Here is a 144179-nt window from a genome sequence, read left to right as displayed (position 1 = left end):
TTAGTATTTTTTGTGTTACATTATACCTACTGTAAAGGATGTAAAACTCCATTTTAGTATGTTGATGAAGGCTTAAGTATTTTAATTAGGTATCTTATTTGATTAGTCAGGGTTATGACCCAAGAAAAAATCACGCTTGGCAGTCATTATTTCCTCTTTGTCAATTCACTTAGTAAAATTTACGTCCCCAAAACGTGATCAAGTTACGCTCATTTAGATCGTGTCGCAACCTTTTTCCGTTTTCGCGACCAGATTTCCATTTACGCAATTTGCGGTGAAAGCGAACGATATTCGATATCGTTTATCGACTATCGATTACACTACTGTTATAGCACAATAACCTAGATGCGTAAGCACTTAGGGATATGGAGCCAAAGAGGTCACCTCCCAAGAGGTTGGACCCCAGATAACGGGAAAGAGACACGCAAGTGAAAGATTTCGGTTAGGAGGGTTAATAAAAGGTTTTTTCAGGGCATACCGAAGAATAATTCATAAAAAAATAAGTTTGAAAAAAAAAAAAAACAGAAACTAAATAATTATCGGATCTAGAAATAACAAAAAATACATACTCTAGGTTCCCTATCTTTCCGGATACCTTTCTTCATCGTTATATATTTATTGTTACAATTCTTCCTTTAATACCTATTGCAAGTTTTCTAGTAAAAGCTTAGAAGAGATCGAACTTACCTATAACATACTTCTTACCTGTCTACTTATCGTTTGTAATTAAAATTGTTGTCAAAGCATCCTTTCAGAATACATCCCTCGTCACAATTAGTATTCGGCTCAGGTACCCGAACCCACCTCTGTCTGTATCAGTCTGACCGCCCGATTATATTAATCCTACGTGCGTTTTGTACCGGCCGCTCTCAAATCACTATGGGGTTGAACTCATTTGCATACCTATCCACTTTTTTATTCCCACATGTACGATTTCCCCAAATTCTACAGAATGCATGCTCTGCAATTTTGAAATTAAATGCCTTCAATCTGTTGCAATTATCCAAACCCAATCATAGCTATGTTTGCTGGCCATTTAAATAAGCGAACGAATTACCTAGGTACCCTCCAATTTAGATTCATTCAAATTGAATTCAATGTAAAAAATAAAGCTGAGTATTCACTATCGAACTGATTAAAAGTTCCCATTCATTCACGAGCTAACGTCCAACTAAGCTTTTGACTGCGATCGAATCGGCAAAAAGGTGTACCTTATTGCTGTTTTTTTTGCCCAATTTGTTAAGAGCCTCGACTCCGGGAGTAGTCTTGTTGGGTTCAGTCGTCTTGGAGTTTGTTAGAAGGTCTAAAGGGGGTGGTTATGATGTCGTGGAAGTTGGGATTGCCGTAGCGGGCAATGTGTATAAATAGGCAATAGCGATTGCGATCACGTAGCCTTAACGAGGCGTCGCGACTGAAGCGAGTATGAACGGAGGCATCGATCGACGTCGGCGTGACGGAATTCCATGAAGTTACCTAGCTCTAATAGTTGACACCGGTGTAAAGCGCACTGAAATGGAAAAAACTTGGATAAGATTGGATAACAAGCTGCAACTGAGATTGCAATTATGTTTTAATGCAAGTGCACTAGGTATAACAGGGGAAAACCCAGTGACAAGTAAAAATGACTTGCACATGTGTATCAATGATGTTTATTTAATAAAATCGGGAAAAGATGGCAATTTGACAGAAATTGGTCACCTTATCAGTAAACAACCGTATAGCCCGCCTAGTGGTAATAAAGCAAATAAAATGGAATTTATTATTCTTATAGGTACCATTTATTTTACTAACTACCTCATCATAATTTATACGTAATGTATATACTTAAATATTATTTTTAGCAAACACGGTTTAAATGAAACAAATTTAATGAAAACGATGGAAACCCACCTCTTTCAAGCAAACTAAATTACTGATGTAATTGCAGGTTGCTATTAGTTCGATATCAAAATGTCAACTTGCTGTTCAAATGACAATATCTTGCAGTATATTTTTATTTAATTTTAAATATTCCCATCTAATCCACAAGTATATTTATTACAGTATAATTCAAAATTATTTATATTTAATGTATTATATTATTGTAAAATAAAAATATATAATTCGTTAAAGTACCTAATCTAAGGACGACACATGGTTCACGTTTAAACAAATTCGAATAATAGGTAAATGCGATATTGTAGAAGAGCAGCAGAATATCCTGTGTCTGAACAAGAGGTTCGAATCTAAAATGTTCTGGAAACCGGCCAGTTACCCTGAAAGCTTCGAAACGTTATTTATTGCTTGTTAATAAATAATTTGTTTCAATTTATTACAGAGCTCTTTTAATTTCGCCTTGTCTTGCTCGCTATCGAATAAATTGTAGTCTTGGAAACTTCAAATAGAAATAAATATGTACCTACTTTAGTTTGTAATATTTAAGGAACTAAGGTTGTTTCCTGATAACTCAAATTACTACGTAAAAAGTAACATGAAATATGATTGTTATTCAGAATTATTTAATCGTAACATAACTGTAACATTATTTAGCATGGTCTTTTTTAGGGTTCCGTAGCCAAATGGCAAAAAACGGAACCCTTATAGATTCGTCATGTCTGTATGTCTGTCTGTCTGTCTGTCTGTCTGTCTGTCTGTCTGTCTGTCTGTCTGTCTGTCTGTCTGTCTGTCTGTCTGTCCGTCCGTATGTCACAGCCACTTTATTCCGAGACTATAAGACCTATACTGTTGAAACTTGGTAAGTAGATGTATTCTGTGAACCGCATTAAGATTTTCACACAAACATAGAAAAAAAAAATTTTTTTTGGGATTCCCCATACTTAGAACTGAAACTCTATTTTTTTTTTCATCAAACCCATACGTGTGGGGTATCTATGGATAGGTCTTAAAAAATGATATTGAGGTTTCTAATATCATTTTTTTTCTAAACTGAATAGTTTGCGCGAGAGACACTTCCAAAGTGGTAAAATGTGTGTCCCCCCCCCCCTGTAACTTCTAAAATAAGAGAGTGATAAAACTAAAAAAAAAATATGATGTACATTACCATGCATACTTCCACCGAAAATTGGTTTGAACGAGATCTAGTAAGTAGTTTTTTTTTAATACGTCACAAATCCCCTAAATACGGAACCCTTCATGGGCGAGTCCGACTCGCACTTGGCCGCTTTTTTTTAAATTATCACCTATATTCATTCACGTTTTTGCGTAGGTTATAACAATGCTTAGGCATTTTCTCGTATGAACCGTATTTGAATATAAAGTTTCTACCATTGGAGTGGTACTTGTAGCCGTTCTTCACGGCACCTATATACTCGTAGTCAGTTAAATACTAATTTCCCTCGCTAACTTGTCTCGTTTCTCCAATCATGCGGCGATTAATTCCCGTAGCCGTTCAGAGCTAGGCTATGTGGTTTTAAATTTATGCTCCCAGCGGTACGTGCGGTGTATATTTTAGAAGCAGTCGATAAATCAAATAGTTGTAATGAACTGTCACGATACGCGAAAGCAGTTTCGCTCGAAGTTTCAGAGAATTGAGTTTAAAGTTGAAGTAGGAATAAAGACGGGTATTATTATGTTTTACTTAAGTGTTTCAATGATTGCTTTTTTTTTGGATTAGAGCTATATACTTAAATATATATATTTATAATATGTCATAATGTATAGCTGTATAATTTCTAATGCAAAAGCTGATTTTTACAGTAGTTATAAATGTACGAGAATTTCATAACTTTATTATCTTAACAAATAAGATTATTTATTTATTTTTAACTTTATTGCATATCAAAAAGGTACAAATGGTGGACTTAATGCCTCATGGCATTCTCTACCAGTCAACCATAGGGCCAAAATACTAGGTACATTACGAGTAACAGAATTTGATAAAAACCTAAATTGTAATGTACTGTTTTTAAAGTTTTATTGTGATACAAGCAATTTCAGCAGCTTCGAAAATCGGCGGGAAACTGATAGAGTCGACACTGAGCCATGTGCCAAGCGAATTACCGTCGTGTTCCCGAATGTAACACTAATGGAAAACAGTTGTGAGCCTACCACCTGCTTACTTGTGTGCTTAAGATGTGATTTAATTTGAATAAAGGAAAAATTAAATCTTATTTGTTAAGATAATAAACTTAAAATAAAATGACAGTTTCGTACATTTATATAACTGAGCCCGTACCATGAGTCACTGACAGTGTCAAAACTGACATAGCGTATATGTCGAGAACGTAATTTACTTTCTATACATCTCGTTTGCACTTATATGCGAGTACGAGCGAGATGTATAGAAAGTAAATTACGTTCTCGATGGCGTTTATGTCAGTGCCAAACTGATGGTAGCCGTACTGTAGTGACTTATAGTTTCTTGAAGTTTAAAGAAAATCCCATGCGTAAGTCTGTCACAACAAAGACAGCATATACAAAACAATTATTAATTTTAGAAGCTACGATTATTTATTTATATACATACATGCCTAAGAAAACTAAAAAGCTATTCATATTGTTTAAATATTGTAATAGAAAATTTCTAGTAACGATGGAATACAAAGTGATTTTCAATTAGTCGAATAGAATCATACATTTCTACTCGTACAATATTTGCAACAAAACAGCAATCTAGCGCCAAACGAAAATTACGAAAGTTACAGCCAGCCTGCAGGCTGTCTGTTTTAGAGTTTTCCAACGTTACAACTTTGCATCGCCCATACAGTCGTTTAACTTTAATCAACTAATTGAAATTCTGCCAATTGGCAGTGCCATTGTTATGGAAACTACCGACACTGGTCCTCAGCGTATCAGAGAGCTATCGAGCCTTCATATCAATTATGTTCATTAGTCCGCCTTAGCCGGGCGGCTGGTAAATTTTACTTGCCATGTACAAAATGGCGTAACCGACCAAGAAATCCTCACAAATTGTAACCTTTAGTACATATTGCACCTACGATAATTGCAATGGGGCACGTCGACAAATGAACAACGAAAATAAACGCAATCAACTGTTATTATTTTACTGGTAAGCGCAAATGGCTTCATTCGTGAAATGTGGGATGCAAAATTGTGGTAAAGGTGGGATCAGACGGTTAATTTTTTGTTCATTTTCTAGTTTCATTATTCATCTTTCACTCAAAGTGACACGTCTGAACATAAAATGAACCAAAAGTGAAAAATGAATTCATTAGTGAAAAAGTCCAACAATGTTGGATATTTTCATTCGGCATCTTTCACTCGCACTCCGAATGAACAAAAAATGAACAGTGTGAACACAGAAATGGACGTTCATTCAGATTATGCATATTTTTCTCGAATTCTGTGGGTATACCACAATCTAGCTAGACAAAGATTACAATTTGGAGTTTTAATTGGCTAGGTATACTGTCCCTCATTAAAGTGTTTTCTTTCGCTATTAACGGACCTACTAATAGTAGGTGTTCTTCAAAATTATTTTTAGTCATCCGCAAATGATTCCAATACGATTCCGGATGTACATCGGCTATTAGTTCTCTCTGCAATGTTTTCGAGGCCCCAAATAAATTTCTTCTTGCGATCCAAGGTAACACACACCACCGACGGCTCCGACGCTTTCGCACAACTTCATTCGACGCCATAGTGAATGAAAATAGAAAAAGCGGCCAAGTGCGAGTCGGACTCGCCCATGAAGGGTTCCGTATTTAGGCGATTTATGACGTATTAAAAAAAAACTACTTGCTAGATCTCGTTCAAACCAATTTTCGGTGGATGTTTACATGGTAATGTACATCATATATTTTTTTTAGTTTTATCATTCTCTTATTTTAGAAGTTACAGGGGGGGGGACACACATTTTACCACTTTGGAAGTGTCTCTCGCGCAAACTATTCAGTTTAGAAAAAAATGATATTAGAAACCTCAATATCATTTTTGAAGACCTATCCATAGTAGACCCCACACGTATGGGTTTGATGAAAAAAAAAATTTTGAGTTTCAGTTCGAAGTATGGGGAACCCCAAAAATTTATTGTTTTTTTTCTATTTTTGTGTGAAAATCTTAATGCGGTTCACAGAATACATCTACTTACCAAGTTTCAACAGTATAGTTCTTATAGTTTCGGAGAAAAGTGGCTGTGACATACGGACGGACAGACAGACGGACAGACGGACAGACGGACAGACGGACAGACAGACAGACAGACAGACAGACAGACAGACATGACGAATCTATAAGGGTTCCGTTTTTTGCCATTTGGCTACGGAACCCTAAAAATGAATAATCTTTCCAGCAGTCGTGTGAACGTGAAATGAAAGGAAAATGAAACATTCACCCAAGTGAACATTGATCCGAGTGAACCGTCTGATCCCACCTTAACTCTCAGATTTTTTACTATAATAGAAATGGTATGGTGTATTAATTAGAAAATAATAAGTACACAACACTTTTTTGTTTCTTGATTCTGGCAAAGGTACAACATCACTCAAACATATTCTAAGCCCTCTCAGTCGTTTGAAAAAGTAATCCCACCAAAAACATTTTCATGTAAAATGTTGCCAAGACGAAACCATAAGGCTCGCACTAACAAAAAGTTATCAGATCTCTTGTAGAGCCAAGCTTCTAACTCTACAAGTCCTAACTTCACAAACTCTACACCTTAGTCAAAATATGTGGCTTGACCGTTTCGCTACTGTCACATGGACGTAAGATGAAAAATGTATTCACTAGGTATTCATTATTTTTTATAGTACAATAGTTCTTGGAGTAACGAAACGGCCAAGCCACATATTTTGACTAAGGTGTAGAGTTTGTGAAGTTAGAGCTTGTAGAGTTAGAAGCTTGGCTCTACAAGAGATCTGATAACTTTTTGTTAGTGCGAGCCTTATGGTTTCGTCTTGGCAACATTTTACATGAAAATGTTTTTGGTGGGATTTCACTTCTTTTTGTAAGTTACTTCCATCCCCTATATAAAGGGTTGCGCGTGTGATTTAAGGACCTACTATTAAAAATCCTTAAATACGTACCTCGGGACATCTTTTATACAATCTGCTTTTTACTGATGCCCCATACAAACTTCAACCCTCTTTTTCCCCTAACGCCCTTTTCCACCCCCTTTTCACCCTTACGGGGTGATTTTGGGGTTGAAAACTATTCTATGCCATTCCCCATTACAAAAACTATCTACATACCAAATTTCAACTAAATCGGTTCAGCGGTTATTGATTTCCCATACAAAATTCCACCCCCCTTTTCCCCCCCTTAGGGGCAAAAAATTTCAAGTTTTTGAATTTTTTTGTTGTTTGTGTACTAATACTATCTTACACACCAAATTTCAGCTTACTAGGACTTCAGGAAGTACCCTAGAGGTTTTGATGATCAACAGTGAGTGAGTGAGTCAGTGACGAAATCGGGGTTTTTTAGTTATGAATAAAATCTTAAGTATAAGAGCTATGCAATTGAAATTTTTTATGTTTAATAAGTCCACTATTGACACCATATCCCGAGAATTTTTTTTATCTGGTATAATCCAAATCCAAGTTATGAGGGTTCAAAAAAACGACGAAGCACTTCGAGAAAAGGTAGGTAGTGCCCTTGCGCTTCGCTTTGCTCGTCTTGGCGGGGGCACTACCGTGCCCCCAGATAAGTGCAACGCTGTCAGGCGTTTTTCACGCGTCATCGTCTCACCGCCAATGGTCCGGAAAAGCCGCCTGATAACGGTTTCCTCCGGTTTTTATACGGTGACTGAAATCATCTTTGACACCTGACATGTCGTTGAGTTTTAACCCTTGGGTTGAGGGTTGTATCGATTAGGCTATGAAGCGAATACAGATTCTGTTAAGGTTTTTGAAATGTCAGATAACGGGAAAAAGGCATTTTGCTGTTAACAGTAAACTGGTCGTTTACTTAAAAATTCCTAGCATTGCTTAATGCAAGGCTGTTTTGTTCTGATATTAAAAATGACATTGTTTTTTTTTTTCGAATAAAATATATAAAAACATGGCTTTTAGAAAAAAACGGGAATTTTTCCGAGATTTTTCAACCCTAGTTCGAATAGAGAAGAGTCGTGGATTGTTTTGGGCCCCATACATTATACGACTCTTCTCTTTTCGCACATACTCTACCCACTTATCGACGGTACATAACTACCTAAATTATAATAAATTATTGTTTCAAGATTGACATTGTGCGCTGCATGTTATAGGTATTTATTAGCTAGGTTTCAATAATATTTTATGGTGACGAATGTCATTCTTGAGCATGAGCAGGTTTCTCTACACAAACAAGGAAGCATTACTTAGGACGCTCCATTACTTATACCTTTGCCACAGATTTATCCTCAATGTGTAGAGAATAACATACAGAGTTCAGGGTATGCAATGACTTTGTTTATTTTGGGTCACTACAATCTACAATCTTTAGGTACAATAATCTTCTTTACGGTTTTTACATTCTAACTGTGGTGGCTATTTATGGGTAACCATTTTTAAGCTCCTAAAACTAAAGTTCACATTAGACAATTAAACTACACCCAAGTTTTAATCCCACATATCCATTGTGTCTAGCAAAGCTTTTTGCATCCAAAGCACACACCATCTTTATGCAAAATACGTCCTAGGGATACGTGTACAATTCCCTCGAAAGCCTATAAGGGCAATGACACCCCCAAATCGTTGGGCTTACGCACGGGCCTAGACTAATCTCCTCATATAGTGCCAGTCCGGTTGAGCCTACTTATCTGAAGGTTGTCGTCGAGATGCGGGCAGAATAATGTCCGCGGTCGCTAGCGCCTGCGGGAAACCTAATGGCAATGTGTCTTTGGAAAGTATTTCTAAACGCCAACATTCTGAAAGGTATTAAGTATGGAGGGTAAAGGTAAGGGGAACAATCTCTGTGTAAGTATGAAAAGTGTCCGTCAAAAAACCTTAAATGAGCGTTTCTTTTATTTTTTGCCATTTTTATTTATTGTGACCTTTTTTGCCACTTTTGTGTTATTTCTACTCAGAATCACGAGCTCTTTCAATTCTTATAGGGTAAAAAAATGTCCCAGAGTTTTTTTTCCTATTGTGTTACCATTTCCCCATATACTTTGTATGGTGGTAACAAAAAGGAAACTTAGAAAAATGTATGGAAATTTTAGGACACTCTTTTTCTCCTATAAGGATGAAAAGGGCTTGCGATCCTGACTAGAAATGGCAAAAGTGGCAAAAAAATTCACAATATATAAAAATGGCAAAAAATAAAAGAAACGCTCAAATAGGTGGCCCCACAATACCTAGATTATATGATAAAAAAAAATTCAAGTCACTGACAGCACACTTCACTCCGTCAATAACGGCTAACTTCATTTCAGCCGCTGAACAAATGTTGGTCAGGTTGAGGAGTACAGCCTACAGTATAACTGTTTGCTCCTACCTATTACAGGCCACACCCGGCATAGTTGGTCAAATCAAATTTTCAGTAAATAAGAACAAAAATACTATACTCATCCTTTTCTTTTGGGTGCTAGTACTAGTGTAAGACAAAGATAGACGGTCCTTTTAGAAACTATAGTGAATTAAATTTCAGTGTCATCGAGATTTACTATTACGTACAATTCTGTTCAACATTAAGTACTAAATTAACCAGAGCCATCTATTGGCAATAATGTCGTAATTACTGTCTCGCTGCTTTCAGCTGTTAATCTTACTTAAGCTTGCCCTCGACCCGCGTTTAGTTAAAAATTATTGGCAGAGGCTTAAGGACTTTATAGCCTTAGCCTTCGGGATGCCTCGGGATATTTGCTTTTAATTACCCTTATTGATTGAGGGTTGACCTTCGTGATTGCTCATTAATTTTGTGTGATTCGACGTTTGTAGATTTTTTTTTTATTTTTTTTATTAAAAATGGGCTTACTCATGGCCACAGACTAGCCGGGGCGAAGACGTGGCCTACGATGGAGCGAGTCTACCCAGAAGGTGCCTGTTCACCCTTGATTTGAAGGTTGCCGGGTTATATGAGCTCGGAAATATAGACGCCGGCAAGGAATTCCATTCCTTGGCAGTGCGCATAAGGAAAGAGGAAGCAAAGCGCTTCGTGCGGATTCGTGGAATATCTACCAAGTAAGGATGGAAACCGGCCGTGCGTCTAAAAGTCCGATGGTAGAATGGGGACGGTGGAATAAGCTCGTGTAGCTCTTGAGCACACTCCCAGAAGTGTAATCTGTAGAACACCGACAGACTGGCGACTTTCCGCCGATGGGCCAAAGACTGAAGCTTACCCGTTAGCTTCTTGTCACCAATCATCCTCCTGGCTCTGCGCTCCACTGAGTCTAAAGCAGCGAGTTGGTATTTAGCTGAGCCGTCCCACAGGTGGCTGCAATACTCCATACACGATTGGACTTGAGCTTTATAAAGTGTTAGAAGCTGTCCAGGTGTGAAGTATCGCTTCACCTTATTTAGGACGCCCAGCTTTCTGGCCGCAGTCTGTGCTTTAGATTCAATGAAGGTGCCGAAGTTGAGGACTGAACTCAACTCCACGCCGAGGAGTTCCAGGCTGTCAGTAATAGGTACAGATGCACCTCGGAAAGAAGGAGTCAGTTCGAATGAACTCCGTTTTGCGGAAAACAGACACGCCTGCGTTTTTGAGGCATTGAACGCGACCAGATTGTCGTCCCCCCACTGGGAAACGAGACTAAGGGTCAGGTTCATCCGCTCAACCATGGCCTCTCTCTGTGAACGTATCTTGTCCCTGCTGTCCCCTGAACTAGCCAAATATCTCTCAACAACCGTACTGTCGTCTGCATAACCTACAATGCTGGGTTGCAGCATGTCGTTAATGTGGAGCAGGAAAAGGGTTGCGGAGAGAACAGACCCCTGAGGAACACCGGCGTCAATGGCCATGAGGTCCGAAGAGCAGCCATCAATGACTACTCTGATCGACCGTTCACTCAGGAAGTCAGATAGCCAGCTACAAAAGTCAGCAGGGATGCCGTATGCAGGAAGCTTGCTAAGGAGACTTGCGTGCCAAACCCTGTCAAAGGCCTTCGAGATGTCCAGTGAAACAGCAAGCGCTTCACCGTTCCTTTCGATGATACTAAAAGCCTTAAACAATTTCAAATTTTAAAGATCAAAAGAGTGTTTGGAAACGTGACGACCTTGATGATTCAACATTTTTAAAATGTATACCTACTGTTAGAAAATTGGGAACCTTAGGTATAAGAACATCATTTTACTACTAGCTGTTAACCGCGCCCTTGTTTGCGTAGATTTTATATTAGTTATATTCTACATGAACATAATGCTCAAAAATATTCATACCTGATAAACACTTTCAAGTTTTTTAAACCCTTTTGATTTTAAGGTTGATGTCCCTCGTTTAAAAATATAAAAAAAACCCTAAAATTTTCTTTTTTTATTGTGTTTGTGCTTGTATTTTTATAAAGTTTGAAGTCCCATGCTAAAAATAATCTTAATACTAACTTTTAATACCTTTATAGTCTCTTTTGGAGAAGAATCTTCTAATTGATATAACATTTCTTATTTACTACTATTAATAATAGTGTATTTTACGAAGTTTTAATTCTTATAAGTACTAAAAATCAATATATCGTCATATTTTCCTGAGACAACATTTCATTTCTACCTATTGGGAATAAATGTTCCATAACAATGAAATTGATTTTCTTGGTTTCTAATATTGTGTCTACTATTGTTGTAGGTATATAATATTTATTAGCAGCAGACTAAAGTAACTTTGTTCTATTAATTCGGGCCAAGATATAACAATAATATTTGTCTCGAAACAAATTATTTGTATAATTTAGAAAAATAATATTACTACCCCTAAAATATGTATAAAATGTAAACTGAAGATAACTTATGAACCCCGGTTGCTTAACTCCAGGTATGACCTTAAATGACATTTCTACTTGTGTTAGGAACTGGTAAGAATGAAAACGAAAATTACTCAACTTCTTATTCCTGTAGCATACTCTCCTAGTATGCAGAACTGAGTAAACCGGGGCGAGTCAAACTGAGCGTTGCCACGTGACTCGCCTCCTTAACCGTCCCTAATGCTTTACTGCTTTTGCTCTTACGTTTCGACGGTTTGAATTACTCTATGGAATCGCGTTTGGAAGAGGTTCGAAAGAAACCAACTCCATTAGATTGTTTCCATTGACGTATAATATCTAAGGACGGGCTAATGGGGCACTAAAAATGGTAATAGTTCAGTGGTGTTACTCACGAATTCCAGCCAATCGTGCAGTCTAACGCAACTAGTTGCGACCAATAGCGCGCGTAATGCGAAACTTGCCAACCAATCGCGCGCGTGATGCGAACTCATCAACCAATCGCGTTGTAGCGATTTCACACCGCTGTACTGGCCCTAGATAGCGTTAGCCCTATATCTATGTCAATGATTGTTTTATTCAGATCGTAATAGAAAAAGCAGTGGAAGTTACTGAAAAGATAAATTAATCTGACTAAATTCTACTAAAGAAATACGCTTCTCATAAAGATTTTCGTCAATTGACGGGTCTGGTGACATCTCTAGTGACATTAACAACCGGCATCATAGGCGGGGCAGCAATATAATTATGCGCGTGCAATAGAGATAGCAATAGGTGGGTCAATGAACGAAAATCCATGTGGGTAGCGTCTCTGCTTTAGTAGGTACCTAGTTATATCTTTCTCCCCGCACTAAGACACAGTTTTGAGGACTGTATTGTGTTATGTGTGAAATGTTTCCAATGACGTTTTGTTAGCATGTTTTTAATGGCTGAGCATGTGCCAATAAAGCGTCATATTTCACTCAAAGCCCACCACTAAAAGCACAATTAAGTTACCATAAGCAAATATTCCTATAAATGTCTATCTCGGTGTCTATTACAAAAAATATTGACATTTCTTGACCCTAATAAAGGACGAGACGGTGAAATAAGTGACACTAGTTCGACACCCCGCATACACCCAAAACAAAACACACACACAAACACAAAGTAAAACAAAATAAAAGCATTATTTTGTTAGTACGAGTATTTCCGTTGTCTAAACTTGCAGAAACGAGGGGTAAAGCGTTGTCAAATATTGTGAACAATACGAAGGTATCGTAAAAGGTACTTGACAAAGCACTTATTTCATTACGTAAATGTATTTTGTTTTAAAGACCAGAGATGTCATTATAACATAAATTTAAACAAATCGGCTACATTAAGAACAGTTTATTTGAATTTTGCCCCTAAAGGGATGAAAACAGATAACTTTTTTGTAACGGCTCCTACACACTATACTACACACATTAAACATTTTATGTGCCAAAGTTAAAATTATTTACAATCATAGTGCATCTAATAACAATTAAAATTAGCCCCAAGACGTAAAATACACATCTTCCATCATTCTGGTCACTCCCCGCTCCCTCCGCTCTGGACGCCGTAATTATAGGCGCTAGTTTTATCAAGTTATTGAGGTAAGCGCCATTTCCCGGTGACTGGTATTACCCCTGCTTTCCCTAATATGATCAAATTTGAAATACTAAGATAAGCACAGATGTCTAAGATATCTTTCAACTAATGACGATATTAAGTCCCAGTTGGAAACTTACAATCAGTACCCCGCTAATATAACATCAAAAAAAAGCTTTACAAACAAAAAGTCGTATGATAAATAGGAAAACGATGGATTTGTGTCCTTTGAAATGATGTGTATACGGGGGGCGGATGTATACACAATTCAGGGGTTATTATTCCCATTGTCCAATGAACGCAGACGAGTTTTTGCCTTAGGGCAAACTAGTGTAAGTGTAATTCTCAATCGCCTATGATTTTTACTGGTCGTGAAATTGCTATATAATGGTGCCTATACTGGTTTGATTGAGATGAGTTCTGGTCTGCACTTGGCAAGCGTTGCCAATACATCCAGTATCATGAATCGCCACGTGGCAGAGATAAGATTTAAGTTACTAAACGATGGGCGCCCTAGGGATTGATTACAATTCTTTATTTTCGTAATACCAAATAGATCGCCAACTGAAGATAGGAAGATTACCCACATATTAAAGGGGATTAAAAACTTGATAGGTTTGCTATTTCGTCCGTTTTGCGAGTTCGGTTTGGCGAAATTCACTGTAAAAAGATTTATTTAGTTCGTGTCAGCAGTACATCTATTTATGGTGCAAAATAATAATTAAAAATAATTGTGAGGAGCAGTGAATTTATTATCTGAAAGAATATTGATTTGAATTAACTTTATAATAAAAATTTATCCTAGTATTTTCTAAATAACTCTTAATCTATTTTGCGGCACAAAACAAAAATATTTTTAATTATACATAAAAACTTTTAAACAGCCGATGAGTAATATTATTTCTTGCGAGTATTTTGATGTAATACAATCGCAAATTTTACCACCAAAAAATAATTGCTATGAAAATCTCGCATTGTACAGCCATTAATATTGATACCAGATCGAATGTTTGCCAGAAATTAATTCAATTTTTTGAGGAAAACGTTCCCAAGTCAACCGAGTAGGAGGGGAGCATTTTATCATATTACCGATTACGACAAGCCCTCATTTGGGTCTAAATTCGAATAGCGCACCAAACAATGTTTTCTTAGGCGCCGTATTTATGGCATAATATACAATTTCACGAAGGCTAAAACAGAAAAAAATACTTAATTGGGGTAAAAATTTACAGAAAAATCCAAATAGAGTAATACAGAATTACTGTAAGTAGGTACTCGTATAGATACAAATTTCACCAGGTAAAACAGATATCAGCTATTCCGAAATATGCATGCGATAAAACAATACTAATTGAAAAGACAAATACCTATAAATGAGAATCATTATAACAGGTTAATATTCCAACCGGCATAATTTGTAATTACTTAGCAATAAGTTTTTCAATTAAACTTGAGACCTCTAAGTTACTTTGTAAATTTAAGCACGAGAAACGAAATAATTACCACGTTTTAAATGAAATTGACATTGAGTATATATTTCAGGTGTTAAATGCCCTCAGGTTTGTTAAACTTTAACATTTAGTTCCCTCTATTATTTACTTAATATATTATTATTTTAATATCTATATATATAAATGCAAGTGTCCTGACTGACTGACTGACTGACTGACTGACTGACTGATTCATCAACGCAGAGCCGAAACTACAAAAGCTAGAAAGTTGAAATTTGCACACTAGGTTGCATTTGTAAAGTGTACAAGAGATAAGAAGCGATTTTGAAAAATTCAACCCCTAAGGGGGTTAAAAAGGGGATGAAAGGTTGTATGGGGTTCAAGTTTTAGTTTAAGCTAGGAATTTGAAACTTTGTGAAAATGTATTATATTAAAAAACAAGAAAACTAATTTCAGCGTTTTTGAAAATTCATCCCCCAAGGTGGTGAAAAAGGGGTTGAAAGTTTGTATGGAGATCAAATATTTTTGTGAGTGTGGGACTTGAAACTCTGTATATGGGTATATTATTATAAGACAGGAAAAGTAATTTCAGCGTTTTTGAAAATTCATCCCCTAACAGGGTTAAAAAGGGGTTGAAAGTTTGAATCCATTACAAATGCTTTGAAACTTCTTAGAAAGGCATAATAGCCGATTACAAAAAAAAGTAATTACGACGTTTTAGGAAATTCAACCCCTAAGGGGGTAAAAAAGGGGATGAAACTTTGTCTTGGGGTGCAAAATTTATTTTAAGCTAGGACCTTGAAACTTTGCAAAAAGGTATTAAATTAAAAAACAAGAAAACTAATTTCAGCGTTTTTAAAAATTCATCCCCCGAGGTGGTGAAAAAGGGGTTGAAAGTTTGTACGGAGATCAAATATTATTGAGAGTGCGGGACTTGAGTCTTTGTATAAAGCCATATTATTAAAACTCAAGAAAAGTAATTTCAGCGTTTTTAAAAATTCATCCCTTAAAAGGGTTAAAAAGGGGATGAAAGGTTGTATGGGGTTCAAGATTTATTTTAAGCTAGGAATTTGAAACTTTGTAAAAATGTATTATATTAAAAAATAAGAAAACTAATTTCAGAGTTTTCGAAAATTCATCCCCCAAGGTGGTGAAAAAGGGGTTGAAAGTTTGTATGGAGATCAAATATTTTTGTGAGTGTGTGGCTTTAAACTTTGTATATGGGTATATTATTATAAGACAGGAAAAGTAATTTCAGCGTTTTTAAAAATTCATCCCCTAACAGGGTTAAAAAGGGGTTGAAAGTTTGAATCCATTACAAATGCTTTGAAACTTTTTAGAAATGCATAATAGCCGATTGCAAAAAAAGGAATTGCGATGTTTTAGGAAATTCAACCCCTAAGAGGGTAAAAAAGGGGATGAAACATTGTCTTGGGGTGCAAAATTTATTTTAAGCTAGGACCTTGAAACTTCGCAAAAAGGTATTAAATTAAAAAACAACAAAACAAATTTCAGTGTTTTTAAAAATTCATCCCCCGAGGTGGTGAAAAAGGGGTTGAAAGTTTGTACGGAAATCAAATATTTTTTAGAGTGCGGGTCTTGAATCTTTGTATAAAGCCATATTATTAATTCTCAAGAAAAGTAATTTCAGATTGTTCAAAAATTCATCCCTTAAAAGGGTTAAAAAGGGGTTGAAAGATTGTATAGGGCTTAAATTTTATTTTAAGCTACGAATTTGTAACTTCGTAAAAAGATATTTCATTATAAGAGAAGAAAACTAATGTTAGCGTTTTTCAAAATTCAATATTTAAGGTGGTGAAAAAGGGGTTGAAAATTTGTATGGAGGTCAATATTTTTTGTAAGTACGGGACTTGAATCTTTGTATAATGACATATTATTAGAATACGAGAAAAGTAATTTCAGCGTTTTTAAAAATTCATACCCTATAAGGGTCCAAAAGGGGTTGAAAGTTTGTATAGGGTTCAAATTTTATTTAAAGCTAGGAACTTGAAACTTCGTAAAAAGGTATTTTATTAAAAAACAAAAAACTTATTCAGCGTTTTTAAAAATTCATCCCCCGAGGAGGTGAAAAAGGGGTTGAAAGTTTGTATGGAGATCAAATATTTTTAAGAGTGCGAGATTTAAATCTTTGTATAAAGCCATAGTATTAGAACAGAAGAAAACTTATTTCAGAGTTTTTCAAAATTCATCCCATAACAGGGTTAAAAAGGGGTTGAAAGATTGTATAGGTTATAATTTTATTTAAAGCTAGGAACTTGAAGCTTCGTAAAAAGGTATTTTATTAAGAGAAAAGAAAACTAATTTCAGAGTCTGATAATTCATCCCCCAAGGTGGTGAAGGGGGTCGAAAATTTGTATGGAACCCAAATATTTATTGGAGTGCGGGACTTGAATCGTTGTATAAAGGCATATTATTACAATACCAGAAAAGTAATTTCAGCGTTTTTAAAAATTCATCCCCTAAAAGTTTAAACAGGGGTTGAGAGTTGGTAGAGAGTTCAAATTTTATTTAAAGCTAGGAACTTCAAACTTCGTAAATAGGTAGTTAGGTAGTAGATTTTATTAAATAGTGGACTTGAAAATCTTCTGGGGGTTGAGAGAGATTATATCGAGATTATAGAGAACAATTTTATTCAGTTAGGGGCTTGAAACTTCGTAGCCAGGTTGTGAAAGACAAATCTCATGCGTTGTATAATAATTAACAAATGATTAACCGTTCCTACTGCTATCTTTTGCTGCGTAATGTTCTAAGCTAATGTAGAATTTATAACCACCAATATACAAATCCACGCGTACGAAGTCGCGGGCAACAGCTAGTAAAATAATAAGCATCTTGACTTTATCACTTTTTAGGGCCAACTTTTATTTGTAGTCTTTTTTATTTTTGATAAAATTTTGTAGGTTTGATTTCAGAGTTATGGATGTTTTCTACGTATATGATATGAGTATTTTGTATATCTATCTATTTTCAAAGCACAATAATGAATGAATGAAAGGATGAAATCGTTTATTTCAGGCAACTGGTGGCCCATACATAAATACCTTAAAACTAGCATACATATTATAAACATATAACTAAACACTAAAAAACACATTATGATTGCGATGCATTACGCAACCCCGCAGTGTCAGGGAACCGGCCGCGGAACCGCCGAAACTTGACACCCTTCGGCCAAAACTCCTCCTTGGTGAAGGTCGCTAGATGTTCAGTCGGAACGGTCACCACAAACGAATTAAAATTCGCATTGTGTCGAGATTCCAATTTCGCGACCCTCAGGATGAATCCGGTTTTTGCTTTCACATACTTTACGATATCATCGACCTTCGTAAGGTAGTGTAGACGGGACACATACAGCAGCGTCGAGGGTGTTGCAGGACGCAGCAAATGGTTGGGTCCGGTCGATTTATTTGAACAATAATAATACATCATTTGAGCTTACTGTGAAACTAGGTCAATTTGTATAAATTGGGTTGGTATCCAGGTACCCAATTTAATTTGTACTATATAATGACATCGCACATTGTGGAACAGTTCGACGAGTATGCGGAAAAAGGTAAAATTCAAAGTACATACTTACAAGTATCTAATATATTTCAAACCCGTTTAATATTGCTGAAAGGGTAGAAAGGCTGAAGTGACTGATGTGTTTTCTTCGTCTAATGTTAGCTAAAGAGAAAGAAAAACTTATATTGTTTATCTAAAAAAAAGGTTTCCTGAACGCAACATTAACTTTTATGCTTTTGCTTGTTAGAAGTAAGTAAAGGGGTTTTTAGAATCTTTGAATCGACGTTAAGGTAATAACCCCCTATTTTGAAAAGTAAAACTAGCGACTCCGAAACGGAAACTAAGTAATTTCTTTCTTTCTTATTCTATGTATATACATATTGGATTTTAAGCGATTATTTATATCATTTGGCTTTCCTTCTTACATCTAAATAAAACGTAGGTAGGTATCATTCTAAAAAAAAACTTCTCTGTTCTCAAAAAAAAACTTTTGGCCCGGAAAATTATGTGTATTTATATTTTCATCATATTTCAGCTGGTTTAATGACTTCGATGGACCAGTACGAAACAGTAGCTTAAAAATGTTATTAACCGAATGCAGGAAGATCCTGCTCACGTGTCCTGAGTACCTAATACATAAGGCTAAATTAAATATAAGTACACAGTGCTAAACATAAAATTTTCAAACTCTACAGACCAATTCGAACATTAGGATGATATCTGAATGATGTCATTAAGTTATCATTTAGATATAAATCTGATGTCAGTTTACGTAGGAATTGGCGCAGATTATACGCCTATACGGGTCTTAATAAAATAAAATATTTTTAATACAGTGTTATTTTTTGTACAAAATGCTGACAATTACACTAGGCATTCGCTACTAATGACTAAGTCAAAACTTAAGCTAATTATACGGTTTAACTGTGTTGAGACATTTTTCGGAGTGCCTAAGTGTTCATTTTCAAACTCTGATAGTGCTGAGCCCGGATTACGTTGCCCGCGCGCGCCGCGTACTGGTTATTTAATTGCGGTGAATGCAGTGTGCATAAATAGTACATGTTTGGGCCTTAATAATGTTTAATCGTCGTGTGTTGTTTGTCGTTAAATATCAGACTACCTTAGAATAAAGTGTTAATATTCTCATTTCACTTCCATGGTTTAATCCAAAAATATCTTCTATAACCTATGTTAAATGTATGCTAGCGAAGCAAATACCTTCAAGATTTCACCTGTCTCGCTTTAATTCCACTACAGCTTAACATTGCCTTAATCTGCCGCAGGTTGAATCGAAAATTTTCCCCAACGCTCACTAATACAGTTAGTACGGAAATTGTGCCCAGAATTAGGAAATAATTTAGTTAAAACACAGCCTCCGTTGCAGTGATTGATGTCAGTTCATTTGTTCGTTAAAGAGAAACGTGATTTGTATTTTGACGATGACGTTTCGATGATTTGTGAACGTTTTGATGAGTTGTTCAAATAGACGTTGACAAAAGTAAGTCACGGAGAAACTTAAATTTGAGAGAACTTAAAATTAAAAAGGGGTTGCATATCTACGTCAATAAAATGAAACGAATAATATATGAAATATAGTTCATGCGGAAAGAGAAGAGTAGTAGAATAAGTGTATATGGGAAACATTTCACGACTCTTCTCTTTCCACATAGACTCTATCATTCTATGACGTTATATCGGGTGCGTATCATAATGAATACGCACTTTTGGTATAATTTCAGTTTACAAACGTTCAAAACGTATACTAATCTTATGTATAATGCACTAAATCTATATTTTCAATTAGTATAACATAAAAATAATATAACATACAATATACATATCGCTGTTTGGTATAACATACAAATAAACGAATAACATTTAATGTAACTTTCATTAGGCATAAAAATTAAAATAAAATAACATCTCATATAAGTACCTACCTACGCTTTTTCCCCGAGGTTTTCACGGAGGTCACACTAAATCAATAGGTAGGTTAGGTTCGTTAGGTAGCTTCAGATGCCCGAAGGGCAAACAGCCCAGAAATAGGAGCCCCGCGAAGCGGGGCTCCGTCTAGTTTAGTTGTGAAGGAAATGTTTTTTTTAAACAGTGCGGTGAGACCCATGGTAGAAATAAGAACTGCTACCAGAAAAGTGGGTTAGGTTAGAACTGTAACCCCCCCAAAGAAAAAGAAACTTCAATCTGAAATTTGTTTTGTATATTATTTCAACGTTATACCTTTTTATACTTATCATAAACGATATTATATGTAAAGTTCATTATACATAATAAAATTATAGAATTCATTGTTATACGTATCGCACGTTATACTTATTGCACGTTATGCCATTCAAAATTATACTAATTGAATTTATATATTCTGAGCAATATATTATAGGTTTGTATACGTTCTATTACTTACCCTGTTATATCACTATTGAGCATTTTGACAGATTTTGATGAACAGACATAACACACTCTACCTACTCTACCCACTTTTATGTGTTCAAAACGCGAAAGTTTTACATATTATACTTTTGGTGAATCGATTTGAAGATATTTTTGGAGATAGTGAATTGTGACAAGAGGCGCAATGATGAGTTTTTTGACATTTTCAAGCCTCTATTCTATGAATATTATTATTACCAGCAGTAGCAGCCGTATTCATTAAAATTATTTTTACCAATCTATAATTGACGTGCAGACGTAGTGTATACGGACTATAATGCTTTATTAACTCACTCATTCATGACATGACTGTATCAAAATAGCCAACCTACAACCATTTTTTTTGCGCAAAGACCGGTTCTCAATATGTTTGAGACAATTAAAGTCAGGTATGATTGCTCTAGATAACGTAGAATTTAACACATTTCGCTATATTGCTTCAAAAGTTTAGATTGCTTCGCGGCGACGATTGCTAAACCAGTTCGGTTCTGTTGTTGTTTTCGCTCGCTACATTAGAGCAAATTGTGTTAACCAGAGTATTGTTTAACTAAACATTCTGTTAAATTGCTTTGTTGCAACTAAAGTGTAAATGGCGTTCGCGTGTGCGGATATTAGAGAAATTTGATACGTTTGATTTTAAAGTGAAGTCCCTACGTTTATAATACTAAAATTAGACGACACCAGCGGTGGCTATGGGCCCGATTCGGATTTTGAACTAGGTATCTATTAGACATCACCAAGATACGACAACGATATTTTTAAGATCTAGCCTGTCAAATTTGACATTTCCGCGATTCTGGAGATACTCTTGAACGATTTCCACAATGTCTAAAACGTCTCGTTATGTATTTTTAGATCTCAAAACGATTTTGAAACGATCTTACTACGATAATTTAACGTAAAAGTGACATTGGTTGTGAACTTGTGACAAGTGACATTTGGAATTGAGCTGCAAAAGATATCTAGTTCAAATGAAATCTAAACTACCGTATCTAGTACATATCGTATCGTTCTTTTCTCTAGAACGGATCTTGTTTTCCGAATACCGCGGTATCTACAATGCCATCTCGAAAAAAAAAATGTACGTCATATACATGCCTACGCAACATTAATAAATAACTCCTCTGGAATCTAATAATTTCTGGTTTTGACTTACAATCATACAAAACTGGTTTAGTCTTGGCTTACATGAACATTACTTTTTAAAACATAAGTATATTGAACATTAAAGACCCGTGTTCCTTATTGCTAAATTTTTTACCGGATGGACATTAATTTAAGTCTGAATAGAGTATCATAATTAAGTATATTAGGCACTACTAAATTAACTTTAGCTCCACCACGGGCTAAGTGTCTCAACAGATGCGGTTAAAAATAAAAAACATTTTTAACAGATACTTAATTGGGTAGATAGGTATTTATTTTTAACCTTGCCTTACATCAGTCTAGGCAAGCAGATAACGATGCTAACTTGATTTCAACTGGGGCTTAACGAAGCTAATCGAACTGCGATCTCAATTAAAAGGGGTGTCAATGACAGCGAGAATTTAAGTTACATTTTTATAGGACTTTAAAATGTGATGTGTGTAATTTTGCAATGAAACTCTATAGTTTGAATGCAAAAAATTACGCATAAGGGTGCGAGTGTAATTGTAATCACAAATGAACTAACAGTTACCGTCCTACCAGGCGGCAACGAACAGCATATTATTATTATTGATCCACTAATAAATCGACTGAATGAAATCCTATTAACCTCCTTAGGCCCAGCCATACAAACGAAACATCCATCCTAAACTGTAGGAAATAGAGTTGATTTTGCGTTGTTTGAAAATTGAACGAAACCAAGCAAAAGCGACTCTGTTCCAATTGAACATGGTTTAAATTACATCGAACTGAATAGGTACTATAGGTAGGACCTTGGGCCTTAGGAGGTTAACATTATAACTTGTGTTTTGGGCCTAGTAAGAACTGATCGCGTATCGTATATTGTTTATTCTATACTTAATGTGAATTTAATATGTACCTCCTATTTTTTACGAATAATAAAAGACACGCACACTATAATTTGAAAATATAACGAGAATCGTAATAACTAAATACAAAGTAAAAAAATGTCGCTTGCAATTTATTGAGATGTTTATTAGTTGTAGTTGTGTTGTTGTTGTATTTTATACTAACGAGTCCATAATACTTACTAAAGTCTCTAAAAAGTACCGCACAAGGCAAACCATTACAATAACACCGTTGGTTTTGTCGCACTCTGGCAAAAAGTCTCGTCCAACCTTTGTCACTTGAATGTAATAACAATGCTTTTTGAGCCGCAACTTCTGCGAGCGCTCGGCGCAAAAAGTTAAATTGAAACATCCCGCTGTGGATGCGGCTTGCGGCCTTCTGGCCTGGACTGACTCGGGGTGAATTATGCCTTCAGGTTCAAATCTGAAAATTAAATAAAGGGGTTGATTCATAATGGATTGAATCAAATGCGTATAATGTTATAAAACAGACAAGAGCTTAATCTGCGTAAAGTTATTTAAACATTGCTAAAATTATTTTAACCAGCGTGTTCTTCTTCTGCAAAGTTATGAAATCGCTTTTGAAATATGATAACAATATTTTGTGTCACATAATAAGTCGAGTTGAAACATGCTTTTTATGATGTCATATGCTACGTCAAGTATGGCGCTCCTATGAATATGTATTTTAGTCACTGCCAAGTCGGCGCAAATTTAGTTTGGTCGGCGTCTAATAGTAGGTATCTCAAAATCGGTAGATATAAATAACGGCTACGCACTACCCTGTTCAAAGTAAATAAGTAAAACCTAAGTTTGACAAAAGTGTCTACGAGTAAAGTAGTCAGACGTACTAACTCATTATTATTAAAAATAAGACTCAATCCACCCCAATCGAACTTACTAAGTTCCATCGAACCCAATTACATCAGCGGGAAAAGTTACAAAAAAACGAAATTGTTACAAGTTTAGAACAATTTTAAGTTTGTAGTCTTGGGGGAAAGAAGCTGGTCCCAGCTTCTTAAGTGCTTCACTTGATTTGTTTGACTTTTGAGGCGGGTCGAAACGTTAACTGGAAATACATTACGTATAGGATAAATCAAAAGCCAGTTTTGCCTAAATAGTATGAGTGACTGTTATACACTTTTAAAGCAGTTCTCATCCTCCCAAACCGATTTATTATCGCTATACATACTTACATAATATTCCTGCAAAATGCAAAAATTAATGCTTTTGGAGATTTACTCAAATCTGTTTTTTAATGAGGTAAGTACATGTAGTAGATTCATGCGTAGTCGCATGACCTATTTCGCAAGAACATATTCGACTATTACATTGATATTTTTTGAAATATTTAAGTTAAAATATAAAGTGCCTAGCTTTGGCACGCATCACTAATACGAAATCAAAATCCAAAATAGATGGTTTTCTCCGAAACCATTAATTTTTGCTTAAAAAATTAAATCGGTAGCGCTGTGGGTCTCTGTCATATGCTTTAATTTAATCCATAATGAACGCGAAATCACGTACATATTAAGGGTTACCTATCTAGTATGCAAATCTGGAAAAATATTAATAATAAAATTAATAAGGTTAGGTTTTTTATAATATGTTTATAAGTATTTTGTATTGTTAATTAAGTGTTTTTGTATTTTATTTTTATATCCATATTGTAAAAAACCAACCTAAGAAGAGAAATAAATAAAGAGGAAAATTAATAAACATTACAAAAAGATATCTGTATTTTCATGCACCTATATTTTGGGACTTGAGTGGTTTCGATCGCTATTTAGTCGAGAGCTATCAGCTGGATATCTAGGCCAACAAGCTGCTTGGCATGCAGCAGACAGTGTGCAGCCCAATCATTTCGACTTAGCAATTGAGATGACGGTATGATCTAGATGCCTTTCAAAATGATTGGCAGAACTCTGTCAAAGACACGATGGATGAGACTACAATATTCACATTAAATTGGTAAAGGAATGACCGTTTTACACTGTCGATTTTATTGAAATGCTTCATTTGTCATTGTAGTGTAGTTAGGGGCTATATAAGGCTCCAAAGCCTATGTATCACTGCGACCATCGCTGATCTATTGTTGTAGTGTAGTTAGTCTCAATTGTATCACTACATAGTATAAAACAAAGTCGCTTCCATCTGTCTGTCTGTATGTATGCTTATAGGTCTTTAAAACTACGCAACGGATTTTGATGCGGTTTTAGGGGGTAAAAAACGGAACCCTAATAGGATCACTCGTCTGTCTGTCTGTCTGTCTGTCCGTCCGTCCGTCTGTCACAGCCTATTTTCTCCGAAACTACTGGACCAATTAAGTTGAAATTTGGTACACATATGTAGGTTTGTGACCCAAAGATGGACGTGTAACGTAAATAAATGAGAAAATTAAAAAATAAAGTTTTTCTAACTATATCGTGTTACATATCAAATGAAAGAGCTCATTGTAAGAATCTCAAATGTATTTTTTTTATAATTTTAGGATAAATAGTTTAGCGGTTATTCAAGAAAATAGGCAAAAAATGACCATTCCCCCCCTTATCTCCGAAACTACTGGGTCTAAAATTTTGAAAAAAATACACAAAATAGTTCTTTACCTATAGATGACAGGAAAACCTATTAGAAATGTGCAGTCAAGCGTGAGTCGAACTTAATTACTTAGTCTTTGACCCTACGGTTTTTTTTAATGTTTCCTACGAAACTACTGGACCAATTAAGGTGAAAATTGGTACACATATGCAAGTTTGTGACTCAAAGACGGACATGTAACGCAAACAAATGAATTTTAAACATGGGAGCCACTTTTGGGGATAAATGGGAAACTTAAAAAATAAAGTTTTTCAAACTATATATTATCTTGTTACATATCAAATGAAAGAGCTCATTGTGAGTAACTCAAATTTTTTTTTGGTAATTTTAGGATAAATAGTTAGGACAAAACGACGAAGCGTTTCGAGAAAAGGTAGGTAGTGCCCTTGCGCTTCGCTTTGCTTGTCTTGGCGGGGGCACTGCCGTGCCCCCAGATACGAGTATGTATGGTATGAAGATGAACCTAACGTAGGGCCATACGTCCCGGTACGCCGGGACATGTCCCGGTTTGAAGCACGGTGTCCCGGCCGATAAGAAAATTGTCCCGGTTTAAAAATCATAGTTATTTAGTAGGCAGCCCCCTACTTGGTAAATAATAATATACCTACATTTCTACGTTTCATATGGCCAAAATTAAAAAAAAAATGTTTTATGGTACCTACTTTTACCTTGTCCAATATCAGTTTCTCAGACACACAATCATTAGATGATTATGTAAATTATGTTATTTTATATCTTTTAAAGTCTGTAATGTAGAGCTTGAATTTCAGGCTCCCGAGGGCCTAAAACCTCATCAATGGAACTTCGGCCCTCCGAGTAACTCTTGTACATATGACACATATTATTGTTGAGTAACATTTGACGATTGGTTCGTGTTAGAGCGCTGCTTTCTTACAGCTCGACCTTCGGCGTCACTTAATTTTTAACAAATATAAACATTTGTTTCAGAAGCTTGGCATTTGCCTCGCATGAAAGCTCACCGCGCTGGTTATAAGTACGTTTCGGGCTTGTTCAGTAATGTGGAGATTTCTGAGCTCGACCTTCAGCCTCACTTTTTACCTAAATTTTTGGTTTGTCTTCCAAATCTCCTCTTCTTCAGCTTAGCCTTTGACCTCGCTACGCCAAGCTCGGCCTGCGGTCTCGCTTTTTAATACAATGGATATTGGTTGGCGTCTATGCTCTAGCTGAGCTTATCCTGAAGCACGGCTTCGACCTCGCATTTTCCCGGAAATGTTTAGGCCCGGCCCGGCCTTATTAACACGCTTTCACAATTTTGTCACAAAAAATTTCGCTTTCGCTGCGCTCGCGTTTTTGCTGGTTGACCCTGTGAATCTACATGGTAGCTTGATTGGTCAATGAATAGTCATTTAAACACATGGACAATTTATCTCCGAAACTACTGTGCTAAAATTTTGAAAAAAAAAAAACACAAAATAGTTCTTTACCTATCGATGACAGGAAAACCTAATATTAGAAATGTGCAGTCAAGCGTGAGTCGGACTTAATTACTTACTTTTTGATGCTACCCCTACGGGTTTTTATAGACATTTCACTCACGTTTCACATGAAAAAATACATTGTTAAAAATTGTGTAATGTACGGAACCCTTGGAACGCGAGTCCGACTCGCACTTGTTTAATGTATAGAGTGATTCATCAAGAGGAAGGTTTATTTATAATTTGTTAACCCGTGCGAAGCCGGGGCGGGTCGCTAGTATAACTATAAAGTTGAAAAACGTTTGCGTTTTAAACACTTAATAAATTGTTATGTACCTAATTTAGAATTCAATGTATTCTTTTATATATTATCAGCGAAAAGATCGTCGAACACAAATCAGTTTTACCAATATTTCATTCATTACAAAGAACCCTTTGAATTTATTGCATCAGTTAAGGTATCTTCTCAGAGTTCATTCAGATTTGAAATTTACCTCTCGATTGAACTCCATAGAAGACTCAATTACGCAAAAAGGCTACGGTTTTAAATTGTTATCGCTGAATCAAATAAAACGAATAAAATTACAAGAAAAATAACTTTCAGTAGGTATATTTGAAATTCCGGCAACTAAATTTATACAAAGTATTCCTTAAGTCTATATACAAACGTTCTTCGTTATTCTTAAATGTTCCTAATTCTTATAATAATAAAAAAAAATGCCGGCATGTCGTATCAGCCATATTTATTTCACGATTTCGGCATTGGTCCCATAATAAAAGTTGTTCAGTGTGAGCTTTAAAGTTACTACGCAGAATATGGCTGTTGATTAAGTTTCACACTGTATACCTAAGTGCTTCAATGGTAATCGATGACCCAAACAAACCTAGGGCAATTTGTATCTAAATATTCTAAATAAAAACAAAGAATAACAAGTCTAACCAAGCTGAACTGCTACGGCTTTCGTCTTTATTAATGTAAGTGATTTATAGACAAAACTGAAAAGCCTCATTAAACTTTTCTGTCTCTAGAAAGAAACAGATTTCTCTCGACCGCTAATGAAACTCTTTTTGTCTCGCTGCCACAGCACTAAATTTTTTGCATGCAATAAAAGAAACGTTTTACCTTGGCTTTTCCTTTTAGGTTCGTTTGGGTTTAATCTGGACATGGAAAATTTGGTCTGTGAATGTGTTTAACGTTAATTTTAAAAAGCTACGTACCGCGTGTGCGCTAAAATACCTTCTTCAAGACAAGCTATGTTCTATCATAAATGAAAATCGCAGTTACTTAATACACAGTCACAGTTATTTAGTTCGAATTTTGTAACTATGAAACGAGGTCTTTGTTTCCAAAAATAAAACCTAATAACAAGTTATATGTCGTCCTAAAAATTACATTGGGCCTGACGAGGCCAAAAAATGTATCGTTGGTACTTTTATTGCTGACTGTATGTACTATCTTGTCAACTACTAACACGCTCCTTTAATGTATCCTTGGGCGATCCACACGAGCACCTGCGAAGTTGTGTTTCATGTCGCTAGATCTCGCAGATAAATGGAATGATCAGACAGAAAACGAACACGGCGCTACATCCTCTGGCAAATGTAGTTATTTTCAACATTTAAATAAAATGTTTCGATCTGTGCCTTAAGGCATATTACGTCTCTATATCCTACTACGTAATACTTAAAACTATTGTAACGTTGGAATTAAATTAAATATTTAGGTACAATCTTGTTACCATGACTCCTTAAAATATTATGTAAAAAGTGATATCTAGGCAAATTGTCAATCTATTTACTTTAAATATTATTTTCCTTTAGATTATGTCTTTTCTCTTTTATTGACTAGTGAATAACCACATTTTATTTTACAACAGTCCACAGCCTCTTAAAAAGTTTGTGTGTGCTTAAAAACTCAGACTTTATTATCATAATGAAAATATGATAGCCAGTACAGCAGTACACCCACGACATTATTTCCATCTGTGCCCGAATCTAAATAAATACTTGAGCACCCATTAACTTCCGAGAAATACACTTTAGGATTAATAATTATATTTTAACTTGTGATGTTGTTTGTGTATCTTATGAATCTCGAAAAGATTGTTTTTTTATTTTGTATTTGTTGAAACTACTATTTTTATTTGCACATATTTAGGTACTTCTGTTCAGCGTCTTTTTAATGTACACGCATAAAACTTTAATTTATTTATATTTTATTTATTTATTTATTTTATTTTAACTAGGGGGTCTTAACTAGGTATACTTATTTAATTTAGATAATTAGTAAATTTCAATATCAACCTTGAGTAAGAAGTTACCGCATGTTAATGATCATAATATAAATAAACATAAATAAACTAATAATATGTCCTTTAGGCAAAAAAGAGGCTGTCTTTTTTGAAAAGAGGCAAATAGAAGACCGCAAAAAAACTCGATCTGTTAGTATTTTAAGCAAAACATTAAATTCATTCACAGCTTTCTGCGTCAAGTAATACAGTTTCTCATAATGCTTTCCCTGCTTCCCGGGAAGATTAAATAAAAAATTCCCTGCATGCAATACAGTGGACCGAATTTTGAAAGCATACTTTAGACTGTGTGACTTCACGGATATGGCTAAAGCTGAAAATTTGCGTCTAAGGGACCACATAGTACTTAGAACAATTTTTTTTTCAATCAAGGTAAGTACATAATAAAATGATCTAATTATTACTTACCCGAATTTTGTATGTAAAAAGGCATAAATTATAAAGGAGAAATAAATTTAGCACGAAAATGATACCTACCAAACTTGACCTAGCTTCAGTTTTTTCTGAATTTTTGGGGCATCCCGACTCAATTCAAAATATTCGAAGAAATATTTTATTGTTTCCCTTTCCTTAATCAATTCTTCGGTCAAAAGGACCAACTCTGCAAAAGGAAATTCCATCATCCTAATTTGCCGTATAATTCAGTGGTATGTAGGTACACCACGAAGTATATAATGCAAAATTAAAATTAAATGCCTTTTATTTGCCTAGAATTATTAGTGCTCCATACAAAACTAATGGGTAAAAACGGGATCCTATTATTAAGACTTCTCTGTCCGTCTGTATTCACCAGGCTGTATCTTATGAACCGTGATAGCTAGACAGTTGAAATTTTCACAGATGATGTGTCTGTTGCCGCTATAACAACAAATACTAAAAAGTACGGAACCCTCGATGGGCGAGTCCGAATTAAACTGATGTTTGCAGACGTCTGGTTAACAAAATTTGAGGGTGACATAATTGAAGGTGACAATGACTATAAGCATGCAATTATGACTGAATAGCATTTAATTTTGATGTCTTATTATTAAACCTGATAAAATGCTGTAATGAGAATATCAATGTTTTCATTTCCGACTTTTTTCTTCCAAAGCGCTTATTTATTGCAAGCTCTTGCTTGACTTTAGGTCGGATGTCTTTTGTGCCGTAATGGTATCACCGTATTATGCTAAACAACTGAGGCAATTGCAGGCTGCATTCAGGCCAGGCCTTCAGGCCGAATGAAGGCGTAGCTATTGCCAATTCAATGTGAGAATTAACTCCTTTGCATTGAGAAGACTACGTACCTATGTAAGATAAAATGATCATAACAGACGTGTCTATCTTTGATGTATTAAATTGAAAAGTAAGGATTTATGTTTAAGTAAATGTTTTAAGGCCTGTGCACACCGGCTTGCGTGTGCGTGACGTGCACGTGCGCGTGCGCTAAAATGTTGGAGCCGCACACGCACACGTCACGCAAGCGGTGTGCCGTCCCTCATAAGGATCTGTATACTACAACGCTGCACGCGCACGTGCACGTCACGCACACGCAGCCGGTGTGCACAGGCCTTTAGTTTCAAAAGAAAAAAATCTGTTACGTATAGGTTAGTGGTAAATAGATACATAAATCATTATCTTAATTAATATTCATCGTTTCGTCCATTTGCTTTGAATATACATTTAAAATATTTAGGAAAGCACCAAAAAGTAAATATTACTAGTTTAATTTGTAAGAATAGACCGATTGTCAGACAATTGAGTGATGCTAAAGGGTGCATTAGGAATTATCTCTTAAACCAAAGTACCTACCGTAATGTTCATTTCACAAAGTAAACAAATAAAAATCTAAATCCTTTCTAGGTAGTGAACACGAACTATTTATACAATAATGTTATTTATTTAATGCCAATAAGTCACTTGAGCCAACCCTATGCATTTTAGTAGGTATCAAGTTCTGTTTATAGTATTCTAGCTCGACATTTTCATTACAGCCAGACCAGATTTATTTACGCCAGGGTCATCTAGGAAAATGAGAATGGGCTTGAGCCAAGCGAAGTATGTTAGCTGAATTTACTATAACCATTTGGACGATGCCAAGATCTTATATGGACTGCGAATGTAGTAGTAGAGCCATTTATGCGAATGTAATGCATAACAATTTAAGTAAGACTTGTCTTGTTTAAACAGCTTGAATGCAGCCGTTGTCGCGGAACATTTATCTAATCTAATACCTTTAAACGAGCAATTCTTGTTTATTTATATATTTATTTATATATATATTTCGGGGATCTCGGAAACCGCTCTAACGATTTCGATGAAATTTGCTATATGGGGGTTTTCGGGGGCGAAAAATCGATCTAGCTAGGTCTTATCTCTGGGAAAACGCGCATTTTCGAGTTTTTATATGTTTTCCGAGCGAAGCTCGGTCACCCAGATATTGTGAAGTTAAAGGCACATTATAGGTACTATAAACAAAAGACGATTCAGAAGTTTATCTAGAAACAACGACTGTTACTCGTTATTAATATTACTAATTTGGCTGTATTGATTGATACAACTCAATGTCTGATATCTCTTACAAAAATGCGCGCTACGCTGTAAAGCAGGGTACAGGTTTTTTTTTGCTGGTGGCTGTGAAGTTAAAATTCCCCTAATAATGTATACAGCTTTAAAATATCTACAGACGATCAAAAGAACCCATGTTTGTTCCGAATTGCCGGTCATGTTGTCTTCAAAACCTAATATTCGTCCCAAACAGAGGGTGCCTCGAACACACCACTTAGACACCAAACAAGGGAATGTATTAAGTGTGAGTTAAAATTTAAATTGATTCCACCCTCCCTTGGAGAAAATTCAAATAGTGCGCGGTGTGATCTCGAGCGGGTAACACTGTGTTTGTGGGATTCTTTTTCTGCAAATTGAACGCCTCGGGGCGTTGAGTCTCAAAAAGAACCGTGATCACTCACACAGATACACAATACACCTCTATGTCTCAATTTTACATAGTGATTACACACTTCATTTGCTGGGGGCAGGGCAGCCCCAATTTCTATTATCAGCAAATTTGTTTTTTAATTTCCCTTTTCAATTTTCGATGACTGGTTTAGTTCAGTTTGTTGTTCTGATTAGCAATCCCTGTAATTTAAAAGAAAAATTCAAATTTTGGTTGTGCCTCGTTCGGTATTGTACACAGCCCCGTGAGGGCCGGATGAGCCGTAATATCATGCAAATTTCCTGCGGTTTAAGTATGAATTTCATTTTATTTTCTCTTTCCCTTTCTTCGAGTTAAGGGTCATGTCGAAAAAAGCTTTTGCGTTTGTCTCGGTTGCAGAATTAACTAACTGTGCGACTATTTAAAACAAATTCTTAGTAATATTTATGCTTTATTTTTAACTGCATTAGATGCATTAATTAATTTTAAACTTAAAATAAGCAGTTTATAAACTAATTAGCAATATTGTAAGCTGACCAATGTTTACAACTTTACGGTGATATATGGGGCATTATCTATGAAAAGGGACCTTATTGTCGATGGCGCTTACGCCGCACGGCGTCGCGTGGTCTCGTTATTTATATCTGAGCATCGTTAATTATGGCGTAAGCGCCATCGACAATAAGGTCCCTTTTTATAGTCATTATTATCATTCGTCGCAATAAATACATATAATTAAATTAAAAAACTCGCTACGCTCGTTATTGTTTCACAGAATATTTCGCTTTTTCAGGATTCAAAATTACCACTCGATACAAAGACGATCTTTTGTCTCTTGTTGCACAAATAGTTATTTGTAGTAAGTAGTTTTAAATATGAAACCATAGCCAGCCAGCCAATAGGCACCGCAATCTGCAATGTATTAAGTTCTGCTGCATTAAGTTTCCATGTCCGTGATAAAACAAATTCAAATTAGGCATTAGAATACATATACTGTTGAAGTGAAAATGAGTAAATATGCTCCAATTAGTATGAGTAACTTGCAAACATTTATAAAAAAATATGTATGTATATACATATACACCTATATATAGTTACACAGCGTTGCCCTTTTCACGAGAAGTCGGCTGCCCTTCAAGCATCTGCCCAAATCAATCTTAAATATTGAATTTGCGTCGTAATCTCGTTGAAACTTTCACGGGAAACGAGTTTCTATTACAATTTAACACAATTTGTTTCGAGTTTTGCACCTTCCTTCATTTCGTAGGTGGTACTTGAGATTGGTGAGTGAGGGGAATTTATAATTTTAACGGGGGGCTTAAGCCCAGTTTGTTGGGTGTGATGACAGGAAACTGATAACCGATTATAATTAATTTTGTTCATATTGTAATTATTATCTTGTTCAATTTAATTTTAACAGCTAAACAGTGTCATGGATTAGCTGCGCTATCATTTTTAGATTAACTGCTATATAAATGACCGTAAACAAAAAACTAAAATAGTCCTAGTAAAATATTCCATTCACGCGAAACCATAGCATACAGCCATATCAGATACCTACTCGTACAAAGCGAATGCAAACGTACCGTCAAAGTAATTCAACGTACCTACATCCAACGTTGGAATGGTAATGGAAAACCGCTGAAAGATAACACGAGATTTATGGGGTCCAAACAGGCGAAATGAGAATGACTGTCGTGCTTTGAGTGGATACGATTAACAGTAATAGAGTTAATGTTGTTTTATGTTGGGTTTATAATTAGGTATGTGTACAAAAAATGTTCCTGTTATTATTTATGAGTTAGTCCCCTTTTACCAAAAAAAAACTGTGCTTACGGAAACTTATGATGTGTATACGAGACACGATTTTTTTGAATAAGTGACTTGCTCCTCCAGAAACTCTTACCTATTTCTTAACTTTCAATATTAAACAAAATCACTGATTAAAGCACGTTGAATTAAGAAGGAACTTCGAACTCAGGATTATGAAATTGAAGCACTAATTAATTAATAAGTCATGCACTTAAAACGGAGTACAAAAAGGCTTGAAAGCAAAGTTATAACACTTTAATCCCATCGAGACCCATCGGAGCCTGAATTTCAACCCCAAGTCGAGTCGGACTAACGCAACGAGAGTTCCGTACCATAACATATTATTATTCTTTATCCAGGTATTTTTAGCCATCGAAATGTGTAACTTAAAACAAATAAATTGAATTCGGTATTTAATCATGGGGCTACTAATATAATGGGAAGATGATCTCGGACTAACAACGGGTCCACGCTGGAGAAGTGTACCCCAGTAAATACAGTCGATTGGGCCAATTGAGTGATATGATCTAATTCAGAATAAAGTGCTTAGATAGATAAATAAAACACAAATACAAATAGTTGTGAAAATCATACCTGCATGTCTATCATAAACTAGAGGCAGTGTTGCGTGTCGGACTATTGACAATAATTAACATTATGTGTAGTGGGTGGTTTGAAAATGTGATCTCTACCCCAAACTTTTTCATACACTTTTCGTCGGGTAGTTGCACAAATCTCTGTTTTGACATTTTGCTGGGACTATGGTCTAATTATTATACCATGGCTGGGACATCAGTTAGCCGCGACCATGACCAGTGAAACCTGTGTCGAAACGTCGGTAAATAAAGGTAATTGAATAAATTTCGCGTTAGACCCGTCTATAAATGTGAGTTAATATGTGTTCAAAACGCGAAAGTTTTAAATATTATAAGTTAAACTATGTATTTCAGTTTGTTTCGTTATAAAATAATCGCAATTTATGCACTGTTCTTTGTTTTGCGTTATCATGTGATAGCCTATACTAAAGGATAAGAGACTTCACAATACTATTAGTCGACATTAAGCAAGCAACCCATTAATTTACGCTAAAGTAGACCTATATTACCTTTGAAACACTATCTTAATAAAAAACAGGTACACATTAGATAGAAGAGTAGGAAAAACACAATTTTAAAGAGTTGCAAGCACAATGCTTGCAAATGCTACTCTAACCCATTCCTTCTACATTATAATTGCTGCTACCTTTCGTTCCTATTTTTCGTTGCTTATTTTGATAACAAGAGCAAAACATTATTTTTGGTTATTAAGCGAAATTGCAATGTTCCAACCGGAATTGGAAACGTTGCATTGAAATTTCAGATATCTGAGCAAACATAAGAACGTTTGAAAAACATTCTGATTCTGAACATTGTACGTGAAACGGAGTCAGGGAAAATAAAAACGATGGCAGTAACGCCCGTCTCGTTGTTTTCTCGTCGAGATGTGTAATGCCTTAACTTAAGCTATGAGCGAACGGAGTGGTACTTACCTTACCTACCCATTCAGGGAAAATACCACGTATAATAGAATTTTATTTTTTCTCATGAGATAATTGCCCATGCAAGTTAATATAGGTACTTGTAAGTTTTATAATTAAAAACTGGAGCATGTATTATATTATATAGGTAAAGAAGGTTATATAAATGCGAATCCGCGGCTCGTGAATCGCACCCGGGTGTTCTTGTGTTTTTATTATGAAAATAATTATAAGAAGAAAAATTAAAATGTTTTACTTTTGGTTTTTAAAATTTTTTCGTGCTAGTTTTGAAAAGTTGGTAATTTTTTGAGTAATTATAGCAATACAATACACGTCACTGTTCAATTAATTCGCATTGAGCAATGAAAGAAGATACGAAAGAAGTGCAATGTAAAGTGGTAAATATTGTTGTTGTTTGGTGATTTAGAGGTTAGTGTGGATATTTACAACTTTTTTATTTGTTTAATAGTATTTGATTAGTTAGCACTTAGCAGTATAAGATTATAAGATATTGCTTTTACTGGACATTTGTTTTAATTACATAATGTAGGTATCTACTTTAATAAAAAAGTCATGTAGGTATTTAATAAAAAAAGAACCTGAAATTCTCGTCGCCGATAAATCGCTTTTATTTTATGACTTAAGCTATGGGGCTTACATCGGAGATCATAATAAGGGTAGGCAGACACTCGACCGCCGCCATTTCAGCTATGATCTGAACCAGTATACTACTGCTTTGTATCAAATTTCGTTCGAATTTTGTGTTACTTTTTTATAGTGTCTGCTTCCTCAATCTACGTTCTTGTGTACATTTTTTAAAATATCTCTGTGTTACGTTAATAATTTTTGTGTAAGTTGTATGTACTGTACGTAGGTATATGTAACCAATAATATGTGTTGAAAACTATGCAACGTCTACGTAAGTAATTTACAGGCCACTTAGAACGTACTGTACACTGACATCAAAATGATAAATAAATGATGCCATTTAGTTACCGTGCATTTCGATTGTACTTGTCCGTACATGTATTGGTGCGAGCGAGACGTACGATAGCTAATTTATATCATTTAGATTTTATTTTGATGTCAGTGTACTTTTGAATTGTCTCATAGTATTCACAAATAGCAAGTTTATTATAGGTAAGTAAGCCATATGGTATGATATATAAAAAGGATGAATACACTACAGGTTCAAGTAGCCTCAGCATTTTATAATTTGAATTTTTAATTTATGAAAATCTCTTCAGCAAGTACCTACATACTCGTATTCATGGTTTTAATAACATTATTTTTGTTTATAATATATCTTCTAAGATATCATCTAAATAATAACAATTTTACCATAAAAAACGCAACAATAACATCTTTTTAATAATAAGCATCCACGAGACACATAAATCTGCCACTGAATACGTAAGTGCTACTATAGAAATTCGTGCGGTGTTAATTTTTTGTGTACTACGAAGGCTTTTAGGGGACATTGATTAATAGTCGGACGGGAGCACATATTTCCTCTATTTGTGTACAAACCCAATATAATTAGATCCTTGGCCTGGGACAGCGAGTAAAAGAGACGCGGTTCATTATATATTGGACACTGAGTCTGTTTCGGAAAGTGCGTTTAGCCGAATGTGCTTCTGAAAAACTTTATGAAAAGGCTGTCCCTTCATCTTTTTACTTATGACTAATTTAAAAGCTACTTATTTCTTTTGAACACAAATTTCACAGGCTGCTTTTTTCCTTTTACACAGAAAAAAATCAGGAAAAAATCTTTATTCTACGTCAATATAAATGTTTTTGACAATGCGCATTATTTATAATTTAAGAAATTCAAACGTGATCATTAAATTATTCGGCTTCACATCATGATAAGATTTTTTGCAGTCTTTCTAGACTGGTTTAAGAATTTTCTTTGTAATTACCTCAAATGTTGATTTCTTACAAATCTAGGAGAACCACAATTAAATACATAAAAATGCGTCATTTGGTTGGGGATCCTTATTATTTGTATTATTTATAGATTTTTTTATTTTTTATATTCAACATCAACAATAAACGATAAGTAACATATATAAAATATTACGGTTACTTACCATGGGCGTACACGTACATAACAGTTTTGTAGGATAAGTAAAAGGCGTTTTCATTCAGATAAAGAACTACGCAGAAATGTTTTTCCAGTAAAAGAAAAACATCCCATTTAAAAGTAGAACAGCTACAGTTATAATTTCGCTCCCATTACTTGGAGGATACAACTAAACGGAGTAGCCATTAACAGGCTTTCCCCTCTGTCGAAAATAGGCGGCCAACGGTCATACACAATGTATGGACTGACGTTTATCTGACATGGCTATTTTTACGTTACGCATACATTTGACGTTCCCCTCCCCCGCAAAAATCGGCAGACTGTTTTGTACAGAAAATTACAGACATGGCGTCTCCGTTTGATTATATCCTCCAAGTCCCATTAAGTCTGAGATAAGCCTTGACAGCCCTGTCAACCGGTACATCGTTAATTTCGCAGGGACCTCAAGTTTTTATTGTACGTAATTTTTCCTCACCCACAATATATATTTCCCTCGCAGACATGTGACATAATGATCGCATTTATCTTTTCATAGAAGCAAATAAAAAGTAGGCTTTGAAAGGTTTAGGCGCACACATTATTATAATATTATTTGGTTTTCACTTTTTCTTTGTAAGTACTTTATGTGGAAGTTGAAGATTTAAAAGTGATTCGGTGACGTTAATAAATACGGACAGCCATATTCGAACTTTAAGATACGTCAAATATTAGATATCTATTAGACATCACCAAGATATGTCAGTGTCAAATAAGTGTCAAAAGTGACGTTTCTTCAAACAAGAACGTCACTTTTCACACTTGTTTGACACTGACATATCTTGGTGATGTCTAATATATATCTAATAGATATCTAGTTCAAGATCCGAATCGGGCCCCTAGAGTGTATTTTTTGGGGTTCATTTCTGTTGAAATCCTTGTAACTATTATGAAAATACGTTATTACTGCAAATATGTACTATGGATGGCATTTAAAAACAGGTATGAGTACTTATGTAAAAAATGTGTACGTAGTTTTTTTCCTCAATAACTATTTTTTCGTGCATTTTGTAAGTACCTTCATCTGCGTACATTAACAAAGCTCTTGTTGTACAAAATTTACATCAGTCTGGGCGAACATTTAGACCTGGGAGAGCACATTTCGAGCAGTGTGAGCCTCCCCAAGGTATCATGTAGGCTGCCTAAAATCTTTGCCCATGTTTTAGTTTCTGGAGCACCCGTAAGTTCCACGCATGTCTTGGTCCCTTAACGGTTATTATGTAAAGTATGGACGCTAAGCACAAAGAATTTCGTACATTGTTCCGCCTGTTCCTATCTCTATCGCACGCGTATAATTATTTCGCTGTCTCGCTGATGATGCTAGTGGTCAATGCCACTAGCCTTATTTACTTATAGTTAAAATTAAATTATGTAATATGGCCTTTGTATTTATGTGCCTTTGTGACTCAGGAGGTTTGAATAAATTTTTCTTCGTATTGTAACCGAGTATTGATGAAAAATATGTGTAGCCTGGGCGCACTATTTATCGGTTTAGTGATTTTCTTTCTCTCTGGTCGGTCCGTTATATCTGAAGATCGTTGTCAGTGTCAAAGTTGCATCTAGATCGCCTCCATTGGTTTCTGTCGCGTCTCTTACGGCCATGTAGAATTTGAGTGACGACTTAATAGTGATTACGGAAACCTAAAATAAAAATGTCCCGACATGTTCTTGGTGATATTTTTCTTGTATAAGATAAAACCTCAATACGTTTTAAAACTGGTGAAATTTATTTATTTCACACCCCTGGGTGGATCAACTATTTCTGGTTGTTATTCTGTCCGGTCAGCCAAGAGACAATAGTAGCATAGTTTGTTTGAAGGCATTGTACACCACCTTTTTCTGACACGCTTGGTAGACGACCTTCAATGGAAAGGGTTTATAAGTATCACAAAAAAGCGTGTTTGGTGAATTTAAATGCCTAAAAATCAGGTTTTAAAGAGTGACCCAGGGGAACGTAACCATGGCAATGAGTGACAAGAAAAAGTTTATTCACCCCCCCTTACCTCCAAGCGACGCGAAATATTTCTTACCTGCCAGCAATATTGCAGTGTCTAACATATGAAGATGTGACCCTTGCTGCTTATGCATGTATGGAGTGCTTAGGGTAGATGCGCGCGTCTGTATGAGCTGTGTACAGCTCATGTCCCCCTCAGTACCGGTTTGACTGTGGCGAAGGGTGTACGCCCCTCCTGAACTTCAGCCGGCTTTTGGACTATACGTGAATTGTTTTCAGTGTTGTGCAGTGATAATTGACTTGTTGTGGACGGACTTTGGTTGTTCGTTATGGTTTCATAAGGTATTGTGAACAATTTTTTTATACTACAGATTAAGAAAAAGTAAGAATCGAATAGGAATATAAATAAATAAGTTTCCAATTGGAATGTTATTAGTTGCATAAATAAAAATAATAACTAATATCGTATTCCTTAGAAAAGTTAATAAGTCTGATGATGCAGTAAAAGGTAGCATAACCCTATTCTTACAAACTGATTTCAACAGCTAAGAAAATGTAGAAGTTTAAAACTCTAGAAAAATGCATCGTGGTGTTAGTAGAATATTTATTATGGAAAGTAGGAAAACCAAAATTAGTTTCAATCAAAGTTGACCGTACAACTAATAGGTATGATAAAGGTAAGATATAGCTAGAACGAAAAAACTAATTATGTAAGGTGTAGGTATGTGAATGGTGTTCTAGATATTGAATAATTACATGAGCCTTTCAAGTGAATTGTTTGATTTTGAGAATGATATGATGGTAAATCGTTATAATTGGAATTTAATGGCGTTATTAATAAACGCGTTACTGGCCTGAATTAGCTATTGAATCGGTTTTTTTTTATTATGACTTATGTAGTTGTATGAAAGGGATAAAACACTAACAAAATCTGGCCCGCATTAATGTTTGTTTGCCCGCATGTGTGTTTTTTGTGTAATGCTTGCTTGTATGTTTGTGTTGTATATCTATGTATGTTAACCACACGAAATAAATATTTTTGAAATTTTAAATTAAAGTTTTATGAATAAGGGGGTAAATATTTACTCTTACTGATATTTGAAAATAAGTCTGCACGCATTGAATTGCAAGCTGTAATTTTGACAAATATAATATTTATTTCTGATGCCTGATTTTGCTGTTTTTATCACGAAAAACGAGACTGGAATATTTTTAACTTTTAATGACCGTAAACGATGTACTTACCTCACTTACTAAAATTAAACCGTCAAAGTAAAAGTTTCTGTCCGTTTTTGAGAAAACAGCTGCCTATCTGTCAGCGGCCTCTATCTCCGTATCTACATAAAATATTTAGAGTTGACGCCCGATGCTTTGTGCAGTGTTTGCAAAACATGGATATTTCCTTATAAAAAAGTACTGTACCTATATGATTATTATATGTTTACTATAAGATTAAATAATAATCCCCGTAACTCTAAAAACTGTAAAAGCACCAGAGTGGGGACTACAGACCAATCCCTTACGTGCTTAAAAACTCCCGGTAATGTAATGATTAGGCATGATTATTTTATTGCATTTTTGTACCTATCACTATATCGGATAAACATAGGCAAATTCGTAATAAATCTCAGATTCGTAATAAAGAATAATACCTATGTCTACTATACAAGAAAATAATAAAAACCCGGTTAAGCCTTAGTCGACTTAAGCAAAAAAACCGGCCAAGTGATGCGAGTCGGACTCGCGTTCCAAGGGTTCCGTACATTAAGTCCGACTCACGCTTGACTGCACGTTTCTAATAGGTTTTCCTATAATCTATAGGTAAAGAACTATTTTGTGTGTTTTTTTCATAAATTTAGACCCAGTAGTTTCGGAGATAAGGGGGGGGATTGTCATTTTTTGCCTATTTTCTTAAATAACTGCTAAACTATTTATCCAAAAATTATAAAATATATATACATATATATATATATGTCGGAGCGAGACACCAGAAAGACGTATTGCAGCATTACAGTTCATAGTTAGACGCCCGTACAAAGTCGATTAGCAATGTTTGGCTACGTATTATTTGCTTGTAACGAAATAATGAAGCTGCGTAGTGAGTAACGCCACCATCTATTGGCGTATTATTGAACTAAGATGACAGGTAGAAGGCTTTGGAATGTCAAGAGTTGTATCTTGAGTGAACGTAGGCACGAGCAGGCAATTTTGTCGTTATGTTGGTAGACTGGTCAGGCAGGTTTGCCAACCTGAATCGGAGGCGGGAGTAGTTGGCTCCGCCGCTGGAACTGGCTTGCTTCTTCTTGATCTGACCGCGCTAGAGATCGGATGTTATCGTTAGCCATACCTCGTGTCTAATTCGCTACGTTCCTGAAGGCTTATACCTGAAGGATTATTCTGAAAGCTTATAGATTCTCACGTCCTTTAACCGTTTAGCTAAGTGTTTTATTCCAAAAGTGTTATTTTGATTTCTTATGAGTTATGTGCCATTAGAAGCTTACTTTTGTAAAATAAAGATTTGAACGATTTCATGTGATCTTTTTTATTTTAAATAAATAATTTTGGATCCAATTAGTGATTGGTCGTTTTGATTATTTAGTACTAAAATATAGTAGGCACTAGTATGGGTAACGAGTCTGAATGTTTATTTCATGCGTTGGTAGCATACCTACTATTTTGGCTGTGAAGTAATACATCGAGGTACCATGCCCACCACCCGCTATCAATAGCCCTACACAATTAGCCCTCTCCCTCTTCGACATATATATATTTGAGATTCTTACAATGAGCTCTTTCATTTGATATAACACGATATATTTTGAAAAACTTTATTTTTTAATTTTCTAATTTACCCCCCAAAAGTGGCCCCCATGTTTAAAATTAATTTGTTTGCGTTTCATGTCCGTTTTTAGGTCACAAATTTACATATGTGTACCAAATTTCAACTTAATTGGTCCAGTAGTTTCGGAGAAAATAGGCTGTGACAGACGGACGGACAGACAGACGCACGAGTGTTCCTATTAGGGTTCCGTTTTTTCCTTTTGAGGTGCGGAACCCTAAAAAAAAAACTTTTTCGTAATCCTCGGAGCGCGAGTCCAAGTAGTCTAACTTACCCTTGGCCGGTGTTATACGATCCGAATAGATAAACAGGTTACTGCCTCGAGCGTCTTATTAATTTACTTACTTAAATCAACAATTAATATTTGAGCTAACTAAAATTATATCATTAACAAGAACTTTTACTTTCAGATGACTTTAATACTTCTCACAATAGGTACAAAGCTTCGCTTAATTGTTTATCTATTCCGTTTTTATTGTTAAACAAAACAGAAATTCCTTTGCAATTCTAATGGCTCTCGAATATTTTAAGAAGGATCTATAAAATAAGTAACGCTCCCTATAAAATGAGTTCACAAACAACGGAGGTCATCTTCAAACAGAATTTTAACAAGAGTTCCGATTATTATTCAAATAATTTTCGACCCTCGTCGCTATCTGACGCACTGCACTTGTATCAACAAACACTAACATTGAAAAAAAAACAACATAAATTACTCCAACGCTTTTTGGATACAACAATACGTGACAGAGATGTCAGGAATAAAGTCATTTAAATCCATTGTCATATTTTGGGTTATCAATGTGGACTACGCTAAGAAAACAAGGTAAAATACACGTATTAATTTCTTATTGAATGAAAAATGAACTTTAAAGTTAAGAAAATAAGAGGCTCTCGGTTTTTGTTGGGTTGTTTTAGATAAAGAAGTTGCGATAAAGCAGATAACAGCAGGCGTTACAAAAGAGTCGTAACAAAAGGTATCATTACATATAAACATGGCGGCCCACGCTTAAACCGGCCATTCACGGAGTCACGGGCAAGGACCGGAAAACCCCTCTTTACGCTTAATCATATCCATTCGGTAACCCAATCAATTCGGTTACCGTATCATTCGGTAACCCTATCATACTGTTACCTGATTGTAACGGTAAGCTTATTGAAACGGTAACCTTAACCTTTAACCGAGTTAATCTCAAAACCCCATCGCGTTAGGGTTTTTGTTAGGGGTTTTTAACCGGTTTTTATTCAGTTATGGTAACCTTTATTATCGGTTGCTTATTGGTTTGCTACATTCGTATTTAGTGATGTGCCGTCAGTCAAATACATACTAAAAGAAAAAGTTAATTTATTAATAGAACTAATAGTTTATTTTGTTATTTTTGTATTTTTTTTATTTTGCTTATTTTAATGTTTTTGTTTATTTTAATGTTTTTGTTTATTTTACTTATTTAATTTATTTTATTTGTTATTAATTTTATTTATATAATTTATTTTGATTATTTTATTTATTTTGTTTATTTATTTATATATCTTATATATTTTATTTATTTTATTTACTTTATTTACTTTATTTACTTTATTTACTTTATTTACTTTATTTACTTTATTTACTTTATTTACTTTATTTACTTTATTTACTTTATTTACTTTATTTACTTTATTTATTTATTTTATTTACTTTATTTACTTTATTTACTTTATTTACTTTATTTACTTTATTTACTTTATTTACTTTATTTACTTTATTTACTTTATTTACTTTATTTACTTTATTTACTTTATTTACTTTATTTACTTTATTTACTTTATTTACTTTATTTACTTTATTTACTTTATTTACTTTATTTACTTTATTTACTTTATTTACTTTATTTACTTTATTTACTTTATTTACTTTATTTACTTTATTTACTTTATTTACTTTATTTACTTTATTTACTTTATTTACTTTATTTACTTTATTTACTTTATTTACTTTATTTACTTTATTTACTTTATTTACTTTATTTACTTTATTTACTTTATTTACTTTATTTACTTTATTTACTTTTTTCACTTTATTTACTTTATTTACTTTATTTATTATATTTACATTATTTATTATATTTATTTCATTTATTTCATTTATTTCATTTATTTCATTTATTTCATTTATTTCATTTATTTCATTTATTTCATTTATTTCATTTATTTCATTTATTTCATTTATTTCATTTATTTCATTTATTTCATTTATTTCATTTATTTCATTTATTTCATTTATTTCATTTATTTCATTTATTTCATTTATTTCATTTATTTCATTTATTTCATTTATTTCATTTATTTCATTTATTTCATTTATTTCATTTATTTCATTTATTTCATTTATTTCATTTATTTCATTTATTTCATTTATTTCATTTATTTCATTTATTTCATTTATTTTATTTTATATTATTTGTTTTATTTGTTTTGTTTGTTTTGTTTGTTTTGTTTGTTTTGTTTGTTTTGTTTGTTTTGTTTGTTTTGTTTGTTTTGTTTGTTTTGTTTGTTTTGTTTGTTTTGTTTGTTTTGTTTGTTTTGTTTGTTTTGTTTGTTTTGTTTGTTTTGTTTGTTTTGTTTGTTTTGTTTGTTTTGTTTGTTTTGTTTGTTTTGTTTGTTTTGTTTGTTTTGTTTGTTTTGTTTGTTTTGTTTGTTTTGTTTGTTTTGTTTGTTTTGTTTGTTTTGTTTGTTTTGTTTGTTTTGTTTGTTTTGTTTGTTTTGTTTGTTTTGTTTGTTTTGTTTGTTTTGTTTGTTTTGTTTGTTTTGTTTGTTTTGTTTGTTTTGTTTGTTTTGTTTGTTTTGTTTGTTTTGTTTGTTTTGTTTGTTTTGTTTGTTTTGTTTGTTTTGTTTGTTTTGTTTGTTTTGTTTGTTTTGTTTGTTTTGTTTGTTTTGTTTGTTTTGTTTGTTTTGTTTGTTTTGTTTGTTTTGTTTGTTTTGTTTGTTTTGTTTGTTTTGTTTGTTTTGTTTGTTTTGTTTGTTTTGTTTGTTTTGTTTGTTTTGTTTGTTTTGTTTGTTTTGTTTGTTTTGTTTGTTTTGTTTGTTTTGTTTGTTTTGTTTGTTTTGTTTGTTTTGTTTGTTTTGTTTGTTTTGTTTGTTTTGTTTGTTTTGTTTGTTTTGTTTGTTTTGTTTGTTTTGTTTGTTTTGTTTGTTTTGTTTGTTTTGTTTGTTTTGTTTGTTTTGTTTGTTTTGTTTGTTTTGTTTGTTTTGTTTGTTTTGTTTGTTTTGTTTGTTTTGTTTGTTTTGTTTGTTTTGTTTGTTTTGTTTGTTTTGTTTGTTTTGTTTGTTTTGTTTGTTTTGTTTGTTTTGTTTGTTTTGTTTGTTTTGTTTGTTTTGTTTGTTTTGTTTGTTTTGTTTGTTTTGTTTGTTTTGTTTGTTTTGTTTGTTTTGTTTGTTTTGTTTGTTTTGTTTGTTTTGTTTGTTTTGTTTGTTTTGTTTGTTTTGTTTGTTTTGTTTGTTTTGTTTGTTTTGTTTGTTTTGTTTGTTTTGTTTGTTTTGTTTGTTTTGTTTGTTTTGTTTGTTTTGTTTGTTTTGTTTGTTTTGTTTGTTTTGTTTGTTTTGTTTGTTTTGTTTGTTTTGTTTGTTTTGTTTGTTTTGTTTGTTTTGTTTGTTTTGTTTGTTTTGTTTGTTTTGTTTGTTTTGTTTGTTTTGTTTGTTTTGTTTGTTTTGTTTGTTTTGTTTGTTTTGTTTGTTTTGTTTGTATTGTTTGTTTTGTTTGTTTTGTTTGTTTTGTTTGTTTTGTTTGTTTTGTTTGTTTTGTTTGTTTTGTTTGTTTTGTTTGTTTTGTTTGTTACTTGTTTTGTTTGTTTTGTTTGTTTTGTTTGTTTTGTTTGTTTTGTTTGTTTTGTTTGTTTTGTTTATTTTGTTTATTGTATTTATTTTGTTTATTTTATTTATCTTATTTATTTTATTAGGATAAAGTTCATTTATTTAACTTAAAAGTAAATAATAAAAAAAACATTACAACTATGAATTAAAAATTTAAAACCTAAACTAACGTTAAAATAAAACTACTTAAAAATTAAACTAATCCTTATAATATTATATAAAAACTAAAATGCAATACTAATAAAATAGATGAAAATAATATAATTAATTTATTTGTTTTATTTATTTCATTTATTTTATTTGTTTTATCTATTTTATTTGTTTTATTTATTTTAGAAACTTACAAAAACAAAATTAGTAGTATGTAACTACAAAAGTTAAATTAATTCAGAATAACATTCTAATTGAATAAAACGTTATTTAGTATAATCCTACATATGGAATAAATATTCCGTTTTGTCCTTTTCATTTAAAATAAAAGTGTCATGATTTATTCACTTTCATTTTATTCTAAAATAACGAGCGCAAGAATTATTCTTATTCAAATCGATTGGAATAAGAATGAAATTTCTGTTTTTATTCTTATTCTTATTCAAGTTATTTTTTGCCCAACTCTGCTCTAGGTTGCTCGTGTTGTTGAAGGTGACTATTGAACAAAATCAGCAAAATATCTTTCATGTATGAAGACAATTATTTGCACTTCCTAGTACCTAATAACATGAAGATAATAAATATACCTACACAGGCGAAGCAACATGCGTATTTAAATCGAAACGCTGCGCTCCGCTGGCACGCGCTACAACGCAAGTGCACCGAATGTTTAAAGGTCGTGGTATTTTCTATTGTATTAGGATATTTAGGATTAAGCAGAATGCGGTGAGAGTCATAGTGACAACAATAAAGCCTTATTATTGTACTACACTACAGTATTGTTATCAGTGCTCTGCCGTGTCATGACTAATTGATGTAATTGTAGATACATGAGTTAGTGGTAACAAGGTTAATAGTACATTACTGCAGACGCCGGGAAAGAAGGGCTTGCCGGGTGAGTAGGTATAGCCGGCCGACCGTAGGGAGGCCGGATAGTGATACGAAGCCGGCAAGACCTTTTCACGGCTAGGCATGTATAGTGCTTTTCTCAAACATGCAATTAAATAAAAAATACACCACTAAAAAAAACAAATTTATAATCTTTATAATAAAAATCCAACTTCACAACAAAAGTTTTTTAATTTTCCTTCCGATCCCGCCATAATTGTTTTTTTTTACGGAAGTCGTCCGTATTTCGCGTGTGTATTGTTCGAATAGACCTTTTTAGGGCCATTATACACAATCTGATAATAAGAATCTCAATTTCTATAAATAAAATAAATGCAGAGGATTTTAAATATTGTCTATGGTCTCTGGTGACTTACGTATAGACAAAATTTTAAATTTATTCATCAACACATTGAATCATACAGATTCGTATTCTTAATATCAGTACGTTCGTGTATAACAGGCGTTAACACGGATATTTTGGTCCGATAACCATTCATTCACTAAAAAAAAATATATATAATTCGGCTGTTTAGCCTGTTCATGGACACAGACCCCATGTTTACATTAGAATTAAAAAAAAAATACTTCCCGGCCTAGGCCTTCAATTTCGTATGAAATTCCTTTACAGTTCTCTGGAGTTGCTCCGCCCTAAACGTGATACTTCGAAGCCTGATATAACGCCTGGAGCGACGACATTTCATTGCATGTTTGAGAAAATGGCATTTATTCGGTCATATTATACGTCATATTATATGTAGTACAATGTATATAGATAGTAAAATGAATTTCACCCCTCTTTTCAATGGACGGATTGATTTGAATTTTTTGAAGCCTTCGAAACGGTGATGATAATTTTATAATGAAGCTACATAGAAAGTAAACTGCGAAATTATAATTATTATGGTTCAATGTATATTTCTTTGCGTATTAAGTATGTATTTTGTTTATTATTCCTACCAGCCTTGAGGTCTTACGTATGCTATCTCTTTCACACCTACGGAAAGTGAATGAGATAGTAAATTACTGCAGGTAAGAAAAGAGTCCTACGCTTATCACTATAATTAAATAGATTTGCAGAAAGTTGCAGGCGTGTTTCCACTTGAGACCGTCATTTATTACTCATTGGCAATAACAATAGGATTAAGTCATGGCGTGGTGAATTCTTTGTCAGCATTTGCTAAACACGTGCGGCAAGCGTTGTGTCAAACGATATTAATACCTGTTAATTTCCGTCTAAATAATAAATGCAAATTTTAAATATCAGAAGAGCTTTTAAAAACACCATAAGTCTTGGTAGTAACTCGGATACTGAAACCACATACTATAGTTCGTTTTTTTTTTAATATTAGAAATAAGGTAAACAATCTAGATGTGTCTTTTAATTGAAAAACACATTTTAAAAATAAGTTACGGTAAATATGTAACAATTATAAATCTAATACGATCATTGATATTCTTCTACTTTCATAAGTAATAGTTTTTGATTTTTAAAAAGTGTTTTTCAATTAAAAGACATGTCAAAATCGCTTACCTTCTTTCAAGTTCTTTCTAATGCTAAAAAAAAACGAACTATAAACATAATTCGAAAACAGAAAAAAATCATGAGTATTTTCCCCATTTGTTCCTGCCCAACGTGATCGCCGCGATACATGAGGCGGGGACATATGGGAATGATTTAAATGAAGCGCCTATTCCCATGTGTGCCCGGCGGGGAGAAATAGGAATACACCATATCGAGCCATTCCTTATCCTACCTTTAAAATCATCTTTTTTAGGGTTCCGTACCCAAAGGGTATAAACGGGATCCTATTACTAAGACTCCTCTGTCCGTCTGTCTGTCACCAGGCTGTATCTCATGAACCGTGATAGCTAGGCAGTTGAAATTTTCACAAATAATTAATTTCTGTTGCTGCTATTACAACAAATACTAAAAACAGCATATAATAAATATCTAAGTGGGGCTCTCATACAACAAACGTGATTTATTCGCTGGTTTTTGCGTAATGGTGCGGAACCCTTCCTGCGCGAGTCAGACTCGCACTTGGCCGGTTTTTTATTTTTTACATTAATTTAGGCACAGTGAGCCATTAAAGAGTTTCGCTATCCACCATCCGTTCAGAGCAGCTGAATTGTACCTGATGATTTAGTTATCACATTAAAATAAATACGGGTATCGTCCAATACCAAGACTATGCGGCAGTAAATTAAATTTGTAAGATTTTATTGCATAAAATCAGGTATAAATTAGTAAAGAAACATAATAGTTTCTCGTCTAATTTACTTCTATCTATACGTAACGCCTATACGGCACCCAGACTACATGTTTAATCCAGGAATATTATTTAGAATATAAAATCATGATTATATTTATTTGATTAAGAATGAGATTATTCTTATTCAATTTTTTCACATACGAATTATTTCCGATCAAAATTATTTGAATAATTTTGACGGGAATAAAATCAACATGATTTTATTCTTAGGAATTCTTATTTAAATAATGATTTTATTCTTGAATGCCCAACACTGCTTACTAAGTATGTATGTATCTATTTAATTTAATCAAAACTATTTCACCTACCAATGTTATAGATACCCAATGAATATGTATAATGAATTCTGCCCTAGTAGCACGGTCGCATTTTTATCGTTTATCACCATGCCTGTCACGTTCTAACAAGTATGTAAGTGCGAAAGTGACGGGCATAGTGATAGTCGATAAAAATGGAACCGTGCTGAGCCCCCTGGTATTAATGAAAGATTTGTAGTATTAAAATAAGTTTATAACTGCTATAGATATATATTTTCTGATCGCTGCATTAAGCGGTACAAGGTAAATTACGACTTAGCTCATACAACTCACCGCATCTGAAAACATTTTAAACTAAAGTCTATTTTTTATTCGGTAGACTAAAATGACATTTCATAGTATGAACATCATGTGTCATTTCATTTCATACTATGAAATGTCATTTTAGTCTACCGAATAAAAAAATAGACTTTAATTGCTTATTATAAAATAAGCTCATAATAACTAGTACATATGTCATTTGTTAACAATGGTAAAATATCTACCACAATCCGCTAGCGCATGTATCTTTATCACAAAGTGATTTTTTTTAAATCACTTAAGATAAATTATACCTAACTAGGTACCAATAAAATTACTAGTTAGGTGAACATTTTTCTTTAAATCAGTCTTTAATCTGTAAGTACCAAGTGTGAACCCGAAAATATAAATAATAATCTAAGTAGCATAAAATATAACTAAATAATAGCAGATATTACTAGGATATGATGTTGTTTACTTGCAACCCCTTTTCTAAAAATTTCTAAACTAGAATTGCTCCGAAGTTAACAAAAACAATAGGAACACACAGGTATAAAGATAAACAAAGGAATGGCCGCGCTGCGGCTGACGCTCGAAAATAATACTGTAATCGCTCACTTATGTTTTCAATTTTAGCTTAAGGACTTAAAGTACAATATTGTTTGAATTGACAATAAGCGAAGTTACCGGCAAAAAAACTTGTTTGTGCTGGAGGCTTCATAGACCGCCCATGCCAACCACGGTTATTCAATAATAAGTTGAATTTAAGTCTGCGTAAAGATTACAATCGTTTGAACTGGTTGAAAACCTTATTATGAGGTAACAGAATAGACTGGGTTTTTGTTTCGGTTACCGGTAACAGGGGTTAACTCGATCTGATACGGTTACCGAATCAAAGTGTTACCTTATCAGACGGTTACCGTTATGGTAGGGGTTTTTATAACCACTTCTAAAATAACCCTATGAAAAACCCCGGTTAAGGTAACCGGTTCCGGTCCCTGGTCACGGGGCTTATATATCGGGTTCACACGATCCCAATCCCATAAAGGAATATCTTCTGTATTTGCGTGTTACTGATATAAGAATGTAATTTTGAAATTGCAAAGAATACTTACAATACAGAACCGAAATAAGAAAAAATCGACCAAGCCCTTGTCGAACCACGCATAAGGGAGGGTTCCGTTCCGTAAACCTTCATACTATACTTATAACGCCACTTACGTCATTTGTTATAAAACGAGTTTTTTTTTTTAATCTTTATTTATTTATAGAGGGTTTTTTTTATTGCCACAGAATAAATAATAGTACTAAGTACAGAAGACTCACTCTTTAACAAAACGCGTCTGTTACGATCAGCAGAGATATGGCCGCTAGGTGGCGACAGCGCCACGCGCAGCTTATGACTTTCCCCAAAATTAGGGCCGAACGGATGTACCTGTAGCAAAGCGACGAAATCGCGGAGTGAGATACGCCTGTTATTCGGCGAAAATTTAAAAACGGCTGAAATAGTTTAACCGATAATTCTACGAGTATAATAAAAACTAAAGTACTATAACAAAAACTAAGCTAACTTTGATTATAATTATGTGGGTAAATCCGAAACATAGAATATGTAAGTATAAAACTTTCATCGAAAACTGAATAATGAAATGTTCTTTTTATTGTTATGTAATCGATAAGTATATATATTAAATAAGTTTCTAAATTACCTTAACGTAGTAAAATAGAACAAAGCTTAAAAAATAACTGCACTGTCTAATACACTTACTCTAAATGTCGAATTATACTAGGTACTTCTTGAAGAAAAGCACTTACTCAGGTTCCCACAAATCCACTTCGAAACCAACGATCGATAGGATATAAATCTTAAGGCACAGCGGAGCTTTACGTGTAAGACTGATCGCTCTCTCTCAGTTTTGGAAAAATAAATACCATTCTGCCAAACTTCTTGCCCATCAAGGCATATCTATTACGAAATTGCAATTTGATAAATAGCCGAGCATTATTTTGGGCGGCGAAAGAAATGGACATACTTGAGTTTAAACGATACTATCACTTTCCAATGATATTATCCTAAAACACATTTTGCGTCGCTCGAAATAAAGTTTATTTGTGATGGCCAAATGTTTTGCGGAGAAATAAGTAATATAAAGAAATATAATGGCATGGATGGCATGATAAAAGCGAGTCTTTTATTAAATTGACTGGATGTTGAATATTACTTTGCGGAGACGATCAATACTGTTTAGATTTACTGGAAATTGGTTTTTGACGCTTATACAGGTAACTTGACCAAGTACCACTTTTTATATCTGCTGCTATGAGTCGTTGATTGTAATTAATGAAGGCATTTCGGATACGCAATGTACATACAATTAAAAAAAGAAATACTTAGGACGTCACTACTTCTTAATTTGGAATATTAAATTGAATTTACCTATAACCATAAACTAAAATAGATTGGTTCATTAGTACCTATTGCAAAATACAAACACTTGGTTGACAGTCTCCTAGTATAGTAAATTAACAGCTTGATTTTCTCAGGTTTCCACCGCACTCGCGTGCGCGCCCGTGTCTGTCGGTGCCCGCCCTTCGCACGCGATACCAAAATTTTCTAATATCCTTCTTACTTTTCTAACCGCATTTTCCCTTTATCTCATTAGTTTGTATATTGAACTTTATTTTGTGAGTATAAGGTGCTTTTGCTCTGATGTTTTTTAGAGAAAGATACGCGAATGAGGAAGTAAAATGCGTTTAGCTAGCAGATTACGTCGAAACAATTACTTTTAGCAATGTCTCACGAAATCTTCGAGTTGATTTAAGGTTTGGAAACGTGAACAACACTTGGGTTACTTGGCGGGATTCGTATTGGTAGCGCGAGCGTGGGCGAGTTTATTTCTTAGGCAAACCCACTGGTTTAAAAATAAGAAATAAACTAGTGTGACCAAACTATTCGTACCTACTCGAAAAACACTTATTCTGATGGTTTAACCGAGCAACCAACTTTCCTATAACGTGCTCATGAAGTAGTAGTTGAATCTTTGTTGATATCACGGCAATCATGTGTTTTGAAACTTTTGAATGAAAATACTTTATACGATTGTAATAATTCGGACTAGTATTTAATAGCAAGCATTATTTCGACTTAAAAAACTTATTTCTGTTCACGTCAACTTTTGCGTGTTGCCTAATGATCACATTATGCCCATTCTTACTTTTGTACTCGTATGAGTCCTATTATAAGACGTGTTAATTCGCCCTGTCATGCGATGAGTAAACGGTTCTTTTCGTATACCTATCAGGGGACGCACGCAACTGATGAGCCCTGAATTACCGTTTTTCTTCCAACAATCGTATCGTAATCGTTTGCTTTGAGAAAGTTGCCCTAGGTTCAGGTGGGGAAAAACCAGAAATAATTGAGTGTGGTTCTTATTTTTATAACCATAAGGGATGCTTTACAAACCAGTTGGTTGTGTCGCGTATTGTAGAAGCTTTTAAAATGAAGCTATAAATCACGTTGCGGTCAGCTCTTTATTCACTTTATGTCATTTTGAATGCTTTAAGCATTTACCTGCCCTTTATACTCAGTAGTCTGCTATCATAAATCTACACCAAAATCGAAACAAAAAACTTTACATGAACAATTGTTTGCGAAAAACTATTTAACAATTAATTTGTCATGCTTCGCGGTAACAATATTTTGTCCAGTTTTAGCCAGTGTCCGCCCGCATTTTTAAATTGTAAGGGCCTTTTATCATGTTTGAGGCGTTTTCGGGAATAGAAACTGAACAATGGACCAATGATTATGTTAGTGACTGTAAAGTAATAATGTCCCTATTATTCTAAGATACTATTGTTTACGTGGAAGTGGTTAGTGTAATAGGACGACCATTGTAGTAAATGCAGTCGGCACATTGTTAGTTATGAATAGCGACGCCATATTTCAACGCTCTAAAGTGCATTATAGACGGGATGATGAGTTTGTAAGTTGCATAAGTTAATGTTTGCAGACAGACGCGTGGGGTACGGGGTTAGTGATTTATATTCGTCTTTTGTTTTTGGGTGTTTAGCCAGCAAGAGTATCAATGGCACACGGTCGGAAGGTCGTTATTCTTGCATTGTGCCACTTGTATTGTCTAACAACGACATCGTTAGTAAGTTGGCGGGTGGCCGTACGCATTGAAATTCTATTGGTGACATGATAAATCTTTAACTGCTCATGTATTTCCAGAACCCATTGAAATAATTGTTTCGAACACCAGGCAAGTTTTTTTCAAATGTAAATGTGATGCTTATGCATAATAATTCCACTTATCATGGACGGATGTGCTACTAAGAGAACGGTAGTCTATGTCGAACGTCGAATTTCAATTAATTTTCGAAATAAGTTCAAATATGTGCTCTTTCGAAACACCAAATGTTGTACATATCTTTATTGATCAGAGCGCATTTTTTATTTTAAAAAACGTGATTCTATTCAACAACCATTGATATATGGTATTTGACAAAATAAAACGACATAAAGCTAAGCGAAACACGGGGTGTAACGATCACCCACACAAGTTGAAAAAAAATGTCCAAAAGTACTGTTCAAACAAGCGCAAGGCATCTCCGAACTGGTTACTATGAAACGATTTCTGTCTATGTCCCTTTAAAGTGCATTTTTGGTAATTTGAAAAAATTTCATTGTTCGAAAAAGTCAGTTGTGATCGATGCTTATAATAAAGCTGGAGTCGTATTGTGTATGGACGGGTGATCTCTGATGTTGGCCATTGTACTCCCTCCGTGTTGAACAATAAACTGACCAAAGAATAGGCTCAGTGATGTCGCAGCTGAATATTTTTATAGACAGCTATCGACGTGGACTATTTAGATACCTTTTTACCTAAGAAAGAAGGGAAGAATGACATACACCTTCAGAAAGAAAAAGTGAGGTATTCACTATTCAGACAAGAGCACGTGTAACTTAAGCACACAACTAATTAAAAAACAACAAAACTCACGTAAAAATAACAACCGCGAGGCCTACAGCTACAAACGAACTCGTAATGACCACTAAAGACCCTAACTTCAAAGGTAAAACATAGGCAAAAACCCAAAAATTTAACGAAGGACCGGCCAGAGATAGAATAATTAAAACGTACCGGCTGAAGTGCCCTCGTAAAAGATTTCACGGGCATTCGGCATTAACACTACTGCGTTAATGAGGTAGTGAAACTTTGGAGCGGTTCCAGAATACCTTGTAAACATTCGAGGCCTACCCCGGGTAATATGTACCTACTTTGAAATAAAGCACTTTCTTCGCGGCACTTATGTTGTTGGCTTTTGAACATTTTACTAGTTGAGTGTTAGTATGATGACAATCGTTAAACTACTTATAATAACTACTCGTAGGTAAATGCATTTTAACTCGTAGGTTAAGTAGGTTAACCTCTGAATCGATGAGAATTGATGATTTGATTAAGTATAGGTAATTATATTCAACTGAAATACAGACAGGAAATATAACGATTTTTTTTTATGGAAATAAATAACTGAACTCAATATAAAACTTAAAAAGCATGCCACCGTAGCATATTCTATGTAGGTAATTTAATCAATATATTCATAAATAAATTATTTAACTGTAAAGTCACTCACTAATTATATTTAAATTCAATTTATCCATGCCTGTTAGCTTCAAGCAAATTCTAAATTGAATCCGCACTACGGCATCACCAGTCTCACTTTGATTTTCCGGCATACGATCGTATAGATTGTGTGAAATTCTCTACGCTTGAGCCGAATTAACAACACACACGGTAAATTACAGCTTGGCTCGAGCTGAGCTCGGATGCTCGAGTACTCGACTACGAGCACGGTTTTAAGCTTAATAAATTCAGGCACGTTCGCGGATCGTGCCGCTTAGGGCCGTTTGACGCTCGCAAATCGAAAGTGTATTTGCATGAAAAATATTGCAATTACGCTGTTCTTGAGTTTTTTTACTGTTGCGCAAACTGTTTCAGAAATTTCATTTGCTTCAGCTGTGTACTAGTAAAATATAAATGAGAAATATAGTTTATAAACTTTTTGTAATATTAACACTGGCGTATATGAATCTTATTTGAATTTGTAACTGGACGTTAGTAATGATTGTGGTGTGTTTAGTATATCTGTGTATTTACTAGTTACAATGTTGAACGTGTGAAACTGGGCGTAAAATACAATGTAAATACGTGCCATCAAACAGAAACATATTCATGCTAGCGAAGCTTGTAACGTGAGTTAAACTATACGTAACCAATTTCTACATTTGCTGCGTATGCTGTAATTTGCTTTGGTTGTCAAACAAAACAGCTCACACCTGTAATAATGAATTTTCAAGTTCGCGTGATTTTGGAAGCTTGAAGAGTATTTAGATATTGGTACAGTGTACAAAGCTGTGGCGCCTCGGGCCGGCAAACAGCCGAAAGCTCTATCACGTTGGAAGATCTTGTGAGCTTTGGGGGATTAAGCTCTCCAAACTAAGCTCTACATGCTGCTTTTACGATTAACGCGTCTTTTTGATATGTCTTGTGTCAGCTACGTTAACGTAAATATCTTATTTTCGAGGAAATGTGAAAAGTTTTGTAACGGTGTAAGGATTAAGGGAATTACATACTTGAAATAAAAAATCAAGAAGTGGTGACAAAGCCAACGTCTATTATTTTAGTCTTACCTAGAAGTACGTACCTACATAGGTACTCAAACAATGTAAAGATTTTTATTTTAAAGAAGAGATAGGTTGATGTTTTCGATCGCTTTTATGTGCACGTACTTACGTCCCAAAGGTAGGTACTTCAAGTTTTTTTACGTGAAATTGCAAGACACATATGTAATTTGAAAATATTTCCTAGCAACATACTTTTAAGACAACTATAATATTCATATTGATAATTTAAATGATTAAATGAAAAATATAAATGTATTCTATGGAACTTGCTAGCTATGTAAACAAACCGCCATATTTGAAACTGTCAAAAAATATGAACTTACTAGTGACTTTTGTTTACATAGTTAGCAATTTCCATAGAATGACACGTTTGTAATGACAGTGTATTGACAGTTTTGTTGTATTTTCAACTGATTTTCTAAAAATAATGAAAAACTGAAAACTTTAACCGCAGTGTAAATCTTTCTAAATGAACTCTTATCTGCATAAAAGTATAATTATACCCTGTATCTACTTGTGTACAAAACATCAAAAAGTAGTGTGTGTGCAAAGTTATTAACGTATTTGTATAAGGAAACCCGTCCCGTCCCGTCTTAAAGTTCCTTTTGATAATTATCTATTGTCTCACTGTTGTTTCCTGTAACACAATACACTGTCGCATCAGACAAGACTCTAGACTACGAAAACCCGGAAACGTTACAATGACTGGATTAATACACTTCTGTTTTTACTTTTTACCCGACAGTGTGACGCAAAGAAGGCGGCTGTTTTGATTTTTCTTTAATAAAACAATTGAAATCAGGTTGCGAAGGGCAAGGGGAATCTACCGCTTTAACAATAAACTGTATTAAGTAAGCGGTACTTAAATACCTAGTGCTAGAGTCTGTTCGGAAAGAGAAGAGTCGTGGAATGTATTGGGCCCCATACATTCCACGACTCTTCTCTTTCCGCACAGACTCTATTCGTAATTCTACAAAAATACTAATAAATAGGATGTGAAGAGAAACAAACACACCAATTCTAAAGATAGCAATTAGATAGAGGTTGTAATAGTGTCTGAAGTGTTTGGATTATTAAAATTATACATTTTTTAACTAAGTTTGCAATTTAACCGCCTTTGCATGTTTTTTTAAGTTTCTATAAAATCAAGTTTTTTTATTCAAAGTTTGTACGGAACCCTTCAGTGCGCGGTCAAACGGCCACTTGACTGTTTTTTTATTGTTGAACATGATTACAGTACCTACAGTGTTACAGTACTTAAAACTGTGTCATTATTATTATCAGAAATGCAAACAATTAAGTTACAATAACACTGCTGGGGCCCGATTCGGATTTTGAAATAGACATCTATTAGATATCTTTTAGATATCACCAAGATACGATAACGATATGTTTAATCGTTATCGATATCGATCTAACCTGTCAAATTTGACATTTCCGCGATTCTGGAGATACTCTTGAACGATTTCCACAAGACATGACTTAGAGATCCAGTTAACATCTAATAGATATCTAACTCTATCTAACGTAAAAGTGACATTGGTTGCCCGAATTGCGCTGCAAAAGAGAACTAGTTGATATCTAAACTATAACGTATCTAGAATGGATCTAGTAGGTGTCGTCTCTTGTGAATATCTCGAAGTTCGAGTACGGCAGCTGGTCATCTTCGTTTAATTCAGTGCCTGCTTACACGTTCTAAAGTAATGTCTAAATAATAATCATATTTGTCTTTTCACCGGCATATTTTTAAAGTTTTGGTTATATTAAAATTGGTCACTCATGTATTTTAAGTCGAAAATCGCTCGACATGTTTCACTCCGTACCGAGAAATATCATCAGGACCTCGCGTTGGTCCGCCAAATTCATTCATTTATTGGATTTGCAGATAAAAAGGTAACGTGATCTTTCAAATTGCTGGCGAGACGGTAGCCCATCCCAATCCGGTATTATTCGAGTGCTAAATTTAGCCTAGATCGATACGTGAGCATTCGTTGCAGCCAGGCCGATATTTGGTATCCGTTCAATTAATAGCAATTAACCGGAATTTCTAATTATAGAGTTATTTGTAGAACAGCAGATTAAGCTTGGAACGAAGCATGTGTTGCGAGGTAAGGAAAAAAAGGCTGAAAAAAGGGTTAGAATTAGATTTGCCTTTATTTATAATGGCTATTCAGATGCTTTCGTAAGTTCCCCGTTAAGCAAAACATAAACTTCATATTCAAGGTTATAAAATTATGTAACCCTGTGTCAAAAGTGTCGCTACGACGATTTTGCGTGATTGAAAAAGAAAATAAATATATTTAAGATAGAGATGTTATTCATATGTATACTTATAACATGCACACGTTCATGTAAGAAAATGTAGGATTTATAGGTTTTAGTCACAAATGACCAACATCATTCAAGTTATTTTCCGTCTTAGATACGTAGTACATACAATATTTAATCAAGGTGTTAGTTACCAATTTTATGGCAGTGCTGACCAGGATAATCAAACAACAAGATAAGCTCAGCTTACAACCATAGCGTAACACTAGTTTACATTGTCGAGCTTTTAAAAGCTGACTTTATTAGTGTACACAGGTAGTACCTCGCCTAATCTTCGAGATAATAGCTACTTTTTGATATTTCATCAGTAAATATTATTCTTAAATGATAAAGCGTGGTACAAATGGCGGCATGTCATCATACCATCACAACACACTTCCGAATTTAACAGTGCCTAATAACAAAGTAACTGTATCTAACTCCGCGGAATAAAACAATAGCTATGCAGTTCGAGGCTTTAAAAATGGTTGGACAAAAAACTGCCGATTGGAATATCGGATGTAGGTTTGCTTAAAAATTGACTAAAAGTTTTATAAATGGACTGGAAGCTTTCACAGAGCATTAGATACAGCTGTTAGTACTGCCTGCAGCTTAATCGCAGCTTGTAACACGGTGACTACAGACCATTATGTTTAACTAGATGCAGCGAATTGAATACACAACTGCGTGTTTTTAGTACCTAGTACCGACTGCACTATTTACTTACTACTCTATCGCGGTCCCGTTGCGTGTTGTTGTCCTAACTGTAGGATATTTCGTCAGGTGACAAGCAAAACTCACTAATTACTAAATATTTGAGTACTAATATGGTTCACTATGGCTATGATTTTGTGGTGGTAACTACTATAAAAAAACTATAATACCTTTTGTAACAATTAGTTTGATCTATATGGTCTGTGGTGGTGACCGACCGACCCTTTGTCCACTATTTAATTTGTACGTACAATTACTCAATTAATCAGTTGTCTATGCATTTTTTATGCGACAGAGTTAAATGTGGATGGTTTACATACAAATCTAACCCTAATAACCCTATAACGCAGCCTGATTACCTACTGTACACATAACGCACCTCTTTCGGCACCGTCATTGTAGAATAGAGAAGTGGTACCTAATAGTAGTATGCTAATTTTAGAAAACCTAGCATGCTAAGTTATATCTTGCTAAAAAAGTTTCATTAGGCGCATAAAGCCCTATTCAGATTCTAAAATCGCAACTTGCTATTATTGATGTGACACCAAAATCTACGTGCCTAAGAACTGAGGAAAACAGAATATTTCAATATTATATATTATATTTTTCATTTCATGATTTGGGCTAAATAAATAGAGCTTGATATGTACTACGAATCGGATAATACGTGCTCTTAGTAAGATCAGTGCCATGCTCTTAGACACTTAGGTCCCGTTTAATCAAACACTAAGTAGTTGCCATTGTTTAGTCTAGTTTATTTCTGGGTACCTATTGGGTAATAGTGTACGGGGTTGATTCGCCCTCGCATCCCCCCACTCTCCGCTCGCACCCCCTCTGCCCGTACCTTCTCGTCTAGACCGGGATTCAGACCATTCGTTGCGTTAGTTGCCTCCCAGCGTTCGCACGGGAAGGGTGTCACGCTGTTTCTTGCTTCGCTCGCTAGGCGCGAATTTTGAATGTTTCGTGCGTGACTTTCATTTTTATAAATTGGATTATTGTGAGATTATTTGTGTAAAAGTGACTTTAACGGAACTTGGTGAATTATGATGGATCTTTGTGTATCGTGAGTATGCTAAATATTGTCTAATAATAAAGTTAAAATAAGAATTGGGGTTGGAATTGTTTTGATTTCTTAATGCTAGTCATAGTAAGTTTTCAGTGCGTAGCGTAGTGCAAATTAAGGGAATAAGTTATATTATGGACAGTAAAAAGACAGTTCTGAATTAATCATATGTATCTAATTAACAATAATGATTAATAATGAAAACAAAGTACTTATAAACTTTTTTACATTAAAGTGAAAGATTTGATGATTTATCTCGGAGTAGTAAGTACAAAACAAAACAGATTTAAAATAACATCAACGGTAGCAACAGGCGGTATTATTGGTGTAAGCTATCTCTTCCAGGCAACCTTAGCATATAAAGAACAGATAATTAAATATAAAAATATACTTATTCCAGATTTAAATTTTGTGTTTAGTTAGACGGGTGGGCAACCAAATCAAGACATATCTATATTATAATAATACTTTAGGTATTATTATTTTTATTGCAATAATAATAATAAAAACTTTGGATTTATAGCAAATTATTGTTACACTTTATTAAGTGCTACAATTGCTTAATGTATGGTCCTTCATAATAAGTCTATTAGGTACTTACTAGTTTTAAACTGGCCTACAAATTTAACAGTGCGTACCTACCCTACTTCTAGCATATGCACTCACAGACCATTCAAAGTCATCTACTAACACCCAAATTGCAAACACAAGCACAACACGAGAGCGCCTTAAGTGCACGCCATTGTTGCGAAAAGGACGTCAAAATGTACTTAAGGGAGCAAAAGTCGTTTTTGAAGACATTTTGCAAGCTCTCAAGAGTTTGAGGGAAAAAAGCGGCTTCCGGCCAGCCGGTCTCCACTTATCATCGCGGGTGAACCACTGTTAGGAATGCTGCATTAATGAAAATCGCGTTCGGCACTTCTCAGTGTAAGTGGGGTTTAATAGGTACTTTTAACGGGATGCCTAATTTTGTAAAATTCAGTTTAAGTTTGGTAAAAAGTGTGTAATGTGTGGGAACTGCATTTAGTTAAACACTCATTAGATCTGTATCTTCGTTTACTTATTAGATTTTTAAAATTTATCGTAATTTCGTATTCGTATTTAATCAAAGTTGGGTTATATAATTATGTTCCTGGAGGGAATTTATTAAGTATCCCTTCCAATTTTACTTACTGCCCACTACACTACACTTGAAACCAATTTATTTAGAATATAATTATTATTTTAAAATAGTAGTGCTAAATAACTTTTTTTATTCTCAATGATATAAATTCTCTTATGAGATAAATAAATAACAAATATTTACATTTTCTAATAATTTTACTAAATCCGAATTTTAACTAATTCGACACTTTTGTTAATAAATCAGTAGGTAATACATAATATACACAAATATGTCGGGAAAGTTGTAAATTTTCCAGATTAAATTCGTTATAGTTCCCGGGGCGGCCCTTAGCGGTCCCCCAGGGCTGCGGTCGCGGCCCGCTGATATTGCACTGGGTCACCTTATCTATTCATTTCCATTATTGATAATATTTCATACTCATTGTAGTCTTTGTATGTCTATGATTGAATACACGTTGGGCGCCATTTTTTGTGTGCCTAAATTATTATTACGTTAAAGTTAATTTTTATTTAATTATTATTAAGCGGCTAACGTAGCGGCGGTATAATAGAGGCTGTATTCCCTCAAAAAACCTATATTAAATAAATATTTTTAATAAAATAAATTATGAAAGAACATACCTACGTATAGACTTTAATTTATTTTAGGCCTCATCTGTTGAGTAAAGTTTTCCTACACCGTCTTTAACTTAACTTTTTACAATTTAAGTGCTTCAGCGAGTTGTAATCCCCAATAAAACACCAGGTTAACTGCGTGTTAACATGCGCGAGGAAAGTGATATTTAAAACAGTACCATCACAAATCTCCGGTTAATTGCTCGCGCATACGCCGGAAACATCGGTACAAATAGACACATTTATTTCTTACCATGTCACCCGATACATTCTGGTCGGTGTTGCATTTACGGCGGGAAAGTTAAAATATGTACAAGTAATGCATTTTAAGGTGACGGGAGTAAATCATTGGGTGTTTTAATATGTAACATATGACTGATGCGATGCTTGGCATTGGTACATTAGTTTTAGTCTTCATCGGTTAAAAAAAGATTTGATTGTTTTGGCGGAAGGTTGACTAGGTTTGCGCTAATTCTCGATAGCGTAGGTAGCAGTCACGTTTTGTATGTAGCTATTAAAGGCCCCATGATACAGGCTCAGCCTAGTTTGGGTTCCGCCAGACATTTCTTTTATGTAAAACTTGTACTGTTAAACAATAAACCATTTTTGATTTTTGATTTGATTTTGATTTTGATTAAAGATTGTGAGTACTAGATTGGTAGTAAAATGTAGTAACATAATTATAATATTAGTAGGTATATCAAATTTAGATGGAAATAAAACTGTCAAATTTGTTTTATAACATCCTTGTCGCGGTAGTCGAAAAAAAGGTAATAATTTTAAGAGCCAACAGGAGTGGTCATTTCTCCATACAAACGTACTCGACTGTTTCCTCCGTGGGTTTTGAAGCTAGAGCAATGTTTTTTTCAACACAGATTAATATTGTCAATATCTGTGTCGGACTGTTTTGCTTTTTTTGATATTTTTGTTTTTTAAGGCACCAGAGCCCTTCAAAAATGGCCAAAATGGCCTAATTGACTATGCCGCAATGAGAGGCGTGCTATTCAAAACTGACATCAATTAGTCAAAAAAGCAAAACGGTCCGACACAGATAATGTCATAATCATTTAGATTTCCAAATTTGGTTACGATTGGTTAAGTTTTGGAGGAGGAAACAGTCGAGTACGAAACCTCGATTTTTGATATTTTTACGCAGGATTTTTCGCCTTGTCCTTATCGCACTAGTTTTAGGAGCCGCTTCCGTTAGCGGGACGGGTATATTTACCTAAAATATTTAAATCTTAGCTCCTGTTGGCTCTTAATAACTTGCCAAAGTTATTCGGATTTGATAAATATGTATATGCAATAGCAATCTTGAGCCTACTTGGTAATGTAAGGTTTTTTCACTAAATAAGTAAGGATCGTTTTTTTTTCGTTGGATCAATCAATAATCTATGTAAGCATTTTGTGGCTGCAGTGAGATTTCAACGAGTTCTATTATTTATGACAACATGACCTGATTTACTTATGGTTTAAAATGAAGTTTCCAAGTAGATAAATATTATTAATACAAAATACTGATTGTTCGAATATCGAGTTTCAAACTCATGAATAAAATATGAATCTGTCTCGTTCCGTTTGACAAAGAGAAACAACGGGCTTAATGCCTCAGATCCTGGATAAAAAGGTTGATTCCCCACCAAAAGTATATGCTGCAGCGTTGCTATAAATCGCAGCGCTCATTAACACACTCAATGCCTGAAAATCATTTGAAAATATAAATATATTATAATATCAAAATATTTTTCTAGAAACTTTTATTTCCTACATTTATTATAAGTGAACAGGATTAATTAAATTTATAACGTAAGGTTAAGGTATAATTGAAACAAATTTTTAATATGTGTAGAATATCCGATCACTGCATTACTACAAGTTAAAGAAAGGTATCTTAAACTTTTATATAAGCATTTTCATCTTAAAAACTTACATGAAGTACTTACCGTGGAATTTTTTCCTCATAAAATTTTAAGAACAATATTATTTTCTTGAAAAATGGGTTTGACCTAGTATCAATATCAATACGGCTAATATATCTTCGGTTGTGGGTGTAAGGGTTAACGTCGGTGTCAGAGAGGTCATCGCTTACAAACGGAAGCGGCTCATCTCGCGGTTACTGTACCATTCGTGTAGCAGTACTTAGTATTAGGGTTCATTTACACGGTGCGAGAACTCGCAAGCGATTTTCATTAGATTGCGGTATTTGATCGGTCGGCTGAATTGTTGTAACCTGAATGGTCCGCAATGTAACTAAAATCGCATACGAGTTCGCGCGCCGTCTAAATGAGCCCTTGTGTAAAGAGGTAGGAGGCGTAGTTGGCCGATGTTCTAGTAACTAGTTTATGTAGATTATTGAACGAACAACTATAAAGAGGTGTTGTCTTCAGGCATGAAGGGTTATGAGATATACGCCATTTTTTGGAGTCTCATATGGTACCTATTTTAGCAACGCGTATATTAAAAATAAATAAAAGTCTGTATTAAAGTAACAGCAAAATGCAGGGATCGGAACCGGTTTTTTGCAAAAACTAAGAAATAACCATATTTTTCGAATTATTTTATACTCTAAATGTAGGACTCAGTTGTGTTTTTAGGTTACGACTTCGTATTATTAGATTGCCCAATTAGAAATGAAGTAATTAGCAAAGAACGAAAAAATACCGTTTCCGTTCCCATACAAAAAATACCGGTATCCGATCCCTGGCAAAATGTCACGAATGGATACTTAAAGGCTGACAGATAGTACACAGGGGGCTGGTTACTGGTAAAAACCTCCTTTCATTTAATGAAATATCTCCAAAGTAGAATAGTTTTACGTTTTAGTATAAAAAACTTATACTATGTATATCAAATTCTTGTAATTAAAATGATTAATTATTCTAATCGGTTAATTTATAAGCAAATGAGACGATCTAGAAGTTAGACATTTCATTGAAAGGCTGAATACTGATGCAGGAGTTAGGTATATATTTTCCCAATATTTCTAAATATTTTACTTTGTCGAGCGATTAAGACCTATTTACTTAACTCTGACATACATATCTCCTATCACATTAAAATAAATAAATAAATAAAACATCACATTAAGATGTACTTAATTAGTAATCTCTCTTTTTTTTTTGTAAACTAAAAGAAAGTTACACTAAACATGCACGATTATCAAATATGACTATACACGCTTACCATACAATGTGTGCCATACAGTTATGCGCATATTTAAGTAAAATGTAGACGCGTCCCGTTCGTGTAAACTTTGCTTCTCCGTTGTTTGCAAAATTAATGATGAGCTAAAAAAAAAACACTTACAACGCGTTTCTTTTGCATACATATTTATGTCGAATATTTGAATATTGTAAGTCATTTCTGCCACCCACGATTTAGTCAAAACAATGGCTTTAAACGAAAATAAAAACTCAAGTAAAATTTACATTGAGTTTTATAGGTAGTATGTATGTTTTTCAAAGATTAACATTTATAATTTGCATTAAACAAAGTACTGTTATTTATACTTAAACCCCATTAATTTATGTATAACATATACGTCAAAATATATTGATATATGTTGATGATAAAATAATATTGACAATATTATGTTAGTACCTATTGCATTTAGTTTTACAACTCAGCATACCTACTAAATTTACACCATATAAAATGTCACCTAACTTAATAAAACCTTAACCTCCCAATAAAACTTTTATTCTAACGTTAAAACATTTAAAAGGTGTAAAATCGTTTTACAACCTCAATAGTCATCGAATCCGCCATAAGATCTGGCCATCAGTAAACCGATACCGTAATTCACAAAATGGATCCGTTCCCAAGCATACTCCATTCGAGGAGGTCACGTAATTATTCGTCTGATTCCACTCCCTTTAAAAGCCTATTCCTGTAACAGATAAAGGCAGATATCTCGTGACCTCGACAATATATTCCTCGAAGGATAAGAGAAACAATGAATTTTAATTCGGCGCGCAGCCGACGGCATGGGTCATAAATAAACCCCTTATCGAATAGGTAATTGGGTGATATGGGCTATTGCTTCCAAACACATGGACGGCGGTAACGAATGTAATTGAATATGAGTGTCTTAGATATTAACTTTTATAACTGAGTATCACTAGAACAGTATTTGTCTGGTGTCTGTCAGTTTACCAGGATTATAAGTAAAAGTCTCGCGAAAACTTTCATGTTACGATTGTTACGTACTATTGATAAGAATCATATTTTTTGTTTGCTTTGATCAAATGTACCTGACCCTAAAAACTGGATTATTTTAAGTAGGTAGCTTATCAGTTAAACGTACATATATATCAAAAGGCTACTCCAGAAGTTTTTGTATGAATAAGATAAGAGCGACTAAAAGCTGATATAAACTTTTATAACCAGAGAACACCCAACTTGATCCACTAAAAAGTTGAATGAAATACTAACAACTATTAACAACAATTAGTACTACACTAATAAGTACTGGCTTTTATAATAAATAGGTATAATACATGTAATTATTTCGTTATGAAATTATTTCATTTCTATAGTTTAAGCACGTCAGCAGTAGCACAGAGACAAATACTGTGTCATTTAATTTTAATATTTAGAAGGAATTACTATATATAATGCTTTTACATAAAGCTTGGGTAGGTACGGTAACGGGTGTCATCTCCATGCAATTTATAACCTTAAATTGTAATATTGGACTGACATGAATAATCGCTAATTAATGCGAATCATCTTTAAGTTTCAAGTATTTAAATAATACTCAGGCTCAAGTGTTACATTTACGCACAAGGGAGGAAATTGCATCCTTTTACCACCTAAAAACTCCCCGTAACCGCCTGAGAGTGACAGTCGACCTACAATGTGCCGCCAAGTCTATCAAAATCGAATAAAGTAAAATTTTCCCCCATTACCGCCCTTCATATCTTCCGTCATTTTACGTATCGCTTCCGAGCCAAAAGAGGGTAAGACGTAAAGATGAAAATAATAAATCCGTATCGAATCTTATGCACGGCCGGAGCGAATGAAAAACATTCTTTACGCGAAATATGATATTCGGGGGGCCATGAAATCTGCCGTCGGATCAACTCCATCCATCACCAATTAAATGATGGGTAGTTGGCGATACATTATGTTGGAGGTATTACTGGGTTGATGATGAAAACTGATACTTGTACTAATATTTTAACTTTATTCGTCTGCTACAAGCATAATAACAACCATTTTACAATAAATATTACAAGACGTCTTCACTGTAACTTGTCCGTACTCAAACTGCCCACTTGCCGTTGGTTACCGCCCTTTTTATAACAATTCAAGATGGCGGGAACCAGTGACAAGTAAGAGTCAATTGATACTCTTTCATAATCTAATCAGGAATAAAAGTAAGAATGACCAAAATATAAGCTATATATAAATAATGATCCTTACAGCTCGGCCATCCTGTTCGAGGCGAGACCCTTCGCCATGTAATAGTTAAAATGATAAAAATAATGACTAATTTATACAAATAATGAATCAGAAATGTATACATTAAAAACATTATTTATGCACATTATATGCAAAATTATAATAAGCAACAAGAGAAAACGCATAATGCTCATATGCACTCATGATTGCACGATGTGCTATAAAAATACGATTACAGTTGTAATGTGTATTGTTGTTAATTATTAGGTATTAATAAAATGGCAATTAATGACAATTAAGAAGTAGGTGGCCGATATCGAAACAATATTATTAATCGTTTAAATTATGGTTTTCGAAGAAATTACATAACTCTGTTATCAAGATTAAAGAAACTGTATGTGTCATTATAGAAACAAATAAATTTAATTAGTTCGGCCTGCAGAAATATAATAAAATACTAAATCATAGAAAATTCATAAGCTTAATTTCGTTTTCAAACATTAGGTATAGTTAAATTACGCAATCTAGTATTATTAAATTTTCCTTAACACTTGTTACATTTCAAGAATTATGAGCAAGAAATACAATATGTATCGTACGCAACACTATTCACTTTTCACAAGTAAATATTAAAACCGCTATATACGAATCACACAATTTGATTAGCAATTATATTGTATCACCACACGATTCCCCTGCGGAAGATAGTTGCGACACCGCATGCTGCAGCGTCTGCCGACCCGACGCCACGACCTCGTTAACTGCAATGGCATCACAGACCATGCTACGATAGTGCCGTCAACTTCTCTGTCGCTGTCCGCAATGAAGACGCCGACCACGTTGACGCTGCTCACCACGGGGCGCCGGATGTCGCGCCGCTACTAGCCGCAGCCTCCCGTGCCATGATGCCAGCCTTCGAAGACTCTTCGTTGTAGTCAAGGATCGTACTTCTGCGTAAAAACACCTTTGTTTTGCCAAGGAACTAGAATGTCATCGCCCTGGCCATCTCACCTAGGCACTCCTGGGTCGGAAGTGATTCCACACCCCGACCCTCTCACCTGGGCACTCCTGGGTGGTAATGGAATACCAAACCCTGGCCCTTTCACCTGGACGCTCCTGGGTCCTTTGTCTGAAACTTTTAAGACTTTCTTTAGAAATATGAAATTAAGACTCCCTTTTAAATTATCATTGAATGTATAACTCATGGGTTTATTTAATTGATTTATTTTATTCTTAGTCGTTATATCGATTAAACTTGTTATGGATTTATATTGTTACGTTTTTAAGACTTTCTTTAGAATTTAAATTATCACTTAATGTATAAATCATGGGTTTATTTAATTGATTTATTTTATTCTTAGTCGTTATATCGATTAAACTTGTTATGGATTTATATTGTTACGTTTTAAATATTTTAGTACATAAACGACATGGCTACCAAGTATTGTACCTAATTATTTATTTACTATTTGTAAGTGAAATAGTTCACAATTTATTATATCATGTATTGTGCGATAAAGATTAATAATTTGATTTAAAAACATAATAAGTCTTACACATCTATAAAGAATGTATGGTTTTGATTTTATAACCTCGGGCCCAGCCCGTAGTTGACGTGAATGCAAGCATAATGCTGAGATATAAAAAACCTCTTGATAATAATAATATTAGTAACAAATTATGTTGTGTTGTTTTGGCTACTGATTATTTGATAATATATGTTGACGTAATAAACGCAAGTGTACACGATTAACTCCTGTTTGTATTAAGGTTTTTAGACAATATCTTTTAAATTAAACTTTTGTTATTACTTTGAATATTACCTGTTGCCAACGATTTTTATTAAAATGACTTAATTCGTTCGACGAGTTCCAGTTTGATAAGAGATAAATTAATATGAATGCGACCTACTAATCCTCATTAGAACTGCTTACACACCTTAGATCATTAATATAGCCATTAAAGATTCATGAACACTAAACCAAGTATAAACTAAATAGTCATGTGTTTTTGTAAAATTTGAATGAATAAACGAATGAGTAATAAGGAGTTCATAATTTCATTACAAGAACCTTATCACAATGGATGGGTTTAATCATCAGACATATACTAGTTTTTAGTGAATCTAGACCGAACAATATTCGTTTCACAAAGTGACTAAGAAATGCATTATAATTTTACCACCCTTGCTTTTTGCTTATTATTATTTATTTATTTTTACTCCAACAGGTTTTTTTTATCTAAACCAACGTTAAGTTTATTATTTTAATTGAGTTTGAATACTACCAAATATTAGATGTCAAACTAATATAGTGTTGTTTTATTGAAACAAAACCTAATAGGTGTTATGGTGCATTGGTTATCCTAATTCGTTTTTATTATTATATTATTAAAATTATTTCTGCTTTACGAAAATAAAACTTTATAAATAAATTAATTCGTTAGACACAAGGAAAATAATATAGGTATCTCTTATAACTCACGTATGCCAAACCCTGGGCCAAATAAAGTGTGGGTATATAGAAATACAGTTTATATGCATATTATTTTTATATAAAATACTAAATACTAAATCGAGATATTCGTAAATAATTATTTTTGAGTCAAATGAAGAACTGCTTTCTGAAACCTCATTAAATGAAGCATACATTTTTTTTTGCAACTTAGTTGTATTGTTATTGTTATTCGAAAAATGGGACTTTCTTATGAATTGTCGATCATCAAACACAGTAAGTATTAGAATAATTTATACGAGAGTTTACATACGAATAATAATCATGTTTAGTTGTTAAGTAGTATTGAACAAAGTTCGACAGCATGTTAAAGGCGAAACACCTTATCAATTACTATTTGATGTGTACATCCTGATATTGCACTATGGTTATTGAAATAATGGAAGGAATGAGTTTATCTGTAAATATAAAAGCTTTATTTATGAATTAAACTTATAAGATTTCGTTATTTCTTTCGCAGGGAGTTTATCGAATATTCCCCGGTAATAAACATACTGTATGGCTCAGGCGCTCAGAAAAGTTCAAGTTGAACATTAAGAAAACAGGTATCACTAATCTACGCGTATATCAATTTTCATTACATGTAGTTTTATATTTACGAACGAGCGATAATAACGCGTTTATTTAGTGGTTAAAAGTATTTTTACAATCTTGGGACTTTAGAAACTAGTGTATAACACACATAATATGATATTTCATTCACATAATCTGTAATTTATTCCGTGTTAGTCTAAATTGAACTTAGATGAGAACTCTAATATGTTGAGTTAGACGTGTAGCAATGTCATTAAGTTTCTCTTTTATTATTATTGTTGATTTATATATTATGCTTATTTACGTTTGACAAATTATTTTAACGTGTTGTAAATATATTTATGAAAGTTGGAATAAAAGTCTAGCGCATGCATCCACGCGCGTTAAGTCTCACACGTTCATCCACGTGTGTTAAAGTCTCACACGTTCATCCACGTGCATTGAAGTCTCACACGTCTATCCACGTGCGTTACACATCGATTCCACAAGATTTGTACCCTGTGTCATAACTGATACTAGCGTCTACACATACGCCATCGACTATGTATGAGAATCACCTTGTCTCTTACATACACTCTACATTTGACTCTCCATATGACTGACTCTACATTTGACTCTACATATGTCTGACTCTACATATGACTGACTCTACATTTGACTCTACATATGACTGACTCTACATTTGACTGACTCTACATTTGACTGACTCTACATTTGACTGACTCTACATTTGACTGACTCTACATTTGACTGACTCTACATTTGACCGACTCTACATTTGACTGACTCTACATTTGACTGACTCTACATTCGACTCTACATTCGACTCTACATATGATTCTACATTCGACTCTACATTCGACTACATATGACTCTACATTCGACTCTACATTCGACTCTACATTCGACTCTACATTCGACTCTACATTCGACTCTACATTCGACTCTACATATGACTCTTCATAACCGCAACTTTACAATACAACACTACACGTGGCTTATGGATCCACAAACACGAGCATAAATTGGTATTATTACGGATAAGTAAAATAATAAAATGTGCAAACGTTACTATCAAATAATAACACTTAAATTATGACTTCAACGTCATTCAGAATATCCACATCCTATACATAATAAAAAGAGGTAAATGAGAGTTTCTATAATTCAAATTATGCGAGTTAATCATAATAATATCGATTTCCCATCGACCTCATATTTCTCCATGATCACCATGGTAACACACGTAGATTTAAAAACACTGATTAAGTACTTGTGCCGTAATGTTGGCATTTATAAAATTGTTATGAGAAGTGTCGCAGTGAATTGTTACATGTGGTAACATACCGTCAATAAACAAAAGGTGACCAATCATTAAATTGAATAAGTTCACGATGTCTAGTATGCAAGTATTATGTGTAAATTGACACAAAAATACTTGAAAGCTCAGCGCATAAAGTTAGGTTATTTTTATAATAGAAGCATAAAGTACATTCGTTAACGAGTTACTACTCATGTACTCTACAATTATTTCGCAGACGAGACACGCTCCACAACATGGAGATTTAATATAGATGTATATTCATACCAGAGTTGGACAATCTTAGTTTGATTAAAAATCAGATTACGAATGGTAACGTTAGTTTTTAATAACCACAACTTAATTCGTGAATTCAATCATGAGCTTATCAGTCAAATTGAATTCGACATGATAAACTCTTACGATTTTATTATCGGTCATAATTTTGAAAAGTATTTCAATTATTCGAGCAGATGGTTATTTAAACTAACGTTTTAATCGAGACAGCTATTTCATTTTAATCATAGATTGCAATTACAAGTGCCCAACTCTGATTCATACCATCATTACCTTGATTATCCGATTGTCATAGAGGTTTTGTATTTCACAAAAAAGGGAAACATGTCATTTACATATGTGTTCAAGTCATTTAACGTCATCGAGGCTTTTATTGTAATGCTACGATGGCAGCGTCGCCGAATAAAAACGGATATCAGTATAAAAACGTTACAATTCATGTTAACCTTACTAGGTACCAAGTTACATACCGTAACTCTGCGTTATGGTTTCCAATTTGAATTAAGATCTACACATTTTAATTTTCTTTTCTTATCAGTCGGGTGTATAGTGTAAATATAATGTTTAACTTGTTTAAAATTTTGTTCTAATGTGAATAATCTTACGTATAAGCTCATATTACAATATAATAATATTTTAAGTTGAAATCTAGACGTATGCAGTTTATTTATGATACGTAACGACAGAAATGGCCCAATATTTTAATAAAAGCAATTTAATAGATGCATTCGTAACAATAATATTAAGTTATACATTGACGCAAATCGCGTTTAACAACGTTTTACTTGCGGCATTGCTAAACAAACGCAACAGAGATTTTTAATTGACAAGTTATAATTATAAGTTTACTCATCGGTGTCACGGTCACTAGGCCAGTTTATGTATACAATTTTAGCATCACAAACTGACTTCAAAAGGTGCAACATATCGTAAATCGTGATGTGTATAAAACAATATCCTACTGCAATACTGTAGCCTGCTACAGGCTGCTACAGCTGTACTATGTTATTTTGCTAGGTAGGAAACTAAATAATGAATCCTTAGTCTGAACTTGAAATAATCGACGTGTTACATTATCATACGATCGATGTTTCATAAAATAAGAAATAAAGAAACATTATAATAACACTTGATCTAATTTCCACTAACTCATATGACGACACGCTTAATTGACAACTGTATATTTTAAATTTCAAGTTCTTATTATTACTGAGGCTACCCGTCATTCGTTCATACGTTCTTTCTACCAAAATTACTTAATTCCAAATGATATTATCTTTAATTATTAATGACGGTAGATTATCAAACCAATTTTATTTAAAATAAAGGAAAGTAAAAAAAACAAAAGACTGACTTACCATAATTTTATATACTTTCCGGTATAGTTTATTTGCTGATACAAAAGAAAAAGAAAAGAAAACCTTACGTTTGTGCGGCGTGGCAAAAATCCTATAGATTTTTGTACGATTTCACTTCTGAGATGTTGGAGGTATTACTGGGTTGATGATGAAAACTGATACTTGTACTAATATTTTAACTTTATTCGTCTGCTACAAGCATAATAACAACCATTTTACAATAAATATTACAAGACGTCTTCACTGTAACTTGTCCGTACTCAAACTGCCCACTTGCCGTTGGTTACCGCCCTTTTTATAACAATTCAAGATGGCGGGAACCAGTGACAAGTAAGAGTCAATTGATACTCTTTCATAATCTAATCAGGAATAAAAGTAAGAATGACCAAAATATAAGCTATATATAAATAATGATCCTTACAATTATCAGGCGGATTGCGAATGTTTTCTGATTGATGGTGCTGGTGCCATGAAACTATGGCTTTGCTCGATTGACTTGGTCTAGACAAGGAATGACCGATCGCCCCATGATAACTACTGGCATTCAAATAACAGATAATGCTATACTAATTGAATTATTATTACGCCCTCAAAAGTTTTATAAATAATTAAGTAGGTTATAGGCACATGCTTACAGTTCGAATTAATAATTAATTTATATAGGGATATTAGGTATAGTTTGTAGCTTTCTAGTAGAGCCCGAAGGCTTATCCTATTGTCTATTGTTCAGTAAAACCGCACGTGCCACGTGCCACAACCACCTGCATAAAAATCGCCCGTTCACTTTACCCAGGTAATTGAATTACAACTCCTATGGAAATTGCAATAAGATTCAAAATGAACTAATGGATAAATATTTTGTTACAATGTGTGTGGTCAGTACTTCGGTTACTGAGTGCCGGCGAGTCGAACGCCACAGAACCAGTCTAAAATGTGTCATCGAGATGCGTAACAAAGGCGCGTTATCGGAGAGCGCACCTACACTGGTTTTTTGAGCGTTGGACTAGCCCGCGCTCAGGTGCCAAATAGAATAAATAAGACCCTTTTTTGCAGGTAAGTAGCACGTGCGGTTTTACTGAACAATAGACAATAGGATAAGCCTTCGGGCTCTACTAGAAAGCTACAAACTATACATATTAAGGTATTGATTCAGTTATCAGGACTCCAGTCAAGTCCGAAGTCGTTATGTTGAAATCCAAATCTTTTATTTAGTAGTTAATTGTCCTGTTTAGAGAAGGATCGGATTGCTTGCAATAAATGTTAAGATGAAGAATATAAATGTTTAAAATGATGCGTGCTGCAGATCCACCTTAATCATGATAATTTTAGAATTTCTGATAAAATTTGAATTAAAGCAGATCTAAATATGTACCATCTACTACTCACTTAGTAATTCATGTTTTTTCGTTATCTCCAAAATAAACTCGATTCATCAAACAAACAATGCAACTGTAATTAATATTAGAGCATTCTCTTTAATCACGGCTCGACTCGACGCTTAATTATTTCATACCTTTTTGAAATTAATAAACAAAAAGACGGCAGGTTGCCATTGAGGCAGCGTTCCATTGTTGCTGGGATAACAGGGAAAAATACGCGCAGTTCCGGCTCGTCCCTTTGTCCCTCTTCCTCGTCGTTCCAATTTACGCATTTCTTTAATCGCGTTAGCAATGCATTTATCATTCTAGCTAGGTATTATGCGTGGTTAAAGGCAAACAAATAAAAATAATACCTAATTATCTATATCAAGTGTATAGATATATTACAATAAAAGTTTAGTTATACTGTTAGTTTAGTTTTTGTACTACAAATTGTTATGTTTTACCCAACCCAAAGATACAAAATTCGCAACATTATGTTGTAGGTAATAGGTACAGTAGTGTAACTATAAAACCATAAACATTTTTTGTTTTCTTAACCAGAGGCTGTAGTCAAGCATAATAAAAATAAGGGCGTGATTATATTAATTGTTTTGACCAACCACTGTGCTTTCTCTATCAACGATTTTTTTACTTCTTCCTTCTTCCATTGCGCATCGTCGTGCGGTGCACGCAATACAAAATTGTCACGGTCCTAAATGGTTTATTGAGCTCCATCTCAAATAGGCCCCTCGATGTATTTTTGATTCGGTTCCAAACTGCAGATTTGTAAGCATTTAGCAAGATTGGGGTCGGGATATTCCGTTCCCATGGTATTGGGGAGTTATGCTATTTTAGTGTGTCGTTGAAGGATAATTTATGGGAGTGCATACAGAAGGCTAGGAGTCAAGGCGATAGCGTAACGGCCTCCCTGATAAAAATATCCGATGAATGATTTTACGATAGTTCAGTTTTTAAATATTTATAGAAACTTTAATTCAAAATACTACTTCAGAAACTATTTAAAGAGTTATATTTTCTACAAGAGACAGAGAATGATCTTTATTATGTATAGTAGTCCATACTCTGACCTACATATATCGGAATAGTACGCAAGGCACGGCAACGATCATCGATCACTTATATTGGCGTGATTTATACATGCACAAGACTCTTGGCAGGATACTCAGACATTTATGCAACTAAATAGTTATGTATACTACCTTAATTTATAGACAGACCTTCATGATATTTAATATATATGAATATTGTTTTAATATATCTACCTACATAACTTATTTCGTTACAATATTAATGAATTAAGAAAAAATCTATGAAACTAAAAATAAGTAGGTACCTAAAGAAACTACTGACAACTATTTTAACGATCCAACACATCAGTTCTTTGATAATGTTGGAGCAATTTGTTCACAAATTATTTGTCAAGTGAAACTATTCTGAAAATCGGTTCCACATTTAGTTCCAAAGGGGTTTCTTGAAACGCTCCCATGCCGTTCTAGACAATGACAATTTACACAGAACGAACAACATCTTAGAATTGCCGTTCATTGTAGATCTATGAAGTAAATACTATATAAATTAAATATTTTTAATATATACATGAGTTATTAATATTGGTTTACTATTATTTGTTTCTTTTTTATTCGCAATTAAAATATGTTATATAACTAAAAGCATAATACATATTTAGGTTTCTGACGTTTATTATTATAACCAATAAAAAGATCTTTGATAATTTACCTACATCATGGGTAATATTATTAATTTATTATACATAGTATGTATGTATAAAAATGTATTATTACCTCGGCAAAGTGTAAGGAAATTATTTAAATTTGCAATGGTATAGATTGCGTAACATACATAAATACATAAACAAGGTATAAAATAAATCAGAAACTCTTATGCTATTACAAAACACAATATCTTTTATGGCATCGTGCAATGTCACGGAAAAGGCAATGAGGTGTGCAGTGTGCTCGCAGCTGCCGCTTTTGCCGATAATGATACTGTTGCACACTGATTTGCGACATTTTAATGTCAACTTTAGTGCCATCTAGTAAAGATCAATAATACTTGATATGTTCTCCAGGAAAATACGATTTTACTAAGTCACTTACTCGACTTCTGCAATTAGCGATTATTATCTACGATTAGCTTATGGTGTCGTTTAAATAGATCAACGAAAGGTTACAGCTACGAAAATAGTAAATGTTTATTATTCGTGTAGTAACTTAATAATTGCTTTTAAAATATTTATGTTTTTTGCAAAAAAATATTCATGCGGCTACGATTATGATTAAAAACGATTTTTAAACCGAAACATAAAAGACTAAAAATAATTTTTAATTCAGAACTTCCAAGTGGATTTAGTCTACAACTTTTGATGTTAATAAACTTGTACTTAGTATTAGTTGGTATATAGATGTCGGCGGCAGATCGTAAAATCGGGCATATCGAGATATTCCTAGGCATATCATGAAACGCCGCCATATCATGATCTGACTAGCGACTACCAGCCATATCGTTCAAACCTCAGCGTTTGACGATTTGCCTGGCGACGTTTAGGCATATCAAATAAGTAGGGTGTGATATTCCTAGGCAGATCATGAAACGCCGGCATTTCGTGATCTGACTAGCGACCACTAGCCATATCGCACAACCGTCAAGGGGTGATATTCCTAGGCAGATCATGAAACGCCGGCATATCATGATCTGCCTAGCGACCACTAGCCATATCGTACAAACTTACTTCAAGGTGTGATATTCCTAGGCAGATCATGAAACGCCGGCATTTCGTGATTAGACTAGCGACCCCCAGCCATATCGTGCAAACCTCAAGGGGTGATATTCCTAGGCAGATCATGAAACGCCGGCATTTCGTGATCTGACTAGCGACCACTAGCCATATCGTGCAAACCTCAAGGGGTGATATTCCTAGGCAAATCATGAAACGCCGGCATATCATGATCTGCCTAGCGACCACTAGCCATATCGTACAAACTTACTTCAAGGTATGATATTCCTAGGCAGATCATGAAATGCCGGCATTTCGTGATTGGACTAGCGACCCCCAGCCATATCGTGCAAACCTCAAGGGGTGATATTCCTAGGCAGATCATGAAACGCCGGCATTTCGTGATCTGACTAGCGACCACTAGCCATATCGTACAAACTTACTTCAAGGTGTGATATTCCTAGGCAGATCATGAAACGCCGGCATTTCGTGATTGGACTAGCGACCCCCAGCCATATCGTGCAATCCTCAACTTAAGCATATTGAACAAGCTGGGTGTCCTAAAAGTCTATTTTTTTATTCGGTAGACTAAAATGTTATTTTATGTTCATAACTTCATATTATGAAATGTTATTTTAGTCTATCGAATCAAAAAAATAGACTTTAAAATTTACCAAATGAAAACCATTGATAAGAATAAGATAAAATATTTAATGAAATAAGCAAATATCTACTACTTAGGTACATATTCTTAAAATAATCAGACTTCAGAATCAGTAATCAATCAATGCAACTTGCATTTAACTAAAAATTATTTATTCTTTGGTTGAACCAAACCTTGTAAAAATAAATTGAAAAGCAAAACATAGACATTTAGGAACTTTATAGGAACAAATATTTAGTCAAGTTATCACTGTAATATTTCTAATATTATTCTTTATAAGCTAATTAAATGGCACAATATGTAATCACAGTACTTAATATTATAATAAAAGTATATAACAATCATCATTATCATCATGTTTAGCACAAAATAACAAACTCAATAAGTATCATTTCTTGACACAAGACAAACTTATGACACTATAACAAAAAAAAAGTTATAAACAAAACAGAAATTTAGGAACTTACTTATTATTATAGGAACAAATATTTTGTCATGAGTGTTCAATGTAATTACTTGTAAAATTACTTTTTTTAAGTAATCTAAACATAGCCCATGTAATCACAGTCATAATATAATCATTCTAAAAGTATAATAATATAGGTACCTAATCATCATTATCATCATGTTAATTAAGCATTAGCAAACTCAATATAAAAGAAAGTACTTGTCATTTGTTGACACAAGACAAACATTGATGGCATTTTGATGAGCAGAGAACTTTATTTTTGTAACATGCACACCTTTTGGTACGACATTGATTCTTGGCTGGTTTACTTACAAGAGCATTTCTGAAAACCTTGACCTCCAAACATGGACTGACAAGTAACAACGTGACGCAAAGATACAAGTGATTCTGAAATCACTCCTTTGTAATCATTTGCTGAAATTTGTAACTCCCGTCTAGGGAACCAATTTTTTATGGTCCCAGATGTACAAACTGTTGGATCATCAACAGACTTCTTCTTAATAATTTAAAAAATCTTTTTGTCCAGTTTCCATAATGTCGTATTTTGACCTCCAGTAGTAATCCACGGTTGCACCTTGCATGTGCCTGGGCACCCTACTTTGCTTGATGTTTTCAACAACCTAAAAGTAAAAAAAGCAATTAGTTTAAATTGAAGTGACTGGCTCACAGGCTACTAAGTATTATTTTAAAGTGTTTATAGGTATTCTTCAAATGAAATAACAAGTATAACAACATATAACTAAAACAATAACGCGTTATATCAGTCCCGTGTTACGCGACTTTTAAGTGTCAATTCACTGGCCGGTGAAATAATTAGGCACGTAATAAAATAAAAATTAAGAAATCACACGTTTTATGACATAATGTAATTCACTTGAGATAAAAATCCCTACTCGTGTAGGTAAACATTGTTTTTACTAAGTTACTAACCTCCAAAATACGGGCAGAAGTCCAAGGCTTTTTTACGTTGTGCACGGAATCAGTTTGATTATTATAATACTCGTGGAGCTGACGTTCATAAGCTTCTTTAAATACACTTTCATTATTATTTTCTTCATTACTTTCCGTGAAAGATTCATTATTTTGTAACGCCGACATATTTAAGATCAAAGCAAACTCACACACAACACAGCTGACATTGCCGATACAAGTGTTGCCAGAACACAAAGAACTAAATGTGCAAAACGTACCTTAAATTAACCAAATTTTAAAAGGTTATTTTCCATGTCAATGGATTTTCCAAATAAAAATGAATGTTACAGGAAAATAATTTAGGTTCGGTATTTACCATGAAAAAAATATTGATGATCCGTTTAAGGGTATAAACTATAAAGGGATATGATAGGTTAGGTTAGGTTAGCAAAAGCAAAAGTTAATAAAATATTAACTTTTGCTTAACATTATTAGAGAACAAATATTTTTGTTTACTGTTTGTGTTCTGCTAAAAAAAATATATGGACTAAAGCTAGTCAAGCAAATCTTGTCAGTAAAAAAAGGCGCGAAATTCAAATTTTCTATGGGACGATATCCCTTCGCGACTTGGAGGATACAACTAAACGGAGTAGCCATTAACAGGCTTTCCCCTCTGTCGAAAATAGGCGGCCAACGGTCATACACAATGTATGGACTGACGTTTATCTGACATGGCTATTTTTACGTTACCCATACATTTGACGTTCCCCTCCCCCGCAAAAATCGGCAGACTGTTTTGTACAGAAAATTACAGACATGGCGTCTCCGTTTGATTATATCCTCCAAGCTTCGCGACTACATTTTTCAATATTGCCGCCTTTTTCTACTGACAAGATCTGCTTGACCAGCTATACGCTACGGTAATGTTTAAAGCCCCCTCCACACTCGCGTTCGCGGCTTCGCGCCGCGATTCGCACACGAGTATGGAGGGGGCTTCAGAGAGCACCGTTTTAACACGATTTTGGGAAACGCATCTTACCAATACACAATTTTCATAAAATTACGTACCTACTATTTGACCAAAATGTATGAATTTATAATCTGTCAAAAAACTTTGTCAATAGATAAAGGCACGAAATTCAAATTTTCTACTACCAGATATACTGGGTCAACCAAATCTTGTCAGTAAATAGGAACAAAAAAAACTATACTCATCCTTTTCTTTTGGGTGCTGGTACTAGTGTAAGACAAAGATAGTATGATTCTCTCTGTCTATGTTTGAAATCAAACAGACCTTTGACGCACTATACTAACCCTTCCCTTAACCAGGCGTGTCTCACTCCGCGATTTCGTCGCTTTGCTACAGGTAGCTCAAAGTACGTTCGTTCGGCCCCAATTTTGGGGAAAGCCATAAGCCGCGCGTGGCGCTGTCGCCACCTAGCGGCCATATCTGTGCTGATCGTAACAGACGCGTTTTGTTAGAGAGTGAGTCTTCTCTACTTAGTACTATTATTTATTCTGTGCCTTAACGCTTACATTTTTAAAATTTTCAGTTTACGATTTTAGTATTCATGCAGCTCAAAATGAACGTAAACTAATACAAAAAGGTTTCTGGCAACACTGGCGGACTCAGCGCCACATAGAATGCAGCGCCACCGGCGGCAAAAAATGCAATTATTTTACGATGCGCCCGGTATGAAGTTAGGAATTTCGACGAATACATTTCTCCTATCGATCTGCCGCCTCTTTTATAAGGCAGATCGTGATATGCCTGGGTTAATCTTAGTCAGATCACGAAATGGCGGCGTTTCGTGATATGCCTAGGAATATCTCGAACAATTATTTTACGATGCGCCTGGTATGTAGCTAGGAATATCAACGAATGCATTGGTCTGATCGATTTGCCGCCTCTTTTATAAGGCAGATCGTGATATGCCTGGGTTAATCTTAGTCAGATCGTGAAATGGCGGCGTTTCATGATATGCCTAGGAATATCTCGATATGCCCGATCTTACGATCGGCCGCCGACATAGACATAAAATCCCTGACGACTTCATTCATAATATGTACGCATCTGCAACCACACACGTCTATGGGCATCCCTCCGGGAATAGAACAGTAAGTTGAGTATATAAATTAGCTGTCAGGGCGCTAATCGCTCCGACAGGCCGCGATGAAACTTTAGAGTCCATCAGCGGTCGTATGAGCTCCCGAAATAGCACAATAACGTTGGTTATTTATTCTGTTATCCTTTTAGCGAAATCCCTTAATAGCTCGTTACGTTAAATGAACCTTCGCTGAACATCCTGGAACTCTGTTTACCCAACTATTTGTATACTTTAAGAATTATTTGTGTAAGCAACTTGTTCACTTCAACTTCCAACATTCCATGCCCATTTCCGTTTAATTGGTCTGATGGAACTCTCGTTTCCTATTTTAATATTTCACTAAAATAAAAAATACGCAGCGCGAATCTATTCAACGCTTGCATGGAGCTGATCTCGACCGAAAAAACGCGCTCGGATGTTAAATCCGATCTTTTATACCTAACCCAATTAATACCGCACGAAAAGTCAGCGAAAAGTTCACACAAATTGTTAAGTCCCCTCGGCCCAGATTCACACGCTTCGTAGAAAAATGTCTGCTCACAATAGGACAAAATTACGTTCGGTAGTAATGAAAGTGCCAATGAGATAGCGATAAAATTTCGCGACACAATACGGCCATAATTAGAATTAACTGTCTCATTCCCGCCCACATCCGACGTCGACGTTGCTGGCCATTTGGCCCATTGATGTTCACCAGAGTCGCCAGCCCTAGTCGTCCCGCCGCCATTCGCGTCTGCAGTGTCAGCATGGTTCCATTTTTATCGCCTGCCACTATACCCGTCACTTTCGCACTTACATACTTGTTAGAACGTGACAGGCATGGTGACAAGCGATAAAAATGCGACCGTGCTACCGCCGCTGTTGCCACTCAAATTATTTATCCTCCGCATCTTTAATGGTAACTTATAGTCTTTTCATTGGATTTGTTCCTCGTTTGTATTGTAAGTCTTTGAAGATTATCAGTTTGCTTATCGTTAGGGAATACTTACAATTGATTTCAATTTAGATGACGTCAAAGGACGACTGCGTACAATTGAAGACTGAGTTGCGATAATTTCAAAACTAAATAAACTCGCTAGCAAACATTTTTCATTACGATATTTGTGAGTTGATTTGAATAAAATACCGATCTTATCTCTGTGACTTTTTTGCTTACTTACATTTAATTCAATTTGTCTTTTGAAGGACAGACAATGAGGACTTTCTTCAGGGTACCTAGATCTCTTGTATACAACAACCGAGAATGCTACGCGTCTCGAGTGCCAACACTAGAGAACCCCTGGAATGGAATGAAGCTAATATTTGTATAGAGCGATGCTTTATTACATCTTTGTTAAACATGTGTTGTTTCAACTGAAAGGCGCCTTTATTGGCCTTAAGCGTTCTTCAGCTTTTTGTTTACACAATTAAAATGCTACTTTTCTTGAGTTGGTACAGAAATTCACGAATGCGGTCTGTTCTTTATTTAGAAGGATTTAGAGAGTCATAAGCGAACAGTGCGGTATTGTCCAGGGTTTTGGGGAACAATACTGTATTGTTCGTGAGATTTATAAAATGAGTTCATACGAGTAGGTATTCGACACAGGGATTGAGTGATTGTAAAGATGAATTACCTTTAATACATACTTACCTAACAATAAAATAACCAACATAGTGCTATATAATTAATTCTAAATCATACCTAGTTAAAATTGTAAATGCGTCATTATAAATATTTTGTTATTGAAATTACTAGTGATTAAATACGTAGAGAGATAGATTACCTAAATTGTATATTAAGCGCTTGTAGCCTAGCGGTAACACATACAGCTCTTAAACAGGTCATTGGTCCCATAAGTTATTTGTACATAATTATTTGTATTTTGTATTTTTTAAATATTTTATACATGTACTTATGTATAACATTAACCGATATTTACCAATCAATTTTCGGTGAAGGAAAACGTCCTAACGAAACCGGGCTAATCATAAGAACGCCTTCCGTAAAAACTAGTGCCTGCGTTAATTATTGGTATCAGGTTTCGCAAGCGGAACCTGGGCTCATAAAGAATTTCCCTGATAAGATAATATTATGTAGGTACCTACCTAAATATTTATAAGCTTTTGTTATTTGTAGTGAAAGAGATAATCATGGTCAACAAACTATGGCACTAAAAATATCAAACTTAATGATATTCATGAAAAAATAAATTTATGTACGTGTATAAATAATAATTAACAATCAATTTGATATTTATCATAGCGCAGCCCGCAGCGCCAATTCAATCAGTTCTCTAAAACAAACAAAGAAATACAAATAGAAATGCAAATGTTTTATAATTAACAATCACAATAATAATATAGAGGACCGTTAACACAAATTGGAATATCTAAGCTTAATTCATGAAGCTCTAGGAATACATATTATGTAATAGTGTGAAATTAATTTTCGATATGCTTACGTCGCCGCCGTAGAAAAACAATCTCAGTTTAGGTTCTAAACTAAGGGGTCTTAAAAACTGTCTGGGTACCAGCCCTACAAATTTAATGTATCTATTTAAAACATTTAATATGTTTCAGGATTTGTATACCTATGTATTAAGGTAAAGAAAGAGTATTATTATTGAATACGTCGCAAAAGTAAAAATCGAATTGCGTAATCTTCAGTATTGTTATGAGCTTGAGCTTAAGTTCCAAATTTTAAAAATAAATGTGATTTTATAGGAATGGTCTACATGCATACCAAAGTACATTTCGCTCGATATAAAATCAAGTAGCAAATATTTATTAATTAAACTTAGCGCTACTTGCACCATCCCACTAACCTGGGGTTAACCGGTTAAACCTGGAGTTACCATGGTTACCAGTACAAATTGACACTGTGTTAACGGTTTAACCGCTTAACACCGGGTCAGTGGGATGGTACAAGTGGCGCGTAGGCATTCACGTGAGCACTCAGTTGACGACAATATTTAACACAGCGAACGTAGCAGTGTAAGCATACCGCGCATTTTGGATTAAAACGATTGTCCTGATTAAATTATTCATAGGCTGAATTATATATATGTTGGCGTAAACTCATGCACCGTGATGAAATTGAAATTAGTAGATCATTGCGATAAATATTTATTAAAATTTATGAGCTATTTAAGAGTACATGATATTCTTTATTAGGACTTGAATCTCAAATTAGTAAAAGACCCAATTTTATAAGCTACAGATAAAGCTTTATTATAATAAAACTTACTTTTGTATGCATAGCTGTTACGTAGGTAGCGTAAAAGTTATATAATTACCGGTAGACTCATTTATTTATACGAAATGTAAGAATTTTACAATACAGATATATACGATAAATCTTTTTTTGATCATACATTTTATTGGCCACCTAACTAACCGTATCTTATGTTAATGCAGTAATAAATTACCGAATTTTCTCATAAAGCGTTACCGAGAATACCATACTGGAGGAAAGCCATCAATCAATCCCTTGAAATTCAATCTTTACTTTTTAGACCCTTCAATTAAGCATAATTTAAGATAAGCCTTTAATTTTTACTTCTCCGGTGGGCTAAAGAAAGTGTAAGCCGGTCATTAGCTACCTTTTTTAATCGATTTTTATACCTTTTGTCTTAAAGCACATCATATTTCTTCGGCATAATCCATAATACATGAGATACGGTGTTTTTCAAAGCAATTACGTGTAATAAATTATATCTTAGAGCAACAGCCCCGATTTATTTTGTTATGTGATGCAATGAAAGAGTTCTATATTTAAAAGTTCTTATAAAGTGACCTAAAATCCAGCCATAGATGAAAATACGGAACGCCGACGAAAATGACTCTTTTTACGATCCACTTTGTCGCGGTGACCGGGCGTTATCTTCCAGAATAAATGACCAATTAAACAATCTAATTCATTTCAGTGGGTCCCGGTCCTTGACAGGGTGGAAACATAAATCAACATGCCGTTGAGTGGCGATAAACATTTTGTGACTTCCAACTCAGGTGATAAAAAATGACCTCTTTTGTGGACACTGCACCCGTCCAAAGGGGTGACATTTTTTAAACCTAAATGACTCTTAATCGTCACAAGGGTAGCCTTAAACGTCAATTCAGTCGGCATTACAAAAAATGGACGATCCTTTAACGGTCCAATAAAAAAAACACCAGGAGGCTATAAAAACAGATGTAAGTGGTCGGAATTGGCCATAGTGCATTGGAAGCAAAAATACTTTATGGATTCCCAAAGCTGCGTTACCGTTTAAGTAAATATTATTATAAGTAACGTGCGTACACTTTAAGTGCCAGTTAATGGGGTAAGCCAAAGGTACACTTGTATTATTAAAGTGGCAGAATGCAACCTCGATGTGGATAAGAGAGTCAATATTTTGATAGTGCGCGTGGTGATGGTAGAAACATGTGGTCAAACATTGTGCAACGTCTGGGTATTAAATTTTCGTCGGGTTAACGGCGCGGGCGCGCTTCGGCAAAACACACAACCGCGCATTCGCCACGCGCAAGCGCATGCATGCCGCGGCGGCCATACCTAAAATAGCCGTCTGGGATGAATCAACTAACTGGAAACTTCAAAGGCAATACTTTCACGGAAGTTGTCTTTATTTCACTTTTTATTATCGACAACATTATGGAAACACAACTACATATTTATTAGTCAATTTTTTTTTTCATAATAATTCAGTTATTATTTTTAAACTTAATATTGCAACAGCATTGCGTCGTTTCATCGTAGTATTGTCGTAGTGCGATTGATGAAGCAGCGACCCATAAAAGGTTCAGAATTTTTAATACTCCAATTTCGAAGTTAATGGCGGAGAAAATTTGACACTTCGCCCACGATGGGAGAATCAAATTATTCACAGCTTTATTGAGCATTGAGAAATTTACGCACACAGCTGTGCAGCTTGGAAACGTCTAAACCGCACTATAAAATATCTAAACATAATAAATTTTGTCAATCACGTTGGAAAATAAAAGTGTGAGATACTAGTATTTTTTTTGTTGTTAAATAACAAGGTTTTTAATCATCACGTGTGTATAGGTACTTCATTAGCAATATTATCCTTTTGGGTCCTAGGTTAGGGTTTCACGACGTGAGTATAAAAATAAAATGTAAAAAAAAAACAATACAAAATACATATAAACACAGTATAAAAACCTAACCTAGGGTGCCGCCAGCAGCGGGGCAGAGCCCCAATTAGCAAAGTATTATTATTATTATGACGAAGCATGCAAAGCGATTTAGCAAAGAAACTTAAAAAATTGGCACTAATTTCAGAAGTTTTGTTTCTTGTTTCATGTAGTTTACAGAATGACTTAATTTTGGGAAGGAAATGTGGCGTACCTAAGAAAATGTAATTAGGTAGGTACGAGTAGATACATCTTTTCTAGCGACTTTATGTAGGCTGCCCTGCTGGCTGCTGGAATTGCGTATGCGCCGACAGTTTATAATTAAGAGAGTTTTCTCCGATGACTCAGTTTCTCGAGCACTCGATAAATCGTATTCATTAACAACTCTTTTGAAGTTTTAAAACCGTGTTAAGAAACGCAAACATACATGACTTTGCGAAGTTATTATTTATTTACACATTTGTAAAATGTCACGTCATTAGCCAGCGGATATTTCGTACGAGAAGTATATTATCATAAATAATTATTAAATTTTACTTCAACAAGAATTCTGAAATATTATTTATTTAAAGAGCAAAGCTATTGAGAAACTTGAACTCATAAAAATTTAAGATTTAAAAATAATAATATTTATCACTCAGATGCATTTGTTCTTCCTTCAGTTTGCTTTGTTTAAAACAACAAATTTAATTTCAGTATGATAATAATATACATTATATGTACAATACAACCTATTTAGTATCATTATACAGCGCAGCTGTAATTAGCTATATTTTTTATGATACGAGCCAGAGTTTCCATGTAGCAGCATGACCAATTCTTGTATCCATCAAGATACTTTTGTTAAACATTACTGTACGTAACTCGCATGTGGTTGTATTCATAAGAAACTTTACAATCGGGTAGTCCAGACAATGGGGCCTTAAATTATGCAGTTTAGTGTAGTTTTTTGAGACCATAACACCATTTACTAGCCATTGCAAGTTAATAGGGTGCAATTTATTACAATTATTGTTATTTAGCACACCTATAGGAATACGTATGTAAAGACTTATCTCCGTTTACTGAGTTTTACTCACCCATGCTCCATAAGAAGAATATCCATAGAGAGCACGTTACCTCATATCGTAATTGCTAAATAATGTTTATTTTATTATTATTATTTAATATGTAGTCACTTAGCTCTGACTGTTACATGTTTCTATTTTTTTTACAATTAAAACAAACTTGAATTAAATGAACAAATTAATATTTAGTTCTAATAATAACGATATACCCACTGCACTGACAATAAATAGTTTAAGGTTATCTTTAGTCGGGACTTATCTAACCTCTAAACAATGATAACTTCAGTTTACCCTGTCACCTCATTGGAATGTTACTGCAGTCAGCTTTCCAGAACACGATGTTAAAACAGTATGTGTATAGAGGATATAACAAGGAGCAATGTAGTATGTTATAGCATAGAGAAAAAAATACATAGAATGCTCAATCCATACATCAGTTTTAGTAACAAAAATACTATTAGCATCTAGCATTGAGTAGCGGAACTATCAGTACTGCTACTTGACAATAGATGTAGTACCGACCGGAAAGTCTTAAGCTGTTGAGATAAGACTTTCCGGTCGGTGCTACATCTATTGTCAAGTAGCGGTAAATACTGATAGTTCCGCTACTCGATGCTAGATGTAGACACTGAATTTAATAGTCTAACTGATGTATGGAGTGAGCAATCTTGTCTTATTATATTTCTCTATGGTTATAGATAAATGCCACAACTGTTGCCAACTTTGTACACTGTCTTTTGTCAAGTATTTAATAAGAAAATGCTAATTAAGTAGTATGATGGCACAAAATGACTTTATGTAAGAAAAATTATAGGTAAACTTACGTTTATAGCATATAGGTAATTTCTTTTTAGTATTTAATCCCTACTATATACCTAATATTTTAAATGCGAAATGAAACTCTTTCTATCTGTCTGGTTGTTACCTTCACGCTTGAACCATTAAACCGATTTAGGTGAAATTCGGTAAAGAGATAGTTTGAGGAATATGGAATTATATAGGATAGTTTTTATTAATCATCATCGTCATACTTCCATGCAAAGAAGCGGGCAGAAGCTAGTAAGTGCAAGTAATAATAGACAAAACTAAATATCATAGGTATACAAACACTCAACATGCAGTTTGAGCGTAGTGATGCATTTGCACCACGCATAAACTTTCATAAGTTTATGTGGCGCATCTTAGTTCTAAGTTCTTTGTATTATGTTTTTGTGATGTGTAAATAAATAAAAAAAAATCATTGTAATCTCGCCCGGAACAGAAAAATCAGAGTTCAAATTGGTGGACATGCAAACAGTTTGTTCTTATTTACCTATTTCAAAACGTCTTCGTGGAGTTTGAAAGTTTGTAACGCATACATGATTTATATGTGCATACGTTAATATTGTTCCAACGGCTTGCGACGCCGATGCCTGTTTGAACGCAAGTTTATAAACAAATAAAAGGAATGCGCTGTAGAAATACCAATGTGGTTGTCGGGTGCAGTTGGATAATTTTATCGATACTAGAACAGTTTTCTTAACCTATTTAAATACCTACGTATATACGTAGGTATATACGTGTTATGCTATATAGCATAACATCAAAAATTTAGGGCTAATACATTTTAAAAAGTAGACTTTCCTACTAGCATATATCTGCAGTGTCATGCGAATTTTGTAAATTATTTTAATAGACAGAATTGTACTTATGATTTTTTTGTTTTGATATATATTTTATAATAATATATACGCTCATTTTAAGGTATATTATCTACCTAGTCAGTAAATAAACAAAAAACAATTCGTCAATTTATTTCACACAAGTAAAATAATATGCAACAATTTAACAAAGGTGCTAACGTAGAAGACGCTCTAGCATCTATATCTGTTTACGTTTAGTACCACAGTGCAATTCAAACGAACATCTTTATTGTTAAATAAATCGGGGGTGTCAAATGGGACGCCGCCCTTTGTGGGCTTATCTGTTTTTTATGTTTTATGTTACAATATATTTTTCACCTCAGCAGCTCGAACAAGGGTACTTTGCTACTTAAAAACAGTGAGCAAAATCGCATTTTGCTCACTGAGTGAGACAAAATGAGCAAAATGCGATTTTGCTCACTCAGTGAGCAAAATGCGATTTTGCTCACTGTTTTTAAGTATCAAAGGACCCTTGTTCGAGCTGCTGAGGTGAAAACATAATTGTTGGTATATCTTAAGAAAACATGAGTGAATAGGTAAGTGATGAAGAAGGAATACATTTTTCGGGTTCTAAATATGTTCTCACTGCTGAGGTGAAAAGTTTTGTGAACTACACGAGATCAAAGTTATTTACATCTCGTGCGCTTTTGAGTCCCTTACTACGCTCAAGATTCTAAATTAGATTCACTCGCTGCGCTCGTGAATCTAGTATAGAATCTTTCGCTTGCACGGGACTCAAAATAAGCACTCGAAGAAATATCAAACTTTGATCTCTTGTTGTACAAATAACTATTTCTGCACGTCGATAATCTGGGATTATTCATGTCTGAATGGCTGTGTCGATCATGGGTGACATCTGTTATGGCTTTGTTTATGGAACAGTATTAAATGAGTACCTACTTACTTTTTGTAAGAAGATTGCATTGACTCGCACGGTTATTATTTAATAAATATATACATACAAACATGAACGCTGAAAACAATACACTCTTTTTGTTTAGGCAGTCGTGTAAAAATAGCTTCTACTTTTAGTCTTCCATCTTTGTTTAGCTCTTATTGAAAAATAATCTAAGTTCAATGTCTCAATATTAAATTACCAAATTCTCTAAACATCATTCATAAACTTCCGAAATCCACAATGAACAATAATCTGCTGGCCGCTTTGAGCCACTTCCGCCGGGCACAATAGATGCATGCAAACTTTGTGAAATGGGTAAAAATAATCCCCTGCTCGGTCCCAATACATCACGCGAACTGTCAGTCTGGACCGCACGAACAAAAATATACCATTGTCGGCGAAGTGACGGTAACGCTTTGTCCAAAACTTTCCTAAAAACTTGCGCAATTTTGGCAATACACGCACTGGCGCAACTGCGCGGTCGGCAAAAAGTAATCCCTTATTGTCATACGATTCACAGGATCTGGGGGCACGGTAGTGCCCCCGCCAAGACGAGCCAAGCGAAGGGCACTACCTACCTTTTCTCGAAGCGCTTCGTCGTTTTTTTGAACCCTCATAACTTAGGTTTTTGGGTAAGGTGTAGAGTTTGTGAAGTTACAGCTTGTAGAGTTAGATTAGAAGCTTATGGCTCTACAAGAGATCTGATTAATTTTTGAGAATGCGAAGCTTATGGTTTCGTCTTGGCAACATTTTACATGAAAATGTTTTTGGTGGGATTGGTTTTTCAGGGATAATTCTTTATCATGTGAACCGATTTCTATTCGAATTATATTAGAAAATGTTTTTTGATTATAAAAAAAAAGTTTTCAAGATAGAGGTGTGATTTCACTATGACAAAAAAAAGAATTGTTTTGTAATGTTCAATTTGAGTTCTTTCAAATGATATCCCACTCGACCTAGTAACTAGACTTTGAAAGTTAACCCCCTCTTTATATTGGGCATTTTCCGTAATGAATAATAAAAAAATTACACTTCCAATGTGTTTGGGTTAGCGTTGTTCATAACTAATTTCAAATCGATAGCTTCAGCAGTTCTCGAGACAGACGGACAAAGTCGCACCATAAGGGTTCCTTTTGTACTTTTTTGGTACGGAACCCTAAACAGTCACATTTGAAGTCTAACAAAAGCAAGGAATGTCACGTAGATAACCTTTATGTAATGTTAATAAAACACAGATGTAATTAACTTTTGATACTATAATTTTTAAGCTTATGAGTAGAAGGCCCAAAATTATTTAATAGTGAAGCAAGAAAATTGTGTAGTCTCTTTGGAAAGTGTTTTGATTATTTTATAATAACTGATTATTAATCAGTACTAATTTATTTTGGTACATATTGTTAAAATAAAATATATAATTATATAAATATGTAGTTATATGATGGCATGTGGGTGGAGTGTATATTTCCAAACAGACTCTCTAATATATTACAATATAACTCTTATTCTATACATACAACCAGAGTTTATTCTGGTATATAGTTATACAAACTCTATGAAGGTATATTAGGCACATAATAAAATCATTGTTGTAATTAAGTTAGTTCCAACAAGAACATGACTAGTGTAGGCTTATGTTATAATCGAATAAATGACTTATTGTGGTTACATGTAGGAACGAAATGAAGATCCAGTTATACTTTCCAGTCCAGATCCAGTAGGTATTTAACTTATTTCTGTGACAAAACCGAGAATACAGAATATGCAAGTTTCACCATCTGAAAAGGAAGAACTTTGTTAACTTCAACCATTTTTTTAACCAACCATTAAACATTAGAAAATTTCCTTAACTTACTTAAACATTCAATAAATGAAATGAAATGAAAAATAGCTTTACCGAAATGTATGACTCGTAAGACAGCTCCAGTATCCCAAACCCTTTGATTGTCACACGGTCCTGTAAAAAAAGCTGTCAATAATGATTTCGGCTAGAGCCCGACTTAGCTAAATCTGCACCGAATTTGACGTGACAAACTGTGGAACTGTCACAATAAACGTCAAGCCCCGTCTCCATATCGCGCGGCAAACCATCGAACATTGGCTCGCGCGGCAGCCGCGCGCAATGGATACCGGGCTGCCGCGCGAGCCAACTCGATGCGCCCGGTATCCATTGCGCGCGGCTGCCGCGCGAGCTAATGTTCGATGGTTTGCCGCGCGATATGGAGACGGCGCTTTATATTTACGCGGCACTAACATTTTGTCATTGCAAAGTCTTTGCAGTTGCAGAGTTAGTTTGGTCCGGATGTAGACAGGATGTCGAACGATGAGCGATTTTTTTAGTAGAAACAAAAAGTGAATCTTGACGCCTGTAGCGATCTTGGCGACTACGGGTTCGACACTGACCTGACACTGAGCACTGACATATTCTAACTATCATAAGGAAAAATATAATTTGTGTGTTTTTAATGAAATATGTGAAATTTGGGCACTAACCTTTAGAATATGTGGTAGGTATCAAATATATACGTATCAAAAGTGCACGTAAGGTCAATTTGGCTAATTTCGTCACGTATATTTCTTTGATTTTCAATCGTAGGAAAAAAAACCATTAGCTTTTGAATGCTGAAACTAAAAGCAATCGCTGCTTTGTCGATGAATTTATTAATTCGGTTCGTTGTTCGAGAAAAACGCTAATAGACGGAATAGTCCCTATGACGGAATTATCCACATTGATCTAGTCATGAATAATTACTTGGGCCTGTCTTATGGCGATGGTGAGCATTTTGCGGACCCGCACAGAGGCCCGGCCTCGGCAGTTGTGCCAGCCGGAGTTGAACATGGCTGTGTGCAGCTTGGTGGCCTGATTGACACAAACAAGATACGAGTATGAACGCTAATCCAAAATACCTACAAACTGTGTAAGCTTGCCGACTTTTTAGGGAAATAGGTAGGCCGGCGTTTGCTGGGGAGAGGTGGTGATCCTCGCTCTGGGTCGTACTTGGCCCAAGCTCTCCATAGCGCATCAGCGGGGAATGCTGCAGGCATTATGGGGATCTTTCAGCCAGCTACGATGCAGGGGTATCGGTTTATTATAGAGTGTAGGTTTGAAGGTCAATTTGTCTCACGCTCGCAGCAAAATAAAATGTTGCGCATTGTTCTTAAGCATAAAATCACCCTTAAGCCGGGTTCACATTTGTCTATCGTGTTGTGTTGTGATGCTCTCTGTCGTGATGGCATACTGTTCACATCTATATGACGTGTTATGACGCATTATGACGCATTTTTATCACACATATCAGTTCCGTCTTGGCTCGCATTCAATCAGCAGCTCCTCGTCCATACTTGATGCGGCTCTGACGCGTCACAACACAACACTGGCGCGTGCACACTAGTCTGATGCCCTGTGTCGTGGCGCTGCACCGCCCCCCGCACCTCACCCGTCCTGACGCGGACCGGGATCGCTTGTGATGCGACACAACACAAGCCGTCACAACACACGGCATCAGAGAAATGTGAACGCAACCATATTAAATGTATGAAACCGATACCGTTCTGATGCATCACAACACAACACGACAGACAAATGTGAACCCGGCTTTATAAAATATCACTTTTCGTAACAGGGAAGTTTAGAAGATGGGAGGGGAGGTCCTCAGTAAAATAGTTCAGTCATATTACCTCGAATGTGACGTCTCCCGCGTTCCACATGAAGATACCTGTGCTGGTCAGTACAGCCCCAGCGTACAGGAAGACAGTTAGGCAGTTCCCAAATGTGCGATCCATGTACTGCAAAACATATCAATTAGGGGAGGGTCAGCTGCAGAGCTTCAAATTAACTTAAGAAGCCCCCCATAACAATATATTTCCTACTCCTGTAGGTACTTTTATTAGTACCTAATTTATAATATTTATGAACAATACACAATAGGATTGAAGAAAAGTCTTATACTATGTATATTCCACTTAACAGCACTAGTGTAATAATTACACGATGATGCAGTTACTTACTAACTTCACGGGCTCAGTGACCCAAAAAGGATCGGCTCGGCTCAGTGGCCTCCGACACAAGAGAGCGCCACTCTGCCCTATTTTGCGCCACTTCATGCCAGTTGCGTATTCCGAGGGCGGACAGGTCTTTTAGGGCTTCGTCACTCCAGCGGTATCTGGGACGCCCAGACGGGTGTTTTCCACCCGGGTGCCCCACATACGCCCTTCTCACAGCACGACCCTCTCCCATCCTCTCCATGAGATGCACAAAGGCTTTAAATTATAAATAATTTAAAGCCTTTGTGCATCTCATCAGACTTATAATACAGTATAGATTGCCATTTAAAAATGGCAATCTATACTGTATTATAAGCAGAAGTAGATATCATATATTAAAGAAAAAGTGACGAAGCCCCCCAGTGGTGAACGCCGGATTCAAACCGGCGACTTTTTAGCAATCCGCCTTGAACGCCTAGGCAGCTAGGCCACCCCGCCACGGCGGAACCGATCTCAATTTCTCGACTTTATGCCATATTACTAATATTAGGCGTCTTTGACCAACTCTAAGGGCAAGCATTATGCGCCTACAAAGACAAATCAAAATATTTAATAAAATAATTTGATTTGTTCCCAAAGTTGTGTCTATATGTATTGTGTGAAGCTTTTTCTGTCAAAAATAATCTACGATTGGAAATATACGAGTACCATGAATTGCACCATGAGCGATATCAGTGTCACCAAGTTCGTGATGAACTGCGAGCTGAAAGCTACTCCGAACGTCACTTGCGTTTGATCGATGCACCTGTAACAACAATCATGATCTAGAAGATTCAGAAGGTATTTCTATCGCTACCTATTACCAAAATTCTTCCATCATGGCGAAGGAGTGACATCTACAATTCTCCATCTTACCATAGAGTCAAATAATGCATCGTAATCCCAAATTTGAAGGCCTCTTCGTAATTGTTTTCTTTCTCCTCGTGGCTGTCCTCTCCGGCGAAGATGATGTTAAGACTGTGGAAGTAGTTGCACATTATGCTGAACTGGAACTGGAGACCGATGGTTACGGCCAAGATTACGAAGTAGAGGCAGCCGACGCGTATTAAAAGCATGAGCCTGTAATGTTGCAGTTCAAGTACGGTCATAAATAGGTAGGTACTTTGTGTTGAATGTTCGAGTTTTTTTATAATTATTATTTCTACTCAGAATCACGAGCTCTTTCGAACTTACTTAATATGAGAAACCGGGATCCCAAGAGTTTTATTTCAATTCCGTTACCAGATAGACTTTGTATGACGGTAACGGAATTGAAGAAACGAAAAGTGTATGGATATAATAGAAACTTTTTTCTCCTATTAAGATCGAAAGAGCTCAGGATTCTAACATAACAAAATCCTCATCTAAAAAAAGTGAGTATGGCTCATAATTAGGCATTAGGCATTATTTCACACGTATATTTTTGTTGGGATATCATACCAGATACAGTAATGGGCTATGCGGGCGATACTGGCGGCGTGGCTGTGGTCATTGAGATCAGGCCAAGCTGGTATCATGATCGTGAAGGTTTCATCTGAAAAATGTGAGGCTGCATAAAGTAAACCAACAAAAGGCACCGCCTACAACTTATCTGCTATGCCTAAAGGTTGACTGGTAGAGAATGGCATTAAGTTCGCCTTTTGTACAGTGTGTTTTCTTATATGCAATAAAGATTAAATAAATAAATAAATTACTTACTTGTCGTGCCGGCCACGTATCCAGTGACGATGCCCGTTGATGAGAATAGACCGATTACCAAGAATGCAAAGGCGAATGAGAATCGCCAAGTTTTCCTAACCATCTCCTTCTCAAGCTCCTCGTCATTAAACATTCCTCGTAGCACCACAGCTATTGTGTAACTCAGCTTTTTTATCTGTCGTGAATTTGAAAATAAACATTTCAAGAAACATTTCAAGAACTTTTTAAGCCGTAAAACTACTTTACGTAACTTAGGTATTACTTTAGTACTTTGGTAACTATAACTGCTAAGAAATCTGCATAAATTAGCGCGTTTTAGTGATTTTGGAGGAATAATTTTCATAGTGAGACATGAAATTCGGTATGACATATTATAGAATAGGTCTATTTCGCTTACTCGGAGCTCAAACTTAGCACTCAAAGCAAAAGCGAACTTTGGTCTCTTGTTGCACAATGCTCTTCTTTTATAAAACGAGCTTTAAATAAAGCAAATAATAAAAAGAATTTAACCTCCGAAGTCCACATGACTTAGTTACTTAAGTGATTTCTACAGATTTATATAACTACAGATTTTACTTTAGTCTTATTCTTATAGCCATGAACCTATAATATTACGGACAGAGTTTGGCTTACAACACAACTGTGATTCCAACATCCACCAGTTTCTAAGTATTTACGCGTGACACACACTCATTGACAGCCCACATCCACCAGTTTGCCGTCAGACGAATCGAAACGTCATTGAAGTAAACATGTCGAAGAAAAATATAAAATATGCCGGCATGCGTAGTTAAATCCTGCTAGAATTGTACCGATCGAAAGAAAAAAAGTCACGGAATAACTTTTATACTTAAGTTTATCAATTAGTACGTAAAATCACGATAATTAGTTGTTTATAAATTATCAAACTGCAAAACAGGAGTGTGACCAGTAACATGAATAGGGTAATTTCCCGAAAGTAGGGTAATTGATATCCTTCTTATTAAATCATTATGTATTAAGAGATCATTTAGGTAAATGGTTAAATTATTGATTGTACATTTCAAACTAGGTCGGTATGGTAATTTCCCGATACTAAGGAGCGATACTTAACGTTTGTTTGTTATGTATTATAATTTTTTTGTTGAAAACCAGATGTTTCAAGTTAAATGTATAAATTAAAAAACATGACGAACTGATTTCATTACGATGCTAAATATCATTAGTTAGGTAGGTATTGAAAATAATGTTTGCACAAAGTACCTAATTGTGCAATATTGCGCATTTTCAAGACCTATAAAATCAGATACGTATTACGTACACACCTTTTTTATTGTCTAACGTAAAACTGTCCTAATTTTTTTATTTGAAAACAAGGACAATATTAAAAATAATTGTTTCACCATTAGGGGAGAGTTTGTGTTACATGGTAACACTCGTCTACACGCACACATTCAAACCGTCCGCCATTGCAGTGTCACAGTTTGTCTTAGGTGAGAGTCCGTCCGTATATTCTAGGTCCATGCTTATAGCTATGGTTTAAAAAATTACTCCGGACAAATAGGTACCTGATTTTTGCGCAATACAGTGTTGAAGTACAAGACATTTAGAGTGACTAATGGAGGTCCATACAACCACAACTTGGCCTTATGCATCATATCCAAATTATGCTGTGTAAAAAAAGCTGTACTCGTCGAACAAACCAGCATTACTACGAGCAATCCAAGCACTTTGGAGACAATGCGACAGATTTCAACGACTTTTCGGGGTAGTTTCAAATCGTCGAACATGAAGTTATTACCGCAGCCGAAGAACACGATGGTACATATTTTGTAGAAGAGAGATACCGTGGCGTTTGTTTCAAATGTGTAGATTTCTTTCGTTGCGGTATTCTGAATTCCTATTCGCGATTTAAGCGACTGCATGGTCGCAAGTACTCCTTCCGATACCATCTTTGTAAGTCTACGGGTTGTACTTATCAAATATTTGCCTGTTTCTTTTGGGTCAGGTTAGGTTAACCAGGCTGTGTACTAATACATTCCTTTTGTTTCGAGGCTCCGGCTTATATAGACAGGCTATGGGAACAATTAATTATGCAAGATACACGTAACCTGATAATTGGCATACAAGTGTAATTTTGCTCACGATCTACGATTGCTAATTGTACTTCTAAACCCTTAATTAATTTTTCCAAGCCCATTTTCTGTGAAATTGCAACTTAACCTTGTAATAATATTATAAATGCCGTTCATAAAGCATTACTTGATACTTATTCAGTTAAAATAATGGCGTACATAAAAAATGGATGCCGTCTGTGTTTCTGATGTGTTAAAAAACTTTTTCACCAGCTGATTAATAGTTTTGTGATATTGAGGGTATCTTTTAAACTACCTTCTGTTACTCACCTTATAGAAATCGCATGCGATTTTTTGCACGGCCTTAGTTAGGGCCACCCCACACGAGCGTCTTTTGAGCGGCGGCGTCTATGGAAAATGGTGTGGACAAAATGCTTTTTAATCACAGATCTGATCTAGTATAACAGATAAGATTGCTTTTTAAGTAAGCTTCGATGATAAATATTATTAAAATAAAAATAATTTATTATTAAAAATGTTACATAATAGATTACTAATAGGATATGCTCAACTCGTCAACAAAACGAGTCCATACGTGGTCGAACCTAATTCCTCATAGTATTCTGGATCCAATCCAAATAAGAGAACACATTAGTGTACACAGAAGGCTTGGAACCCCCGCACTTACTATCCCCAAAGCTGACAACCCCAACAAGCTGGAAGTTCCCTTGCTGCTCGACCATGATTGGGCCACCGGAGTCTCCGAAACAAGAGTCCTGACACCTGGAAGTATTTTCTACAGGTGTTTGGGGGGATCAGTTGGACTTGTGCATGTAGTTTGATAGGTGATGCTTGGCCGTGTTCTGTTTGACCCCAGCCGGCGATTATGAAAGGAGCTCCTTCGTATTTGGCGTTGTTGATGTTGATAGTGGGAAGAGGGATTGGACGGATGTATTCTGAAAAGAAAGCGTGTGAGGTTGAGTAATAATGTGTAGGTAAAATGCAAATATAGTCATATTTTCATACAAATTTCACGTTTATCTCCGTATTTTGTCATTGCAAAATCAGTTCGAAATTAACATTGAAAAGCTAAAACGAATAATTTTAATAAATCTGAATTTGAAAACTCCTACAAAGCGACACTACACGCAAACCGATGTAAGTATGTATATGTTAATAGTTTCCAAAATTATTCCATGTGTATTATACGTATACGTAAGTATGTTACTAGTCTGGATGTATCACTATGTTACCGATGTAAAATTGGAAAACTTCCAAAATTGCGAAATTTCCACATGGAATAATTTCGGAAACTATTAACATTTTTGTATTGTTTCTGTTTCATAATTTTTTAGAAATCTTTCTGAAATTTCCGAGAGCTTTTCAATTATTTTTGAAAACTTTTCTCAACTTGCACTCTCGATATAAACTTTCGTGATAAAAAAATTTGTTTGTCAAAAAAAAAAACTTCCGTGAGACATATTTTAAACTGTTTAGACGACAACGGTTTCACTCACTTGAATTTTTAGTCTCTATTGGCATGTTTCGGGCCCTTCGGGGCTCCTTCCTCAGGCTCGAGTGCTCGCGGCGGCTGCAATTCGTGCACTAAGCGCGCCGCTCACGCGCGCCAAGCCAAGCTTCTAACTCTACAAGCCCTAACTTCACAAACTCTACACCTTAGTCAAAATATGTGGCTTGGCCGTTTCGTTACGGTAAGGTGAAAATTTTATTCACTATTAATTTAATTTAATAATACAATAGTTCTTGTAGTAACGAAACGGCTAAGCCATATATTTTAACTAAGGTGTAGAGTTTGTGAAGTTAGGGCTTGTAGACTTAGAAGCTTGGCTCTACAAGAGATCTGATAACTTTTTGACAATGCGAGCCTTATGGTTTCGTCTTGGCAATTTTACATGAAAATGTTTTTGGTGAGATTCTAATTTCAAATGAATACAATCAAACAAAAAATATACGACTACCTACATATTTCAATTACCTATCCATTAGTCTATCGGTTTGTACGTAAATCAACGTCGAAGATTAATGAAAGCGGCAATTAAAAACTAAACAAACTGTCGACAAATAAGCGTTTGAGTGGATTCTTAAATTAGATTACCGAAACACTCGCATCTTTGACGTCGCGACTCACAATTAATCAATTTCGAAAGTGGAGCGCCGTTCATATTTTACGAGATCCGAACGATCAATCGCGCTTTGTGTGGGTCTAACTCGGCATTTGGTTCGACTGAGCCGTAAATATGGTAGCCCCCCGTCAAAACAAACATTATTCAGAAAACATGTTTTCATTTATTTTTATAATAACACCCACGCTTGAAAAAGCTACCGTGTGTGTTTAACGGACCGCGTAGGCTTTCTTGTGAATATTTTTATAGGTAATTCAAGTCCACTATACAAAACTCATTGGGAACCGGTGACAGTAAACATTACATCATATCACAAGCTTAGCTTTCCACGTAAATTCCAAGTATTAGCAGTTACTACTATAAAAACACCTAAATTCCTTCGCGGTAAACAGGTCACAGACTAAACATGCCTAGAAATAATATTAACCAGTTCTGTACACAATCTTCAAACGATAATAAAGAATGTTGACGTAGCAATATGTGAAAAATAAACATGTTGTAGCTTAACGCTTAGTGCGTTTGCTAAACTTATCTGTAGCCGCGCCTCGAAACCAAAAAGCCAACAGTCATCATTATTATGTTCGAGCGTTGCTAAATTGCTAGTTGGGCATATGAATTCACCGTCAAATACTTTTGTAAATAAATAGAAAGGGATTTCCTTAAAATATTATATGCATTGCGTTGTAAATATTTTATCAATATTCCGTGTTCCTAACTAGTTGCATAAAGGCCGTGTCGAATGAAAAACTTCGGTCCACTTTTGCCGGCCTTCGGCTAAATTACGGATCCCTTTTTAAACAACAGTCGGCTTTACGAGTAAGTATGGGCACTCGATACGATACATAAGTGTGTAGGTACGACCATTGTTTATCCTTAACAATAATTTTGGTATAACTGGCGCCCTGTCATCGTGCAAGTGGCTATAAATTATAAACTTAACCGCGTTTGTTTTGGTTAACCGTTTGTTTGAAACACATGCGCGTGAGAAACACTGCATCTCAAGTTGGATAGGTTAGTTATGCGAACGTCTAGTATGTACTTGGTAAACAAACATTACTTTAACTCTTAAGTGTCCAATTATCAGCTTTCAACGAAGTCAACAAGTGGGAAGGGAAGTCGCCGGTGTTGTTACACTCACAGCGGTTTTTGGTATAAAATAAAATAAATATTTTACTTTATATACCTACCTGTTTCTAATTAGTAGAAATATCTGTTGTAAATAACGTATTAAACCATTTTTTTATTTAAGTGCAAATTTCATAATCCTTGAAAACGGATGCATGACCCCATTGACAAAATATAGGTAATAGGTATACCTACTTTAAACACAAGTATGACGGTCGGTAAACGATTGTCTTAATCTGATAGCTGAATCTGATATACCTAATACCTTCTCGTAAACATGCAGTTATAGTTACAGTGGCAATGGAAGCAAGTTAAGTTAAGTTACAAATTTTCATACAAAGTAGATAAAGCCTGACAGGATTCTATTTGACCTTAAGATAGTGTCGCTGAAACAGCTTACATATTGCAATAATGTGCGTACGTTATATATAGTCAAATAAAACATCAGTACGGGTAATCCAACTATCAATTTTAAAACATTGTTCATTGAAATTCTAAGTATTCCTTCGTAATTTTTTCATGTAAATATTTTATCGTATTAAAGTATTTTTTCTCACATTTTGGGAATCTTTTTTGGCACTTGACTGTGAGTGCGTCATACGAGTTATTTCTTCTTTTTTCATGGGTTACATTCAATGACTTTCAACGTCTGTTGTCAAAGAATAATTCTTGTCAGTAAAATAAAATAGTACCTACTTACAATTGAAAATTCGCAACACGGCAATCATACTTTAACTACCTACTTAGTATTCAGTCTTGTTGAGTTGAGCGTACACGTGTAAATTTATTTACCCAGTGATTGCTAAATGAAAGTTATTATTCAATAAATTTTCACTTAGGATTAATTTACCCTTTATGGATATCTGGATATAAGTTCAAACATTCATTAGCATTAGCTAAAATAGAAACGAGCTATTAGTGGAAATTAAACTGAGATTGCAAGTCTCATTACGAGTATGTTGTTTTGTTTGTGTATCGGGTACTGCAGCAGAATACCGCAACACTAATTACCTACATGTTAAAACGAATGGATATAAACCGTTGCGCGTTGTGACGCGATGTTTAATGAACCGGGGTCATATTGACTAGTTAAACTAATTTGGTAGGTGTTACTTTTGAACAAACAAATTTTGTAACTCATTCAAAAATATAAAAGAAGAAAACAAACGATTGCTTATCTTTTAAGTAGGATGCACCTACAGCAGATATATCTACTACTATGGGACAAAACTAAAATTATAGGTACATAATTTATCCGACGTATGAAAATTTAAGTATATTTTGTCACAAGTTACGTATGAACCATAATCTTTTAACGATTTCCCTTTGCGACACTGCATTTTACAACAAAACACAGACATCCGTTACCATTTTTCCGCTTGTTTATTGTGTTTTGTCTGTAACCTGCTTTTTTTTATGTAGCCCAAATATAATCATATGTCAGAGAATTGTGATAAAACTTGGCATCTGGAAAAATCATAAATAAGGATAATTTATATCAAGATCTTTCAATATTATTATCTGATCTAGTTTTAAAGATTATGTGGCATCTCAATAGTTAATTCTTTAGATTGTCAAAGTGATTGGTTTCATTATTGACTTAGTTTTGAATCCATGAAAGATTATAATGATAACGAACTTCATATAATATGGACTACTTCATTTAGGTGACATTGTACATTCATTCAAGAACTTATTCGATTCATCTATACAATCTGTAATTAAAACCAGTATGAATCATTAATTTATAAAAGCCGTAACGTGTAATGATAAATAAAATAATAAATAATAAATAAATATTGGGGGACATCTTACACAGATCAACCTAGCCCCAAACTAAGCAAAGCTTGTACTATGGGTACTAGGCGACGATATACATACTTATATAGATAAATACATACTTATATACATAGAAAACATCCATGACTCCGGAACAAATATTAGTGTTCATCACACAAATAAATGCCCTTACCGGGATTCGAACCCAGGACCATCGGCTTAGCAGGCAGGGTCACTACCCACTAGGCCAGACCGGTCGTCAATGATAGTAAGATTAAAATTATTAAACCGAAAATAAAACTCCCGCCTACGCCTTTCATTTAACTCGAGTATTTGTTTTCAATTAGGTATATCAATTGTTATTGGATGAACTGAAGAGCCGTCAATCTTTATTTGAGCTTCCTTCTAAAATCAGAAACTACGCACAGGATGTTACTGTCATTTTTTATGAACCATTTTAATAAAATATTAAACCATTGGTCTCAATTAATTTCCATTACAAACTCCTCGCATACTAACTGTGTAAAATTAACAAGAGTTTGGATATAAAATTATACGATTTGTTGGAAATAATAATAAATGAGAACTTGTGGGGCACTTCCATTTTATAACATAACAAGTTCAAAAAGGGTTCGCGTAAATTTTAATTTCATGTTTGCCTTTTGCCAGTGCAATAAAGTCGAGGATGCGTAAGCATAAACTTATATGCATTTCCGAGAGTTGCCTCTGAGACAAGTTTAAGAGTTTCAAATCTCAATGTGACAGATGTTTACGGTCTCCTTAATAACGCAAATAAATATGGTGAAGTTGTTTACATTAACGTTCCGAATTCGGGAAGTGTCGACTGCTATTCTATTTGTTTATATAATTTGATTAGGGAGGTCCGGTATTCGGAAACAGATGAGTAGGCATGCTGCGCAATCTCTTACCACGAATGAGTTTACCTTATTCGAACTTCAAGATATTCACAAGAGACGACACGTCTAGTACGTGATCCATTATAAATACGTTAAAGTTTAGATTTCAACTAGTTCTCTTTTGCAGCCCAATTCGGGCAACCAATGTCACTTTTACGTTAGATAGAGTTAGATATCTATTAGATGTGAATTGGATCTCTAAGCCATATCTTGTGGAAATCGTTCAAGAGTATCTCCATAATCGCGCAAATGTCATATTTGACAGGTTAGATCTTATACATATCGGTATCGTATCTTGGTAATGTCTAAAAGATATCTAACAGATGTCTATTTCAAAATCCGAATGGGGCCCATAGATACATTTAAGTATGCAGGTGTGTTGTAATCATCGTACTCATACATGCATAATTTGCAAGACCTTCTCATTATCACAAAAATACATGAAATAAAGTACTCTAATCTAAATATTACTTTACAAACATGTCATTTCGAATTATTATTTTTCCTGTAGGTAATAAAATACTAAAATATGAAAGGATCTCTATATGTGCTAAGTTATTAAAGTTAAAAGTATTCTGGGATGCCTTCTTATTAGTTTTTGTTGTTTTAAGAACATACCAATTGTACGTATTGTAAGGTTCGTATTGTATGTTTTAGACTTGATATATCATTTTATAAATGTGTTATTCTGACGTATGTCTTCCTGAAAACAAAACAAATACGGCTAAAGACTGTATATATTCTCCTAAGTCGTGGACGTTAGTTCTTATCCAAGATCTAAGCATCGGTCATAATGTGTTTGTTATTGTGTTATCTAATGAAAGACATCCCAAAAAGTATTTTTTTTGTTTTTAGTTGTTTTTTTATCATTTACAACTACGTACGTGTTAAAGTTGGTTTTACAGTTTGAAATTAATTAAAAACTTGTTCTAAAATTGTGACATTTGAATTTTGGTGTTTTTATTTAAATATATAATTAACGAAACAAATTTATGTAAATCGATCTAGTCCCACATTGCACATTAAGCTCAATAAGGGTTCGTGATTTTGTGTGTCTATGTTGTAATTTTGTGTTCTTAATTTTAGGTCTTAGCTAATACAAGTCTCCAGTCAACATCTCGCCCTTTCGTATTCAAATGGTAGAGGTTAATTTGGAAACTCTCCGTCCCCAAGATGGGTCTGCGAGTTTCGCTATGTATTATTGGATAAAGGAAGAGGGCTTTATGAAATTCAATGTAAACCGGAAACTACGTTAAATTAGAGGGCCATAAACCAATAAATTTGATGAATTTGTCTTCCCGCAAGAAATGTGATTATGCTTCTCGTCTTTTCCCTGTAATATAAGCATGTCGTTTTACTTGGTTTAGTTTTAATAACGCTGACAGTATTGGTGTGATACAGTTAAGCAATAAAATAAAAAAAAACCGAATCCTTTCTATTCCATTCCGAGGTTTTTTATCAGTAACATTAAGTAAACATTTTTATTGAGTCTACTATGTCATATTTAGTAATCATTGATTGCTCCATGATAATAAAACAAGTTGTTACTTAATTAAACAAGTCACTTAAAAGGACCCTAAAAGGTTATGGCAAACATTTCCCTTAACAAAGTATAGAAGTTATGTAGGTAGGTACTATATATATAAACATGCTTTTTAATTTCATAAGATCAAATCTATCTTACTTAGGGCCTGGTATATATTGTATCTTAGGAATATTTTTTTTCCAGATGAGCGAAGTAGAAGAGAATGAAGCGAGCCCTCCAAGAGCACCTCACGTCTGTCTGAAGACGTGGCAGTAGACAGCAACATGAACACCCGGGCTGTTCTGACGTCCCTGCTGGCCGTCTTTTGTTTTTACACAGGTAAAATTGTTTATCTATAGGTATACTATAATAAGTTCAGTGGAATAAGATATATATTATGGGCAAAATTGTTAACAAGGGTCAATATTAGCTATTTTTGTTTTTTTAGCTAATTTGTAAGTACACAATAATTAAATACAATTACCGTTATTTACAAATAAAGTTCTGAAGAGTAACAAATATGCAGCGGAGACAGGGTTCAACCAGCGCTAATAGCGAGCACCCTCTGGGGGCGCATTCCCCTACACCTATTTGATATTTAGTGCCTCGCCGTATCATCTTAGATTTGTGCCACCGGCTAAGCCAGGAATAACTCCGTCAAAGTGGCCATATTGTTTAATGGGATGGAATCGTTTAGCAAGGATTTAAATAAAGCAGTAAAATAAAGTGCAGTATGGTTTTGTAATTTTATTAGTACACAAAGTAGTGTAAGTTAAGTTAGGGTTCCATAGCGAATAAATATGAAAGAAAAAGGAAACCGTTATAGTTTCGGTACAGTACAGATGAGATGATATTACTATGTGACTATAAGGCGTCTATTAACACAATTTCAACAGGTGTATTCTTGTTTTGCTTTTAGCGTCGATATAGGAATGTAGAATTAATTACATAGGTAGCATCAGTTACTTTTACTTGGTGCGTATAAGTACTAGATAAAACACCGACCATTTAAAATTATCTTTCACAAATTAAACGCCAAATAACGGCCCTCCGGGGACAGATAGAATTGAAAGCGTAACTAAGTGACAAACCTCATTAGGATAACAAAACACACATGCATAAACGGTCCCGCATCTGCCCATAGAACACATTTCACAATCAACACCAAAAAGTTCACTAAAAACTGATGTCTGGATACACTCCATCCCCCAGTAAATGATGTCGCCGTGATTGAATTATTTTAGTCTGTGTATCAATGGGCGGTATAAAAAACAGCCAGCGCCCCGGGCGGCTATCAAAGCGTAAAGAAGTTAAGCTAATGTTAAACGACGCCTATCTTTTGTGACTAATGCGTGATGGATGCTGCGTAAAATGCGGTGAAAAAACGAATAATAAAAATAAACAGTCGCGCTCCGGGCTTACAAACGGCAGTCCATAGTGCACGTCATTGTATCGGGAATTGAAAAATGGTTTATATCTCAAAACGTAGCAGATAAACAAAACTGTGACACTTATGGATATTTACGCACGTGTGACGCTTAATAAAAGTCCTTTATGATGTTCATAAACATGGTTATTTTTGAAGTAAAAAATGTAGTTTCACTTTTAAAATAAGGACAGTACGAATTAGGCTAGGTATTCGGTCGCACCAACGTTATTAAAGTACGGATGAGCTCATGTGTGTACTGTCAATCAAATCAGTATGAAAACAAGAGCAGATTTCAGAAGTTCGAATGACGGTACGTTCTCAGTTTCATTGACCAAGGTACCGCATAGCGCAAAGCGATTAGCGGCCCGATTCGGATTTTGAACTAGACATCTATTAGACATCACCAAGATACGATAACGATAATTTTAAGATGTAGCCTGTCAAATTTGACATTTCCGCGATTCTGAAGATACTCTTGAACGATTTCCACAAGATATTATTACGATATTTTAACGTAAAAGTGACATTTTTGCCCGAATTGAGCAGCAAAAGAGAACTAGTTGAAATGTAAACTACAACGTATCTAGTACATATCGTATCGTTCTCTAGTCTAGAACGGATCTTGTTTTCCGAATACCGCGGTAGATTTCAATCGCAATCCCTTGTTGATCCTAAACATAGATGTCAGAAGCTGCGCTAAAGTAAACTTATCGCATGGGCCGATCGCCAAAAACCTTTTTTTGTGTTGACGATCATAAAGCAGCAACGATCAGATAGCTTTCAGTTTGCTAACTATACCTTTTATTTATTCAGCGGACCGTCTTCCTGTTTGCCGATACGTCTGATTAATAAAAATGGTTCCTACAACCGGCCTCTTGCGTTGCTGTACCTATCGACTTCATGTATCAGCGAAATAAACAATACATAAAATTCCGCATCACATATTTAGTATGTTTTATAGTCGAATATACCTACTGAAAGCCTTAGTTTTTTAGGGTTCCGTAGCCAAATGGCAAAAAACGGAACCCTTATAGATTCGTCATGTCTGTCTGTCTGTCTGTCCGTCTGTCCGTCTGTCTGTCCGTCCGTATGTCACAGCCACTTTTCTCCGAAACTATAAGAACTATACTGTTGAAACTTGGTAAGTAGATGTATTCTGTGAACCGCATTAAGATTTTCACACAAAAATAGAAAAAAAACAATAAATTTTTGGGGTTCCCCATACTTCGAACTGAAACTCAAAAAATTTTTTTTCATCAAACCCATACGTGTGGGGTATCTATGGATAGGTCTTCAAAAATGATATTGAGGTTTCTAATATCATTTTTTTCTAAACTGAATAGTTTGCGCGAGAGACACTTCCAAAGTGGTAAAATTTGTGTCCCCCCCCTGTAACTTCTAAAATAAGAGAATGATAAAACTAAAAAAAATATATGATGTACATTACCATGTAAACTTCCACCGAAAATTGGTTTGAACGAGATCTAGTAAGTAGTTTTTTTTTATACGTCATAAATCGCCTAAATACGGAACCCTTCATGGGCGAGTCCGACTCGCACTTGGCCGCTTTTTACATGCATTGTAATATCCAAATAGTCAGAGTTGTATAATAACATCAAAATCAGCGTAGATGGTATATTAAGAAACGCACGGAATGTAATTATCTACTCATTAGGCTAATTAATTAAAATATACAATTTCTCTGTGTGTCTTTTGTATGCTATTTCAACTGTTATATATCAATATGGTTGCAACAGCAAATACAAAATTCAGATACACCGTAACTGCCATTGGCACGCTTCTCGACACTCCTTAAATTCTACCAGAAATAATTGTTACTAACTAATATCCCAAGGAAGTCAAGGCGCCTTCAATTCAATTTGAATTTTATGACAATATTTTAAAGGTGATATTTCAACAACCGAATCGTTCATTTCAATGTCTGCTTCCATTCGCAGGTAGGCCGGGCTAGCCCTATGAAAGATGACACTACGTCAACAATTTGTCCCTACTACATTAGGCGGACGCCTTACAAGACAAACATTGTAGCTCACGAATTTTACATTAGAGCTAATCCCGCCATCCGTCGAGAACAGTATCTCTTAGCACATGTGCGACGGAGTCTTCTCGTTTTTTGCACCGTAAAATTGTAAGTGGTATTTCATTAACCGTGACATTTCATTGCCCGTTTGTTCCTAGGTGTGTTCCCGTTTGCGATGTTCACGTTGTTTGCAGTTTCTAGCGGTGAAATATTTGTTGGTATTCTTGAGTAGGCAAAAAAACATTTTTCTTTTAAAATGAGGGCTTCGGCCAATTAGACAAGAATGTCGCAACTGGCTGGCATTCGCGTAATAACGTCATCGGCGTCACGTTGCAAAGGGGTCTCAAAATTTAACACGTGCTCGCCTCGTAATTTGAAAAATCATGATTGCCCCCCAAGGGAGTCAATCAATGTGATTAGAATTAGATATTTGCGATTGAAAAGGTTATCAAGTTACTTAGGGTGACATAAAACTTGAACGCTAATGATCTTATCACATGCGGTGGTGCTTATTTTATTTTGGAATAGACGTTGGACTCGTTCGCAGAAGCGAGAAATTATAGTTTGTATATTATTAATTTAATAAACATGCCAACGCGATTACGCTAATTCTGAAACAGGCCATGGAAATAAATGGTTTATAGATCAAAGAAATTTACAATATATTCATCTTTATTATATTTTAACGATGCTGACAGAGATTAAACTGCCGCGTCGCGATAGATTCTAAGTAAAATCAAACGGAATTTTCAACTCACTCTTTTTCCACTCCAAAGGACTCGCGACTTATCAACACTATATACCCATATACTAGTGTGAACTAAGAGCAATCAAATGTTCGTCTAAAAGTTTATGGTTCACGGACTTCTGAGGGCTATCAATTTCAAACCAACAAAAAATATACAACGACAGAGTTCAAACGGACTTACAGCATTAGAGCGCGTGGCCGACGACTTTAAATGCGAAACCCATGTCTGTAAACTATTTTTTATTTATTTTTTCTTGGCGACGCGTGTCAACATGTGCCAGTAGTATAAATTAGCAAGGGGACGCAGCACCCTCTCAGTCTTTTTTTATAAAGATTTTGAACAATAGAGCGTAACTACTTGCGTGCGAATCGAAAAGTTATGCCCACGAGCGACGGCACTGTTGTCAACTCAGACTTGGATTCATTAATCTACGGCTGTTATTTAGCTATTCTTGTAGGCGGTTTTATTATTACTTTACACTGGGTATATTAAAACCCAGGTTACCCAGGTTTTCTGGGTAATAGAAAACTTAATAAATGCTCAAGTATTTTGTAATTGTAAATTTCATAAAATTTCCCTTCACAATATAATATCAAGTGGCAAAAAGAAAGGACCTTTTTTGTTTACGGTTTGTATAAGCGTGGCTTAGTTAGTATCGTAAAAATTACGAACGAAGGTTTCCACTATCCGTGGACCAACGCGAACTTAGTTATTTTTATAGAAATTAAAAGAATTACCAAACTTGTTAGACTCGGGACGGACTATATCCAGTCCAAAAGAATATCTCGTATAAATGGCTCAAACACAACTAAGCCATAAAGCTTCATAGTTTTATGCGCGATAAACCAACATATTGAGATCGACATAAACAATATTTTATGCTCTTCGCAATCTGCGAAATCATATTTTTATTCGTCTGATACTTATCTATTTATAGACTTGGTCCTGTCGGGGAACTTTATGAGTTTGACAGTTAATTTATTACAGACTGCCATGCGCGATGGTCATTTTGTGATTTGATTCATTTAGTCCATTTTAAATTTATAAAGGCATAACTTTTTCGTTTGATATTGGCGATTCTTTTTTCTAGTATCTGATAATATGAAGTCGAACTACAAACAGATTAATACTATACAACTGTACATTACATGGATTCACGTACCATGTAAAAGTAATATCCTGTATTGAAAATAGGTGGCCTAGAATTCAGGGACATAAAAAACGGGGTCATTCGAGATGAACAGCTGCAGCACGTTTTCAGCGGAGCGCATAAATGGCAGCCTGTAGCGGTTCCAATATTTGTATGAAAACTGCAGCTCTTTTACTGCTTCAGGCATTGCTGCCTTCATTTAATTAAAGGTACGAGGTTAGTAGATGCAAATAATCCGTTCCCGTAAAACGAAACATACTTTGAGCTTGCTTTTCATAGGAACGTACTATCGGGTGCAGCCACGGTTGAGCATTTCTCAACGAAAATCGCTTGCACCGAAAACTAAAGTACTTTGAGCGTGGGTTTCATTTAGTGCGTTAACGTGTCATGAGAATATAGGTAAAATGAATATTTTTTCATCATAATCCTGCTGAGTATTCATATTGATTATTATTTGTATCTCCTTAGATTTCACGGGCCTATAATCCCGGTCTTTTGATAGGCTTGCGTGGGGATATAGATCCAATACGTAGAGGCCCCTTGGAGAGCTTTTATGTCATGTAGAACGCCAAATAATGTTCATATTGATTTATTGTTAATTTAAAGTACCACAATAAACTAGCAATAAGGGAACAGTCGGTTTACATAAGCACAATCTGCGTAAATTATACCTACACACGTAACTTAATGTAACATAATATAAGTACCTATAATGTATTCGTATTCGTACGTACTTACCTAAACTAACGTATGTACTTTTTCTTTACTAATAATAGAAGTTACGTAACGGCTTATTAAGAATATAGCAGGGGACAATACAACACCAACAGCCAATAAAATATGGGATTTTTGTTCAAAAATTGAAGGATAGCAAATCGAATTCAGCATTAGAGATTCAATTATAGATTAGCCCTTGTATCGTACCGCATCCATAATGTTGGGACACGTGAATAAATAAACACAATTACTTCGTACAAAAGAGTAATCCCCATTGATTTTGTTCAGAAAACAGCCTTGTCTCTGGAATCGAGTCACCGCCCGCTCCCAGAGATTCATTCTGCCAAAATCGGACACCGTATCGAATTTTTTTGGCTGATCGATTTTTACGTTCACTATAATAATGCCGAAGTACAACAATAGACATACATCAATTCGAGTGTCAAAAACTAACATCTGCGCGTTTCGTTGTAAACACAGTAAAATAGTGGAGGGTTCGAAACCCAGCATCCTTAGGGGAAGGCCATGGTTTGGCTGGCATGTTTTTATAGCTCATTATTATTGTGTCCCGCTTTAGAGTAGCTGCAAATGACATACTCAACCTATTATTAAAATAAACCGTTGCCTAGAAAGGTCTTTTGTTAGGTAAATTTAAAATAAAGCTCGTGTGTAGGAAATTGCAGTGGGTGGGTCCGCGCGAGACCTACCGTCGCCTTTCATTAGCCGTTGAATCCTGGCACGCTAACTGAGCGAAGTACTCGAACTATGAGTGTTTACACGGAAGTATTGCATAATGGAGAAAATTAAATAAATAGGGATTGTTTTGTCAACAGATCCAGTAAATGGTGGGCTAAGTGACGACTATGGGAGCAGCGGAGAAGCACCGTACATCATCGAACAGCCTTTGGACGTCACGGTGGCTCGTCACCAGCCGGTCACTCTCAACTGCCGTGCTGGAGGCTCACCTCCGCCTAACATAAAATGGTACAAAGGAGGCGTGCTAGTAGTCTCCGACACCCACCGTAGTCTGCTGCCTGCAGGTGGTCTGTTCTTCTTAAGAGCGACACACGGTAGAGCCCACTCAGATGCAGGGGTTTATTGGTGTGAAGCAACGAATTCATACGGAACAGCTAGGAGTAGAAATGCAACCTTACATGTAGCAGGTAATTTATATGTTTAGTGACCTACATGTATATCCGTTTTTTTTTTATCTTACGAGTCGATTTAATTTAATTGCATCATGTGTTCCAGTGCTACGTGAGGACTTTAGACTAGAGCCAGTGTCAACACAAACTGCGCAAGGTGAAACTGTAATATTGGAATGTTCGCCGCCGCGAGGATCGCCCGAACCTACTATTTACTGGAAGAAAAACGGCCAGGCCCTGCATTTTGATGGCGATTCCAGGTAATTAATGCTTTCTTTAACTTCACACCACAAGAAAGAGAACTTTTTACTTCGCGTACCGAGTTGAGTTTAATGTAAATCCAGTAAAACTCTACTTACTAATGAACAGAAAAATAAACTAGCTGGACTAAGAGGTGAACCTAAAAGAAAAAAGAGTTAACGATAACTGTAAATAAAGTTTTCCTAGAATGGGTTCAGTATTCGCTCGATAAAACAAAATTAGGAGGGAATTTTAGGGGTAGTCACTAAGAGCTCTCAGAGCGAGTGGGTTGGCAGCAACGCGATAGTCTTGTGAATGAGCATAGATACTCCTTTGATATGAGATACTCGGCGTCATATAAATTTGATTAGGTACTTACACTTTTATTCTAAGAGCTTAACAAACGCATTTTCTTTGTTGAAAATGTGTTTGAAGCCTAAACACAAACTATTTATAATGCGTTGTTTTGTTAAATTACAGCCATCGTTATTTTATATAAAGTGTAGATAAAACTTTATATAAAATAATGTGGCTAGTTCACTTATTTATGCTTGTTCTTTATTTGCACACTAACCTCAACTATATGGGTAGAAGAAAAGCTGAAATTGAATCTTCTTTAAAAGTTTTATTGCCAATTTATTCCACTTTGGTGTCTATGAATTTTTATAAGTCATGGCGTTGGGTTACATCTTGAGGGCGCATGTCGTTACGTATGGCGGAGCATAAAAATAATTAACAGTCGTAGGGAGGGTACATCAAAGTTATAAAAGAGGGGATATTTGAAGAGCTCAACAAGCAATCAAGTAAAAATCTGAATAGTTCCGGCTCACTGGACCCCTTATTAAATGTTAATTTCCCATTGAATTATTCCGCCCTACATTTGAATGACTTTGTTTCATTGCAATCGGTCTAAGTAATAAAATCCATTCAAATATTTTTCACAATAAATCTTCCTTTTTATTTTACATGTGTGTGTAATTGTATATCTTGTATTCCAGAATGCATTTAGTCGATGGTGGTAGTTTAGTTATACAAGACGCGCGGCAAACTGACGCTGGCAGATATCAATGTATAGCTCGGAATCCAGCGGGGACAAGGGAATCGGCTATTGCTACGCTACGAATCCACAGTGAGTAACAATTCCTCGAATCTCTCTCTGTGAAAGCCCTATTTGTACCTCAAATCCAGCCAGTAATTAGAAGTCGTGATTATGCTCTTTTGTCATGTAATTCAAGAGACATTTCTCACTGTGCAGTTAAGCCGTACTTAATAACGGGCCCTGAGGACGTGGTGGCGCAGACCGGCGGCAGCGTGACGTTCCAATGCCGAGTGGGTGGCGACCCCCTCCCGGATGTGCTGTGGCGGAGGACGGCCGGAGGAGGCAACATGCCACTCGGCCGCGTCAAAGTTCTAGACGACAGGAGCCTTAGGCTCGATAACGTTATTTTAGAAGACGAAGGAGAGTACAGTTGCGAGGCTGAGAATTCAGTTGGCGCCGTAAGCGCCACAGGGTACTTGACTGTATACGGTGAGTGATAATTTATTTTGAGCAAAAGGTTGACTTTGAAATGTTTTAATTGCTTGTGTAATAAGCTTTTATTATTCAGAACAGAATGTAGATAATGTTCTGAATAATCTGTTTACCGTTCTTACTTGTTAAAATTTTGATACAAGTTAGAGTTTTAATTATTTATTTTCCTTTTTTAGATCCACCTACAATATCGCTTAAGCCAAACTCCGTAACAGTAGAAAATAGTGCAGCCGCTACATTTACCTGTACGGCCTCAGGACGCCCTGAACCGACAATGTTCTGGAGTTTAGAGGGAAACAGGACAATAATACTACCCGGCACGTCGAAGGGCAAATACCATGCCACGCCGGTTATTGACGGCGTCACTACATTGACCGTAAATGAAACAACCAAAAACAACAGCGGTATCACAATAGTTTGCTCGGCGGTGAATTTTGCCGGCAGTTCGTTTGTCAGAGGAAAATTAACAGTTACGTCAGACGATGACCGCCCACCTCCAATCATAACAAACGGGCCCTCTAACCAAACGTTACCTATAAAATCGATGGCAGTTTTCCCCTGCACAGCCGTCGGCACACCTGAACCAATCATAGCCTGGTATTTCGGAGGGGAAGCGCTAATACAAAACCATAGAAGGAATGTGTCTAATGACGGGACTTTAATATTAAGAGATTTGGATAAAAGCGACAGCGGTACGTACACTTGCGTCGCCTCCTCGCATCACGGAAAATATGTATGGAGCGGCGTCTTGCTAGTAGATAGTCCAATAAACCCAAATATACATTTCTTTCGGGCGGCAGATGTATCGTCACTACCCGGTCCACCCACTAAACCGCAGATACATAACATAACGGAAAACACTGTCACAATATCTTGGAATCAAAATAACAAAATCGGATCGTCATCCATACTCGGATACCAAGTGGAAGTGTTTTCGAGAGAAACACTTTCCGGAAATAACACACCTAGGAATTCTCGGGGTTGGGTAGTGTTGGCAAAGAAAATACAACAAACACAGTATGTAGCTATGTCTTTGGTTTCTGGCGTTACATATATGTTTATAGTGAGAGCGGAAAACTCGCATGGCTTATCCGGACCGAGCCCGGTCTCCGATCCTGTAATAGTGGGCGAAAGTGGCAATGCCCTGTGGGAAAACGGAGTGTTCTCCAATAACACCGGATTTAGAAATAACATCATGACTGATAACATAGTAGAACTAATCGAAGCAACGCCTATTGACTCGAAAACTATTAAGCTGATGTGGGAAATTTTAAATTTCTATTATTTGGAGGGATTATTTATATACTACAGACCTCTTGACAATGCAACAACAGAATATCAAATGAAGACTATCTTACATTCAAACGATGTATCTGGGTATGAAATAACCTTTTTAAGGAAGTATACAAAATACGAGTTTTTCCTTATTCCATTTTATAAGAAATTCGAAGGAAAACCTTCTAATTCTAGGATTGCTCAAACGCTGGATGATGGTAAGCATTAAAGCATAATATTGGTATAATTTACTATGAAGCATCTATATTATTGTGCGTTATCAATAAGATTACTTTTTTTTTCAGTGCCAGAGGGTCCTCCAGTGAATATTGAAATGTTTATCTTCAATACAACGACAGTTCATTTGAAATGGTCACCCCCAGAACCTCATTTACAAAATGGGCTAATTACTGGTTACAATGTTTTGGTGAATTGGTTGGACTTACCCGCCAACAAATCGATGGTAGCCATAAACACGACAGTACATCAAGCCACGAGCCTCATAATGACAAACTTAACTTCCGGAGTCAGTTATTCGGTTCAAATTGCCGCTGAAACCGTTGTGGGGATGGGCCCATTTAGTCAAAAGGTGTACTTGAATATCGATTCCCGTTCTATTGGATTGGATCCTTTATCAAGGTAAATAATCAGGAAAGCGCTCGTAATGTCTCCAAATGTATTTGTTTTAACTTGATTGTTCTTTGACGTGATATTTTTATTTCAGGTATCCCGTAAATGGAGAAGTGTCTATCGTAGCCGGCGACTTCGTAATGGAAACATGGTTTTACGTTTTGATTGGAGCGATCGTTCTGTTCAAAGTAATTGTGATTGGCGGAATTATTTACATCAGAAAGCATAACATTTTCGCCAAAAAGTCGTCCGCTCTTCCAAATATATACGGTGCGTATCAAAGTGATATACGATTCTCATCAAAGTAAAGATTACTTCACATTATTCTCTTTTGAATTATCCCAAGTGACGCGCAGTCGAATAATATCCGACTGGCAACAAGGTAACTGGAAAATAAACAGTTATTCAGCTTAACTCAAAACGCTTACATTTTTTCCGTGGAATCAGCATCAGAATTTCAAAATTAAAAACATTCCTTGGGTGTCGTAGGGTGGTGCGAGCCGAGCGTTTGTTTGATGGAGGCTTTGCCATGCGAAGGGAGGGGCTAGATTACTTTCGAGTTGAAAGGTGGCACGAGCCCTCTCGCGAGCGCACTGGATCTCTTTCACTTTGCATTCACGTTCTGGGTACAAAGGAATGATACAAATCCGAGAAATAAAGACCCAGTAAATGTAAATGTTTTCTGTTTTGTTTTCTCGAGGCGATTCGTTTGTTGACTCACCCAGTTACCTCTAAGCCAATTTACCTCGCTTTGTTGGTATTGTGTTATGCCTATGTTTTTTGGAGCCTCCAATGAAGGAGATGATTTACTTTCGATTTACGGAGGAAAATGTAATTAAGTTATGTGGTTAGTTGAATATAAACGAAGGCTAATTTTGTTTGTCTAATTCTAGATTCAAACGGAACGAGCTTAGTAACACAAATGAACATAAAAGCCGCAGTTTCCTTGTCTCACCCGCTCACCAGTTGCTATAATAAGAACACTGTAACAAAAACAGAGTCACTGCTTTGGATGGAGAATCAGCCAGGATTATGTATGTCGGGTACTCAACCCAAACAGAATAATCAAAAGATGAATTCCGAATATGATAAAGTTGCGCAGCAGTTGCCTGAATACGCAGAAGTGACGTCATCTAAAATCATGGGCAATGAATGGAACACGAACAAGACGGCCACTTCCCCAGCGGCGTACGCGTCAGTCACGCTTGTTGCCAATACGAGGCAGTGTGTCAGTTCATTGGTAAGTCATTATAATATGAAAAAAAGTACTTTTGATAAGATTAAGTAATAATATTAGCGCGTAATAATATACATAACAGTAGGGCGAAGGTCAGCGCTACTTTAAGTTCTATTATTTTCCTGCATACCGTTTTATTCATATAATACCTAATGTACCTACCTAGGTTAATGTGTAAGATACATTGTCATGATTGTTTTATTTTTTGCAGGGCTGGTTTCCGCCAGGTGGCAAAAATATAGATAAATTCGATAACCGATATGCTCCAGATGAAGAACTTTATCCAGCCAGCAATGGCGGTTATTACAATAGAAACGTGTACAGCGAAAAATACTTCCAAGGTCATCCAAACGTATTGAAGTTCTACGATTTACCATCAATGGATAAAACGCAGAAAGCCCAACTACGTTACAATCAGAGCTTAGATGAAAGAAAGGGAGATAAAATCCAAAAGTCTGAAGTTACACAGTCACTCATCGGCCGTACCTACGTCAGCTCCAGGAAAAATTCAGAAACTGAAACTACTTACAGAGCATTTGGAGGAGATGAGTCAGATGACGAGTCATATCCCGAAGACGGTGGTTATGATGAGCTACAAGCAATGCAGTCACAGAGACAAAGACCTCAGCATCAGTACGAGAGACCTAATTTTGACAACGAGAGTACCAGGACGCTGGCGCGTCTGACATCGTTCCGTCACGGCCAAGCCTCGACGAACGGCGTCTCGCAGAACTCGCTTGCGCCAGCGCACCCCCCTCTGCCTCCGCACCCGCGGGCGGACTCTGTTACCCGGTAGTATCACGCCCTGCCGGTTTTCGGCGACTTGTGCCAAACGGACGTGTAGACCGACCTTAAATTAAGTGTAGTGATTCCACTAAGAGAGATCGCATTCTTCCTAATGGTGTCCAGACTGTTTAAAGAGCATTTTGAAATGTTTTGTACCTTAGTGATTTGGTAATGTGTCATGAATGTTTTAAGGCGAATAGTGTTAAGAACTTATGAACGTATACTATCGAGATTGGCCTACTAAATATTTCGACAGCCTAATTTTACGACGCAGAATACTGTGTGTTTTCAAGAGTTTATATTAATTTAAAGTAGTTATTTGATAAATTATAAACTACGCCTAGTCGTTTGTAAATAATAAATACAATTGTAAATAATGTATATAATATTGTATACTATGTGTGTTTAGTTAGCATGAGGAGAGATCTAATATACATACCTACTTCGATGATAACACGTTAGACCTACATCATCAGTTGAGAATCAACCCTTTTCACTAAGTAACAAATACTTAAACCAGACTCGAATCTGAGTACTCATTCCGTACCAAGATACGAGGATTCTAAGAATAGTGACACTATGAGTAAGTATTACTAAAAGTTTTTGGTTTTCAACTGACGGCATTAGGATATTAAACCCAGTCAAATTAAGGTTTCCACCACGGAATGAGAAATAAGAAACTGAAAACTCGTACATACACCTACATTACTGCATTCTAAAAGTTTCTAAATATCTAGGCAAGCATTGTAAAGCATAAAATATTGCGATAAGTTATGTTGCGCATTTTTTTCATAGAGGGCGCAGAATGCGCAGCGGTCAGCCATACGTACTACGAGATATTCTGTGACTTTTAGGGCAACTTTAAAAACGTCATAATGAACGTGTATACGAATATTACGAATTTCGGTTCATTCTATCTCATTCCGAAGTTAACCTCATTTTTAGGCTAAAAATGACTGAGCCAATTGTAATCGATCTACTGAACTTTTATAGGGATTGTGTTATCGGAATTGATATGTCCGTCTGAATATCAATAAACGAATTTGTACCCACGATATCATTAGTTTAAGCATTACTAAATTTAGAACCAGAATACAAAACTATCTATCGCTTGGCAATAACTTGAAGTAACGTTGATACATAATATATTGTAGGAAATAATATTATTAACGATCAGTCCGCTAATATAGTTACACATGTAGATTTTCTTTCATAAAGGTATCTAAACATTTCCAAACACTACATTTTATTTTATTTGTAGCCTTTTTAAAATTACATATTTATTGGTTTAAAATATTATGCTGTAAGTTTAGCAAGTTTATTTTAATACCTCTATTAGTTGTAAAACTTGTGCCATAAAAAGTTTTGTAATATAAAATTACCTTAAAGAAACATTGGAGTTGTGAAATAAAATTCAAATAAAGCTTTTTACAAAAGTAAGGATGATAATCTACGTAAATAATGTGATATTCATGATTACTACCTACCTATGTATAACCATTTTATAAGGGTACAGTAGGCAACGAAGGTAAACATAATGATCTACTCTGAGCTATTGCAAAATAAATCTAGCTACTTACCCAAATGGGGTTATTTGATTAACCTGATCCTTTTGAATCAAAGTCGCCAGTCTGTCGGTATACTACAGGTTGCACTTCGGGGAGTGTGCTCAAGAGCTACATGAGCTTATTTCACCGTCCCCATTCTACCAACGGACTTTTAGACGCACGGCCGGTTTCCATCCTTACTTGGTAGATATTCCACCAATTCGCACGAAGCGCTTTGCTTCCTCTTTTCCTATGCGCACTGCCAAGGAATGGAATTCCTTGCTGGCGTCTATATTTCCGAGTACATATAACCCGGCAACCTTCAAATCAAGGGTGAACAGGCTCCTTCTGGGCAGGCTCGCTCTATCGTAGGCCACGTCTTCGCCTCGGCTAGTCTGTGGCCATGAGTAAGCCCATTAATTATAAAAAAAAGAATTATATTTCAGGAGAAGTGTGATTCTCGTGAAATATAATGCTCTTTACGAGTATACATTTTTTATCAGAGTCTTTATTATAGTTTATACCTTAGTCCCTGACTCAAAAGACACCAAGCGATGGTATTTACTTTTGTTGCGAACTGTACTTAGCACAAGTAGTATATTTGCATATCATTTGTATTACTTATAGTTGAACTAATTGTTAAACATGTTATAAATAAGGACGTGTTCACAATAACGAAATGGTTCTGGAATAAAACAAGTTTTGTATTAACTTTTTTCATTCAAATGCACAATTAACACATTTCCACTTAATTGTGAAAACGTCCTTTAGTATTCAATTTGTAAATAAATATGTATAAATAAAAATATCGCCTATACAAGAATTTTTACTTGATATCTGTATGTTCTTCTGTTACTATTGCTCCATTCATAAGTGTACCTAAATATAATTTGATACAACATATTAAAGAACCAATGGACTACGTGTAAAAACGGACAGATAATAAGTACGTAGGTACCTATCTTATAATCACTACATAAAATTATTTTGCCCGCCTTCTTATTTAGTAAATTATGTGAATGATCATTCTTCAAAAAAACGGACGGTTTTGAAATATATAAAAATATGTTTTGATTATATATTATCTCCGATGTCGAGCATGTTTTTAAGTTAGGTACCTACTTTTCTCTGTGGGTATTTTTTTAAGAAATATTTTTAGAAATATTTCATGGTATTTCACTAATTACCTCATTGTCAAAACTGCAATAGAATGATCGTTATTTTTAAGAAGGTTACCAAAAAAATAATAACGTATTATAGGTAGTCCAAATGTATATGTGTTAGTAGTAGTGTCCGACCGAAGGTTCGGTTTCGGTTTCGGTTTCGGCCAGTTTCGGCCAAAAAATCATGTTTCGGCTGTAGTTTCGGTTTCGGCCAAAAAACGGCCGAACCTTTCGGCCGGGCCGAAACTTACGAAATGGTACTTCGGACAAAGACCAAAAGTTGGGGAATAAGTAGGACAACAATATTAATACCTACATATACTGATTCATGTATATTAGGTACAGACATTAATTGGTTTATTATAAAACACAATTTCACTAATGAGGGCGCCACTGGACGGTTGACGCAGTCTTAAGAGGCTGTCAATACCTATAAGTGAATGAGATAGCACTGTCGCATGTTACTGGGCCCTGGGCAAGATAATAATAATAAAAGTAGCCTCACTTTTTACCTCAATTTACCATTGGTTTGTGTTCCACATGTCCTCTACTTCAGCTTAGCCTTTGGCCTCGCTGCGCCATGCTCGGCCTGCGGTCTCGCTTTTGAATACAATGGACATTGGTTGGAGTCTGTGCTCAACTACTTATCCTGAAGCCTTAAGCACGGCTTTGACTTGAAAGTTCGCCTCAATGGGGCACTTCGGACTTTTCGGCCCAGGTGAAGATCGGTACCCGGCCTTGCAATATTGTTAACAAAAAATTTCGCGCTCGCTGCGCTCGCGTTTTTGGTTGACCCTGTGTCTACATGTTAGTTTGACTGGTGAATGAATAGAGTTAGACCAAGAAATTTCTGCAATGATTTTAATAGCATACGCAGTGCAACTAGTGCAAATTTTATTTATACGTCATAATTTCATAGAAGTTTTGACGTTTAAAATAACACTTGCACTGCGTGTGTTATCAACTTATCAAAATCGTTGCAGAATTATCTTGGCCTAACTCTAGTAATTTTCATAAAAAACTGCTTAAGTAACATCAATTTCAAGGACTTTGGGTGTTGACAGCCCCATAATATGTGTGTAAAAGCGGTTTTATGACATTTTTTCAACGATTTTAACAAGTCTACAAAAGTTTCGGTTTCGGTTTCGGTTTCGGCCGAAACTAGAGCCAAAGCCGAACATTCGGTTTCGGTTTCGGTTTCGGCAAAAAAACATGTTTCGGTCGGACACTAGTTAGTAGCCCATTGGTTCTTTAGTGCGTATTAAAACTAGGATACCTTGCTTTTTTTTAGTAAAAAAATACAATGTATAATTTGGACACTTACGAATACCTATATACAATTTGTATTTCCAGTTCCTATTTTATGAATTGCGTGTAATCGTTACAGGGCTATTTCCATTGTAATAAATGCCAATGTCAAAAATACTTTTTTTCGGAAAAAAAGTGTGTGAATTGGGAGCGATGTTTTAAATACAGAATTATTAAGCTTTATCTCTATATCCCAAATACTAAAATACCTAGATAGAATATTCGTGTCTTGCATGTTTCTTAAAATGTAATCTTGGGTAGTATCTTTAACGTATGTCCAATTTTGAGTTTAATTATTTATTGGGTCTATTTATTTTAAAACACTTAAGTAGCTGTCATTGCGGGTAAATAGATCGATGAGATGTTTTATTCAGATAACTATGTCACATTATTTATAGTTGACTTATCTACCTGTCATTTTAGCATTTGGGATAGAGAAACATAGTTTAGGGCATATACATTAAGTAATACATTAATAAAAATACATACAATGTGTTTGGACACCTATGATAGAACCGTTAACCACGTAGGTATACCTAGTACGATAAATTTTATCGACATACTCGTACCTACATATAGGCACATATTTTTTCTCAATCATTTTTAAATTGTATCTCTTTTATGTTTCTTGCACTTGGTAAATTCAAAATTATTGGCCAAATATCGGACACACATGTGTAAAAAAACCGGCCAAATGCGAGTCGGACTCGCGCACGGAGGGTTCCGCACCATCAACAAAAAATAGAGCAAAACAAGCAAAAAAACAAGCAAAAAACGGTCACCCATCCAAGTACAGACCCCGCCCGACGTTGCTTAACTTCGGTCAAAAATCACGTTTGTTGTATGGGAGCCCCAGTTAAATCTTTATTTTATTCTATTTTTAGTATTTGTTGTTATAGCGGCAACAGAAATAAATCATCTCTGAAAATTTCAACTGTCTAGCTATCACGGTTCGTGACTCACGAACCGTGAGATACAGCCTGGTGACAGACGGACGGACGGACAGCGGAGTCTTAGTAATAGGGTCCTGTTTTTACCCTTTGGGTACGGAACCCTAAAAAGTGTCATTCGGTAGCTTAAAAACTTAAAGTCATTCAAAATGTTTAAACATTTACAATTAATTTACCAAGTGAGGCTGTGTTCAGTACAAACAGCAATACTCTTAACTGTCCATCGGTGGACATTATTACAAAATGCAATAAGGTTCATCGATGGACACTTAACAGGGTGATGATACCATAAAACTTTAATACGGTGCATTTTAAAAATTATTAAGAAAAAAATACGTACTATACGTAAGTTAACAGCTCTATCATAGCTTTCCATACACATTGTTGAGGTATACAGTTTTCCACAGTGTAATGTCTGGTTCATTTTCACACTTCAAAATCTACACAAAAACGTGTGCTGTTCTGATGTATACAGTAAGTAATTTAACATTGTAAATTACAATTTGTAATAGGTCACATTTGTCATTGTCGGTCTGTTCTAAATGTGCTGTGCTATATACATACATACGAGTACTACTTTTATCGCCTACTACCTATTCACGACCCCTGACTGTTAAAAATAGTTGTTTACTTATAGAGTAGAAAGCTCCTTGTTAATAAATAATCAACGCATCTTAAGTAGTCATATATTGTGAATCTTACGTAGCCTTATTATGTCATGACATCTAATAGACATAAATTTATACCTCACGACTCATAATATATCTATTTAAATCAAACATGACCTAAATAATTTTATAGGTTTGAGGCATAGGAACTATTAGAATTGTAATTTATTGCAAGGTGTCTACATGATTACAAACCGTTTTTTTTTGTCAACTGGAATAAAACAGTAATTTAGTTTTACGCTTAAAGATCACTCTACGAAATAGATGTGCGAACACGTTATCTTGAGATGAATTTTAATTTTTGTAATAGTCTTTGTATACCTATTTTAATAAAATAATTTGAACTAATAATACTTGGCCTTTAATTGACCATGCTCCTTAGGTTACCAGTGCACTATGGACGCCATACTTGTAGTTGGACATGAGAATTTCCCGTTTTTCGATGATAATTTTGTATTTTGTTGACAAAGAATCGTAAGGGAGGGTTATTCCCGAACAGATTCACTGCTGTGGTGAAGGTGAACGAGAGTTTAGTCTGGTACCATTTTGACTTGAGCCCAACAGTTGTTGAACCAGCGGCGACTGGTGGACTATTTTCTCGCGCACACGCTGATATACATGTCCGTTATCTAAAGATAAATCAAAGAAATGCATATAAATATACCTATAAAGCCCTGATCATTCTGTTTTTTATGAGAAATCACTTGCCCGCGAAGAAAATACTCGCTCATTTACCCTCGGTTTTCCGCTAGTTGCACAAATGCATAAAAATCTTAATGATATAAATATTGATCGGTATGACTTTCATGAAAACTAGTAAGAAATATGAGTTAATTACCAAAGGGTTAACAAGGAATCTTGTAGTTTTTCCCATCGGTCTGCCGTTTTCATAAATTTATTAGTTTATTCAGCTATTGTCTCACCTGACAGAATTTGAAAATTAAGGCATTAAAATATCTATTATTGTTAACTAGCGAAGTCTAGTCACATGATTACCAGATTTCGCCAGTCAAGCATTTGATTGAAATAGATATCTACTACCTAACCAAAAAGCCTTTCACAATTATATTCATTTGACACCATTTTTTTAGGTTCTTTTTAATATACATTCTATTAAGTGTTAATGGGTGATTAATTTATGCAGGGTATTGCTTGGCTGAATGTTTGTATGCAGTTGAGAGAATTATGAGCAAAATTCACTTCATCTTTTCAAATATTAATGCATGGCCATCAGCTTCAATGCGACGGCTGCCATCACTACAAGGAAAGGTCCATCATCGTTTAATAGGGTTCCTTCAAGAGTTGGGCTGGTTGGACTAGCCAACCCTCTATTATCATGCCGCGATCAGAAAGGGATTAGAAATAACAGATTTCCATACACTTACGTCAAAATCAATATGGATTGACAGCTATCTCAATCCCTTTCTAATCGCGATTCAGTAATACCCCCGTCACGCAAAATAGGTGCCAGTCGTAGAGTTGTGGGAACCTGCCCGTGCCATAATAGAAAATAATACAATGTAAGTATCTAATTAGAAATTACAAACAAAACATAGGTTCATATGCTGTAAGAAGCAGCATAAAAAAGCCGTCATCCTGTATTGAACAGGATGCTGCTGTTTTATGTAGAATTTCAATTCAAACCAGCCCAATACACGTTATCATCTGTCGGCAGTCCGGACCGCAGACCCGCTAAATACCCGCCAATAACGTACTTACGTCGTCTGTCGAGTCGAGATTCGCTTTATGAATTGCATCCTCGTAAATTGGGTGGGGTAAACAAAGCCGATGCTCACTCATTTGCCGTTTGAATTTAATTTCCAAGCCTATTGAGTGCGATAGTGAGCTGTACTACTCGCGTACTCGTTACCTATAGTTAAAAACATAGCTTTATTCAAACTTGTTTATAGGGTTCCGTAGCCAAATGGCAAAAAACGGAACCCTTATGGATTCTTCATGTCTGTCTGTCTGTCTGTCTGTCTGTCCGTCCGTATGTCACAGCCAACCGCAATAAGATTTTCACACAAAAATAGAAAAAAAAAAACAATAAATTTTGGGTCTTCAAAAATGATATTGAGGTTTCTAATATCATTTTTTTCTAAACTGAATAGTTTGCGCGAGAGACACTTCCAAAGTGGTAAAATGTGTCCCCTCCCCCCCCCCTGTAACTTCTAAAATAAGAGAATGATAAAATTAAAAAAAATATTTGATATACTGTTGCGGACTCCTTCTCAAGACCTACACTACTTACCTTTTTTACGCCTCACCTATGTTTGACGTTGTCATGGTAGCGCAGAATAATAAACATGTCAATGTGGGAAAACAGAGCTTTTAATTTGAGAAAGGATATTGAAGATATTATATAAATAGAATCCGCCAAAATTAAGTATTTGTGTTACCGGGCGTCGGTAACATATACATACATTACCATGCAAACTTTCACCGAAAATTGGTTTGAACGAGATCTAGTAAGTAGTTTTTTTTATACGTCATAAATCCCCTAAATACGGAACCCTTCATGGGCGAGTCCGACTCGCACTTGGCCGCTTTTTTATAAATGTAAGCTAGCCGCAGAAAAAAGGATAGCTGTTACAAGCCTGTTTTTTGCTGCTAGAAAAAAAGTGAGTTCACTATTTTTATTGCAGCAAAAAACAGGCCTGAAAATATTTTAAAATGAATTATAAAACAAAAACTATAATTGCCATTAAGATGGATCGATAGACCTTCATTCATAAATAGTGTAGTCAGACGGCTGGACAGACAGCCAAAATACACAGTGAAGTGAGTGATGAGACTGATGAGGTACGGAATAGGGAATGTTAACCGGTTTTCATTTGTATGAATTTTTGGTTAATAACCAGTTTTTCGATACAATTAAAAACCGGTTTACATTCCTTAGTGCAAAATTAGATTTATGACTAGATCTACATATCAAAATATGAATTTAAATCTCATATAAGTACACATTTAACTCGCATGTGCTACTTTTAGCATCATATCTAAGAGTCCTTTTATTGCAAAGTTAAATATGCATGCACAATTTCTGAAATTTGCAAATATGCCTGAAGCAGCAGCGCACTGGCTGAACCAAAAAGTGCATTAAAAAAAGCTTGAAGCTCATATCCGTGAAACCGATAAACTTTTTTTAAACCAAGTTAACGTATAAAAGCACGGGAAGTTTTTCTCTTACGTCCTAGTTTTGCATATTTTCAATGGACGTTGTAGAGCGCAAACGCAAAAACTGCAGTAGGTCAGGCCATTAGTGAACTAATGTGCTTAAAGCGCTATTTGCCTCATGCGATGCTATCAAAATTAGGTTTTTATTTCCATAAACTGAAATAGTTTATTTTTGCTTAACAAGCCATGTATATTACCTACAGTGTAATCAGAATCACGGTTTAAATACTTGGTTTGCCAATCTATATGTCAATATTTTTTTAGGCATGTCAGGCGTATTCTAATTGTATTTAATCCAGTTCCAATTCTTAACCAGTTAATAAACTCAGAATACGCCTGTGTCACACAATTTTTTTCTATAAAGTTAATATCCACTGAAGAAAATGAGGACTAGGTACGTTTGCATGCTGGAGAAGTATTCGTCCATAATCATCTTAAGCTGCAGTATAACATCCTATAGGACGAACATAACATAAACCTGCTGTTATTTGTGTCACCGGCAGTGAATGTGAGTCGCATGAAGCTGAAGGACGCAAGCCGCCCGGGGTGTCGTTTTAATTTTCCGCCTGAAAATTTACACCGACTGAATGAACCATCTACTTTAATGAGCTTTAAAAGTTAACTGATCGACCTCTCGGAATTATGCGCCACGCAGAAGTTACGACTTTTTACATTTTTTCGCTCCCTAGAGAGGGACAAATAAAACAAGCCCGTATTTGGATAGGACCAATAAAATTGTACTAACTTGCCGCTCAGAGTTACGCCCTGTTACAAAATGAGACTTTTAAATCAAATAATATGATTCCGGGTGTTATTTTTGGGTTGTGTTTTTATATCATTATTTTTGCCTTCATTATTCCGAAAATGTTGAAGAAAAAAACGGGTAAGTAGCATTGTGAAGATTATTCGGAAGAAATTATTTAAGTTGGATAGTTAGTTAAATTAGTTAAGGAAAGTCGTCTCTTATGGGTGCGTCCCACGAGATATAACTACATAATATATAATTTCATATTCATAACGTTCACAAGATATAATGAACGTTTGCTATAACATCAAAATCAATATTTTTATTAGGAATAACGGTCAATTAACATAATACTTATATGATATATGTTTTTTTTTATAACACTCAAATACTCTAAATTCAGTTTATATAACATACATAACGTATATCGATCATAGTATATACTATCTTTTAGTATAATAATCATAAAATATAATAGCGTATGATATACGAAATAGACATTTAGTATATTTAGAAAAGTAGGTTAGGTTAGGTTAGAACTGCGACCCCTACAGAAAACAAACTGCTGCCGGAAAAGTAGGTTAGGTTAGGTTAGAACTGCGACCCCTACAGAAAAAAAACTGCTGCCAGAAAAGTAGGTTAGGTTAGGTTAGAACTGCGACCCCTACAGAAAACAAACTGCTGCCAGAAAAGTAGGTTAGGTTAGGTTAGAACTGCGACCCCTACAGAAAACAAATTGCTGCCAGAAAAGAAGGTTAGGTTAGATTAGAACTGCGACCCCTACAGAAAACAAACTGCTGCCAGAAAAGTAGGGAAGGTTAGGTTAGAACCGACCTCTACAGAAAACAAACTGCTGCCAGAAACGTAGGTTAGGTTAGGTTAGAACTGCGACCCTTACAGAAAACAAACTGCTGCCAGAAAAGTAGGTTAGGTTAGGTTAGCATTGCTATTAAAACAATTTCAGGCGTTTATTCTATACGAGCATTATGCATTTTGGTGTTAGATGTATTGATAATATACATTATAAATCTAAGATATTATGAACGTTATACATAATGATCGTTATATACAATGATATTATCCTTAAATAACGTTATACTTAGCAAAAATAGATATTTTGATGTTATATCTAACGTTCGTTATACACCTTGAACAGTATAAAAACAAATGTATACAATATGAGCGTATATAATATGAATATTATAGTATAAGTTCTTATGTCTTATATTACTTACCCTCTCTTATTACCTACGACTTTTTGAATTACAAAAAAACGTTACGTTTATTTTACGTTACTTTAGAGTTTTTTTATTATTATAAATAAGCAGTGATATTGAATGACATTATACTTTGCAGAAAAGTACATTCTACGCGAAATAGGTTCTTGTTGTTGAGTTTCGCAAACCTACCAGTACTATAATACAATACTACAATAAAAATAGTAATATTGGGTTAAAAGGATCCCTTAATTCTTTTCGCGGACGTCTGCACCAACTAGGGTTTGAGATCCGGATATCCGGATATCCGTCCGGATATCCGTCAAATCTAAGATCCGGATCCAACGTCTTATAGGATCCGGATATTTCGGATCTCACGGATCCGTTAAATATTGCATTGGTCGCGTTATTGGTACGCGATAACGTCATAAAATAAATACAAATATTGCTTAAACTAAACAGTAGTAACAGTAACAGTATTAAAACGAGCTACCTGCATGCCTCCTGACTGGAATAAGGGTAAATATTTGTATGTTTTAAAGTAATTGTTATCAGGTTTTCGCTCAGTCGCCTTTGGGTCGTCTACCTGGAACATCATTAGTGCTTGTGCGTGTTGTTATCAGTGACTTTTTTGTGTTATCGTGTCGGTTCCCAGTCTTCTGTTAACATAAATAACATGTGCTTGATGTGCTGCTGAGTAACTAATATTGATATTTTTATCTCGTTATTAAGAAGCTGTAGCCCAAATTTCTTAATTTCCCGAAACTTTTGTAGTAATTTTACATTATTTTGCAGTAATTAACTGGATTTATATATACCTATAATGGAAGATTGTTGTAATGGGGACTGAATAAATGAGTTAGATACTTTTTCTAAGCCATTTTTCTCAGTCGAACGACTGAAGGTATAGCTATTTTACCAAGGTAAAGGAAGTACGTTTTTTAATAGTATAAATTATATCACACCACACCGGTATAAAATAATAAAAGTAGGGTCACTTGTCGAACATTGAAACAATCGTACACAGTGAAACTTTGCGATATCTCGGAAACTAGGTGTTATCAGCTAGTGCGGTCTGTCAAGCAAGGGCAGGCTCAGGGACCCCCAGCACCTCCCCAATATGCAAGCGCGCCTCGGAGAAGGAGCACGTTGCTACGAGCGTTATTGTGAATTCGTGCGACAAAAGTAATATTTTTCATTTATGTTTCGCAATTTTTTACCAAGATATATAGTTATTTATTTATAGTTAGTTAGTTAGTTAGTTATTTATAGTTAGTTAGTGATTTATAGTTTGGCGTTATTTAATTTTTTGTTGTGTTCTATGTGTATTAAAGTTACTTTGGAGCTAAATATTTTTAAATTTCTTTCACTCTTTGGTGCACATTTTTTTAATTGATTCAAAAAACACCCCCTAGTCTCACAATGAAACATTTTTATGTAGTAAACAATGAAACATGATGTTCACTGAACACCAGTATTAGTACACAATGAAACAAACTCATTATTTTTTTAATTAATTAAAGTCTATGTCCGAAATTTGTGAAACTAAATTACCATGAAAATTGATAATAATTTGTCTATCATATGACAAAATATAAGATACTTAACTTTAGAAATGGCTGAGATAGGATAGTTTATATGTTGAATGTTTCATTGATGGCAAGGTTAAGGTCACATGTCTAACATTGAAACAGTCGTTTATAAACACTATGTCGCAAGAAAGTGTATGATATCGAGCATGGAGATGCTTAAAACCCTCCCGCGTCCACCTAGTTGGCAATCATGCTCCGTGGACATAAAAGGCGCCTTTCTCGCAGCATGCCGTAAGTGCCGACCAGATTTCCGATTCACAATGAAACTTAGGTGTGCGTACAATGAAACAAGTCTTTCGCTTTTAGATATTTCAGCAATCTTATAACGATTCCATATTTCGGAAACCTTTTAAATAACAAATTTCAGCCTGCCACTATTTTCTCCTTTCTTTTCTCATTAATTGATTGAAAGGATGTATGTATTAATGTAACTTATTTATTACAACGTTTCAATGTTTATTAAGGATGTTTCATGGTAGACTATATATATTACATCTGTTTCACTGTAAAAATTAGAGTGTTTCATTGAAAACATGCACAAGTAACCAATGAAACAAAACTCATTTTTCAAAAAAAGGTTTACAATACAGAAACTGTTAAAGATAAGTAGAAACCTTGAAAGCCATATGATAGCCAACTAAATTGTTCATCTTCATGCGAAATGTCACACTCGTAACTTTAAAAACACCAGAGATAGAAAGGCTTGAACTTTTAGTGTTTCATTGATCAACAACTAACCCTACATAAATGTAACTTTTTCTCCATTTTCTATTTTGTGAGCGTATAATGGCAAATTTAAGAAAAAACGCCGAAGTTAAAGCGGTGTTTTTGGCACCTTTAGAATTAATTCTTCTGAGCAGATATATAGAAATAAATTTGCTTTAATTACTTCGTTTTTGGCGTTTTCGGTTACAAATCGACTACGGCCTCCTAAAAAAAATGCATAATACTATTAATAGGAATACCTAATTAAGACTACACTGAATATCTTATTATACATATTTATATCGTTTTGAGATAATAATAATAATTATTAATAATTGTAATTAACTAAAATATGACCATTTTACATTTTACTAGCTGTTCCTTGTATGTAAGTTGTAAATTTCGTCACCTTTCTTGATACAGATCCGTATTATCCGAATTATCCGGATATCCGGATCCGTCAAATTTTAATATCCGAAATATCCGGATCCGAAAAATTGACGGATCTTGCAAACCCTAGCACCAACATCTCCAGTAGGGATCTTCCGAGGATGCCTCGTAGATAGGCGAAACATGTGTCAAGTTTATTAGTGGAGGTTTTATACTTAAGTGGTTATTTGCTATATTTATTTGTCTACGAATTTCTTTTCGTGGTGAGAGAATGATAGCATCAATTAAGTATAACAGGTTGGGTAACTAATAAAGTAACATGTTATGTTTGGCGGATAAGCAAAGCAATGTTGTTTTTGTAACAGTGTCTAAACTTGTTTTACGTACCTGAAATTCAAATAAAAAATAGCCTCGTATACAAAAATTCAGGACAAAATTCCTGTGCAAAAATTCAGAGCAATATTTTGAAAGGGCCGCTGTCCACTCCGGCTTGACGGATATAATTCAATTAGAACTTAATTGGTAAATTAAGTTGCGTCGCCATCGGGGAGTTTTGTTCCCGATAATTGGTTCAAATATGATTTCGACAGCAAAGGTGTGGTGTTTTTCGAGTCAATTTCGATAAAAGCTTTGCTAAGCCCCGCTGATGCGGCATGAGTGGCTTTCGGTTAATTTGGATCATTTGACGTTTAATTAATGGTTATTTTGCCGAAACGTGAGCGGGTTTACGTCTGATTTTTATAATCGGAACGACATTAATCTAATCCAAGTACCTATGTAGATATCTACCAATACTACTAAGTATTTAACATCTTAAATGTTTTTAAAGATATACCCAATTTATTAATTATTAGAGATCATTAACAACGTAACAACGTAACAAATTTCATGTCAGCGTTATTCAGTTAAAGGAATCTGTAAAGTAAAATTCAGATGAAATTATTAATTAAGGTTAATAACCTTTATAAGCCCCTTACTTGACCGCCGTCTCCTTTAAAATTGTTACTGTCCTTTGAATGTACCCTTATCTAAGTAGGTAGCCACCAGACCACTTATCTTTTAAATCCTTACCTCCCTTCACATCCAACGGTAAAACTAGAAAATTAGCAAGACGTGTTATAACGTGCTTCACATCCGTCGTAGAGGTAAAAGGCAGCGATATTATACGGCGAGTGCCCTTAATACTGTGCTTAAGTGGGCGAGGTTCAGAGGCTTTTCAGGACTAACACTTCTGAACCTTTTAATATCGCACCCTCCGTCTCGACTTCTATCGGATATCTTACGTTACTTTTAATAGTTTAATGCATTCATGGAATGGTCATGCCATTTTCTGTTAATAATCCCTGATTTGGCATAATGTTTTAGAATCACTTCATAATTTATTGAATTTTGCCCTCTGGCATAATTCTACTTTGTGACGACACAAGGGTGTGACGACCGTTCTGACAAGAGGGTCATCTCTTGTCAGAACGGTCGTCACACTCTTGTCGCCTCGCCTCTGGCATAAATGATAGCTTGATAACGTAAAAGTCTGAATGTTCCACTTTCATCAGTATTGTCCCATAACAATATAAACTAGACGACCTTTCAAACCATTGGAGCGCACGTCCTGCAAAGACCGCGACCATTATGACAACCGTACCAGCCATGTAGCCCATAGATAATCCCCAATCCGACCCCCTAATATTAACCCGTCCGAACTAACGGCTCCACTATCGCTCATGTGCACATGCGTCTGACAGAACTGTTATTACGTCATTAATAAAATTACAAAACTCTGGCCCCATGTGCTGAGTTTAGAACCCATTTTGCTAGAAGGGTTGTCTTAATTAAATTTGGGCAATCGTCGCCGATTTATAAGGACGTTACAGTTGACAATGACCTGAATTGAGTGAATTAAGTTGAATCACGTTGGTCGTTATCGCGAGCTGCAGGCGTGAGGCGTGATGCACTCGTGTGTAAGTAAGGGTTTTAATTGTCCGGCCTGCGGTTTTCTAATGGACTTTCCAGAAGGGACGTAATAACTCTTAATGGAATGACGTGCATTTATATATTATTAGCCTCTGCCCGCGGTTTTGTCTGTCTAGAAGTAGTTTATATGAAATTTTAAGCCCCCTCTCCCCCTCTTTCAAGGGGTGAAATTCGTAACCAACACTATCCTGTAGTTATTCGAGATAACATACTATTTTTAAAATAAAACGTCATCCAAATCTGTTTTATTCAGACATCCTCTCAGTCAACCGTGTGTTACTTAAGTACACAAGCTTTATAGAGCTACAATTATCCAAACTAAAACAGTTTGTACCTATACTTTTGTATATCTCCTTGGCAATGCAACGGGGAAATGTTGCCAGTATCATGGGGACGTTTGGGCCAGCTATATTAATTATTTAGTGGTTAAGATTGACAAAGCCTGTTGCGGAATAGGTATATCCCACCAAAAACATTTTCATGTAAAATGTTGCCAAGACGAAACCATAAGGCTCGCACTGACAAAAAGTTATCAGATATCTTGTAGAGCCAAGCTTCTAACTCTACAGGCCCTACCTTCACAGACTCTACACCTTAGTCAAAATATGTGGCTTGGCCGTTTCGTGACATGGGCGTAAGGTGAAAAATGTATTCACTATTCATTATTTTTTATTATAAAATAGTTCTTGTAATGAAACGGCCAAGCCACATATTTTGACTAAGGTGTAGAGTCTGTGAAGGTAGGGCCTGTAGAGTTAGAAGCTTGGCTCTACAAGATATCTGATAACTTTTTGTCAGTGCGAGCCTTATGGTTTCGTCTTGGCAACATTTTACATGAAAATGTTTTTGGTGGGATTTCACATCTTTTTGTAAGTTGCTTATGACAATCTTCCGATTTAAAGGATTGCGGATGATTTACTATTAAAAATCCTGAAATACGTACTTGGGGGGTATCTTTTATATACAATCTGCTTTTTTACTGATTCCCTATACAAACTTCAACCCCCTTTTTCCCCTAACGCCTTTTTCCACCCCTTTTCACCCTTACGGGGTGATTTTGGGGTTGAAACTATTTTATATCCTTCCCCATAACAATAACTATCTACATACCAAATTTCAACTAAATCGGTTCCGCGGTTATCGATTTCCCATACAAAATTCCACCCCCGTTTGCACCCCCTTAGGGGCTAATAATTTCAAGTTTTTGAATTATTTTGTTGTTTGTGGACTAATACTATCTCACATACCAAATTTCAGCTTCCTAGGACTTCAGGAAGTACCCTAGAGGTTTTGATGATCAACAGTGAGTGAATGAGTCAGTGACGAAATCGGGGTTTTTTAGATATTAATAAAATCCAAAGTATAAGAGCTATGCTATTGAAATTTTTTATGCTTAATAAGTCCACTATTGACATCATATCCCGATTGTTTTGTTTATCTGGTATAATCCAAACCCAAGTTAAGAGGGTTCAAAAAAACGACGAAGCGCTTCGAGAAAAGGTAGGTAGTGCCCTTGCGCTTCGCTTTGCTCGTCTTGGCGGGGGCACTACCGTGCCCCCAGATCATTATTTTAGTAGGTGACGAAGCCTGTTGCTGTTTTTTTGTGTCCACTTGGCGAAGCCTGCTTTGGTGATCACGAACTGTAAATTAAAGACATATTTTGTCATATCTGAATAAAATAGCCTCACTATAGGTCCTAGTTTACATAATAAGACACCTACAAATCTAGGTACATCTTCTACTAACTTCCAAAGAATGCGTGAAAAATTAGCAGTAACGCAATAACAGTTTTGAATGATTCACGGTTAGTTTCATTAGACCAGGCGTGTCTCACTCCGCGATTTCTTCGCTTTGCTACAGGTACCTAGCTAAAAGTACATCCGTTCGGACCCAATTTTGGGGAAAGCCATAAGCCGCGCGTGGCGCTGTCGCCACCTAGTGGCCATATCTGTGCTGATCATAACAGACGCGTTTTGTTAGAGAGTGAGTCTTCTGTACTTAGTACTATTATTTATTCTGTGACTAGACTTATATCGACCGGGATATGAACCGTGATATTACCTTTTGTATTGTTTTCAAGCTCCTGATATAGTGTTCGAACATGTAACTGCGTCGAAATATCGGAACTCGAAAACAATACAAAAGGTAACCACGGTTCATATCCCGGTCGATATGTCTAGCAGTAACGCAATCCTATAATCATTTAGCTTTTGAACAAATTGCCTCAATTTCAAAGTTAAAGTACAAAGTTCTGGCGACACAACAGTAAATGGCTAGATTTTGTTGCAGGCGACAGATTAAACCCGCGGTGTCGACAACAAGCCCCTATTACTCACAAACTTGATGGCATTAAAGTTTCCGACGGCTCTGAAATATGAGGACAGCTGACAAATTCACTTAAGGTAAAATTTAACTTGTTTCGACTTGGAAGCAGATTTACTGTGTTGCATACGATTAAATCTATTACGGGACGAGTCACAGAACATATTAATAAGGTTAGATTAAGCATGCTAGCAGGGTATGCGCGCCACTGATATAGAGGCAAATTCGAAAGTACATAATCATCAAAATGATACCCAAACGATAACATTTATTTGCGCGTGAATTTTGCTCATAGGTACTAGTCCGTACACGATAACAAAAAGACGTCATTTCGATATCATTGCGATGACTAAATGTAAGTTTGAATAGTCCTGTTAAATTACAGATACTTAATTTTAAATTTAATATTCATTATTGTTTCGAATGGCGGTTTGATTTATTTTATCTACAATGACGGTGTAAAACAATAGCGTGTACAATTTAAAACCTCTTACAGCACTAGGCACTTGTAAAAGTTTTACCCATTTGTGATAGTAACGTGAAGTAGGTGCTGGTAAAAATAAGAAAAATACGAAAAAGATTTTAGTCGAAGCATTTAGCACTCATGTTCTCGGAGTATACTGACACTTATGTCAGTGGTTAGCAAACATTGCCCGCCTTTGTTAAAATTTTGTTATAAACGACCAATGTTAACGAAACATTTTCAAAGATTTTTCTAAACTATCTGAGAGTGAGAAGACATTAATACATAAGTATTTGATTTTGTTGGTAAGACATTTTTCGAAGATCGTCTCGCATCACCGGTAGGACAAAAACGATTTTTTTCGTAAATCCTCTCTGTTTTGTCACTCCGCTCGCTACTTTTGCACATTGTGTACAAAATCAGACTTTAACAAGGGGGACCTTAGAAAAATAAGGTTATAAGCGCCCGCAGGGCTTACCGACATTTGTCATTGTATATCCAAGGCCCCCAAATTTGGTAGTAGAACACGCGACACCTACGCGCACTTCATCACAGCTGACACTGCGTGCGAGACGCCAATAAATACAGGACACTTCGTCTTTCCAACGTGCCTACAGCTGTTGGGGAGGCATTCGTCACTAGAGCCCTATAGCGCCTTGACACGGAAACACATAGGGAAATAATTCATCTACGAAAGTTCGATGATGTATTTTAGTCATGGTAATTGTTATGTAAATATATAGCGATGAACAAATTCCGTGCCTAGAAGAAGAAATATACACTCAAATGTTAGTACCACTGGGGTAATTCCAGAAAAGAGATACATAATTCAGTAGTTTAAAGAAAAGCTACTGCTATATTAGGCGTTTGGCAAACTTTGGTACCGTGTGGAACATACAACTTTTCACCTCAGTAGTAAAAAAATAGTTAAAGTAAATTAGGAAAACTTATAATTTTAAACCAGGCCCAGCCCCCCTACAACTGCCGGTCCCACAACAGTCCTGTTTTCGGTCCTATTGTATTGCCATTCGGTCAGTGTCAAACCAAAACCATAATTGGATGAAACTAAGCTTTATTATTCAGACTCGTAGTTTAAAACAGTATTCTAATTTCAAGATTATTTTGTTTTACGTTCGCAGCAAACACAAATTTTGCTCATTATTTTAAGCCTCAAATCCCAAGCAAAAGTGAGAAATTTCGAGCGAGCAGAAATGCATCCATCCACAGTTTTCAAACTTAAAAAACAATTCATTGCAGTAATTTACAAGTTCGCCAGTATAAAAAATTTACATTTTCATACTTTTCAAATATATTAATATTTTAATAATAAAGTTTTAAGACATGCCTAATTTATTTAAAAGATAAGATAAGGCTTAAAATTGTGCATATTTCACAATTTAAAGCCTCATACAGTCACATCATTTCAAATATTTAAATAATGAAATTAAAGTTTCATTCAACTACCATTTAACGGAGACTATACCGCACCAAAAACATAATCTATTTACACAACAGCTAATGTTCTTAACGCTTAATCGGCAACTATGATCGATGAAAACTCTTTTCATTTTGCTCCAAACCCTGCCCAATGCCGTAAAGTTGTATCTGCATATATGTTTCCCATTTAAGCTAGTTCGTTTTAGCTTAGGGCTGTCACTACTCACAGTGCAGCTTACGCGTGTAGCGTCAACAAAAGAACTGGTGGAAATGGGTGTTTGGTCAGCGATGTCGCCGGCAGATAAGTGCGGCTCGATCCATCATTGCATTAGGGGACGCAACATTTATTGATTTTTTACAAAATTAATAATCATACCTACTTTAGACGAGTTTTACAATAAACAAAGATGTAAATACTTACATGATTTATGGCTTTAAATTTTAAAGTACGTTCTGAAATAATCAATCAATGAAATCATTTAAATTGCTATACATATTAAAAATATTTCGAAATATTTTTTTTTGTGAAATATAAACCCCATAGCCATAACGATATTATGTGAGTACATTAGGAGCAAAACAACATCTGCTGGGGATTTATTCTGGAAAATGTAAAAACCGAACTACATGAACCATAAAACGGGTTCTAGGTACTAGAATTTTAAAATAGTTGTCATGGAGTGCATATCAATTCACTTCGCATCCACGAATATATGAAAGTGCACTTTAAGACTGAATTTGTACTGAAAATATAGGGCACCGAATGAAGACCGAATGATCATCTAGAGTATACTATCAAAATTAAATTTATATCAAAGATATAGTAAGTTAAGTACCTACTATGAATTATCAAAAACACTACCTACTGAATGTTGTCATTGACCTACTTATTTACCTTAACATTGGATTATTTGTGGCAATCTCACTGCGTATTTAAATTATTACTACTAATGATGAATACATTAAACATTCGAACTTACATTTTTGTTTATCTCTGTTTGGACTGATTTTAATTTAATGAATCGGATAAAAAACGGTAGTTTTATTTTCGTCAGAATTATTGTTTCAAGAATTAAATTGTTTTAGTAACCAGCACTGACAGTTGCAATAAAATAATATAAATATATATACATATTATACATACATACACGTATTATTTATGTATGTATGTACATATGTACGATATTATGGGCCAGCCTAATATCATTTATCTTTAGATAAGAGTATAAAGCGTCCCCGATTAGCCCCTCTTTCCCAACTTGTGTAAGAATTGGCTTTGAAAATAAATAAATATCAGACATATATCTAACCTAGCAATTAATCCAAAGTGTGTAAATGTTCTGACGTGATAAACCACTCAAGTCTAAATTAAACAAGCACCAATGTAAATTCTTAATAGTTTATGCAAATGTCAACGTTTTATCGTAACTTAGTCTCTTTTCCAGTTCGTTTCGACTAGATGAAAACAAAATGCTGATTTGCATGTGCAAATAACAGTGTAGTGAAATCCAAACAGCAATTTGGCAGACAATGGCAGACCAGCTGCGTTTCCCGACTTGAGGAGGGGACAAGAATTAAACAATAATTTCTTGTCGTCCCGTTGAAATAGTATTTTAACATTATCAGGTAAGTACTAAGACTTGATAGCTAAATTTTCCCTATTGCGTTTTTTGTGTATTGAACTACCTATTGAAGTTGAAAGGAATACGTCTAGTTACCAGCAACCTGTGTACCATCAGCTCTATAAGACTTATATACTTACAATTAGTATAACATGTACATTACTGGTAATACATTATAATCTTTTACTTTTAAGTCTTTGCTGGTTTTATGAACCGTCGAGAGGTTTCGTACAAAAACAATAAGCGTTGTTTGTTACTTATAGGAAGAAAATAGTTTTGATCGCAACTGGTTAAGTACAAGACCGAAAAGTTATCAATTGTATCTAGTTACGAAGCTCCGGTTGCGTACGCGGCCGAAGGGTAAAATGTGCTGCGATTAATGAAGCAAAATCACTGGTCGTATCTCACTATCTGCACAACGCCGAAAACATAAAAATGTCATGTGCATAGTGCACCCTATAAATATTACTCCCTATAGATGCGCCTAACGCTGCTTAGTTTCTCTCCAGAGATGTAGGTCATCATGTTATCCACATCGGTCGATATTTATCTCACGTTTCAACCTTATTTCTAAAAGTATACAGCCCAGTTTTGACTGTTAAATAGCTCCAAAACGCTACATATGCTACATAAAATCATAACAAGACTAAACAAGGTTGCATTTTGCATGACCGTCGTTTCGAAAAAAAACTGCAACGATATGACTAGGGTAAGTGATTTGTGCTAACATCTATTGCATTAGGGCAGTAGCAACATGCGTCCATCTTCTAAGTGCGCAAGTGCATTTAATTTATTGTCGCACAAGAAAGGGTGCGGGATTAGCTATTGTCAACATTATCTTTAATATTTTATACCCGATTAAGTCCGCTTTTATAGTCGTAAGCAATAAATTTGGCCGCGGCTTAAGATATCGTATTTAGGGATCTGCATATAATGTTAGAGGACATAGGCATAATTAAAAGATAAATCTTTCTGAAAAGGTATTCTCATATGGAGATCTTTTGAAATTTTGATAATATCCTAATAATACCACGAGCAAGTCCTGTTTACTTTGACTAAAATAGAAATACTATATTGTACCTGCCTACCTTATTAGTATAATTTTTAAGTCAGGTGTGTAACTATTTCCGCTAGGCTTTGACTTTGTGAAAAATGTGAGAATCACTTATTATTGTATCTTGTTTAAATAAAATTTACTTATCCTTTGACCAGTTACTTCTACCATAGACTTAACTGTTAGTTGAATTAATTACTAACTCATTTCGAGTTTTTTTGAAAAATTTTAATAAAATTATGATGAAGCAATATAGCCCTTTGAGCGGCGTCTTACCACGCGACAGTCCCAGAGGCCAACCACCCCGAGATCTGTTTGCACAGTAACCTACATTACGCCGTCGCATGAGGGATGACATCATTAATGATTTACACGAGGGTCATGATTCGGGGGACAAACCCTCCGTGACTGTGAATCCATTGAACAGTGAACACTCCGGTTCATCACGGACTTGACATGAACGCTTCACGAATTTGACTAAATAAATAAGCTTTTAGAGCAATTTAGAAAGTGTCAAAACTCAAAGTCGACGCAAGAGATTAGCATCCTCTTGGGCGCACCTCAAACAAAACCGAGCGTACCTATCTATATACCTAACTAGAATGTTAATCAAAACTTTCCGAATAAACTTCCGACTGGGCTTTAAAAATTTCTCATACTGGGAAAAATGGAGTAATTTTTTTTTTTTGTTTCAGACCACGGTAACTATAAAGGATCAACGTTAGTTCCAGGTCCAATTTCAATATCAAATTGAGTCCGTGCCGATCTATTGTGACCACAGCCCGAGTGGTCGGAAGCATGCAGCGTAATAGTGGGCGTCACCGTTGCTTTTCAATTCTCCCTGGACGTATATTCCATTCAAATTTTTACCCTCAGAACGTTGGGCACGCTCGATGAGTGCTCTAACGTCCATTCAATGCAATTTGATGATGCCAACGCGACGTACGGTAGTGCGCTATTCAGATTTCAATAGGATCGGCCACGACAATCCCGTGGTTTAATGGAACCACCACGAAATGTGTGTTCACGTCACTCGAACCTTTTGATAGATTTGTTAAATGAGTCAGTATGGTTAAATAACACCGGCTGGGTCAAAATTTTCTATTATAATCATTATTAAGCAACTTTTGTATTGAAAAAATAATTACAGAATAGGGTCACTTGTCGAACATTGAAACAATCGTACACAGTGAAACTTTGCGATATCTCGGAAACTAGGTGTTATCAGCTAGTGCCGTCTGTCGTCTGCAAGGGCAGGCACAGGGACCCCCAGCACCTCCCCAATATGCGAGCGCGCCTCGGAGAAGGAGCACGTTGCTACGAGCGTTATTGTGAATTCGTGCGACAAAAGTAATATTTTTCATTTATGTTTCGCAATTTTTACCAAGATATAGAGTCTAGTTTGGCGTTATTTAATTTTTTGTTGTGTTCTATGTGTATTAAAGTTACTTTGGAGCTAAATATTTTTAAATTTCTTTCACTCTTTGGTGCAGTTTTTTTTAATTGATTCAAAAAACACCCCCTAGTCTCACAATGAAACATTTTTATGTAGTAAACAATGAAACATGATGTTCACTGAACATCAGTATTAGTACACAATGAAACAAACTCATTATTTTTTTAATTAATTAAAGACTATGTCCGAAATTTGTGAAACTAAAATACCATGAAAATTGATAATAATTTGTCTATCATATGACAAAATATAAGATACTTAACTTTAGAAATGGCTGAGATAGGATAGTTTATATGTTGAATGTTTCATTGATGGCAAGGTTAAGGTTACGTCTAACATTGAAACAGTCGTTTATAAACACTATGTTGCAAGAAAGTGTATGATATCGAGCATGGAGATGCTTAAAACCCTCCCGCGTCCACCTAGTTGGCAATCATGCTCCGTGGACATAAAAGGCGCCTTTCTCGCAGCATGCCGTAAGTGCCGACCAGATTTTCGATTCACAATGAAACTTAGGTGTGCGTACAATGAAACAAGTCTTTAGCTTTTAGATATTTCAGCAATCTTATAACGATTCCATATTTCGGAAACCTTTTAAATAACAAATTTCAGCCTACCACTATTTTCTCTTTTCCTTTCTCATTAATTGATTGAAAGGATGTATGTATTAATGTAACTTATTTATTACAACGTTTCAATGTTTATTAAGGATGTTTCATGGTAGACTATATATATTACATCTGTTTCACTGTAAAAATTAGAGTGTTTCATTGAAAACATGCACAAGGACACAATGAAACAAAACTCATTTTTCAAAAAAAGGTTTACAATACAGAAACTGTTAAAGATAAGTAGAAACCTTGAATGCCATACGATAGCCAACTAAATTGTTTATCTTCATGCGAAATATCACACTCGTAACTTTAAAAACACCAGAGATAGAAAGGCTTGAACTTTTAGTGTTTCATTGATCAACAACTAACCCTACAGTTTGGAGCTTATTAACATTTTCCATATAATAACCCTAAAACTTAAAAAGTGACCAAGTCCGGTTTAAATCCGGCCTCCGCCACTGGAGGGCTTTGTCACTGTTTTTTAGTATATATGACATCTATCTCAGTTTATAATTTATGTGACTAAAAACTAAAATCTAAATATTTATTAAAAGATTTA

General features: G+C 35.2%; 2 protein-coding genes across 4 annotated transcripts; one reads left to right on the top strand and one right to left on the bottom strand.

Annotated features, from left to right (window-relative positions):
- The first annotated feature begins 39535 nt into the window (after positions 1-39535).
- LOC134662486 (roundabout homolog 2-like) lies at positions 39536-119798 on the top strand. 3 transcript variants are annotated; one of them, XM_063518722.1, is made up of 11 exons: positions 39536-39841; positions 106494-106628; positions 113209-113538; positions 113627-113780; positions 114759-114889; positions 115016-115288; positions 115468-116784; positions 116872-117205; positions 117291-117466; positions 118090-118436; positions 118645-119798. In XM_063518722.1, exons 2-11 carry the CDS (start codon positions 106574-106576, stop codon positions 119227-119229), a joined length of 3702 nt encoding a protein of 1233 aa, XP_063374792.1. In that variant the 5' UTR covers positions 39536-39841; positions 106494-106573; the 3' UTR covers positions 119230-119798. The 3 variants fall into 3 exon arrangements, with proteins under 3 accessions (XP_063374792.1, XP_063374791.1, XP_063374793.1); XM_063518721.1 differs by lacking the exon at positions 39536-39841 and adding an exon at positions 60437-60833; XM_063518723.1 differs by lacking the exon at positions 39536-39841 and adding an exon at positions 60437-60837 and having other exon boundaries at positions 106477-106628.
- On the bottom strand, positions 92755-98651 carry LOC134662927 (uncharacterized). Its single transcript, XM_063519232.1, has 9 exons — positions 98293-98651; positions 96746-96920; positions 96488-96581; positions 95924-96127; positions 95717-95813; positions 94703-94810; positions 93777-93884; positions 92922-92981; positions 92755-92802 (listed from the first exon to the last, which is right to left on the bottom strand). The coding sequence occupies exons 1-9, from the start codon at positions 98647-98649 to the stop codon at positions 92755-92757; spliced, it is 1251 nt and encodes a 416-aa protein (XP_063375302.1). The 5' UTR covers positions 98650-98651.
- Positions 119799-144179: the final 24381 nt, after the last annotated feature.

The sequence above is a fragment of the Cydia amplana genome, chromosome 3 (assembly GCF_948474715.1).
Source record: "Cydia amplana chromosome 3, ilCydAmpl1.1, whole genome shotgun sequence".
NCBI classification, from domain to species: Eukaryota; Metazoa; Arthropoda; class Insecta; order Lepidoptera; family Tortricidae; genus Cydia; species Cydia amplana.
The sequence above is the reverse complement of the archived record's forward strand: the minus strand, read 5'-3'. Positions and strand labels throughout refer to the sequence as shown.

What these genes read in the sequence shown, in the direction of transcription:
- LOC134662486 (XM_063518722.1), top strand. Translation starts at nt 106,574, where the DNA reads ATGAACACCCGGGCTGTTCTGACGTCCCTGCTGGCCGTCTTTTGTTTT. An exon ending in TGCAACCTTACATGTAGCAG is followed by an intron (nt 113,539 to 113,626) that starts GTAATTTATATG and finishes CATGTGTTCCAG; the next exon opens with TGCTACGTGAGGACTTTAGA. An exon ending in GGCAGTGTGTCAGTTCATTG is followed by an intron (nt 118,437 to 118,644) that starts GTAAGTCATTAT and finishes TATTTTTTGCAG; the next exon opens with GGCTGGTTTCCGCCAGGTGG.
- LOC134662927 (XM_063519232.1), bottom strand. Translation starts at nt 98,649, where the DNA reads ATGCAGTCGCTTAAATCGCGAATAGGAATTCAGAATACCGCAACGAAA. An exon ending in CGCTCATGGTGCAATTCATG is followed by an intron (nt 94,811 to 95,716) that starts GTACTCGTATAT and finishes TATGTTTTGCAG; the next exon opens with TACATGGATCGCACATTTGG. An exon ending in CTTACGAGTCATACATTTCG is followed by an intron (nt 92,803 to 92,921) that starts GTAAAGCTATTT and finishes CTTCCTTTTCAG; the next exon opens with ATGGTGAAACTTGCATATTC.